This window comes from Pipistrellus kuhlii, unplaced genomic scaffold (assembly GCF_014108245.1).
Source record: "Pipistrellus kuhlii isolate mPipKuh1 unplaced genomic scaffold, mPipKuh1.p scaffold_m20_p_13, whole genome shotgun sequence".
NCBI classification, from domain to species: domain Eukaryota; kingdom Metazoa; phylum Chordata; class Mammalia; order Chiroptera; family Vespertilionidae; genus Pipistrellus; species Pipistrellus kuhlii.
The window spans coordinates 47,603,114-47,729,450 of record NW_023425438.1 but is presented as its reverse complement, the minus strand read 5'-3'; the positions used below and the strand labels follow the sequence as shown (position 1 = coordinate 47,729,450).

Sequence of the window (126,337 nt, the reverse complement as noted above, 5' to 3'; positions counted from 1 at the left end):
GATGCTTTCTGCCCCTCAACTTCAAGGGCAGGCTGCCTCCCAAGGCCTCGGGCCAGGGTCCCCTGGACCACACTGCTCCAGGGTTCACTGTTAAGGTGGGCTCCTTGCTCAGCGATGTCCGATGTGAACCATAAGGGACTAAGGCCCAGACAGGGCGACTGCCCTCCCCGAGGGCTCACACCCAGTCCACAGCGGAAGGAAGACGAGGCCTCCAGGGCCCTCGGCTCACTGCAGGCTCTGCTCTCTCACAGACTCCCCGCTGCTGTCTTTGGGATTGTGTTTAGTTCTTTGCAAGCTTGCGGAGAGGGGTGTCAAGGTTGTGGGGGCAAGGGTGGGGTGGGGTGGGGTGCTCCTTGATCTGCTTGCTGGGCCGCAGGCACCTGCCGCAGGCTCCGCTCGGCTTGGCCTGCCAGCAGCAGGGGCTGTGGTGAGGAGGTCTGCACCCAGCACCTGGCTTTTGTTTTGAGGAAGAAACTGAGCTGTTACTTCTTTCTGGAGAGCCATGATGGCAGAGTAGTTTTAAAATAATGTTCGTCAATCGAGCTTTTTTTTTTTTTTTTTTTTTTTTTTTTTTTTTTTTTTTTTACTATCAATTCCACTTGCAGGGGTTTATCTTTATAGCCTCGCCACGGAAGCCCTTCTTTCTTTCTCCTCTTTTCTCTTTCTCAGGCACCCAGGGACATCGTGTCCACGCAGGGGTTTATCTTTAAAGAACACACATCTCGAAGTTACATGCACAAATACACATCCAATTGTCTCCTGTGGTTGGCTTATTAGCCAACAATTAGAAAAAATTTAAATGTCCATCCGAAGGAGCCAGTAGGTTCATTGTGATCCAGACTTACTTATAAGGTAGTCCACAAAGCTGCTAAGGAACAAGCCAGATGCATTCATGCTGCATCAAATGCTGGCCACTATATCTGCATATATTCTAACTGCTTCAGTGTTGATTATTGTCTTTTAAATTCAATACATGCTTAAAATTTAAGCCCAGAGAAAAACAGGTAAAAAAAAAAAAAAATGTACATTCGAACTAGGCTGTGGCTGCCCTTGGTGCAGGGCGCACTTCCAGGGAGCACGGGTCTGGGCGTGGTTGAGTCCTGCTTCTCGGTCCAGGAGCTGGTCAGAGAGTGTGTTCGGTTTGGGAAGAGTCACTGAGCAGGACACTCAGGATATGTTGACTTTCAAATACAGATAGGAGTACAGATGTAGATTATGCTTTAATAAAGAGATATTTTAAAATTCAAGGACAGAATATTACAGAAATGTGTAAAATTGTATTTAAAAGCTTCTTGCTTTTCAAAATTATTTCTGCATGTACTTTTTAAAACAGAAAACTACAATCTTATACAACGCAATATATAATACATTCAATATAGAATGGGAAATTGAATCATAATGTTGTTCTGCAAAGTTAATTTTTTTCTCAGGACCTGTGGACATGTTTGTTTGCATATGTGTAGACGAAGGTCTAAAGAGATATATTCTTAGTTGTGAATGGCAGTTACTCTGGGGAATTTCCATTTCTGAGTTGTTCATTTCAGTGCTGTATTTTCTTTTTTTAATCCTCACCCGAGGATATTTTTTCAATTGATTTCCAGAGAGAGTGGAAGGGAGGGAGGAGGAGGAAAGAGAAGAGAAACATCGACAGGAGAGAGACGCATGGATCGGTTGCCTCCCACATGCGCCCCTCCCAGGGCTGGAGAACCTGCAACTCAGGCACATGCCCTTGACTGGGCACCAAACCCGAGACCCTTCGGTCCAAGGGCTGACACTAACCGCTGCTGCGAAGCCAGCCAGGGCAGTGTTGTGTGAATTGTGTGAATGTTTAATAACCATTATGTATTGCTTTTGCATTGGCGGGGGAAACAAAAGTTTGGGGGGGAGGGGGCAAGCAACAGCCTATTTTTATTTTATTTTATTATTTTATTTTATTTTATTTTATTTTATTTTATTTTATTTTATTTTATTTTAAAATATCGGGCGCTTCACGAATTTGCATGTCATCCTTGTGCAGGGACCAGGCTGATCTCTGTATGGTTCCAATTTTGGTATAGGTGCTGCTGAAGCGAGTACGAAACAGCCTCTTTTAAAAGAGGCTTTGGTCATTATAATCTTTAAAAAAAAATTGCAGTCAGCTTAAGTATCCATCAATGAGAGATTTATTCATAAATTGTGATTTTTTTTAAAAATCTGTACCATGGAAATCACTGTGGTGCATGCCGAGGTGGCCAGAGGCAGGGCCTAACTCAACCAGCTGCATGGCCTGGGCAAGCTCGTAACCCTGTGAGCCTCTGTCCTCTCCTCTGTATGGGATCCCCAGGAACATCTCCCTCTCTGGGATGACCACAGACAGGAAGGTCTGGCGCCCCCCCTCCCTTCCTCTAGCCGCAGGTGAAGAAATCGGGCAGCAGCCTGCAGCTGTGGCGCCTCGCAGGCCACGTTCAAAGGAGTCCGGGGGCTCCTCCACCACCCCCTTCCTTTCATCCTTGCTCTTCCCCACACCCACCCTCGGCTTGTCTCCTCGGTAGGAAGTGGGCAACTTGTTTTCAGAAAGTGATCCCCGGCCCCGTGTGGGCTGCAGAGCTGATCCGAACCTGCCACCCAGTCAAAGGGAAAGAGAGAAAGCGCCTGTTTCGGAGGCCTCTCCGGGTGGAGGGTGAGAGGGATCTCCTCCCTGCCTCTCGGGAAACCTCCTCAGATGCGTCATTTTCGGTGACCGTGACTCACTGCTTCCTAGAGTCCTCCTGCTGCACACCTCGGTGCGCGACTCAGATAGAAGGAGCCACATCAGTTGGGGATTCTCAGAAACATGCAGGGCAGTGAACGCAGGCGCGCCGAGAGGGACTTCTGTCCTCCTGCCCAGCGTCACAGGCTGCCCAGGCCTCAGCTTTTCCCATTAAATTACCGCCATTGTAGAGTTCAGCTTAGGCTTCTGATTTGAATGGACACGGTCTACATCTTTTTCATGTATTTTTATTTATTTGTTTGTTTAAAATGTTTTTATTGATTTTAGAGAGAGAGAGAGAGAGAGAGAGAGAGAGAGAGAGAGAGAGAGAGAAACATCAATGTGAGAGACAAATATCAGTTGGCTGCCTCCCACATACACCCTGACCAGGATCAAACCCACAACCTGGGCGTGTGCCCTGACCAGGAATCAAACCAATGACCTTTAGGAGCATGGGACGATGCTCTGAAAACTGGCTACACCGGACAGGGCTCTTTCATGTACTTCTCGTTGCTGACCATCTCCCATTCTGTCCCTCATTTATGAGCAAGAACTCTCCCTGCCCTCTTCTCCGCAGTTAGTGCTCCTGCTCCTTAGGTACATCTGGCTCGTTCCTCAGCAGATTCCTGGACTAGCCCTTCGGCTTCCTGCTGCCACTCAAACACAGTCATTGGAGGCACCTTCCGTGTGACCAACCTGTTCTGTGTGGAGACCAGAGGTGGCCAGCCCCCACGGCTCACGTGTTGCTCATCTCACGTAGCAAAGAGGCTTCCAGCTAGCCTTCTCCAGGGGGCACCACGGCCTGTGGGAGCCGTCTTCCCACCGTACAAATGGGCAGCACTCCCAGGCCTGAGCCTGGATCTCAGTGAATAAACGGAGGAAGCGGAAGGCTCCTCCTCCAACGCCCACGGCAGGTTCTGCTCCTGAGTCAGTGCGCTGGGACCACAGTCCTCCCTCGGTGCCCCTCTCTGCACCTCGCCAGCTGGCATCCCCACCCAGTCTTTCCGGGCTCCCCCAGGCTGAGAGGACTCAGGTTCCTCATACTTCTTAATGTTGAGTCTGCCACGTACTAGTACAGTCAGCGAACACCTGGGGGGGGGGAAAGCTCAACAAATTATATACTAAGTGAGCACCTCTCGAGTTCATGGGACGAACATGTGTGCGCGTGCAGACGCGGTCCTCAACCCCACGGGCTCACGTCATCTGTGGGGGGCACAGACACCAGCCCAGCCCTTTGGTCACCTTGGGAGTGCCCTCGGCACCTCACCTGCCTCACCCCAGTGCCAGTCATAGACACCGAGAAACAAGAAAATAGGCAAATACCCAGAGGATATTAGCACAGGCAGAAGGCATGAATTGCCTCCTCAGAAAAGTTGTGTTCTGCCGAAACCGGTTTGGCTCAGTGGATAGAGCGACAGCCTGCAGACTGAAAGGTCCCAGGTTCGATTTCTGTCAAGGGCATGTATGTTGGTTGCGGGCACATCCCCAGTAGGAGGTGTGCAGGAGGCAGCTGGTAGATGTTCCTCTCTCATCGATGTTTCTAGCTCTCTATCCCTCTCCCTTCCTCTCTGTAAAAAAATCAGTAAAATATATTGTAAAAAAAGAAAAGAAAAGTTGTGTTCTGCTGAGAGAAGAGTTTGCAGCCTCCCACAGGAGATTTGTGGAGGTATCTGTGGTTGGGTGGGGGCAAAGCTCAGAGGGGGGAGATGTGAAGTGTTGGCGGGAAGGCGGAGGAGGCCCACCTCCCCTACACCCCTCCCAGCACCCCTTCAGCATCCTGTGGGCCAAAAGTGGGCTGCTTGGCTACGCCTGCTAGCAGGGTAGGACCAGCCAAAAGGAAGGCTGGGACTTCTGTCTCTACCCCACCCGCTTCCCTGCCCTGCCTTTAGTGTCCAAACTAAATTGAGACTTTTGAGTGTGTTTGCATGTTTAAGAGAGGATTGAGCCTGAAACCTGGGCTCAACTGGGATTCAAACCGTGACCTCCTGGTTCATAGGTCAACACTCAACCACTGAACCACACCAGTCCGGCAAAATATGTCTTATTTTTGTAAAACAAGTAATCCCCTGCAGGAAGCTTATACCTGCCTGCCTGCAGCTGAGCACATATGATGGTGTGAGCAGGCAAACATCACTGTAGACACTCACCTGTCGGCCAACATTGGGCAGGAATGTTAAAAAGCAAAAGTTCCCCTGGAAAAGGAACTACCGTATTTTTCGGACCATAAGACGCTCTGGACCATAAGACGCACCAGTTTTTAGAGAAGGGAAATGAAGAAAAAAAGATTCTGAAACAAATAGTGTCCTAAAATATTTTATGTGCATTAAAACCCAACATCACAGTCATAAACACATGTAATCAACCCTGTAAAGTAAACAGCAGCATTTAGAACCATTTTAGAGCCGGGCAAGCACACAGAGACCACACAGAGCCGGGCAAGTAAAAAAACTTTTTTTTAAAGTATATGTGTATGCTATATTGGACCATAAGACGCAGGGACTTTTTCCCCCCACTTCTGGGGGGGGAAAAAGTGTGTCTTATGGTCCGAAAAATACAGTAGTTTCACTTAAGTCCTGAGAGATGAAAACAATCGTGCTCCTCCTTCTGATTAGATTAAGTGGACTGTTAAAATTCAGTTTCACAATACATAGGAAAGCACCTAGGAATCAACATAACCAGGGGATATAGGCAATAATATTGTAACAATGATGTATGGTGCCAGAGGGGTACCGGAAATATCGGGGTGAATGCTGTAAAGTATGCTGTACTGAAATTAATACAAATAATATTAAATATAGACTGTAATTAAAAATAAAATTTTAAATGAATTCGTTTATTTATTCTTGCGCTGCCTAATGCCTCATAGGATATGGGCCACTCACCAAGCTCCCACACAGAGGGAGCATGACATAAAGGCAAACTGATCGCTGCTTGGAGGGGGGGGAAGAAAAGCTGGTATAAATGGCACAGCACCTGCTTAGGTTCAGCAGTCCTGTCCCCCTCACGCCGGCCCATGGGGGACTACGTAAGAATTTGGGGTTGCAGTGCCCCACACCTGATTTCACACATCGCCTCTTACTCTCTATTTTTAGTTTTTGAACATGCAGGGATTTTATTTTCTCCTCTGCGTTTGCCTCCAATTTCAAGTCACCACCCAGACACGCCGGGCCGTGCCCACTGGGGGCTCGTGGTGTGAGCACCGGGTTGTTCAGAAGTTCGGTGAGACGAGAGAGCATGAGACAAGAGAGCAAGATTTCATTCATTTCTACTTCTGTTTCATAGAAGCATGGTTTGTTATCACAGTCATTAAGCACATCATTAGTTGTTCCATTTAAAATGTGGCGTTTCCAGCACAGATACGACAAAAGTTCCTGACTTACTGAGACTCAGCGGATCTTTTGGGTTTTGTGGATTTTTTCTTGTAAAAGTTTGAGAACAAGCCCTCCTTCACCTCCCCAAACTCCTAGGTTTCTACTTCTTGTCAGGGACAAAGAGCTTGGCTGGCTTCTCTTCGTCGCCGAAGCTCATGTTCAGTTTCACCGGGCCCCGGGGCCAGGGTCCCCTCGCGCTTCTCCACAGGCCTCGCCACTGCTCGGCCGCACTCTGCACCCGGACTCCTGCTTCCCCTCTGGATGTCCCGTCTTCCCACACGCAGTCCTAGCGGGGAGAGCCTCGCAGCGATGAGGGAAGGTGACAGTCCCACCCTTTTAGAATCAGAACGGTTTGCTTTCTCAGAGGCAAGGGCCTCCCTCCCCATGGCATTGTCAGCTCCCAGAGACACCCCCGTCACTGACTCCAGCGATTAAAACAAAGTGACACAGAATAGACCCCATGGCATATGTGGATCACACGATGAAAGTGGCATCCACATGCACGGTGAAAGAATGGGTCATATAAACAAAGGGTGCTGAGACAGTCAGTTAATTCTTTGGGGGGAAAAATAAGTTTTAGCTCTTTACATCTTACACCAAAAGAAAGACCAGGTGGTTTAAATAAATAAATGTTTGGATGTTGTTGTTGTTTTTTTTAATATTTTATTGATTTTTCACAGAGAGGAAGGGAGAGAGATAGAGAGCTAGAAACATCGATGAGAGAGAGTCATCCATCAGCTATCTCCTGCACACCCCCCACTAGGGATGTACCCGCAACCACAGTGCATGCCCTTGACCGGAATCGAACCTGGGACCCTTTAGTCCACAGGCTGATGCTCTATCCACTGAGCCAAACCAGTTTCGGCTAAATAAATAAATGTTTTTAAAAATATGCTGAAAGAAAGAAACCAGTAATTTAAAGAATAATAAACTCTAATAAAAATTAAATATGAAAATTATAATAACTATGCATGGTGCCAGGTGGGCAATGAAAATACCAAGGGAACAGTTTTTAAAGTATATGATTGCCTAACTGCTATGCTGTAAACCTGAAACTAATACAAAATAATACTGAATGTAAACTGTAATTGAAAAAAAAAAAAAACACTTTAAAAAATTTGAACACAAATTTGTGTCTAATATATACACACACTTTGAATAATTATAAAGGCAGTGTTTATTAAAATACATTTCACTTTTAAAATTGAGCCAGCAGCTGTTACAGTGTGTATACTTTTTAGGGGGGATTTGAATTGTTTAAACAAAAAACAAAAAACAACAACACATTTTAAAATACATTTTACCAGATTACACCAAAATATAGTCCTTCGGTAGATGAGAGTGCTTATAACTTAGCCCATTCGTGTGCCATTGCGGGGTGCAGACTGGTACTGCCATGGTAGGGGCCATTTGGTAATATGCATCAAGAATCTTAAGGTTGTGTATATTTTTTGCCCAACAATCCACTTCTAGAAACTGGCCATGGAAAGGTTATTACAGTTATGCACAAGGATTATTAATAGCAAAGACACAGGTCACATTATTGCGAGCGAACAGAGAACATGCTAAACGCCACCAGTGAAATCAACAATAATCCGCCATTCACAGTGAGGAGAACCATTAAAGTAATGCCACCAGCCGAAACCGGCTTGGGTCAGTGGATAGAGTGTCAGCCTGCAAACTGAAAGATCCCGGGTTCGATTCCGGTCAAGGGCATGTACCTTGGTTGTGGGCACATCTCCAGTGGCGGGTGTGCAAGAGGCAGCTGGTTGATGTTTCTCTCTCATCAACGTTTCTAGCTCTCTATCTCTCTCCCTTCCTCTCTGTAAAGAATCAATAAAATATATTAAAAATAAATAAATAAAAATAAAGTAATGCCACCAAGAATGTTTCATAACTGGAAAAATATTCACCGTGTGCTTTAAATGTAAAAATTATGTTGTAAAACATTAGATGTTACATGAACTAATCTTGGAGGAGAGGGAATTACCCGTGTATAAGGAACATGCATTAGAAAATATAGCCGGAAAGCACATATGCCAAAACATTAACTCTGAGTGTAAGGGGATTGGGGAAGTGGCAGGTCACAGGTAATTTTTACCTTCATATTTATGCATGTGCATTTTTTCTATCTGTGTGTTACATTTATAACCAGGCAAAGCAGTAAAGCAATTTCAATTTTGAAAAATATATACGGGGGGGGGGGGGGGCGGCTTATAGTTGTTCATATGGAAAAAGACATGCAGGTTATGATTATTACAAAAAAATAAATTGTGCTTTGTATACTTTTACCCACCCTGCATATGAGGAAAATGTAAAATGACAAGAAAAGTTTACTGTTTAAAAACATAAAATATTATTAGAGCTACTAGAATATGGCCCCATTATTAAGAGAGGGGATCTGGAAGGTAATGAAACAGAGGTTGCCAATTGTATCTTTTTATTTTTCAATTTTTTGTTAATCCTCACACAGGGATATTTTTTCCATTGATCTTCAGAGAGAGTGGAAGGAAGAAAGGAAGGAAGGGAGGGAGGGAGGGAAGGAGGATGGAAGAGAGAGAGAAAAAACATGTTTGTGAGAGAGACAGATGGACGTGAGAGAGACACATGGATGTGAGAGAGACACATCAAATTGGTTAACTCCCACACTAGCCCAACCAGGAGCCAGGATCAAGTTTGCTACCCAGGTACATGCCCTTGACTGGGAATCAAACCTGCCACCCTGTGGTGCTCCGGCCAATGCTGTAACCACTGAGCCAGGGCTCTGACCAGGGCTCCAGTTTATCTTTGGGGGTAGGACTATACAAATGTTCTCTTTTCCTCTTCTCTTTGTTTTGCTATGTAATAGATTTTCTCTAAAAATAAGCAAAATTTTTAAATTTTTGATTTTAAAAATAATGTTCTGATGGCTGTAGCTATTTAAAACATATTCACAGAACTTTACTCTTACACGTTGGCTCTAAATATCATGGGCTCACCACACCCTAAGGGTTTCCCTTCTCTACATCCAGGGTCATTCAAAAAGCACCTGACCTTCAGAAGTGATCTTAATTATGGCGTCTGCTGCAGCTGCAAGTCTCCTTAGAGAGGAAAAAAGTAACCATCAAGTAACAATAAAAGTTTAAATTTTTTTTAAATTTTAGCCGAAACTGATTTGGCTCAGTGGTAGAGCATCGGTCTGAGGACTGAAGGGTCCTAGGTTCGATTCCGGTCAAGAGCATATACATTGGTTGCTGGCACATCCCCGGTGGGGGGTGTGCAAGAGGCAGCTGGTCGATGTTTCTCTCTCATCGATGATTCTAGCTCTCTCTCTCCCTTCCTCTCTGTAAAAAAATCAATAAAATATATTTTTTTAAAAATTTTAATTTTAAATTCCTAAATATAAGTGAAACTATCTAATACATATATATATATATATATATATATATATATATATATATAATTAATTTTTTTTTTTTTTACAGAGAGAAAGGGAGAGGGAGAGAGAGTTAGAAAAGTCGATGAGAGAGAAACATTGATCAGCTACCTCCAGCTACCTCCAGCACACTCCCTGAAACCAAGGTACATGCCCTTGACAGAATTGAACCCTAGACTCTTCAGTCCACAGACCGACATTCTATCCACTGAGCCAAACTGGTCAGGGCAATACATCTATTTTAAAAGGTTGTCCTCAGTCTGACCACACACATGCACACAGAAATACGCATTTCTATTTGTTTTCAAAGAAGGGTTGACTTCATCCAAGTTTAAAGTGACCAGATGGCCCAATTCTCACACACTGTTTGCTGACATTTGCCCTAACGTTCCAGCCGCCATCCTTCTTTATGTAGCACTTGTGATGTGCGTGGTCTCGTACTGTCTTGCCTGCGTTCTCAGTTAACCCCTTCTGCACGTATGCAGTCTTGCCATTTTACACGCGGGATGCTAAACCTAAGCTCCATCAAGTCACCAGGCTAGAAAGTAAATGGGAAAAGTAGGACTTTACTCCAATACCAGCACCCAATGACACCCAGGGAGAGGTCCTGTTCCCTACTCAGAGCCATGGGTGCGAGAGCAGTTTAATCTTAGGATCAGCACAAGTTTACCTAATCTTGTCACTACATAACGTTCTAGAGTGCAAGATCCCTGCGCATAAGCCATCCCCGGGGGCTCTCTTCCTCCTCTAGTTGTGGCTAAAACAGAAGCAAACTGCAACTAAAATTCAAAAATCCCTGTGACTAGTAATCTCCGATCCTTTAGACTCTAACGTTTAGAATTATGGACCTCTATGTTGGGAAAGGAGCTTCCAAAATAATACTTGACAATAATCTGCCAAGTGCTCATCCACCTCCTGTGACGCGCAGCTCTCATCCTCTGGTCGGCCCCCTTCACACGGGACTAACTAGTTCCCCCAGAAAGTGTTTTTATCAAAGGAAGTCCCTGCACGCCTCCAAGAAACCCCAGAAGCAGGTCTGCTGCGTGGCTTGCCCTGGGCTTCAGCTTTGAGTCACTGATGCACCAGGATGACCTTTTCGACTCCACAAAGCTCACCTGTGTGGCCATTCCCGTGGCCAGTGTTCAACGTGCCGGCTGCCACTCCACCCTTCTGGCCTGCTCCAGGGAGCCAGCGACACTCTGCTCTTCAGGAACAATCTGGAACCTGCTCTCCCTTTTTCAAAGAAACGGGTGTTTCTAACTGCCCCTCTTCACACCCAGCAGGGGCACAGTGAGGGGCCCATTCAGGGAAGGTGAGCTGGGGTTCTTTCCAGTGCCAGGCTCGGACAGTGAGCCCCTTCCAGCCCCGTCGGCTCCCGGGCCCAGAACCACCCAGCTTTCAGGGGTATCGGTATGAATCGATCGGTGGTTCCTGTTTCCCCCTCACCTACAAGCCCATGTCACAGGTTCTCAGAATATTCCATTGTTTGTGAGAAAGTCACCCTTTAGAGCTGCTCTTTGTTTTACTTCGTGTATGGGGAGGAGCACACTGGCTTGGTAACTCCATCACCTCCCACATCGCCGGGGGAGGCAGGGGGTCTCTGGGGCTAACCGGGGCAGGTGTGACCGCCTCCTCAAGCCAGCGGCCCAGGTGGAACCCTCTGACGAGGAGGGCAGAGCTGAGAAGACAGCACAGGCCCTCGTGCTGCCGGCAGGCGCTTCCCCACAAGACCCACATTTCCTCCCGGGTTTTCAAGGGCACGTCTATTGATAAGAAGATAATGAGGCTTTTTAAAAACCGCCTACAAACACCAGTGCCTCAGCCTGCTTGTCTGTAGCTTTATCAAAGCCTGGGGGGTTGTCTTGGATTTTTCTCCTCGGAGCTCCCGCCGCCGACGTCCACGTGTTCAGGTACGCGCTCCGTGCATGACCCTGGGCCCGGGTCACCTCCCTGAGGACAGTCCATGGCTGCCGTCCCCCAGGCGTCTCTGGGGGTGGCTGAACATGCTGAGTCATGCAGCTCGGTACAGCCAGGTGCTGGCAATAAAAGGCAGGGTGGATGGATGCCAAAATCGGTTTGGCTCAGTGGTTAGAGCGTCGGTCTGCAGACTGAAAGGTTCCGGGTTTGATTCTGGTCAAGGGCATGTACATTGGTTGTGGGCACATCCCCAGTGGGGGTTGTGCAGGAGGCAGCTGGTCGGTGTTTCTCTCATCATCGATGTTTCTAGCTCTCTATCCCTCTCCCCTTCTCTCTGTAAAAAAATCAATAAAATAGACTTTTAACAAAGAAGGGTGGATGGGCAGGAGGTGAGCAGCGTGGGAAGGGGGTGGCCTCTCTGGGAATCTCCCGCGCCTCTGGTGAAGGTGACAGCTGTCAGGGCTCCTTCCTGCTCCCGTGTGGCTCTGCGCATGTCTTCCGTGGGCTTTCTCCCTGAGGGTCTGGCTCAGGGGCATCCATCAGCCAGCGGGAGGCTGAAGGGGCTGGCACCCAGGCTCCCAGGGCTGGGGTCTCTCCCCGAACCCCGGACATCCCCCGAGAGCAGGGCTTTTCCCACCTGGGTGCCGCCTGCCAAGGCAGCGCTCTCTGATTCCAGATCACAGCGACCAGCACCAGCCGCAGGACTCTGCCTGGGCGCGCTTGGGGTTTGCTGTGACGGTTACCGACTCGACCGACTCAGGGCTGCGCTTCAAACAGGGGCAGGTTAAAAGGCCCAGGAATCCCCGCGGCCCGGCCTCTCCCTCCGGGAAGAGTGTTTCCTTTAACTAAGGGGATGGCCCCAGGAGGGGCTGGGGGACCCTCGAGGCAGGTTACTGCCCCCCAGGGGCAGGGATGTCAGGCAGAGCTGCCACCACCGTGGGTCCCACCTGCACACCTGCCCCTTTCATGTGGGGATGTTATGTGGGGCAGCCCCTCCCCCTGCAGCAGCACCCCTCCCACACACCTGCTTGGACAGGAGGAACGAGTTCACTTTATTTTTTTCCCTTTTTTTTTTTTTTTTAAAGGTATTACATGTGCACATATCTTACCATTGCCCCCCACCCCACTCCCATACATGCCCTCACCCTCCAGTGTTTTGAGTCCACTGGTTATGTTTATATGCATGCATACAAGTCCTTCGGTTGATCTCTTATCTCCCCCACCTCTCCCTAACCTTCCCGCTGTAATTTGACAGTCTGTTTGATGCTTTACTGCCTCTGTATCTATCTTTTTGTTCAGCTTATAATGTTCTTTATTATCCACAAATGAGTGAGATTATATGGTATTTTCTTTCATTGACTGTTTTATTTCATTTAATATAATGTTCTCCAGTTCCATCCATGCTGTTGCAAATGGCAAGAATTCCTTCTTTCTTATGGCAGTGTAGTATTCCATTGTGTAGATGTACCATAGTTTTCTGATCCAGTCATCTGCTGACCGGCACCTAGGCTGTTTCCAAATCTTAGCTATTATAAATTGTGCTGCTATGAACATAGGGATGCATATATCCTTTCTGATCCGTGTTTCTAGTTTCTTAGGATATATTCCTAGGAGTGGGATTACTGGATCAAATGGGAGTTCCATTTTTAGTTTTTTGAGGAAACTCCACACTGTTCTCCACAGTGGTTGCACCAGTCTGCATTCCCACCAGCAGTGCACGAGGGTTCCTTTTTCTCCGAATCCTTGCCAACACTTGTTGTTTGTTGATTTGTTGATGTTGGCCATTCTGACAGGTGTGAGATGGTACTGCATTGTTGTTTTGATTTGCATCTCTCGGATAATTAGTGACTTTGAGCATGTTTTCATGTGTCTCTTGGCCTTCCTTCTTTCTTCTTTTGTAAAGATCCTATTTAGGTCCATTGCCCATTTTTTTTGTTGGATCATTTATCTTCCTTTTATTAAGTTGTATAAGCTGTCTGTAGATGTTGGAGATTAAAACTTTATCAGTGATAACATTTGCAAATATGTTCTCCCATACTTTCTTGTTGTTTGTTGATGGTTTCTTTTGCTGTAAAAAAAAAAAAAAAAAAAAAAAAAAAAAAAAAAAAAAAAAAAGCTTTTTATTTTGATGTAGTCCCATTTGTTTACTTTCTCTTTAGCTTCCATTGCTCTAGGGGCAGTATCAGTGAAGAAGTTCTTTCGGCATGTGTCTGAGATTTTGCTGCCTGTGGATTCCCCTAGCATTTTCATGGTTTCCCGGAGAGAGTTCACTTTATTATTTTTTTTTCCGCACGTAATAAAAAGACTTTATTAAGAAGGCTTTGGAGTCAAAAAATAAAACTCTTGATACAATTTTCTGAACCCTTAAGTCAGCTCAGCAAATATATAATCAGTAATTTAGCTGCGTAAGATTAAAGGTTCGTTACTTTAAAATAAAATATATTTTAGTTCTTAAAATTTATTCCATAAAGTACATACATATTTCCCTATAAATTTGCTACATATACACAAGAGGTAAAAAGTAAAAGTAAAAATAAAATAAAAACAATTAAAAAATTTAAAAAACGGACAACATAAACCACAGCAGAAAAGGATTAATAATTAAAAATAAAAAAGTTAGAAATTTCTGGTTGGGACACCCCTGTGCCCCTCCCCCTTCCTGGGGCTGACCTACAAAAGGGTGACCAGTTAGCCCCAAAAAGGGAGTGAAAAGGTAGTAAAAACATCACCGTCCTCCTGGTGGAACTTTCTGCAGAGGCTTTACCACCCATTGAAAACAACACTGTCACGTCAGAAATCCACTTCATAGAAAAGAAAGACAACTGATTGCTGTAAAAAAAAAATTGTTCTCTTTAAAAAGATCACCCTGGGGGGTGTAGGTGTGTGTGTGTGTGTCTCAAATAAAAAGTGCAACAGACCTTTTCTCTCTGGTTTATTTTAACCTGTCAACTCAATACTGTTATTTGTTAAGAACTGAGGTGCCACTGGGCTGCCCGGTCACTGTCTCCATGCCTGGGACCGGAGTTAAAGCTCATCTGTAAACACTGGCCACGCTCACCCCTGCCCTGGAGAGAGCTCACTTTAGAAAGGCAGCTTCAGCAGTGGAGGGTCAAAACCCACAGGGCCCAGCCCTGGCCTGGGGCCAAATTAGTTATGGGGTCTCAGGTTTGATTCCAGGTCAGGGCACCTACGGGAGGTTACTGATCCATGCGCCTCTCTCTTTCCCGCTCCCTTCCTCTGTCTCTAAAATCAACCAAAAAAAAATGAAATAAATTTAAATTAAAAACCCACAGGGCCCAAAGAAACTGCCCAGGCCTTTGAAACCCAGGCTCGAAAGCGAGCCTCAGGAAATATCACTTCCATTATTATTGGCATTATTTAATAACATGGTATTCTAGTACGTATGTTAGAAATATAAGAAGCAACCTCATTGATGGACAATAAGAGGGAATCATAATAAATGTGGTCCATTTACTTGGTAGACAGTTATTCAAAGTTCAACCATCGTGATCATAAAGAGTTTGTAAGAGACTCAGAAAATGTTCGTGCAAATAACTGAAAGAATAATAGTACGTGACGCAGCATTCACGGCACCCACGGTGCACACGGGGCTTTAGGAGAGAAGAACAAGAAGGAACGCTTGAGTGTGCTCAGAGAGACTAGATCTTTCTCCGTCTTCCATGGTGGGCCCTGCTCCCCCCACCCGCCCCTGCTCCTCCACCCACAGCCTCCCTCTCGCTCCTGTGGGCCCAGAACCCTGGGAGGCAATGGCCAGGGAGATGAAGTCAGACCTTTTCTTTCTTTCATTGGCTCCTTCATCCAATCACATATTCCCTTTACTCACTTGCTCCTCCACCTTGGGTGCTGGCTTCTCCTCCTAAGCCTCAGTGTCCATTCCTTCACATTGAAAATAGCCCTCCCCTCCCTGCTGACCACCAGCCACTGCACAGAGCTCCAGCCGTGCACAAACACACAGAACAGCGGGGTGATTCGGGCGTGGCCGTGTCCTTTGAGCCGGCTCTAAGCGTGGGAGACTGCCTCAGCCTCGGTGTCTGAGAAGCCAGGCTGTGGGTACCTGGCCCAGGAGCTCATGTGGGCCCACTGCCCAGCACAAGGTCCTGGCATTTGTTCCTCATCTTGGCTGCGTCCTCAGCCAAGCCCCGGCCTCCTTCCCCTCATCCCCGGCTTGCCGTCCCCCACGGGAGCCCTGCACGCAGACTCCCCCCCACACTCACAGGTGCAGGAACCGCATGTGGGCCCTCCCTCCAGGCTCTGGGCCCCGTTCCCTCGTCAATAAAAGGCAGGGTGGCTGGGCAGGAGCTGAGCAACGTGGGAAGGAGGTGGCCTCTCTGGGAAGCTCCCGCGCCTCTGGTGAAGGTGACAGCTGTCACAGCTCCTCTCTGCTCCCCTGATGCTCTGCGCACGTCTTCTGTTGGCTTCTTCCCGGAGGGTTCCTCCTCACCGTCCTCGGGGACCACTCCCCAATTCATCCCGTGAACTCTTAGCTTTCCTAGAAGGCCCCATCAGTGTGTCTGTCACCACTGGTCACATTCTGCCCTTCTTTCTCCTCTGAGTTTTTCCTTTAATCACTGTCCCAGCAACCGTCAGCCTTGGAAACCACATGTGCTTCCTGAGCCTTGCTTAGCCCTCTGCTCAGCACAAGAAATACCCCATAAATGAGCAAATAAACGGTACGTTTCAAATGAAAACACATCCTCAGAGAGCTTTAGATATGGTTGTGGGAAAAGGACAAAAGCATGATCCCACTTATGTGAGGCCGCCAGCATAGTCACACTCCTGGAGCAGAGAGCAGGTGGTGCCCAGGGCTGGGGCAGGGAAACGAGGGGGTGGGTGTTTAACGGAGACAGGGGACCGGTTTGGGAGGATGAAAAGGTCCTGGAGACGGATGGCGGGGATGGTTGCAGCAGCAACGGGAATGTGTTTAATGCCCCTGAACTGTGCACTTAAAAATGGTAAATGTTATATTAATGCATATTCTATCACAGCCCCTCTCGCCGAGGACGGGAAGGAGCTATTTCTAAGTCTCCATTTTCCAAAGTAACGCAAACTGTAGCAAACGGCACTGAGGGAATTCAGAAACCGGGGAAAAAGAGCAAGGGAAAGGGGCTGTGATGAGTTTTCTTCTGTTTTTCAAACATTTTTCACTTAGTTGTGATTATGCTGAGTAACTCATTACTTTTCAGTACTAAATAATGTTTCATTCGTTGGATATACCACAGTTTGTTTGTCAGTTCACCCACTGAAAGACAGCTTGTTTGCGTCCAATATGGCAATTATGAATAAAGCAGCTATAAACATCTGAATGGTCCTACGTTTTCAACTCCTTCAGCTAAATAACAAAGAGTGTGATTGCTGGGTTGTCTGATAAAAGTATGTTTAGTTTTATAAACACCCAGCATCCCCACTGGCAATGATTAAGCGTTCCTGCTGCTCCGCATCCTCACCAGCATCTGTATTGTCAGTGCTCTGGGTTTTGGCCACAGTCATAGGTGTGTAGTGGTGTCTTGTTTTAATTTTCAGTTCCCTGATGTCATATGAGTGAAACATCTTTTCTTATGCTTATTTGCCACCTGTATATCTCCTTTGGTGAGGTGTCCGTTTTTAAATCAAGTTGTTTGTTTTCTCCTTGCTGAGTTTTCAGAGTTCTCTGTGTGTTTTGGATAACAGCTCTTTATCAGGTGTGTCTTCTGTAAAAGCTTTCTCCCAGTCTGTGGCTTGTCTTATCACTCTCCTGACGTTGACTTAGCAGATCAGACATTCTTAGTTTTAATGAAGTCCTGCTTGTCAATTACTTATTCCCTGGATCGTTTCCTGGAAAAACACAGCATTGTACCACGCTCTGTTCCCCAAGGGGTACATCTTTCCTTACTGGGCACAGTCCCGCCTGCTGTGTTTACAGGGGAGAGCACACAGCTCACGCTACAAACATGCAGGAACTCAAACCCTACACAGGTGCCTGTTCCATCGGCACCACGTGCCTGGGGCTCACAGGGAAGGCCTGTTGGGAGCCTCCTCTGAGGTAGACTTGCTGGGAGTTGCTCAGGGAGGCAGCAGAGAGGCTGCACTGAGGCTGTGGGGCCTCACCCAGGCTTTGGGCGAGTGAGTGATCCAGTACCTAAAAGTGTGCCCAGCCCTGGCCGGGGTGGCTCAGTTGTTAGGACTGTTGTCTCAGACCTAAAGGTGGTGGGTTCAATTCCCAGTCAGGGCCCATACCCAGGTTTTGGGTTCAATTCCCAGTCAGGGCACATGCGGGAGGCACCCAAGTGATGTTTCTCCCTCACATCGAAGTTTCAATCTCTCTCTCTCTCTCTCTCTCTCTCTCTCTCTCTCTAGTCAATAAAACAATAAAATAATACATGTATATTAAAAAAAAAAAGTGCACCCACCCTCCCAAACAAGAGAGCAGGGGGTCGGAAAAGGCAGAGACAAAGGAGGCAGCTGGGCTGGCGGAGGGAGAAGCAGCGGGAGGGAAGATACGGGACATGGGAGGTGGGAGGCGGGAGGGGGCACAGCGGCCAGAGGATCCTCCCTGGGAGAGACTGCCTGCCCTGGGCTTTCCCTCACCGCAATGAGGGCTTGCTAAAAGCGAAACTCTGACTTTCCAAGGGTTCGGTGGGGTTTGCCCTGGGGGCCAAGATGTTCCACTTGGGGGTCCACACTGACTTCAGTGTAACAATCCCTACGTACTTTTAGGCCCTGCTGCCGTGGGCCCAACCTGCCCTGCATCGCAGCCTGGGCCAGGGAGTGAAGGAGCCCTGCCGTGCTGACAACGCCAACACATCTCCTCCTCACCACCTCACATGACCACCACACATGAACACCATGTATGACCCACCACGCATGACCACCTTGCATGACCACCACACGTGACCATAAAGCAAGCGCACAATACAGCTCCTATTTGCCCAGGGCTTCTCAGGCACCAGCACCATCCAGGGAGCTCTGCATTTCTTTTTCATATATATATATATATATATATATATATATATATATATATATATAATTGATTTTAGAGAAAGGAAGGGAGAAGTAGAGAAAGGTCAATGAGAGAAACATTGGTTGCCTTCTACATAGCCCCTACCTGGGATGGAGCCCACAGCCTGGGCGTGTGCACTGATTGGGAATTGAACAATGTGACCTCTTGGTACATGGGACAACACTCAACCCACTGAGCCACACCTTCCAGGGCTTTGTTTGTTTCTTCCCAGCCTGATAAGGCAGATATTAGTGACCCTTTAACAGGAGAGGAAAGAGCCTCAGAGTGGCTCTGTGGCATGATGGAAACACACAGCATTTAATAAAGTGGAGAGCTAGGGCTCAATCCCGGATGGCCCGACTCCAACACCTTACCCACTCCCCACCCAGGAGCCAGAAATAACCCAGCTGTTGCTCCATGACTCTGAGAGAAACAAGTCTATGAGTTTAGAGAAAACATCTGAGTTGTTGGATTATTTGAGGGGGAAAACACAAATAAGTAACGTTGGTTCTTTCAGGCCAAATGAACCCAACTACACAGGAGTAGAGATGAGGCTAGAGGGGTTTGGGGGACCAAGTGGACAGCCTCAGTAGTTAGGGCAAAGGCTGGCATCTGGCAGACCTGGGCAGCCTCTGAGGCCATGGCCAAGTGACCCTCACAATGTCTCCTTGTTTTGTTGAGATATAATTGACATCAGCATTGTATTAGTTTAAGATGCACAACATAGTAATTTGATGTATGTATGCATTGCAAAATGATTACTACAAGTCTGGTTAATATCCATCACCTCACATACCATATTTTTCTGTGTAGAAGACCTGTTTCTATGAGTTCAACTTTTTTCAGATTCCACAAGTAAGTGAGATCACACAGTATTTGTCTTTCTCTGTTTGACTTATTTCACTTAGCAAAATGCCCTCAAAGTTCATCTATGTTGTTGCAAATGGCAGGACTGCCTTATTGGTGTGGCTGAATAGTGTTCCATTGTACATATGTACCAATTCTTTACCCATTCATCCATCAATGAACACTTAGGTAAGTTTCCATACCTTTGCTAGTTTCAATAATGCTGCAATTAATATGGGGCTGCAGGTATCTCTTTGAGATAGTGATTTTGTTTCCTTTGAGTATACACGCAGAAGTGAAATTGATAAATCACATAATCATTCCAGTTTTAATTTGTTGAGGAACCATCATACTCTTTTGCACAGTAGTTGCACCAATTTACATTCTCACAACAAAGATTCCCTTCTCTCCACATCCTCCCAGCAAGAATCTTGTGGTTTTTTATGACAACTATTCTAACATTTCTGAGGTGCTATCCTGTTGTGGTTTTGATTTGCATTTCCCTGGAGATTAGTGATGTTGAGCACCTTTTCATGTTGGTTATTTGTATGTCTCCTTTTGGAAAATGTCTATTCAGTTCTTCTGCCCAGCTTATTATTAGAATTCTTTTGGTGGTTTATTTTGTTTGTTCATTTTTTTGCTATTGAGTTGTATGAGTTCTTTATAACTCTTGGATATTAACCTCTTATCAGATGTATGATTTGCCTGACTTTTGCATTAACAACCTAAATTTCACTTTCACTCAAGACCAGTCTAAGAATGTTTCATTAACCTGGGAAATTCTACTACTGTTGACCCTTGAGCAATGCAGGGAATATAGGGGCACCAATCCCACACAGAGTTGAAAATCTGAGTGCAGCTAGTACGTTCACAGTGCCTGGAATACAGTGGGTACTCATTACATGTAATTATTCTATGAACCTTCTAAAGAGAACAGAGTTTTAAATCTTTGCTTTAAATTATGAAATATGTCAAATATAAAGAAAGTACTGAAAGTTATATAATAGACTAGAGACCTGGTGCACAAAATTTGTGTGTGTGTGTGGGGGGGGGGGGGTGTCCCTCAGCCCAGCCTGCACCTTCTCCAATCTGAGACCCCTCTCACAATCCAGGACTGCTGGCTCCCAACTGCTTGCCTGCCTGCCTTCCTGATTGTCCCTAACTGCTTCTGCCTGCCAGCCTGATCACCCCCTAACCACTTCCCCTGCCAGCCTAATTATCCTTAACTGCCCTCCTCTGCAGGCCTGGTTACCCCTAATTGCCATCCCCTGCAAGCCTAGTCCCCTTCCAACTGCTCTCCCCTGCAGGCCTGGGTCTGCCCCTATAACTCTTCTCTGAATGCCTGGTTGCCCCCAACTTCCCTCCTCTGTTGGCCTGATCACCCCTAACTGCCCTCCCCTGCAGGCTTGATCACCCTCAACTGCCCTCCCTTACAGGACTGGCCCCTCCCCACCGCCCTCCCCTGCTGGCCATCTTCTGGTGGCCATCTTTGACCACATGGGGGCAGCCATCTTCTGTGTTGGAGTGATGGTCAATCTGCATATTATTCTTCTATTAGATAGACTAGAGACCTGGTGCACAGGTGGGGCCTGGCTGGTTTGTCACTAAGGGTGTCCCGAATCAGGGTGGGGGTGCCCTTGTGGTGTGGGGTGGCCTGGGTGAAGGGCCTATGGTGGTTTGCAGGCTGGCCACACCCCCTGGTGACCCAAGTGGAAGCCCTGGTATGTGGGATTTGTTTATCTTCTATAATTGAAACTTTGTAGCCTTGAGCAGAGGCCAGGGCCAGCCAGAGCAGGTGAGAAGCTTGGCTTCCTCCATTGCCAGGGAAACCCAAGCCTCCTGCTTGCTCCATGGTCACAACCATCTTGGTTGGGTTAATTTGCATACTTGCTCCTGATTGCCAGATGGGCTTGGCTGTGGGTGTAGCAGAGGTATGGTCAATTTGCACGTTTCTCTTTTATTAGTGTAGATAACCAGATAATCCTGTATGATTTACAAGTTTTAACATTTTGTCAAATTGTCTTCAGTTTTTTAACTTCATAGAAAATAAAACGCTAGTATTTACTTCACCTTCATTCCATCCTGCACTACCACTCACCACCAAGGAAATCTCTATCCTGAAGTTTGTATATTCTTCCTGTTCAGGTTTTTATGCTTTTATATCTGTAATACTTTTATAAAATAACCATGTACTTATAAATAATGATAGAGTAATAAATAATATATGGCATTATTTTGCATGTCATTTTACTTTTCTATAACTGACTATAGGCCCAATGCACCAAATTTGTGCACAGAGGGGCATGTCCCTCAGCCCAGCCTGCACCCTCTCCAATCTGGGACCCCTCGAGGGATGTCTGGCTGCCTGTTAGGCCTGATCCAGGTAGGATAGGGCCTAAACAGGCAGTCTGACATTCTTATCACAATCTAGGACTGCTGGCTCCTAACTGCTTGCCTGCCTTCCTGATTGCCAGCCTGATCACCCCCTAACCACTCCCATGCCAGCCTAATTGATGCCTAACTGCTCCCCTACCAGCCTGATTGCTCCTAACTACCCTCCTCTGTAGGCCTTGTCACCCCCAGCTGCCCTCTCCTGCAGGCCTGGTCCCTCCCAACTGCCCTCCCCTGCTGGCCATCTTGTGGCAGCCATCTTGTGTTCACATAAGGGCAGGATCTTTGACCACATGGGAGTAGTCATCTTGTATGTTGAAGTGATGATCAATCTGCATATTACTCTTATTAGATAGGGTAGAGGACTAGTGCATGGGTGGGGGCCGGCTGGTTTGCCCTGGATGGTGTCCCTGATCAGGATGGGGCTCTATAGCAGCAGCTGCCAACCTGTGGGTCGCCACCCACAGACTGAAAACCCCTAGCAGGGTCACCTAAGACCATTGGAAAATGCAGATATTTATATTATGATCCATAACAGTAGCAAAATTATAGTTATGAAATAGTAGCAAAAATAATTTTATGGTTGGGGGTCACCACAACATGAGGAACTGTATTAAAGGGTCATAGCATTAGGAAGGTTGAGAACCACTGCTCAACAAACAAGACTAGACCAGGAATGGGAAATGTCCCACCCACAGGCTATATAAGGTAAGAAATCGTGTGGTCTGGCCCTGCCAAGGCATTAGGGGTGAGTTAATTAAGTGTTTGACCAAATGCAGCAGGCTAATTTTTTAAGTTGATAATTCTTATGGCCTGAGAATGATGTTATAAATATCCAAATGGCCCTTGGCAGAAAAAAAGTTTCCCACCCCTGCTCTATATATATTGATTCTTCTCTAAGAAAATATATGTTAATAAACATATTCTAAGGGAATATATGTTGATAAAGAGTATATGCTATTCTTTAAAATATTTTTTATTGATTTCAGAGAGTCAGGGAAAGGGAGAAAGAGATAGAAACATCAGTGATGAGAGAGAATCATTGGTGGGCTGCCTCCTGCATGCCCCACACTGGGGAGTGAGCCTGCAACTTGGGTACGTGCCCTTGACCGGAATCAAACCCAGGATTCTTCAGTCTGCTGGCTGACACTCTAGCCACTGAACCAAACCAGCTAGGGCTATGCTAATTTTTTAAATATGTTTTTATTGATGTGAGAGAGAGAAAGGAAGAAAGAAGGAGAGAGAAACATCAGTGTGAGAGAAATATCAATCAGTTGCCTCCAGTACACACTCCAACCAGGAACCAAATCTACAGCCCAGTCATGTGTCCTGACCTGAAATCGAACCGTCAGCCTTTCAATGCACAGGATGACACTCAACCTACTGAGCCACACTGGCCAGGGCTGCGCTAATCTTTAATATAAGGCACATTTTTAAATGTAATAAGCCTATGCTTGTTATACCCAAAACACCAAGTTTGTGTTAGGCACATTTATGGGTAGTTTTTTTTTTGAGATTCATCCATTTATTACCCTTTTCCTAGCCCAACACATGCACAGAGGTGTTATTCTTCTTCACTTCATAAGATGGCTAAGTGGCCAAAACCGGTTTGGCTCAACGGATAGAGCGTTGGCTTTGGGACTGAAGGGACCCGGGTTCAATTCCGGTCAAGGGCATGTACCTTGGTTGCGGGCATATCCCCAGTAGGGGGTGTGCAAGAGGCAGCTGATCAATGACTCTCTCTCATTGATGTTTCTAACTCTCTGTCTCTCTCCCTTCCTCTCTGTAAAAATCAATAAAATATATTTAAAAAAAAAAAAAAAAAAAAAGATGGCTAAGTGGCAGGTCCAAGGTCACAGTGATGAAGTCCAGATTTTAACTCAATCTGTCTGACACCAAGCTCTATTCTAATTCTTCATGTTCCTGTTTACTCCTTTTTTTTTTTTTTTTTTTTTTTTTTTTTTTTTTTTTTTTTTTTTTTTTTAGATGTGGGGAATGAACAAAAAAAGTCACTGACTGGACTCTAGTGCCAGCTCTCTCATTAACTATGTCCCTCTTCCCCTCCTGGAACCTCAATTTCTCCGTCTGTAAAATGGGAAAATTCAACTGAATGTTCTCTGAATTTGCTCTGAGCCTTTGTTTATCAAAGAAGGATTCTTAACCAGTTATCTTAGACAAAAGCAGGCTTGTTCCAGCTGTGCACTCACACTCCCTCTTTAAAAACTTTCATGTAACTGGCTTTACATTTCAAATAACGCTAAAAGGCAGGCAATTACAAAAAGAGTCCCTGCCTCTGCACACTCTCTTCTACCCCTGAAAGAAAATCTGGTGACCAAAGCCAATGCTTTCCAACCATTAGTTTTGTTTCCTGAAATCCATCTGTTTTTCTATATCATTCACGTATGCTGCTATTTCTTGATTTATAAATATTAGACATTACTTATTGATTTTCTGTTATGATAAGTGAGGACTTTTTTGCACACTTATACAACCTTTTCCTCTTCTCGTTCTCTTAATATAATCATCTCCAATTTTTAGTTGTGTTTGTGCAATGTTTTTATTGTTATTGCTTTGTATTCAGTGTACTGTACTGTACATTTTTTTTTTAAACATCAACATTTTTCCTACCCTCTCTTGTGTTGGATACTCCTTATTTCTTTTTCTAATCTACTCTCTTGTTTGGTGAGGCAAATCTCCTAGTTGTTTTCTGACGTAAATTTTTCTGATACCTTGAACTTTTATTACTTTCACATGTGATTAATGTATTGATTAGGTATAGAATTTTAGACTGAAATTTTTCCTTTCACCTCACTTTCTCCTACGTTGCTACTGAGAAGTGTGATGGCATTCTGATTTCAAATGTTTGTATATGGCCTTCTTTTCATTCTCTGAAACTATCAGAAACTACTTTTCACCCTTGATGTTCTAAAATTTCTCAACAATGTGCCTTGGTATAGATCATTTTTCAATTGAGCTTTTCAATTGAAAGAAAGGTGTTATTTTTTGACATGTTTTCTTCTATTAGTTTTTTTTTTTATATTTTCCTCCCCACCATTTTATCTGTTCCATCCTCCTCTTATTGAAGTTTTGGATTTCATGGACTGAATCTCTAATTGTTGTTGTTGTTAACCCTCACTTGAAGATATTTGTTTCATTGATTTTTAGAGAGAGTGGAAGGGAGAGGGAGAGACACAGAGAGAGGAACAGCCATTGGTTGCCTCCTGCACGAGGCCCTGACCAGGGCCAGGGATGGAGCCTGCAGCCGAGGCCGTGCCCCGGCCCCGAATGGAACCTGGGACCCTTCAGTAGGTGGGCCGATGCTCTCTATCCACTAAGCTAAACCGACAAGGCATGAATCTCTAATTTTTTTTTAAATAAGTAACTTTTTTTCTAGTTCCTATTATTTTGTCTTTTTTCTTGTGTGTGTGTCTTTGTTGTTGTTGTTATTGTTGTTTTTTAGGTAATGTTCTACATTTCATTTTTAGGTTTTTACTTTTTTATTTTGATCCATCCATCTACTATTAACTACTAAAGATTTTTTCCAATTTTTGTTATTACAAATTTGCCGTTTCTGTTCTCTGCATCTCCGTGAACATTCCTATACTTCAAACTTCCTCTGAGGGACGAACCTACAAGTGAAAGCAGTGGGTTTGCAGAAATTGAGCATATTCATTTCTTTTCTTTATTTTTTTTTAGCATCTTCATTTTCACTAGATATTGCCAAACTGTCTCCAATATTCCCATCAACAGCACAGAAAACTTCTCTGACCATTTCCCCATTCTGCTTTATATTATTAGTCTTGTTCATTTTTGCTAATCTGGGTATGAAGTGATAGCTGTTGTTTTCATTTTCATTTTCTTTATTTAAATAACTTTTAGTGTCCTATTATATGGATATTGGCTTGTTCATGTACTTTGTTCATTTTTAATTGTTATTTGTTTTTATCTTATTAATTTGTAATAGTCTTATATATTATAGGTAATGATCTTTTGTTGTTTCTATGCATTGCAAATATCTTTTCCCAATTTGAGATTTGTTCTTTAATTTTGTACTTACTGGTTTTTGTCCCACTTTCTTTTTTTCTTATGTTTGCCCTGGCCGGTGTGGCTCAGTTGGTTGAGTGTCATCCCGTGCACTGAGGTCATTGGTTCGATTCCCGATCAGGGCACATACCCAAGTTGAAGGTTCAGTTCCCAGTTGGGGTTTGTGTGCTAGACAACCGATCAAAGTTTCTCTCTCACACTGATGTTTCTCTCTCTCCCTTTCTCTCTAAATCAATAAAAACATATCTAAAAATGTTAATATAGTAACATATTATCAGACTTTTATATTTTCTGTTTGATCAAGAAATTCTGCCCTTGTGTCATGAAAACATTTTTTTCACAAAGTTTTAAAACTTTGCTTTTCACATTCAGTCTCTATTCTCCCCGGAATACTCTCAGGAAAGGCTGAGATAGAGGTCTGTCTTACATTTTCCCCACGTGGAAAGCCAGGTTTACAGCCCCGAAGACTAAACCCTTCCCCCAGGGGTGGGGACAGCCACCGCCAACATTTCCATGTGAATCTTCTGAGCCCTCCCCTCTCTTCCACTGTTAATCGCTGTTTAAATTACTGCAATTTATAAACCATGGGATTTGCCTCCTTACCCTTCAGCAAAATTACCTTAGCTATTCTAGATCTTTTACTTTCGTATACATTTGATAGTCAGCTTGCCAAGAGTGCATGGCTGACATCTAGAGCGCGCTCAACCTGTGTGTGACCTGGGAAAACGGACAGCTTGCAGTTTGAGCCCCCTGTCAAGTTTCCATGGGAACAAACTCATGAGCATTTGGGACAGACGGGGCCTATCCTCCAACGGAGGTGACAATATCAGCCCTCCTCCCACCTCCACCGGGAGAAATTTTAAAAGCGTGAGGATGTATCCTGCAGCTACAGACCCTCACACCCTTGATTCCAAATGTCAGGAACCGAACTTGTAGGTATTCTTTTAAGTCAACCGAAATTCCGCTTGATTAACCACGGCAACAAAATCCAGAGTGATACCCAAGAGGGAGGGCTAGAACCCTCAGCCCACTTCTCCCCATGAGATGAACTTGCGTAATCTGGGGGCATAATTACAGGAAGTGATTCTGTGTGTGCAGTTTCCTCTGTCTGTAGATAATTCAAAAGAAACAAGAGTTTGCTGCCTGCACGGTCCCGAAGTAAATGAGCTGGATCTCATTGTCACCCTAAAACTATATTAGTTAATATAGTAACTATTGTATAACTAGTCCATGCTGTGATCCTGGCTCCTTCTACATGTAAATCAACGCAACGTCTGACTAGTCACCTGTATAACCGAGAAGATCATCTATCCTGTGACCCACGGACTCGGCGCAGGTACGGAAGCCTCTGGTCTTCGCAGGGCCTCAGGGGAGGCACTTCAGTAACGCCTGTCCTTGCCGCCTGCCTGGAAAGCACAGCCATGCTGAGCTCTCACCTCAGCTGCCTGGCCCCTGGTCCCCTGAGAATCAGGGCAAGAAGCACAGGCCCACATGGTGAGCTCCCTCACTCGGACCAGATCCCCTCCTCTCCCACGGGGGTCCTCCAGCCTTTCCTGCCCTCCCCCCACCCCCCCGAATCCTCGGAGGCTCTACAAACCACATCTGTTTGCAGACCAGAACTTTCTCTGTGCATTTACACACAGATATGCACTTAAGAGGAGTATAATGTCTGTATTACTCTGCACCTTGTTTTCCACTTAACAACACGTCTTAGAGTTTGTCTTATTCCAGGACATGTGAATGTATTGGCTTACTTTTCACTACTGCATAGTATTCCTTTAGGTCAATGAATTATAATTCAAATTCTCACTGCCCCATTGATGAGCACTGCATTTTCTTCCAAAATTCACTGATAGGCAGTGTTGCATGCACATTTGTGTACCTGCCCCATTGTGTTCAGATGCATATTTCAGAGCATAGAGCTACACATGATGTTGCTCAGGCAAGTACTGGAAAAACATTGATAAACAATTATATATATGGATAGAGTAGGAGGGAAAAAGAAACAAATAACCCATTACAAGTGCAACAAATAGAAAACAGATACAAACCCAATAGAAATTAATCCAACTACATCAATAATCACTTTTTTCTAGTATTCTATTATTTCTTTTTTTCCTTTTTTTTTTTTTTTGTTGTTGTTGTTGGTTGTTTGTTAATCCTCACCCAAGGATTTTTTTCCATTGATTTTTAAAATATTTATATTTTTAATGATTTCAGGGAAGAAGGGAGAGGGAGAAAGATAGAAACATCAATGATAAGAGAAAATCATTGATTGGCTACCTCCTGTATGCCCCACACTGAAGCAGCCTGCAATCCAGTCATGTGTCATGACCCAGAATCAAACGATGACCTTCTAGTTCATAGGTTAACACTCAACCACTGAGCCACACCGGCCAAGCCTGAACAATCCTTAACAGAGGACCTAATTGACATTTTAGAATATGCCATTCTACAAAAGCAATACACACATTCTCCCCAAGCTCACATGGAACATTTACCAAAACAGATTACATTCTGGGCCATAACACACATTTTTAACAACTTTAAAAGAATATAAATCACACAAAGTGTTCTTACACCAAGTGGAATTAAGCTAGAAATCAATAACAGAAAAATAGTGGGGAAAACACCATATTTGGAGATTAAACAGCATACTTCTAAATAACACATGGGTCAAAAAATACATCTCAACGAGAATTTTTAAATGTTTTGAACGAAATAAAAATGAACACACAACTTACCAACTTTTGTAAGATGCAACAAAAGCAGTGCTTAGAGGACAATTTACAATATTAAACGCATATGTTGAAAAGGAAGGATGATATAAAATCCATCATCTCAGCTTCCACCTTAGGAAACAAGAGAAAGAAGAGCAGCTTGAGCCCAAAGCAAGCAGGAAAAGAAAAAGAAATAAAAATTAGAACAGAAATCAATGAAATCGAAAACAGAGAAACAACAGAGGAAATCGATAAAACTAAAAGCTGGTTCTTAGAACATAGCAATACAATTGATACATTTCTAGCCAGAGTAACCAAGAAAGGAGAGACCGCACACAGTACTAATATCAGAAATGAAAGAAGGGCCATCTTCACTGAGCACATGAACACGGAAAAGATTAGGGCCACTCTTGTGTGAAAAGATGGGGCATTTCTCCTCTCTCTCAGCCCTGAAAATAGCAAAAAAAAGACTTCAGCATCCCACACCGCTTCCCCTCCTTCTTCCCACCACACTCTCTTTACCCAACAAAAAAATCATGTGATCTCCTTGGCCATCACTTTCCCCCATCTTTCACCCCAATCACCCTAAATTCTCCCCACTCTAAAAGCCCCCATTTTATAAGCTTCAGGCCCCACCAGCCCCTTCTTTCTTTGGGGTCACACCAAGAGGTCTGCTCAGGTCCAGGGGCAGCAGAGAGAAATGCAGTCAGGGTGTGTTTGAAGTGCCTAATTGGATAAGCTAATTTTTTTTCTTTTTTAATAATGTGTTTTATGGTAGAATAAACATAACTCCTAGATGTAAGAACTGGGGGAGATTAACCTCCTCACGTTAAAAGTTAGAAAACAGAAGCACAGAAGTACAAGGACAGACAATCCATACCTAAAAAAGAAAATTCAGCTGATTATCAGACCTCCGGAGTCGGGGAGAGGGGAGGAGAGTAAACTTCAATAAACATCAAAGAAAAATTTTTGAAGTATCCCCATTTCCTACAACTCAAACAACACTGTCTTGTTTCTGTTTTTTGTTTTATACTGCTGATGGCCAGGGTCCCATGAAGCAAGCAGTCTCAGGTGGCAACAAACAGTGGTCACTCTTAGGAGGCCAATTTGACTTTCAAAGCTATTTCCTTCTGAAAATCCAGTTCAAAATAATAATTCAACGTGCATAAAAAATATATATATATATTCCAATATGTTTATTTTTATCACCTTAATAGCCATGTGCTTTTTACACTTTACAATATCACTTTAAAATATGGAAATAAATGGTCAAAGAAACACACTTCCGTTATAAGATGTAAAGTCAGCATGAGCGACTATAGCCAGCAATACTGTATTGTATGTTTGAAAGTTGCTAAGAGAGATCTTAAATGTTCTCAACTCGCATACACACACAGAAATGTAACTATGTGAGGTGGTGAATACATTACCTATCCTTACTGCGGTAATCATTTTGCAATATATACGTATATTAAATAATCGAGTTGTATACTCCTTAAATTTATTCAACGTTATATGTCAATTACATCTCAATAAAGTTTAAACATTTTAATAAATAAATAATGCAAAATACAAACTTAAAAATATAACAATGAAATAATAAAGAAAATGATAAATCTACAAACATATTCTGAAAAATTACAATCCTTTCAGAAATTAACAGGTCAAGTAGATAAAAATAAAGAATATAGTAGGTTTGGATAATATATTTTACCAAGCTTAATCTAATATATAGAATTTTATACTCAATTATGCATTCAAAACTATGCTTAAAGTTATATACAAATTCAACATTATTCAAAAGCTCAACACATTACCAAAAAAAACCCCAAAACACATAAATACAGTCCATATTCTCAGGTCACAGGGCAATACAATTAAAAGCAAATGGGGAAAATCTATTCACCTGAAAAACTGAACACCTTTTAAGAACTCTTAGGGTAGAGCCTCTATAATAAAAGCCTAGTATGCAAATTGACCAATGGAACAACTGGTTTCTATGACACGCACTGACCACCAGAGGTCAGATGCTCAAGACAGGAGCTGCCCCCAGGCGTCTTCAAACTACGGCCCGGCCCGCGGGCCACATGCAGCCCGCAGAGGAGTCTGATCCGGCCCGCCAGGTTTTTTGGGCAGTGAGCACAGGGGAGGTGTTACAGTAGGAATTAGTAGTTCATATAGTCTGGCCCTCCAGCTCTCTGAGGGACCGTGATCTGGCCCCCACTTTAAAAAGTTTGAGGACGCCTGCGCCCAAGCCAACCCGTGGGGGGCCGGGGGGGCAGGGAGGGGCATGCCCCTGCCAGTAGCCCCACAGATCAGCCCTGATTGCAGGCCCTACCTGTGCACACATTTCTTGCACTGGACCTCTAGTAAGAAATAAAAAATTAAAATTACATTCTATTTAGAAATCACTGTGTCATAATGAAAAAATAAATGTGACCTAAATGTCTAACTAATTGGGAATTAAATGGGCAAAATATGAACAGAATGTTATGCAGATATCAGGTGAGACTCCTGAAGAACATGTTACATGTAAGAGAAATGTATATGATGTAAGGATTTTAAAAGGCAGGCTGCAAACATGAATAGGAAATATAACAATGATGGAAAATATGTAAGTTTAGGATTGAAACAAAAAATAATACAAAGTAAATGCACCCAGTGTTAATGAAGAGTGATTATGGCCCCGGCTGGGTGGCTCAGTTGGTGGGGGAGTCCTCTCCTCACCAAAAAGGCTGTAGGTCCCATTTCCGTCATGGTCAGCACACATTCCTAGGCTGTGGGTTCCATCCCAGTCCGCCCCTAACGGATGCATCGCATCGATGTTTGTTTCTCTAAGTAAACAATAAGCAAACAAACATATCCTCTGGTGAGATTTTTTTAAAGCAATTACAGTTCCATATTGCAATTATTTTTTTCTTTTCTGTTTTCTAATTTCCAAAATATTTTTAACCTAAAAAGAAGGCGAACGTTTTTAGATTAAATGCTGATATTGATTGTACACAACCTGAAGCAAAGCGGGATTGAGGGATTTGCTAAAATCACAAATTCGGTGCAGGTCCCAGGCTCACCTCCATCGCTGTGTCTAGGAGCTCAGGATTTGTATGAACCACCCACACCCATGCTTCCTGTCACCAGGAGGACAAGGCTGGGCTCCATGGCTGGCTAGTGGCTGACGGCAGGACACGTTTTGAACAAGGAGCTTTCATCCCAAGCACCATCAGGGTCCGCACAAGAGCGGGTGACAGCCGTGTGAGACCAAGGGGGCCTCAGAGGGGCCGGGCTCCTGTAGGCCCTGGCCCCTCAGCCAGGCCGGCAGGCCCCAAGCGGGCGAGGCTGGACCCGCCTGGGACCTTGCTCTTCGCAGGAGATCAATGCCGGACACTCCACCTGCCCCCAGGACACTCCACCTGCCCCCAGGACACCCCGGAGCACCCCCACCCCGTCCGCTTCCTGCCCGATGCTCCCCCTGCTCCCCAGCCCCCGGCCCAGGGTCCCCTCCCGGGGCTGCAGGTCCGAATGACGGAGCGGGAGGACCCAGCTCCGCAGACCGCGCCCGCGCCGGCCCGCGGGGGCTCCAGGCGCCGGGCACCCATCTGGAGTCCGGTAGCCCCGGACCATCGGTGGGTCCCCGAGGTTTTCCTGGGAAGAGAGCTGGGGCGTTGGGAGAACTCCCGGCCTGGCCAGGGGGAGGGTGCGAAGCCGGGGAGCCGTCCGCCAGGAGAGGCAGGCGGTCCTCCTGTTACGCTGCCCGGGCGCCTTAGGACGGATTGGTGGAGACGGAGGGAGTCTACCGAAATGCCCTCCGCCCTCTCCTGGGCCAGAAATCCCAGATGTTTTTTTTTTGTTGTTGTTGTTGTTTGTTTTGTTTTTGTTTTTTATTAAAGTCATTGGATCCCGAGAAAATGTAGTAAGCCCCGCTCTACCGCAGTCCCATCCACCAACAGTCAGCTCGGCGTCCAAAGCAAAGCAGGACTCCCCGGGGCGTAATGGGCCCGGAGCGGGAATCCTGAGGACTCAGGCCCGAGCCCCGCCGGGAGGAAAGAAGAGGAGGGTAAAGGACCTGCAGGCGCTCAGTGTGGCCCGGGTCCGCGCCCACTGCATCCCATTCCCCACCCCGGACCGGCGGCCCAAACTGGAGCAACAGCGCCACCTGCTGGGCCGGGCCGCGCCTTCCTTTCACTCCGCGGGCACGGGCTGTGGCGGGCACGGGGGGTGGTCAGCACCTCCTCGGGCCGCTAGTCCCACCGGTCAGGGCCTCCTGAGATACTTGCAAAATGCTCCTCCTGCCTGGGCCCCCGCTTTCCTTCCTCTGTACCATGAATGTGTCAGACTCAGCTTCTCTAAATTCACTTCCAAGTCCGGGTTCTAGACTCTAGATCCCTCCTTCCCCTCCCTCCCCTGCCAGGGGCCCTCAGGCGCTTCTTCCTCTTTCCCCGAACCTCATGGCCCTGCCCACCCCACGCTGGGACCCCAGGTTATGCTTCGGTGCTGCTCTGTGACCTGCGGGGGAGAGAGGAAACGCTCTGGCTGCCGCTGGCCGCTGGCCGCCGGTCGGGGGCTTGCCCTGCACAGAAAAACAACCTCCAGTGAGAGCGGGTGGGAGGGACGCAAGCCTTGGGTCCCCCAGGGGGGTCTGGGAGGCCTGTGCAAGGCTGGCCCGCAGGGGGTGCAGAAGGAGCGACTGAGCAGGGGAGGGAGGGTGTGCCCCTTAAGGGGACTGCCGGGAACGGCCCCCTCCGCCGCTCCTGCATCAACAGCCTCATCGGGGCTGTTCCCCCAAACACACTGCGTAGCTTCTGGCCCTGGCGCCTTTGCAACAAGGCCCGGCTGCAGCCTGGCTCCCCACCGCGCCTCCTCCAGGCCCACCCTGCCTCCTCCAGGCCCACCCTGCCTCCTCCAGGCCCACCCTGCCTCCTCCAGGCCTCCTGTAGGAGGAGTTCAGGCTCAGGAGCTCATCCTCACCAATCCCGCCCACCTCCACCCCCCTGAGGGTGTCAGCGGGGCTGGGCTCCGTTTGTGCCTGTCCTAGCTGCACCCACCACATCCTGGCACCCTGTGTGGGTGGTATCACATCTGCCCTTGTCTGCCCCTGCAGCCGGGCTGTCCTTCCGCACTGGCACCTGCAGAATGGAGTCGGCTGGCCGTGAAGTAGGACACCAACTGCAAACCCCACCGGGCCCCCAGCTCCGCGTGCTCCTCTCTGCCTCACATCCGCGGGGTGCGGGGTGGGGAATGCCGTCCGAGGAGGAAGCTGTGGGGATAGAGGAGGTCCTAGTCCGTGACTCTGCCTCTGGACACATGTAGGAACATTCCAGAAGGGCAGTGTACCTGGGTGTCTGGGGTATGGAGGAGGCAACTCAATCCTCTCCTTTGTTAACTGGAAAAAAAGTGGATATCATCCTGAGACATTCTCCAACCCCCTCATCCCACCCCGCCCAAAGAGGGGGGAGGGGCTGGAGGGCTGGCTGAGGGGGAGGGAGGGGCAAGGGATTGGCTTCTCCTCCACCTTCCCTTCTTTCCCTCCCAAGCTCCTCCTTTCCTGCCTTCTTTTCTCCAGAGCCACACCTCCCCTCCTCCTCCCCGAGTGGAACCCTCTAAGTGTAGGGGTGTTGAACTCAATCAGAGAAGGGGCCAAAATCTAAAATCCAGCCTAAATCGAGGGCCGAATGGTTTACTGAACAGTCATAAACTGTCATTGTGATGGAAACGTAGCAGAGTGCAGTGATGACAGCGCGGTGCGGGCCACATTGCAAGGCCTGGCGGGACGGATTTGGCCCGCGGGCCTTGTGTTTGACACATGTGATCTAAGTGGGTCACTGTGCAGGGAGAGTGGAGCCCTCCGCAGCCCTGGGCCTGGCGGTTGGCGGTGGAAACAATTGCTCTCCCCTCTTCAATGTTTCCACTGCTGCCTCCTCCAGCTTCTATGCCCACCCCACAGGCTCCAAAGAGAATTGCTCAGATCCCCTCAGAGAATTGCTCAGATCCCCTCAGAAAGTTGGGGGGTGGAGGGGAGGAGTGAGCGAGGTGGGAAGAAAGGGAGGGGAGAGAGGGTTTCTCACTTGCAAGGCCACCGTTTATAAAATGTGAGTGTAAAAACCTTAAAAGCTTTCTGCTTGACTTGAAATTACTTCAGCCAGCACCCACCACAGAATGAAATATTTTGTGGGGGGGAAATTTTCCACTGACTTTTCTATTTGGGGTAAACTGTTTAAAAACAAACTGAATCTCCCTCTCTCTCTCTCTCTCTCTCTCTCTCTCTCTCTCTCACACACACACACACACACACACACACACACACACACACACACACAAAGAAGATGAAAGAAACGAGCCTTTTGACCGATTTATTTTATTTTGTCTCCCGATAATTTTGCCAGAGCCTTAACTGTAAATATAACAGGACTCAGGATGGCTCATGCACAGAAAGTGCGAAGGCTCTTTGGTTGTTGAGATGAGTAGTGCACACCCAGGAGCACATGAAAGTGTGCGGACATGTTTTTAAAGGTTTCATAGTAAGTTAGCCTTCCCCCTCGGCTTTCTAGAAAACTGATAGAGCTGGTGGCTGGTGAGTACAGGCCAAACCCGGACTTCCCCTTGCGCAGGAGATGTGAGCAGGGAAAAGCATCGCTCAGCTAGCCCCGCTAGGGCAGGACCTTCCAATACCAGGGTGATTCTTTATAGAAATGTGAACACTGAATTTATATTTTTAATGATAAAAATTTTAATTAAAAAAACTTATATGTATATCAATCTTAAAGTGAGTGAAGTGGCCTCATATTTTTCTTCTTCTTTCGGTTTGGTTTTTCTTTTTTGTTGAAGAGATTTGAGATGGTACTCTATCCTAATCAAAAATAATCTTCTGGCCCTGGACGGTGTTTCTCAGTGGTTTGATCTTCATCCCTACCCGGCTGAAGGGTCTCCGGTTTGATTCTTGGGTTGCAGGCCTGATCCCCAGTCTCAGTCGGGGCACGTGCAGGAGACAGCCAACCTATGTGTCTCTCTCACATCAGTGTTTCTCTCTGTGTGTCTTTCTCCCTCCCTTCCACTCTCTCTCAAAAAAAAAAAAAAATCCATGGGAAATAATATTCTCAGGTGAGGATTAGCAACAACAAATTATAATCAGATCATCCCAACCCCTGCCCCCTCCCAACATGACTCTACTCTGTTGGAAGCTCCTGACCTGCTGTCAGGCTCTCTGCTTGTCAGACCACCTGGTGCCCTTCCTGCAGAATGCCTTCTGTGCAGCTGTGAGCTGAGGGGAGTCTGCACGTCCTGAGTGCAGGCCCCACCCCACGGATCTAGGCTAACAGCAAAGTTTTCATCTCAGCTGTGAAGGTAGGAGTAGGTAGTGGGACGGACTCTCACTTTCTATTAACCTGATCTGGGGTCTCTGGACCCCCATGGTCCCAGGTAAACGTGAATGGATATAGGTCCTCAGCCTTGATGCTCCCCAGCCCCCACCCCGCCCACCCCAGGTCAGAGCAAGCTGCCTAAGGCAGTCTCCCCCAGACCCCTCACTTCCCAGTCCCTGATCATCAAATTGGAGGAGGATCCCATGGAGCATGTCAATGTGAGATAAAATGTCTTGATTGTACCTGTTTAGGGTTTAACTTTGTATCTTTAAAAAACAAAATAAAGTTGAAGATTATTTGTCATCATAAAAATGAAACAAGAATTAAAACATTTCCTGCCAGGCAAGGGGAAAAAAAATTGGTCATGCAGTTGCTGGAAAGAAATCATGTTCTCTAAGCACCAATAAAATTTGTATTTTAAGTGATGTGCTATCTGGGACGCAGGGACGGTGCCTGGTGTGTGGAAGTTCCACTGCTGGTGCCCAACATGAAGCCGAGGGCAAAGAGGGCACATGGGCACTGTGCAGAGAGGCCAGCCGAATGGCCGACATGTGCCAAGATGCTCACGCTCAGCCTTAACTGAGGAGATGCAAGTGTCACAACAGTGAGATGCCACTAACGCCTGTCGGACTGGCAGAACTGAAAAGACTGACGAAACGAAGAGTGATACACCGTGTGGGTAAATAGTAATTCAGTAGCTACAGAAGGGGTTGGTTGGTGGTGGTTTCATCTCTTTGTTTTATTAATTAGGTATAGGCTACCTAGGTGAGAAAGTTAGTCTATTCCTGTAAGTTTAGTTTTAAAAAAGTATGATTATGATAACCTAGTCAAGTAGGTTATGTACGTACATGAACATATTTCTTCTTACAGACTTCTGTGTTTTAAAAATTACTGAAATATATTATACTATAACCAGAACCTGTGATTCCCATAGCAATTTCTAGATCAGAAAATGTATTCTCCTTCCAACATCATTATCAACACACAAATAGTAAAAGCAGGTTGTTTAGCAAAAAGTTTCCCTGTAAAATCCAAACCGCTATACCAAGGTCCACCTCTGGTTTGGTTCTGCTCGTGTAAACTGTTACCCTGTCGGGAAGCTGGGCAAAAGCTACAAAGGATGTCCGGTATTATTTCCCCAGTTTACTCTGAGGCTATAATTGTTTCAAAATAATCTACACTAATAAGAGAGAACATGCTAATTGACCGTACCTTCGCTATGCCCACAGCCAATCAGAGTGAATATGCAAATTAACCCAACAAGATGGAGGTTAATTTGCATATGCAGGCCGGAAGAAGCCTGCTATGTGGGGAAGGTGGGCAGCGGAGGGAGCTACTGGAGGGGAGCTCCAGACAGAAGCGAGGACAAGGACCTGCCCGTTCCCCGACAGCTGGTGTGGGGAGCGGGGACTTAATGGCTTGCAGTGGCTGGGAGTGAAGCCAGGGGCCTATTCTTGCAGGAATATCATGCAACAGGCCTCTAGTTTAAAATAAAAACAAAAAAAGATGTTACTCACGAAAATGAGAGTATAAATTGCAGCTCAAATTTTAAAAAGAAAACCTGACTGGCTGTAGGAGAGCTTGGGAATCACCTCACAGGGTGCCTCGGTGAGGGGACTGTGAGTCCCAGGGAAAGGTTTCTTTATGGATAGCGCTCACACCACCTCTGGCAGGGACACCCTTATGTGGTCCTGGGCTTTTGCTCTCCTCACTCCCAGACCAAGAAGGCTCTGGATTCGCTCCAGCTACCAAGGAGCAATGTGAGAGAGAGAACGGCCCCCAAATTTTATGGAAACCCAGCGAGAACACTCTGCATATGATTTATTTCCATCACTCTGCACGTGAGGCTCACTCACACCAATTGCACACTCAGGGGAAAAACCTGCCAGGCGCCTGCCAGGGCTGGGGGCTGGGTCTGACCTAGGCCTCACTGGGTTTCATCTGGGGCCCTGCCCACTGACTACCCAGCCAGTCGGCCTGGCTCAGGGCCAGCTTGCCCTTCTCCTTCTGCTCCGTCCATGGCACCTGATCGTCGGTGAGCACCACGGGCTGATCCTTCTCCTGCAGGAGCGCTCACAGGCCTCTGCGCAGCTGCCGAGGGGGCCGACGTGCCAATGTGTGGGCGATGGAGGAACTCACCCACCAGCGGCCCATGGAGCCCACGTCCGGGATCCGGTCCGGGATCTCGGCTGCAGGTCCCTGCCTCTCCGCAGCTTCGCTACCAAAGAATCTCAATAGCTACAGGTTTGAAGAAAACCATATGGATCCGTTATGCATCATTCTTTTTTCTCCTTAAACTTATGAGTTCTATCCCATTTTCTCCATAGAATTTTATTCTAACGTATTACGTTCCTTTTTTAATGTTTTTATGTATTTTAGAGAGATGGGAAGGGAGGGAGATAGAGACAGAAACATCAGTGAGAGAGAGAAATCTATTGGCTGCCCCCTGCACACCCCCTACTGGGGATCGAGCCCCATGAAACCCAGGCATGTGCCCTGACAGGGAATTGAACTGTGACCTCTTGGTTCAAAGTTCGATGCTCATCCACTGAACCACCCCAGCTGGACTGTAATAAGTCCTTATGCTTGAAGGTCCCTGCCAAAAATGTATATAAGTTAAAATGTTAGTTTTCTGTAACCATAAATTTCTAAGTTTTAAGGAGTTATTTAGATTACACCATCATTGTCACTATTAGTAATGCACAATTGCTTAAAAATAGAATAAGTTAAGAATCTCAAAATGTAATTATTAAACATAAAAAGTAACCTTTGGTGATATTTGTACTGTGACAAGATGTTACCATTGGGGGAAACTTCAGGATCTCTCTGTACAATGCTTAGTTAGCTATGTCAACCTACAATTACCTTAAACTAAGGGATTTCAGTTAAAAAGTAACGGGAGAAGTTCAGCTCTTACAGAGTTGGGCAGGTCTGGGTCCGGATGAGCGGTGGAGGACGGAGACCACTGTGGGCAGTGGATGCCACAGGCACGGGGACAAGAAGAGGGACTCGCTGGGGACCATTCTCAAGGATCCTGGAGACATTCATTCAAGGCTGTTAGATCACAGATAAGCTATTCAAGGTGTAATCCATTATTTTGTGAAAGAAGTTAAAGAAAAAACATGGTCTTCTCGAAATGTGAGTCATTGAAAATGTGAAGAATATAATCCATGAAACGAACATACTCTTCCCTAATGTAGAGAAACAATGCAAGACAACTTAAACCTTGCTCTGGCTGGTTTGGCTCAGTGCATAGGGAGTCAGCCTGCAGACTGAAGGGTCACGGGTTCAGTTCTGGTCAAGAGCACATACCCGGCTTGCCGACTCGATCCCCTGTAGGGGGTGTGCAGGAGACAGCCGATCAATATTTCTTTCTCATCATTGATGTTTCTAACTCTCTCCCCCTCTCCCTTCCTCTCTGAAATCAATTTTAAAAAATTTAATCTATCAATACATTCAACAGTCTAATAATTGAGGAACTAAGGTGGCTTTTTATTTGCCATAAACAAAACAAAATTAAATGCAATAATTTCAAGAGATTTATGGCAAATGGATTTGAGGTACGGATAAGCCTTTCAAATATTTTTCATTGCTCCTCCGTAAAGAAAGGCGCGAGAAGGAAAACACCCAACTCTCTTGTGTTTGTCGGTGTTGCTAGTGCAGAAAAGGGACACGCTTGCTCCAGTAAGTTCATGGCTTCCTGTCAAAGCTGCATCCTTGGTGGCAGGTTGAAAGCCTGATTAAAGTTAACAGAGCAGATTTAAAAGGGAGTTGAGTGGATCCAATTAATTAATGAACCCATAGCATAATATTACCCCACCTTTCTCTGACATCCTAGGATGGGTTCTTCTCTTTGCTTTTGTTGTCTTGTGGTTCTTCACTTTGGAATGTTCCTGAAAAAGATATATTTTCTCTTATGCTAATTGGCACTCTGAGACCACTTATGTCTTTAATTGTGGAGAATCTTCACCCATGATCTCTCCCAATATTCCTTCTCTACATGCCCTTTACTCTCCCTTTCCTGAAACCCTGCCAAACCTTTCACAGTGCTGAGCCACATTTCAACAGCTTCTCAAGCTGCTTCTGTCTTCACTGCTTCTGCAGCTGCCTCGCTGCTTCACATTCTCTGGGACTTCCTCAATGCTAGCTTCCATTTTACTAATTATCCCTTTAGCTACGTCCAATGTGGAGCGTATGTTTATAGCTAAAGTTTTCATTTCCAGTATGCTCGGTATTTATCATCATTCAATTGTTCCTGTTTAATTTCTACAAGCTACTCTCTTTATTTTAAACTTTGTTCAGACTGTTACATAATTTGCATCTCTTCTGGAGTGAATTCACATCTGAATTTGAGTTACATATCCTTTTATTAATGCATCTACCTTCTCCTCTTCCTCCTTCTTTTTCTTTCAACCATGCCGTGATTATGTATTAAAGCATAGTACCGGCACCATCTTTACCAAGTCATTCTAACCAACCTCTCTCCTAATTCTAACCTTATCTCCAAATCAGACACTTTGTAAAGCCTTTTATGACCCCACTTACCTGAAATCAACTATCTCTACCTCCTCTGGCTTGCTGCGCCTGCTTTTGCTTTCATTTAGCATTTACCAAACAAGCGTTTCTCCAAGACCAAGAGGGTGCCATGCCCTCTGTTGGGCACCACTGAATAGATATGAGGAAGGCAAGGTCTCTTCCTCAAGGAACCAAGGGTCTGGTCATCAAGATGGGTGAACAAACAAGCCGTTGCCATGCAGAGTAAGTGCAGTTCAGGGATGCCAAGGTCCAGGCAGGCCTATACGGCGCAGGACGGGGAGGGGCCCCATAGCGAGCAGAGGCTTGAGCTGGGTCTTACTGAGCAGATTTTGATGGCGTTCCTGGCTTAGAGAATAGCATGCTCAATGGCACTGAAATGGAAAGGAAAAAGGACCCTTTCAAAAACATCAAGACTACATGTGAAGAAGGCAAGCAGGAAAGGGTGGCCTTAGGGTTGGAGGGCTGAGCATGCAGGGCCTCTGGCAACTTTGGGGACTACCCAGTGTTCTCCTCGGGGCCCTGTGAAGCCCTTGCAGATTGAAGCAGGGGTTTGGCGGGACAAGGTTTTCACTGGAAAGGACCAGAAGCAATGGAAGAGACCAGAGTAAAAGTGGGGTGGCCAGTTAGGAAACCATTGCAGGAGTCCAGGCAAGAGATGGCAGCAACCTACATGAGCTTGGAGGTTCCCAGGGTGGAGGGAAGTTGGAGTGGCAAAAGTGAGAGAGAGTTGTCAGGTACATATTTATGGCCCAGATAAAGCAAGGCCTTTTAAAGCCTTTTAGGCCCAAACAAGCAACTCCATAGGCAAGGGGAGACAGCAGGCAATTCAGCCGTCAGCACCTTAGGAACTGTGACACTGAGCCCTGACTAATTTCCTACCACTGCGCCACCCAGTTATGCATTCTAAACATTACTTTAAGTTGTGTAAATTAAAGTTATTTTATTTCCATGTTTTATGAACAAATACCTTGAGAGGGGAAAAAAAAAAAAGGCTTATTTCAATTCAGCATAAAAACTGATTTCCCTCTCTCTCTCTCTCTCTCTCTCTCTCTCTCTCTCTCTCTCTCGATGCTTTTAAAAAATAAGGGGCTTGCTTGGTGAATGCAGCTGTTCTCATGCTTTCACCCGCCATCCCGGGTGAGCCCTGCAGTGAGGGGGGTGGGGAGCTCACCTGGAGGGGAGAGGCAGGCCAATCCAGCCCTCTGCACACCTGGCCCCAGAGCAAGCGAGCATCCCCAAAACTTTTGCAATTGCATCTGCTCTTCTGCCTGATACACAGCGGATGTTGTTGTGGTTACAATGAAAATCCACCACGTTCTGTGAAAAATACTTTGGGGTCACACAGCCTCCTTGGTGGGTCTGATGTGATGCCTTGGCATCCCCCACCCTTCGCCGTGCTCTGTGCAAAGGGGGCTGCCTCTCCCAGGGCTCAGACTGCTCTTAGCCGCAGGCTGGAAGGCCTCCAAGTCTCATTTCCTGGAGACTGGGGGGGGGGGGGGTCTACTCTATTTCCATGCATTGCACCCCAAAATCTGACCTTCATCGTACTCAGGGACATAGTTTCCAAGATCCAAATACCCGCAGGTTGACCCTGGCTCCCCTCCATGCTTCCTCCTCGGGGTGAGGAATACTTTCTAGCTTTCCCCCTCTTCAGTGCCCCCTGATCGCATCCTTCGGCCAGCAGGGCCCTCTGACACCCTGGCAGTGGGAACAGAGAAGAGGCAAAATGACAAGCTGTGCCCTACCCGGTTACTCAGTGGTTAGATCATCAGCCCTGGGTTAGTGGCTTTGGTTCCAGTCAAGGGCACCTACCTCGGTTGTAGGCTTAACCCCTGGCCCGGCATGGTTGTGTATGGGAGGTAACCAATCGATGTGTCTCTCTCACATCAATGTTTCTCTGTGCCTCTCCCCCTCTTTTCCACACTCTCTAGAAGTCAATGGAAAAAAGATATCCTCTGCCGAGGATTAACAAAAAACTAGACAAACCAATAAAAATGGCAAGCTGCTATCTAAAACGAGGATCGGAGGGTCACTGGCATGTCTGGACTTGGCTGCTACTTTCACTCATGTGAGGGAAGGCCCAGCCCTGTGTCTACACACCCAGAGACACACACACACACACACACACACACACACACACGCACACACATACACGCACACATCCGTATGCCAGGGGATCCTATTCATAACCATAATCACAAAGGGTTTCCTTTCTAAGCCTCTCTCATCTTTAATGTGGAAATGGTACATGTACCGTGCAAGTCCTCAAGGATTCAGATACATTATATCTACTACAGCCTTGCTAGTCATTACAAAAATGGAGAAACTGCTTAAGTGAAAACGCACCCATTCAGAAGAATGGGGTAACTCTACATAAGCTTACATGAAAACCTTCCCTTCTACTGTTCGATAAAAAAGGCAAGTTGCAAACATACATATACTCATTTACTTATACTTGTATTTATAGTACAGCTGCATGTAACTAAAACATCTTCTCATGAACAGATGATATCTGAGGGACACACTCAGAGGTGACTGGTTTTCTCTGGAGAGCGGATGGCGATGGGAGAAGCTGAGGCAGAGCACTTTCCCTCTATTTCTTTCTGTATTGGCTGAAGTTTTTCAAGAATATGTCATTCTTACAAGTTAAAAGACACTTTAAAAACAGTTTCAAATAGCCGAAACTGGTTTTGCTCAGTGGATAGAGCGTCGGCCTTCGGACTGAAGGGTCCCAGGTTCGATTCCGGTCAAGGGCATGGACCTTGATTGCGGGCACATCCCCAGTGCGGGGCGTGCAGGGGGCAGCTGATGGATGTTTCTCTCATTGATATTTCTAACTCTCTATCTCTCTCCCTTCCTCTCTGTAAAAAAATCAATAAAATATATATATATATTTAAAAAAAAAAAACAGTGTCAAATAGAAAATGTCAAATGCTCCATGTTTTAGTAAGCATCTTGATGCTTTGAGAAGGGGAAGGAGAACATGGAAATCAATGTCATTTTTTTTAAAAAGCCCATTGGACACTCGTTAGGACTCCACAAAGGGAGTACAGTTGGTAAATACAGCTGAGCCCAAGCTGAGATGTGACATCCAGGGGTGCCTGGGACAGGGTCCCCACCAGGTGGGCGAACAATAGGGCAGATAATGCCCGGTGGCGTGGCTCCAGGATTAAACAGTCTGAAGGGCCCCGATACAGGACTCAAAGAGGGCAGGTCTGGAAGCCCCGAAGAACGGGGAGGGCACCCCGGGGTCTAGAAGGTTTCAGGGCAGCAATAGGCAACGGGGAAGGGGCCCCTTGTGCCAGGCAGAGAGGGAAAACTGCCTGCATTCACCCAGGCATTCACCCGGCTGCCCCGTCTCCCTCCCAGCATCCAGAACCACGATACAGAGAAATGAGGTCCAAGCCTCACAGCTGGGGAGCTGGCCCCAGAAAGTCTCCCAAGCAAAGCCAAGAGGAGTTCAGAGGATCCCAAGGCCTGGGAGAGAGAATGCTTGGGGGGGAAAGGGGGGTAGGGAGCTGGGCAGAGCCTGGGGGAAGCCAGCACTCAAAGCCTCTGGGCCCAGCCAGAGTTTAGCTCTCATCCAGTCCTGCAGGTCCTGGGAGGTGGCAGGAGTGACACTCTCAGACCCTGCTATCAGAGCCAAAAGACCAATGTGCACAACTGGAGGACTGGCCAGGAGAGAGTCAGCATGTTGTCTCCCCCAGGATCCGCCTGCCTCACGGTCCCTCCTGGGTGAACACCAGACTCCGCTGACCCAGTGCCCGAGAAGTGGGCAAGCCGTGAACCCCGCTTCCTGCCCAGCCCTCGGTGCCCTTTTCGCAGACACAGCCCCCAGATAACGGGCTACAAACACTGAGTGAGGGCAAGCCGTGTGGACTCTCTCTCTGGTTGCTGTTCGCTCCCCCGCCCTGTTTTTGAAGCCTCTGACCTCGCACCATTCTCCCACCCCCACAAGAGTGCCCTTTCCGAGGGCCGTTTCCAAGCTCTTTCCTTCAGCCTCGGCCGCAGGTCTCAGCTGCCCCCAGCACCCCACCCCAGGCTGCCCCGCGGCTCCTGCTCCAGGCCCCAGCCCCCTCGCTGGCTGGAAGGTAACAACCGCAGAAAGCGGGGCGACGGGTGACATCACATCCTCCGAGGGGGCCGTCGGGCTGGGGGGCCGTCCGAAGGCAGCAGCGTCTCCCCGCGGCGTCCCACCGCGTGGTCTCCAGCGCCTCTCCTCGCACCGGGGCCAGCGGAGCCCATCGAAGCCACCAGAGCCCGGAGCCCGGAGCGGAGCCGCGGGAGCGCCATGGCCTCGCCAATGGCCGGGCTGCTCCTGCCCCTGGGCCTGATGCTCCGTGAGTTCGAGACCCTCGAGGATGGCCGGGGGGGAGGGGGGGGGGAAGGGAAGGGTACAGGGGGGCAGGGAGACGAGGGGCGCCGGGCTCGGGCTCAGCCTCTCCGCCTGCACCCGCAGACGCCGCCCCGGCCCTCGGGTCCAGCGCGTTCCGGATGGCGCCGCGGCAGGTGGTGGGCGCCCCGGGCCAGCGGGTGGAGCTGAGCTGCGAGGTGCTGCTGCCCACGCTGAACGCGGGCTGCTCCTGGCTGGTGCAGAAGGCCGGCCCCGCCGGCAGCCCCGCCAGCAGCCCCGCCTTCCTCCTGTTCATCTCCAACATCAACCGCGTCAAGCTCTCCCCGGACCTGGACGCCGGCCGGTTCTCCGGCAAGAAGTTGGGGAGCGACCGCTACGTCCTCACCCTGAACAGCTTCCGCGAGCAGGACGAGGGCTACTACTTCTGCTCCTGCATGAGCAACTCCGTGCTGTACTTCAGCCCCTTCGTGCCCGTCTTCCTGCCAGGTCCGCGCCGGGCACTGCCCGCGGGGGGCAGCCCTGTCTGGGAGGGGGGGCAGCCCTGGCTGGGGGGGGGCAGTCCTGATTGGGGGGGGCCGGTCCTGGCTGGGGGGGGCAGTCCTGATTGGGGGGGCAGCCCTGGCTGGGGGGGGGCAGTCCTGATTGGGGGGGGGGCCGGTCCTGGCTGGGGGGGCAGCCCTGGCTGGGGTGGAGGTTTCTGGGACTCTGAGCAGTCCCGCAGGGCCAGCCACAGCCCGTTTCTCCCTGGAGAGAGGACGCGGGAAAGAGCCTCCCTCCGGCTTCTCATCTCCCAGAAAGGTTTTAACGGAGGACAGGTCCCTGCCATTCCCTCCGCGCAGGCGTGGGGTGGGCACTGCCCTCTGAACCCGTTTTTCACACAAACGCCCCGCTTCCGAGCCTCCTGGCGCCCCTGGGGGCTCCTTAGATCCCGTTCCCATGTCACAGACGGGGAAACTGAGGCCGGCGTGCGGCCGAGTAGGGACTGAAGATAGCTTTCTCGGTCCAGCCGATCAGGGCTCGGGTCCCGGTGCTCGGGTGGCCCTGGGCGCGGTGCTTAAACCCCCCGCGCCTCCGTTTACCCGTCCGAGGAGCGTGGGGATCCCCGAGCCCACGGCAGCGGCCCGGCGCTGAGCCCGGAGAGGCGGCTGCAGGGAGGGGGCTGCTGTCCCAGCCGGAGCGCCGGGCGCCTTCCGGGGCCGGGAACCGCGCGGCGGCAGCCGGTCCTTCTGGGGGCCCCGGGAGGAAGCGAACCCGGGGCAGGGGCGCGGGGGAAGGGGTCCCGTCCAGGCCCCGGCCCGGCCCCCAACCGCGCGCTGTGCCCGCAGCCAAGCCCACCACCGCGCCGCCGCCGCCGCCGCCCCCGCCCGCCACCAACGCATCGCGGCCCGGCTCCCCGCGCCCCGAGACCTGCCGGCCGGCGGCCCGCCCCGCAGGTGAGGCTGCGGGACCCGGGGGGGGAGGGGGGGGGGCGGGTACGGACCGCGGAGAGCCCTCCGGGGCCGCCCCGCTCCGGGACGGGGGGAGAGGAGACCACCCAGGGCGGCGGGGAGGTAAGGGGGGCCCGGGCCGCTGCTGAGCGTCCGCGTCTCCGTGCGGCAGAGGAGCCCGAGGACCTGACCTTCGCCTGCGTCATCTACATCTGGGCGCCCCTGGCCGGGGCCTGCGCGGCCCTGCTCCTGGCCCTGATCGCCACCGCCGTCTGCAGCCACCGTGAGTGCGGGCCGCGGGGGCCGACCGCTGCCGCCGCTCCAGGCCGCCCGGGGGTGGAGGGGGGGGGGGCGGTCCTGGCTGGAGGGTGGGCAGCCCTGAGTGGGGGGTAACCCTGGCTGGGGGGTAACCTGGTTGGGAGGGGGGCAGCCCTGGCTGAGGGGTAACCTGGTTGGGGGGTAACCTGGTTGGGGGGCAGCCCTGGCTGGGGGGTAACCTGGCTGGGAGGGGGGCAGCCCTGGCTGAGGGGTAACCTGGTTGGGGGGTAACCTGGTTGGGGGGCAGCCCTGGCTGGGGGGTAACCCTGGCTGGGAGGGGGGCAGCCCTGGCTGGGGGTGGGGGGAGACTCCTGGAACTCTGAGCTGCCCCGCAGGGCCAGGCACAGACCGTTTCTCCCTGGAGACAAGACGCGGGGAAGCGCTTCCCTCCCGCCTCCCATCGCCCAGGGAGGTTTCAATGGAGGACAGGTCCCTGCCAGTCCCTCCGCGCAGCCACAGCTGGTAGTGAGTGCGGGGCTGGGGTTATCTGAGGCCCCCAGGGAGGTGGCCTCTGGGCCCTGGGACCCGTGCCCTTGAAGCCGGGACCCACCACGGGTTGAGGTTCATCCTTGACCCTCTCCCCATGGGCCCCCTACCCGGCTTTGGTTCCATCGCAGGCAACCACGTCTGTGTTTGCGATGTTGTTGTTTTTGCGGGGAGGGGTGGAGGGGAGTTGTTTTTTTGTTTGTTTGTTTGTTTAATTGATGCGAAGAAGGATGGAAAAGAGGCCCTCCCCTGGGCTCCCCGGAGTTAGGAACCTGAAGGAACAGGAAGGGGAAGAAGAAGCCATCCGTGGGGCTGGGGGCCACAGTCACTCCATCTCTCTTTCCTTCCCAGGGAACCGGAGGCGCGTTTGCAAATGTCCCAGGTGAGTCCCAGAGCTGCTGGGCCCGCTGAGCGCTGGGCAGCCCGGCTCAGGTCCTGGCTCCGGGCAGCCGATGGTGGGGAGCCCTCTGAGAGGGCTGAGCGGCGGAGTCCTGGGGACAGGGGCCGGGCCGGGTGCCTGAGCGGCGAGGCCACAGGCTGGCAAATGGAGGAGACGGAGGCCCAGGGGGCTGACAGGGAGCGCTGTGACTTCAGAAATCTGCATCTTACTTAGGCCTAGAGCCAAAAATTAACAATCGGAAGGGTCTCCCAATTTTCTCCAGCTCCTCAAAAAACCTGAGATCTTTTTTATCTGGATGATTACAGCTGCGGTTTGGTATTTTCATAAGAAAGGATTTTTTTTTTCCCCTACTTGCTCTAGCTAGTTTCTTGAGAGTCCATCTTTTTTTTACTTTTTTTTTTTTAATTGAGTTTTTACAGAGAGGAAGAGAGAAGGATAGAGGGTTAGAAACACCAATGAGAGAGAAACATCGATCAGCTGCCCACTGGGTATGTGCCCGAAACCAAGGCACATGCCCCTGACCTGAATCGAACCCAGGACCCTTGAGTCCGATGCTCTATCCACTGAGCCAAACTGGTTTCGGTGAAAGTTCACCTTTTAGCATCCGAACCAAGTAAATGATAGCTTTAGTTCCTAATTTCCCTGTGCCCATGCAGGGCCTGGACTGGCTGCCGAGAAGGGGAGTGACAGAAAGGGGCGTCAGAGGCAGCTCAAGTGGTTCAGCCAGGTTCAGCCCTGGTCATTCTGAACCGATCAGGAAGAGAACAAGGCCTCTGTCTCCTCTCTCCTTCCCGCTGAGGCCGAGGCAGCCCCGAGCTAACATCTCACGAGCATCTACGCCGGCCCGCACTGCGATGCGGGTTACACTCGGGATCTCTCCGGTCCTCACGGCACCCCCGGTGCTAGGCGGACACCGGGGTCCCATCTCACAGATCGCTGCTCCGAGGCCAGGAGACCTACCCCGGGCGCAGAGACATCCACACTCAGATTGTCAGTAACAACAGCCACCATTTGGTGAAAGCCTCCCGTGTCCCCAGGACGCGCCATGGAAGTACATTGGGTGTCCTCTCAGAAATGTGCACGCACTTCGAATAATTATCAATCCCATGTTTCCCCTCAGATTTAACCCGTGGGAATTAGTCATTATTCGGAGTGTGTATGCATTTTGGGGGACACCCTGTACTTAAATTTCATAACAACTTGTAAAGCAGTCCCCGTGGCCACTGTTTTACGGGTGTGGAAGCTGGGGCTTAGCACACGCGGTGACTTGTTCAAGGCCATGGAGCCAGCAAGTAGCAGAGCCTCGCTCCTGTCCAAAGCTCGGCTCCTTCCTGTGCCTGGGGCCAGGAGAGCAGGGGCTGAGGAAACCAGCCACATTCACGTTCCTTTCAGTAGATGGAAGCATTCCAGACTTTATACCCGGGGAGGGCGTGCATATTGATATTTCCCTGAAGGGATGCAAGTTCAAGATCTTACAGGTCCTTGTTTTTAACAACGGAAATGTAGTGAATGCTCAACGCACGTATTGTAGGTGACAGACCAAGAGGATAAAGGCTGTAAAAACAGAAGGAACTTTAGCAAGTTCAATGCTTGGGGTTCCGTTGGGAGCTTTTGGAGGAGAAGCCTCTCTTTCTCTTTCTGAAAATGCCCATGCGGAAATGAGCAGCTGAGAGGAAAGCTCGGCCCTGACACAAAGCGAAGCAGGTGGCACGCCGCTGGGGCCACACACCTGAGCGACCCCAGGCGGCGAGACCGCGGGCCGCTCGGCCTCGGCAGAGGTTTTGGAGCTTGGCGTGTGCACACGGGACACTCATGGCAAATCAGCCCACTGGGGGGGCGCTGGCCCAGCACTGAATCCGCACACATTCCTAGTGTGGTTATCAAGGGAACTTTTTTTTTTTAATGCATTTGAAAACTTTATTGGGATTGCCAGCGCTGAAGGTTAGAGACACAGCCCAGGAGACAGCATGTTAGAGGGACTGAGTTGAGGCAAACACGTCCGCTGTGCAATGGCTGGGACAGCGGCGGGTGACACGGGGAGGTCTGCACGTGATGGTGCAGGGAGGGACCAGAGAGGGGGTCCCTCTGAAGGCTGTTGGGGGTCAGGAGGACTTGTAAATAAAGTAGCTCTACTCGGTGGATGGTGGTGGTCTGCTCACGTCCTCCCCTGCGACCCTCCTGGGGACTGAGGATTTGGTTATCAGCTTCCTTTCCTTCTCTCACTTCCAACGGGGACCTTGACAGAGGTCCTGTGCCCAGATCCTGCCTCCACCACCGGCACGCTCTCTAGCCCTCATTACCGTGTCTGCCCCTCAGTTTGCTGAGGGTTAAACAAATAAGGTGGCACATGTCAGGCACTTGGCAGGGTGCTGGGGTCACTCCGCCGAGCCTGGGACCGGTCCTCAAAACCCTCACAAGCCTGGGAGGCGGGGACGGGGGTGGACATGGGTGCTGCTGCACTGCACTAGCTGCAGTGATGGTCGTCTCTCTTCCAGGCCCGTGGTCAGGCCCGGAGGCAAGCCCAGCCCTTCCGAGAGATACGTCTGAGATGGCGAGGGGCCTGTCCAACAGCCACTATAGACTTCAGACTGAGAACTCTCCTTTCCGGGGAGCAACGGCCCTTCCCTTCGGGTTTTCACCTTCTTTGTGTATTCATTCTTGTTCTTACTACTTTCGTTGGGTGGAGGGGTGGAGGGTTACTTTGTCTTTAATTGACACCAAACAATACCTACGGTAGAGTTGCAATGCCACCGCGCTCACGTATTGGGGGAAAGGGCCGGCGGTTAGAGCTGTGAGGGCCTCCCCATCACTGGGTCCAGACCTCCTCCTTGGTCATTCTGCAGAGGAGGCTGAAGTCCAGGGCGGGAAGGGGGCAGGGGGAACAGAGGCTTGATCAAAGTCACGGCTGGGCTGGGCCCCTCCTCCACACCCTTCATCCTTCTGGAGGCCTCAGGCTCAGCGTGCAGTTCTGTGCCTCAAACCGCACTGGAGCAAGTCATTTCTTGAGAGACCCACCACTGCACGCAGGACCCTGAGAAGATCATGAAATAAGAGAACGTCTGCCTTTCACCAAGTTCTGTAATGTGGCTGGAAAGTATGCAGGCTTTTACAGTCCAAGCCAGTGGGGATTCTTCCAATGAACCGGGAGAGGGGAACCGAGTCTTGGAAAATGAATTCACTCAATCTCTAAATAAAATCTCTGTGAAAGATTAAAATAGAAAAAAAAAATCTCTGTGAAATCCCTAAGGGGAGGGAAAATGGTTCTCCCGGCTCTTCATGGCAGAGGGAGAGGCCACCCCTTTACCCTACGGTTTGAGCGTCAGGAAGGTCGGGTGGAGATCCCCTGGATCTCTGAACTGCAGATGCCGTATCTGAACACGCGCTGGAGTCCCTGCTGACTTCTCGGTCTGTAAAGGCAGAATCGCTAGAGAGCTGGTCTGGTGAGGATGTGGCAGAGCAGACTCTGCCCTGGTGAGGAGTGAGGAAGCTAATTGCCTAAACTGTTGCCTACTCACCCATTTCCTCTCACACGGTGTTGCACAGAAATGTGTGCTCGCTGGAAGAAAAAACTTAGACAAGGAAATAAGAATCATCCATAATTCTGTGCCCCCGGTATAATCCATTGTTAATATTAGGGTATACTTCTGACTATTTTCTATGCATATGTGTAAAATATATTTTGCTTTTTATTAAAAAATGGGATTGCACCATGCTTTAATAATAAAAAAAAAATTCATGGCATACTCTTTAGTGGCAAAATAATAATCCTTTTTTGGTTGTGCCATCATTTATTTAACTACTGCTCACCATTTAATTGCTTCCAATTTTTCACTACTATGACACTGCTAAAACTTTGTACACATCTTTGTTTCTTTAAGATAAATGCCAAAAGTAAAATTATTGAGTCAGTCCACACTTTTACCTTGGACACCCCACTTTCACATCAATTTAGACAAATTAGGCTTGGCCGGTGGCTCAGTTGGTTGGAGCATCTGAGCTAAGATTGTGGGTTCACCCCTGGGTGGGGTGCATACAGGAGGCAACAGATGTCTCTCTCTCTCTTTCTCTCTCTCTTCCTCTTTCTCTAAAATCAATAAAAGCATATACTGGGGTGAGGATTTTAAAAAAATTAACTTCTTCCATCGCCTTCTTTTCTTTTATTCTTTCTCCGTAACAGATGAGCTGCTACACCTCTCATAATAATCATAAGACACTCATTGTTGTCGTTGGGGTAAAATACATACTCAGAAAAATGTGCCAAACCTCAGTGCACAGCCTGAGACACCATTAATGAACACGCCCAGCCAGTACCAGGTCAAAGACAGAGCCTTCCTGCTCCCCAGAACTGCCTCCCCCAACCTTAGTTTGTAAACCCAAAAACGTTCACAGAACAGAAAGCAAGGAGAAAACGTTCCCCCAGTGTCCGAAAGCAGAAGCGAAAGCTGTTAAGAAAAACATCTACGATGTTCTAAATTAAGTTACAGCGGGCCAGAGACGGAGAGAAAGGCGAGAGCAATTCCCCGGCTGATGGCTGCGGGCCAGCGAAGCCCCGGGGCCGAGCGGCTGTGGGAGCTCTGCCTCAGGACCGTGTATCCACCCGAGCCCACGAGGCAGCACCCATGGGAGCAGACCGCCGGAGGCAGTGCCCACAGCCCACAGTAAATTCTCTTCCTTAGGGACGGGGCACCATCCTAGAACTTCCCCCACTTCGCCTTTTCCCTCATCCATAGCCAGTGTCATGCCTTTCAAAACGACTTCCATATGTCTACCCCAAAACATAATATCTAAAAACCCCTCCGCCCTAGGACAGCGGCGTGTCTTCTCCATCCGGGCCTGCGGCTGGCCGTTCCGACTGCGTGTCCCGCCGCCTGGTCCTTTGTCTGGCTAGTGTGTGGCTCAAAACGCCCTTCCTTCCAGAAAAGCTTTCGGCTGTGCAAGGTGAGCATTTCCTGTGAGACAAAGTCTTGGTCTTACCCCCTCCTCCCAGACAACCCAGCAGGCCAGAACCAGGCACTGCGGCTCAGCTCGGAGCAGGCTCTGAGGCCTCGAGTGGAAGCAAAGTCTGGGCTCGGGGCAGCTCTCCGGGTCCCTGGACCAGGTGAGGAGAACATCCTGCAGCAGGCACTCCCCTCCTCGCGGGGGAAACGGACGAGGAGGGCTGTGGACGCGAACCTGGGCCAGGCGAAGACAGGAAAGGGCACTTCCATTTGATGCAGCATTTTTGTCCTCCACCTGCAGCTCAGGCGTGAGCAGCGGGGCACTGCGGAGGCTACAGAGAGAGTTGAGTACTTACCGATTTTTTCACCCCCTAAAAAAGGGTTTCGCTTACCACAAATAAAATTGTAAACAATAATTTGGAGATTTAAAACATCAACAAAGTAAAAAGTATCCGTTAGATTGGCCTTGAGGACCAGGGAGAACCTAGAAAAGGGACCTGCAGGCCCTGAGGCTGACGCATGCTCACGGTGGGCTGTGAGCTTCGGCGTGGGGGCTTGCTGGTGGCGTGCAGAAGGAGCACCCTACAGGGCAGAGCCAGAAGCCTCGGACCCAACAGTGACCTTCCACTTGCCAGTCTCTAGCCCCAGCATCGTTTCTACAAATGCTTCTACGTGGGAGATGCCCACAACATTCGTTTTGGACCCTGAAAAACAGGAAGTGGAGAGGTGACTTCTCTATGATGCCGTCAGCTTGGTATCGGTTAGCTGAAATCCAGCCTCCACGTAGTAGGTTCATTTAACAGACATTCATTCACTCAGCAAAAACATGTTCTATTGATGGGAAGGAATAAAACAGGTAAATGTGTCATTTCTTTCTGTGGCTGTTAAACTGTGCTTCAGAGAGCCCACCCTGTACATGGGAATTCCCGGCAACTCTTCAACCACAGGGTCAGAAGTGGGCCTCCCCTTTCTACCAGCAGGAAGCTGCCCCTTCCCTCCTGCCCCACCCATGTGCTGATCCTTCCCTGCGGAGGCGTTTAGATGCCACTAACCCCACCAAAGGGAACCAAAGGAGGCCCTGATTGCCTTAGATTAGGTTTCAATGAAACCAGCTTTCAGACTCTGTATTAACTGTGTCTTCTGGCCAGTGACCTAATGTTAGTCTTGATACCTCAGTGCAAAAAGGGGGTAATAATAGTCCCTACCTCTAAGGGTTGGTGTAAAGAATAGATAAGCCTTACATGTATGTTCCTAAGTGCTTAGAACAGCTCCTGGAACATGGTAACACATGATACTGGACACATGAACTTGTACTGAATTTTTCACCACCAGTGTTGTACCATGTACACTAAATGCAGCCACATGGGCCTGATTCTTTCCATTTTTATTCTCAAAAAGAGATACATGGTAACCACTCGAGAGTCAGCAGAATTAGGAACATAAGTAAAGGTGTAGGCAGCGCCTGGGAAGGCACATGGGCATTCTTTAATTATTGTCAACTGAACCCAAGGCGACAGGCAAAGCCACATCTTGGTTACAGATCTCACCAAAAAGGCAGATGTGTGCTCAGCACTGACTCTTATCTTTGCCCAGGTGTCGGGTAGTGTGCTTTGATATGTAAATCCAGTCAAGCACCCGGAATGCTCAGTCCTACTCAAGAATGCAAATAAATTCCTTTGTCTTGACCTTCTGATGAAACTTCCTGCTATTTGGGGGTATAAAATAAACATGCTGCATGGTCTCTGGGTCATTGTCTCTCCAGCAGAAGAGGGCAGTGGTCCCACCTGGTTCTCAGCCTTTTCCTTCCATTTTGTGTCTTGTCTCTCTTTCTTTCTTTCTTTCATTTCTCAATCCCCAGCCACCTCTATTTGAAAAACCGATTCATCTCCCTCTCCATGCTGGATGCAGAAAAGAGAGAAAAGGAGTTAATCAGTAGCCCATCTATTTGTTTGCACAGCAGGGCTATAGCAGAGATGGTCCTTATGCTACTGAGTCTAATTGCTGATTATAACATCCTATAGGTCTACGATGATCTCGATGTTTCTGAGTTAGAACTCCTAAAACATTTCCTTTATTTTCATGTATAAACAAAAAGGAAGTTTATAATTAGAGTGTCCCAAAGTGGCAGCCTTCAATAATTCTTTCTTTAGAGTTTTCACAATTTGTTTCCCTCCAGGGTTTCCATTGAATTGGATCAGGCTGATCTGATTTTAATAAGACATATAGAGGTTGAGTTGTTAATAAAAAGCTTGGAACCCCATGGTGACAGTATCCAGTCAGACCCAGGAATCCTCCAAGCTCTTTTGTTTTGGAAGAAGGAAAGAATAGAATCCTTCTGGCTCTTTCAGATTTAATCAATAGCCCATCTTTTGATATGAGATGGCCAAGGTATCTTACTTGAGACAAACACAATTGAAGCCTGCCTTTGAGGCCTGATGTTCTTTTATAGCTAGCTGTTGTGTCCTTTCAGGAGTCTGGTAATGTCCTAGAGCCCACCAGTGAACCATTCACGTACTGGATTGCAGTGGAATCTCAGGGAAACTAACAGCATTAAGTCAGCTTTTAGTATCTGAGAGAAACAGTTGGGACTCTGTATCTCTGAGGCACTACAGTCCAAGTAAATTAGCCATCTGCCCAGGTAAAGGCAATGTTAACTGTCTTTTTCTAAAGGAATACTGAAAAGCCATGTCATAAATTTATTACTGAAAAATGTTGGCAGTCCACAGGAATGGCTCATAATAAGATATGTGGATTTGGAAGCAAGGGATGTCTGGAAATAACTATTTTATATGTAGCTATGAGATCCTGTATAAACTGCCATCCACTTCCATTGGGTTTCTTTACTGGAAGGAGAATTACAGGGGCTCGTACATGGAATTACAAGACAGCTTTAAAGTAATCTTGTGTAATGGGCTTAATTCCAGCTAGTGCATCAGATGTTAAAGGATATCAGCGAATATTAGGTGGAGGCAAAGTCTCATCCAGTTATTTTAATAGAGTGGCTGGCTTAGTCTTGTCAATATCTGTACTGGAAGAGGCCCAAAGTTGGTTTAGTATCTCATTCATTTAGTTCTCTAAATATATTTTAGCATCTGGGAAAAGGATATCTCGAAATCATGGGTTTCAAGAAAATCTCTCCTAAAGACAAATATCACATGATCTCACTTATTTGTAGAATCTAATGAATAAAATGAATTGATCAACAAAATAAAACTCAAAGCATGGAGGCATGGAACAGACTGACATACCTTGATGTGGGGTTGGGGTGACAAGAAGAGATAAACCAAAGTACTTACATAACCTTACTAGAGGCCCGGTGCACAATATTCATGTACTAGTTGGGGGGGGAGGGGAGGAGGGTTTCAGCCCAACTCACTCCCCCTCACAGTCTGGGACCCCTCCTCTGTGGGCAGCAGGCCTAAGGCGGCAGTCAGACATCCCCAGAAGAGTCCTTACTGTCTCAGGGCAGGAGAAGCTGCTAAGCAAGGGGCAGCTCCTGCATTGAGTGTCTGCCTCCTGGTGGTCAGTGCCTGTCATAATGACCTGTAGTTCCGCTGTTTGGTCGATTTGCATATTAGCCTTTTATTATATAGGATATGCATAGTCCATGGAACCCGGCAATAAGGTAGTGAAGAGCTGGGGGGTGGAAGTAGGGAGTGGAAGGAGAGGGGCGCAGGGGGCAAAATGGGAGACATCTGTAATACTATCAACAATAACAACTATGTTTTAAAAAATATCTCCCTATCAGGTGATTGGGGCAGATTTGAATAGTAAAAATATGTTGCCCAGGAGAAGGAAACAGGTTCTGACTTTAAAAGACATTGGTTGACTAGATATCCCTACCATTTGTACAGAGTTTTGCTCTGAGGGAGAGGGAGCTGAACTGGGGAAGGTTAAGAAAAGATCAAGTAGCCTCAGTAACTTCCCCTTCTAGGATAATTTCAATTTCTCCTAAAGTATCAGTAAGGAGACAGGGAAATGCCCCATCCCAGTCCTCAGAGCAGTCTCATGCTTGCTTCTGTTTTTTCCTAAATCCCATGTCGGTTTTCTACAGTCCTTAGGGTGATCTGGTTTTCTACAGTAAAAACGCACTCCTCTTTCCCTCGTCTACATGGTCTTTGGGAAGGTCTGGCCTGCTCCTTAATTGGTAGAGTGTGTGTCAAACTCTCCACCCCAGGCTTGGTTAGGAGCTGCTAGCTTACAATCATGATAAGCCTCCCATTCGTTCAGTTTAATTTTAGAACAGTCAGTTTCCAATGGAGCATACAGAAAAATCAGTCTGGAGGTGTCAAAACTTCCCTACTTTAGCCTTCTCAAGCTGATAGCATTTTTAGTTAAAATTTCCCATCTCTGTAGATACTTGCAGATTAAGGTCCCATAGGAATTATAATGTATAGCCTGTGCATGTATTGGGTCGGCAAGTAAGTAATTGCGGATTTTTAAAAGAAAATCAAAGACAATTTTTTCATGGAACTAAATAACTTTATTCTGTAATGTATTGCCCATTTTGATCAATGACCTTTTGCCATCTTTCAGGCAGCATCATAATCCCACGTTCAAAAAACTTCTGGTTTTTATTAGCAAAAAACTGAATCAGGTACGATTTGACATCATCATCATTATTGAAATTTTTACCATTCAAGGAGTTTTGTAAAGATCGAAACAAAAAGTAATCAGATGGTGCAAGGTCAGGACTATATGGTGGATGTGGCAAAACATCCCAACCAAGCTCCATTAATTTTTGCCGAGTGACCAAAGATGTGTGTGGCCTTGCATTGTCATGATGGAATACAACACCTTTTCGATTTGTTAATTCGGGCCACTTTTCTTCAACTGCATTGTTTAATTTCGTTAGTTGTTCAATGTAGACATCAGAATTGATCGTTCGGTTGGGTGGTAAGAGTTCAAAGTAGACAATTCCTTTGTAATCCCACCAAACTGATAACAAAACCTTCTTTTGATGAATATCAGCTTTTGATGTTGTTTGAGTTGGTTCACCTGGCCTGCTCCACAATCTTTTCCGCTTGATATTGTTGTAAACAACCCATTTTTCATCGCCAGTTATGTCGTTTTAAAAATGGATCATTTTCATTACGTTTCTTTAGCAAATCGCAGCTGCTAATGCGTTGCGTTAACTGTGATTCTTTCAGTTCGTGAGGAACCCATGTATCGAGTTTTTGAACATAGCCAAGTTGTTTTAAGTGATTTTCAATGCATGTATGTGATACATGAAGCTTCTCTGCAATCTCACGTGTTGTACTGTGACAGTCCGAATTGATTATTGCTTTGATTAGGGCGTCATCAACTTCAACTGGACGACCAGAGCGTTTTTCATCTTTGAGTGAAAAATCACCAGAACGAAATTTGGCAAACCAATTTTGACACTGCCGTTCTTTTAAGGCTTCGTCACCATAAACAGCACATAACTTTTTATGAGCTTGCGATGCATTTTTCCCTTTGCGGAAATAAAAAAGCAAAATATGACGAAAATGTTCCTTTTGATTTTCCATTTTTCAACGAACGCCAAACGAAAACTACAAAACAGATCAAAAAACTTTTTTTACTGATTAACAGCTGAATAGCCAACTATCAAATAACAAAATGTGTTTTACATTTGTACTACGTCTGCAAACCTAAAAATTCAACTGAAGCATATGTGCGAAACCCGCAATTACTTACTTGCCGACCCAATAGTAACAAGGTACTGGGGATCTTGACGTTTATTGACTTTACAGGCACTATTTCCTAAGTTAATTTGTTTTCTTTGGAGATCTGGGGAGTCTGAACAAATTTCTAGAGAAATTGGGGGGTGGGTTAAAGTGTGCTACTTACAGGCTGAGCTCCAGAGGCTGTCATCTCCCAAATCACTTCCAATTATCTTAAGTGTCTCAGTTCCTCTCCCAGCTGCCTAATACAACTGTGAGGACTCTGAGTGCCAGGTAGCCAGCCTGTATATATCCCTGGACAAGCCCATCTTTTCCTTATAGTTGTGTTGGAATTGCCTACAGGTGCCCTTTCTTGCAGGATAGCCTTACATTTTTAATCACCGAAGAAAACCCAAAATTCAAGCTGGAGGGAGTAAATGCCCCTTATCTTCAGAGTTTTACACGTTTGGACTCTTATTTTATCCAGCAAAAGGATTTATTCAAGACTCCCGGTAAGCAGTTAGAATTAAAAAGCAGAAATTAAAAGCAGCTGCCTATTTCAACTCCTAAGCTTTAGTGCCACCTGGAGGGTTTTCTAAGAACAGCTCAAATGAAGTCAGACTACCACAAGCAGAGTAAATCCTGAAGCCAGAGCTGGGCCCTGGCTGGTTACCCAGCATGGGGTCTGGGTCCTCAGGGTGATCCTGGGTGAGCTTCGCTGGAATCCTGCTGACTATGCAAGTAAAGGTCGATTTTAAAAAATTCAGCTCAAGAAGTCCTTGAAGAGTTAATTTGAGCCAAACTGAAGACAATTGCTGGGAAGCAAAATCTCAATGGATTGAGAAAATGCTCCCCAAAAATGGCAGTTGTACAGCTAATTTTATACATTAGAATCAAAGGAGGAGATGTACAGAGAACTACAATACATGAAAGTCACTGATGGTAGATTAAGGAGGTGGAAGAAAGCAAAGTGGGGAAATCTCTGAGACTGGACAAAGAGTAAAACGGAGAGAAACACTTCTTTTACACTAAGGACAGTTAGCATTTGCAGCACAGAGAGATGGCATGTGGGCAGCAAGATAGCAATGTGGTTGGGTGCTCTGGTGCTGGTGGTTGTGCCTGAGAGGTCTGGGAAAGATTACTTGAACCTTTCAAAGTTATGCCATCTTAGATGCACAAAGACAATAGACAACTTCAAAGGTAAAGACTGACTTTTGTCAAGAAAACTACAGGCCCAGGGTGTGACTTCCCCTCATGATCTGCTTTTAGTCAGGAATTTCGTGTTCAGACCACCCCTGAGGTTACTTTCAGTCTCTGGATTTATAAGGCTTACCATGCAGGCCTGTCCTGAGCTTGTCAGGTTTAGTATGTGGTCCCTTTTTCATCCTCAGTCCCATAGACCAAATTCTATACTATTTTCATTGTAGCTCTGCTATATTGAGCATTTTATAGTCTGTTTTTAATTTTTAAAATTAGGCAAAATGTTTTAAAATTCTCTAAAAATCTATAGGCACCTCAAAAACAAAGATACTTTTAACCTATGCAATCCAGAAAGAGAACCAAGGTCAGTACCAGAAGTGAAATCAAATAAAAAGAAGTACCGTATTTTTCGGACCATAAGACGCACTTTTTTCCCCCCAGAAGTGGGGGGAAATAGTCCCTGAGTCTTATGGTCCAAATATAGCCTACACATATACTTAAAAAAAAAGTTTTTTTACTTGCCTGGCTCTGTGTGGTCTCTGTGTGCTTGCCCGGCTCTAGAATGGTTCTAAATGTTGCTGTTTACTTTACAGGGTTGATTACATGTGTTTATGACTGTGATGTTGGGTTTTAATGCACATAAAATATTTTAGGACACTATTTGTTTCAGAATCTTTTTTTCTTCATTTCCCTTCTCTAAAAACTGGTGCGTCTTATGGTCCGGAAAATACGGTATATTCTGGAGCAAGAGTAGAGTAGGGGTCCTGTCAGAAGTTAGCCCAAGGCACTTCCTTCTAACACGAATACCACTTGGGTCTAAGAAATGCAGCTGGAGACATGTCAGCGAGGTAACATCATTTGTTTATCTGAGGGCAGGTGGAAAGCTGCATGGACTTATATGAATGAAATGTCATGTTTCATGGCTGAGATGCATATTTAAATGTGGCAAAGACTGAAAGTCGCTTTGCTAAGAATCATTCTTCCCTTCTTCCTTACTAACAGAACATTCATTTTATTACAGGTGACAATGTGCCCAAAGACTACATTTCCCAGACTTCTTTGCAGCCAAGTGTGGCAATTAAATCCCTGGGTGGAGCCTCCAGGAAAGACTCTTCAAAGGGGCTAACTCTATTGGAAGCTTATTCTATTTCCACTCCCTTCTTCCTGCCTGGAAGTTATGATCAGAAGGCCCTTAAAAAACAATCCGGTCACATCACTGAAGGTGCCATATGTTCTGCACTCAACATACACACATTCAAGTTATTTAACTAACGGATTCTATTGCCTAACCCCATGGTCGGCAAACTGTGGCTCACGAGTCACACGTGGCTCTTTGGCCTCTTGAGTGTGTCTCTTCCACAAAATAGGAAGTCTATTTTGAAGAAATTTAAAAACTTTGGCTCTCAAAAGAAATTTCCATCGTTGTACTGTTGATATTTGGCTGCTGACTAATGAGTTTGCCGTCCACTGGTCCTAAGCCAGTATTTAGCATGAAGCACTTCACACTTTTCTAAGCTAGGAGGAAGCATTAGAATTCTTGACATAAAGGAGCTCTTGCATAGACAATACTCCTGATGTTTGGATATATTATATTTACTAGCATAATAGACTCACAGGAGCCTAAAAACAAAATACTTTCACACATATGTTGACAGAGATTCAAAGTATTGTAGCTTTGTGAATGGATCATTTCATCATTGTCCCCTAATGCAAGGTTTTTAAAACTGTGGATCTTGACCCATTAGTGAGTCATGAAAATCAATTCAGTCTTGATGTGCTCATCAAGTAGGAGAGTTGGAAAATATCAGAGTGCACCACAGATTTATCTTAGGTGCATTTTCAGTCTTTATTTTGCCATTACAAAATTCTATTACTTTACACCTCTGGTGCTCATCCTCCATTTTAGAGGTGGGGGGAATACATTGTGTCATGCTGCAAATATAACACTTCAATTACCTAGATGCTCAAAGAAATACACCGATTTTAAAAATAACTGTGCACTGAAACTTTTCTCAAAGTACACTAAATTTAACTTTTCTTGATGACCCAGGACTTGGTCATCTAGAAAAGGGGAAACATGTACCCCTCGTGGGCAGTACGTGTGATCCTTACTTCCACATTTAAGAGGGAGGATACTTCATAAAACAGAAACCACCAGGAGGCTCCTTGAGGGCAAACCAGTTCCTCACAAACATGGAGTCTGATTCAGCATCTGCAAATGGGCTGAGCTCCCAGGTGATCCCCCTGCTGTTAGGAGGAGCCTGGAGCCCCAGGGAGCCCACATGCTGCAGGGACAGGCGGTGGGACCGTTGGTCCATCCTGCCAGGCCTTGTCTAGACTACTTGAGCCACTGTCTCCAAATACCAAAGCACCACAAGTATTCCGTTTCTTACCCTTAGCTTGTCACTGAGTAGGAGGGACAACTCAGCCTCTGTCCCTCGCTGGCCACGCCGAGGGTTAGCCCCCCTCCTCCACAGCCTGGACAGAGAGTTAGGCCTTATCACTCTGGTCAGAGGGCGGGTGGGGCCCTGACCCTCCACAGTGTGCGTGTTTGTGGAATCACTAAGGCAACCACATACTTAGAAATCCTCTCCTCACACGGCTAGTGGTAAAAAACAGGATGAGATAGTGACAAGATATTTTAAATTCTTTATATGCAGCCCCTCAGCAAAGGCATTCAGCAATGCTCTCTTCTCACCATGGCATCTGCACACTCCCCTCCCTCATACCTCTGTCATATGTATACAAACTGGTTCCATAAGATTTTTTAAATGTCTATTTCTTTAATTTTAAAAAATACACACAGAAGTCATGTGATTGATATAAAAATACACACATTAACAACGTATTTCTTATAGTTCTCAAAACTCTGTTTGAAACTTATAAACAAATTAGAACTTTTTAAGTTAAAATGAAATCCCTGAAACTACTGGATATGCTAATGGATGGCTTTTTCCAAAATCAAATGAATCGAGAATATGAATATGGTTTGTGTTAAATAAGGTTTATTATTAGCTTTATTGCCTATTGTCTATAATATGCAACTTTATTGTGCCTTTGCAAACAGGATACATTGCTTAAAAAACTGATCAAAATTTTCCATACATATAGCTCTATATAATAGATTACAGTGCAACACTATTCTTGTTACATAATTATAGAAATACTATAGAACCCAAGAGCACAGGGTAAGCAAAAGAAATACAATCCTGAGCCATCTGGACAAGATGATTTGATGAATCCTTTTAGTGTAAGTTAGAGAACACGGAGGGTGGAGGGGGAAAACATGCACACTGCAGTCGTGAGCAAAATGCATTAAATACCTGTTCCTCGCTCAACACGGGCGGGGCCGTGGTGAAGTTCAGAGACACGCACACTCACTCACACGCCCGTTTGTTTCTCCTGCTTCCCTCCCATCCCCACACATTCACGCCCACCCCTCCCCAAAGGAAAAGATCAGGCACTAAGTCCTAGCGAACCCCACGTCTGCCTCGTTGGAGAATGTTCCGTGGCTGCTGAAGTAGAGTAGGTCCTCACCCATAACGTGAAACAAAGCATGTGCTATTAAGACGGTTCCAGCTGCTTTTGCCTCTTTGGAAGTAAGTGAAGCTATTCACTACGGTGGGAACTGCAGAGGGAAATGTCCTGAAAACAAAATGTTGTTTTCTCTCCCTATTGTGTAGAAGTAAAATCCACAGTGGAAAATTCGCCCTACAACTAGTTGCCTCATCTGCTATTAAAATACATTTGTCATTCTATTTTTGGTATCTACTCAATTATAGTTCAATGCACAGTCCATGAAGTTTGTACCTGCTTATGGCAAACACTATTGTACCACATAAAATCCCCACAGCTGGCCAGGCTCATGAAGTACCGAGGTGAGTGTCCTTGCTAACTTACACTCCCTCACGGCCGGCCATAGCATTCTAGTGTTACCAATGTAGTTAAGTAATGAGAGATATTTGGTTTGTGTCTTTACCTTACACATCCTACTGATGAATTTAACCAAATCATGCCTTCACGTCTTCCCTGAAAATAACCTGAGTCTTCTGACTAAGAACAGTGACCAGCTTGGCTGGCCGTCCACTCAGTCAGAGGTTGAGTTGGAAAGCCAGAGGGCTAATGCCTACCAGCAGCTTGCCTTGTTCAGGTGACCAAGAGTTCTTGGTTTCCGGAGTCTCTACCATCCCAAAGCTGCAATCACTGAGGCGGAAATGACTCACAGCACAAAGAATCTGAACGTCAGCGGCATGACCTGTGGGACTCCCGGACACAAAAAAAGGATCCTCGTTGCCCACAAACCTGGTGTGGGGGCCTAGTGTCTCTGTATACACAGCTGCCTCAGAAAAATCAAAACAAAAGACTGGCTTCATAATTTTCAATTAAATGTTCATACACTCATAAAATACTCACACATCCTATGAATGTGAGGTGGCTCTTCAAAATTTTAAAATCAAGAGGCACCAATACCCGTTCATTTATGTATTAGAAGTCTCACATTATCACCATTAAAACAACAGAAATGGCATCTGTGGTGATCACACCACTGAGAAAGGAGATTGAAAGACAACTTCAGCCACTGCACTTCAGGGAAGCACAGATGCTCTGGCTAAAGCAGACTCTAAGGACCTAGTAAGGTTTTACTGATTAAGCACAGTCCATGACTGATGAATGGAAATGGCTCCTACAGGAGTTTAAGTCACCACTCTGAAATGGTTCACAATGTACATTATTTTAAAGAGTCTGATGTAAGAAACCTTGGTGCTATCATGACCTTTTGCAAGTGGAAGGCAGAGCGTGGCGAGGGGCATCCTCCAGCCCCGCTGGCCTCCGCAGCCCCGATGACATGGTGCTGCCAGCTCTGGTGAAGGTGTTCCTGGTGTAGGAAGGACAGCATACTGTGTTTCAGTATCTTTGGTTAAGATCTGGCCTCTTCAAGGCCACCTCTCCTTCACATTTAGTCACCAGTAAATGTTAAGTCCATGCATTTAGTTAAGGATCACAACATAATTTTCACGTTAAATAATCAGGTCAAGAGTTTCACATTTTTGGCCCTAACCCTTACAAGGACCTTGCACAGAAACTGTCAACAGGATTCCCAACACTGGGCGAGGGACAAAGCAGAGCTCTGGCTTTTGTCCCTGAAAGTGGCCTGAGACAACTGAGTCTCTGGCTGCCAAAAATATTCACCACCAGCCTCCGGAGCAATGTGTCTGTACTGTTCAAACCTCGCGTGAAGCCTAAATGCCGCGTAGGTGTCTTGAGATGGTAGGTGAGAATAAAGCTAAGTCTGGCCTAGAAAAGCTAAACAAACAAAAAAAGACACCCTGGGTTTTAAGTCAAAAGAAAAAATAAACCAGTTTTACATCCTCAATCAGAGGATTGCCTTGAATTTTCTACCTTCTTTTGGAGTCCAAGGAGCTTCTCCCTGCTCTCCTCCTTCACTGCGTTAGCGGAGAGAAGGGGACGCTAGAGAGGCTGTAACAGGAAAGCAGAAACACGGCGCAAGTTGCTGTGGGGCTAAGATTCGGGTTGGACAAAGCAAGAACTCTGAGCAGGCTAAGCGCGATTCCTGGCTCCCCTACACAGCACACAGGAGCCCTCCGCCCGTCTGGCCACACGTCAGTCAGGCAAGGGCTTTCTGTGGTACCCCGACTTTATAAACAAAACCCACTCTCCAAGGTACGCACTGCAAGACAAACCAGCCAGGCTGGTGTGTTACTGCAAGTGCTGCTGCCCTCCAGTCAACGTAGCACCAAATCCGCCCCCCCTCCCCCCCAATCCAAGTCAATCTGTAGTTTAAAAAGTGACGTGTCGTCGTTCTCTTTGCTTGTTTTCTTCTTTTTTCGTTTTCTCATGAAAGTTTTCCTATACTGATGTTCAGTTCCATGTCAGATGAAATAAAGTTGCAAAATATTTGGTGATATCCATAAAACATTCTTCTTATAATGAAGTAACATAACAGGTTTGTCAGAATTATGTCCTCAGAAGTCTTTTCCAGGTAGTTCACCATACCGAGACTCTTACACATGGCTATTTCTGGGTAGTGCATTAAATGAAGATACTTCACAAGAGAAAAGGTCATTGTGTATCCATCAGAATAATATACAGGTTCACAGTCAATGAGATGATACACATCGCAGGAGAGGCCTTGAACAGTATGCTATTCAAATACAAAAACAGCAATGAGCATATTCTGCACTACAGAAAATTCACTAGATTCTAACTCTAAGGATTTAAAGTAATGACTCTGGTGGCTGCATTTGAGGACTGGAACATGCTTCTCCCCTTCCAGATGCACAATGTTCGATGCTGGTGCACATCTGCACACACATACACAATACTGTGTCTGCATGGTATACAAATGCAACGGACGGCCAAGTCCTGAAGGCAAATCTCAGAGCACAGGGCTACTAAGACCAAGAGAGCAAATATCAACTTAACACTTCTAACTTCAGAATTTCATTTTATTGAACACACTTTTAAAACAAGCACCTCTTGGCAATAAAAGCATAGAAACAATAGTGCTCCTTCCACATCCTAGCGGAAGACTTCTCACACCAATCTGTTAAATTCATGTTGGGATTTTAAAAACAGGCAGCCAGGCTACCAGCAGAACTCAAATGCAGGTCTGCTGACTTTTCAGTGAGAACAGGAGCAGAAAAAAAGATCAAAAAGCAAACTTGAAATCTATCACAGCTTTCTTCCTTAAGCAAAAAAAAAAAAAAAAAAAAACACGAATTAGTTTCATAGCCACAATTCAGTTTTTCAAACTTTTTCTGAAGCATTGTCATTTAATTATGTACATATTAACAGGAAATAAAACTTCTTCACAAACATTCCCAAAGCTTACAATTATCAAGAAAATGACAAAAGTAAAAGCAGGAAAAATACTAATCACATGGCGGGGAGGTCAATTTCTGGTTCTGCTCTTAAAAAGTAAAAAAATCACCATATAATTAAGTACAAAAACCTGCATTGAATGACAACTGCTGGTGTAGTCACTTGATCAGAAATAAAGACCAAGAATATAATAAAGCCCTATGATAATATCCGTCTGGAGCACTCCCTCAGTGTGTGCACTAAAACGTTGGCAAAGTTTTTGGAGCAATAGCTTATATAAACACGGGAGTCCTTGGTTAGCTGCATTAAATGGAACATTTTCTTCTGAAATGCACCCACAATTCAGTTTCACTTACAAACTGCAAATTAAAATTATTTCTTCAGAAAAATATCTGTTTGGCATCTCCTGGGCTTTGTTCCATTGGACAATACGGACACTTTAATCTAAAGAGACAAGGGGAAGAAAAAAAAAAAAAAACACTGAATGAGGGAACAGGATCAGCACTGAGCATTCACTTTCACATATTATACAGTCTTTCTAACAATTACATACACACAGACTGACACACAAACCCACAAACGTGTCTGTATTTTGAGGGTGCTTTCCCTTAATATAACAGCCAATCTGTGGAAGGTCACAAATCAATTCCACCTAAGCCACACCCTTAACTGAAAGGCTCTTCTTCAGTGGAAACCAGTAAAAACTGTTTTGTAAACAAAGAAAAGACAACTGTTCTGGGAATTTTCAGAAGTAAATCCATTTTTTCTTCTCTAAGTTTTAGGCTGCACCTGTCTCCAAATGAGTTTCAAATGTATTGGCCATACAGCCCACTCAAGTGCAGCAAACCTAATGCCAGCTGCTGAGCCTACAGAGCAGCTGACACGCCCTGCAGTGGGTACACAGCCAGCATGGCTGCATGGTCTGGGAAGGGCACAAGTGCCTGTTTTGCATGCCAGGGCCTCCTCTTAAAGAAAGACTTTACCACAATGGGTCTGAAATAAACTCCAGTGAACAATTTTCCAGCTGCTCAGGCTAGAAATAAGCTTTTGAAATGTTTTTAATAAAAAGTTGAGCTCCTAATCTATACAAAGTATAATCATATACCCTTTGAATCAGCAATTTCAATTCTATGAATTTATATGCAGAACATAGAGAAGGTAATTCACTTTACTATAACAAAAGTTAAAACCCATTGATAAGGAATTGGTTTCACGATCATTATTTCCAGAGGATAGATTAATCTGCAGTTTAAAAGAGAGAATGAGGACTCTTTCTGAAGCATCTGTAAGATCTCCAGGACCCAGCACTGACAGAACAGTACAAACTATGCTCCATGCTGCCATCTGCGTAAAAGGGGGAAGAGGAGCTGACATTGTATCGCCTACCCAAAAGGCCTTCAAGACCATGCTTATAAATCTGGTCACCAAACTCATCAACAAATCAAAAAGACTGACAAAAAAAAAAACCAAATAGATGCTACCCACTGTGCCAAATTAGTACTTACAAAATTTATTTACTTTAAATTCTAGCAACACTTACTCATCCTCATCACTTTGCTTCCCACTAAGGTACAAAAGAAATATTTTCATAGCGTTTAAAAAGTCAGACACTTACTTGCTACCATTAAACATTTTATTCAGGGCATCTCTTGATATGATATGACCGCAGACCAATTTCATGGGTGGGTTGCTATCTGTTGTTTGCTGACGAAGAATGGGACAGGCGAATATGGAGTGATACCAGCACTTCTTACCGAGGTCCACTTCAATCTGTTCAGGAAAAGTGAAAGGCTCGTCACGGCTCAGAACATCTTCACATGAGTGTGCACTGTGCAGCCAGGGGCACCGAGAACACCTACTCCTCTGATCGCGCCTTTCACAACACTCCTCAACTTGAGGGACACTCTTAGGGATTCCAGCAGTATTCATGATTCTACAGTAACCTTCAAAATTACCTTTTTCATGGAACTTTTATGAGTTTATTTGAGCCAAAATGATGACAATGGTAGGGAAGCAAAATCTCAATGGACTGAGAAAATGCTTCCCTTTTACTACTAAATTATATATAGCACTACTTTTTAAAAAATATCTAAGTGATTTTTTTTATAGAGAGTAAGAGAGGGATAGAGAGAAACATTGATGACAGAGAAACATCGATCAGCTGCCTCCTATACACCTCCTACTGGGGCCAAGGTATATGCCCTTGATTGGAATCGAAACTGGGACCTTTCAGTCCACAGGCTGATGCTCCACCCATTGAGCCAAACCGGTTAGGGCTAACACTACTTTTAAAATAATCTGATGTCTGAGAGTTAAGAGTTAAAGGCAAATCAATGTTCTAGAAGTTAAACTCTCTTGAAAATTCATTAGGTACGCCTAACAGTAAAACCCATCAGAAAGCCTGTTTTGCAGCACACTTAGCTAGGTGATAAAATTCAGTGTATTCGTTCTTTAAAAGCAAGCTAAACATGGTTTGCTTCCGTGTGAGCTTCAGATCCAAGTTTCCCGTGTTTTGTGTAGAACAGCCCAGAGAAACCACCTGCAACTAAGGCTTGAAGCTAAAGGTCAGCAGGACTTTTCACAATCACAGCCCAATTGTGGCTCTTTGCAGTGAACAAAGCAAACAAAAGCTATGAAATTACCTAGCAGTGGCTGGTACATGGCAGGGGCTCTACAAACGGTAATCCTGTTTTCTTTCCTTCTAAATCAACAATGGCTATCAATCTAGAAGTCTATTACCCAGACTCTTTCAAGAAAGTTGGCAAAGTGTAGCAGAAGAATCCGGAGGAAAAATGGCCAGATCATCACTTCCAAGCGCGGCATTACCCTGCTGCCCAGGCGTTAGGGAACTCGGACCTCGGCAGGCTCTTCCCTAGCGCACGAGCACCAGAGGTGCGTACAGGTGCCCGGGAAATTGCCCGAGTCCTGAGGCACTTGCCTCAGCACAGCAAGCAAAAGCGCAGTTCTCTTCTCTTGCTCTACGTGCAGCAGTCAAACAGGGGCAGCGCTGCTGGTGCCCTGGCCACATGCAGGGCTGGGGATGCACCTGTGCTTCAAGTCAAACCAGACCTTCGAGGAGAAGCTGGGCAACCAACCGTTACCAGCTGCAAGAACAGGGCAACTGCAGATAAACCTGCGCACAGGTGTGGCAGAAAACAGACCAAAGCCAAAGCACGTTGGCCCTTCAGGGTCTGTGACAGAACCATGCAGGGGCAATCCCCAAGTTGTAGTGTCTGTCAGAGGCCTGATGGAAATACCACCTCAGTGACCTTTGTCACCCCCTGTAGGCAAAATCTGAGTACCTACTATGTGTACCATGTTATTCTAAGTATATCTAAGTTGGCTCTAGCCTTTAATAGTCCCAAGAGAGAAGGACAGTCCCCATTGTAGAGATGGAGAAACTACTTAGGGAAGGTGGAAAGCTGGTGAGGGACTAAAACGGAGGCTTAAAACCACGGCCTGCTCCAGGCAGCAGGCCACACGGCACTGGAGGGCCACTGAGGACTGCTGCTGTCACAGGCCGACCGTTAATTTAATAGCTATGTGCGTACTTCAAATGGTATTAGAAAAATATAACCACTAAACCCAATCAAAAGGACTCACTGTTCTTAGATTTTAAAAAAAACTGTGGCACCAGTGGTTTGCCATGTGCAGACCACACGGCATGCACGGTATATCCCACCCTCCCGGCTTCTGAAATCTCCTTCGTTAGCTTTCTTTTTTAAAGAATCGTTTACTAATTTTTAGAGAGGGGAAGGGAGAAGAGAGAAAACACTGAAATGAGAGCATAACATCAATCCACTGCCTCCTGCACGACCCCCCACCAGAGATCGAGCTCAAAACCCGGGTATGTACCCTGACCAGGAACTGAAGTAGCGACCTTTAGGTGCCTGGGACAATGCCCAACCACCCAGCCACACCAGCCAGGCCTTCATTAGCTTTCACTGCCAAAGTAACATTTTAAGAAAACACCTCCAGTGCCTCCAAAACATACGTGCTCCCATGTCTATTGTTTAATCATGTCACCATATGCATAAAAGCATCCCTGTCAAATGGCTACAATAATGTTCCCCAGTTAAAAGGCAAGACTGGCATTCTAAACCCTTAACATTCACATTCTTCTAATGGCAGGAAAGGTTAATAATCAAGAGAAAATGGAACTCACCGGCAGTTCATCTTTCTGGTTCCAAACTCCAGTGCACTGCCTCTGCTCAATCACAGCTTTAATGTTAATTAAAGCTGGCAGCGCCACGCAACCTGCTGAGAAACTGGGAGATAGAAGAGGAAATGTCAATGCCAGGCCAGTGCCAGACAGCTTGGTCCCAGAAATGTCAATTCCTCCAGACTCTGTGTGCAGAGGGCCTGGCGTTGGGCAGGGCACAGAGCCCTCTGCTCTGCTAAATTGGTGTGTGTGCGCACATACACATATAAATAGGTTTTAAATTTTACAGAACCACCCGATTTAATGGGCCCTACCTATCAGTCATTAATGACACTCCTAACATTAATGACATTTTAGGACATTTCCTTTCATTGTTTCTTCGAGACCCAGGCCACCCCTGTTTAGGGCACAAGTGTTGGCAGTCAGTTCTCATCTGTCCCTCTTCAGGACTGTCCTGAGCTGAAGAAAGCCACCAGACTAGGGTCATATCTGATGAATGCTCTGCATGGATACAAACGCCCAGCCCTGCTGTCCCAATTTGGGCCAACCCCACAGGCCACCCGAGCTCCGAGATCCTCAAGGAAGGGCTGAGGCCTTTGGTCAGCCTGCATCACATACGTCTCAACTTTTCCTCTTCCTAGTCTTTCCTAATGTGCTGCTTTCATCCCCCTGCAGGGCCAATGCCAATAACCTTCTTCATGTCAATCTCCACCCACTGCAGTCTGTTCCCCAGACAACCTGGCCTGCAGCACAGCCTGCATTAGAGTTAACTGCATGAGTGTCTCCTACACTCAGATGGTACACCCTATGGAGCGCAGATCGTACCTTATTTATTTTTGTGTCCCACACATTGCCTGCCATATAACGGGATTAAAAACACCTGAGGAGCCTGGCCAGTATGTCTCATTGGTTGAGGGCCAACTAATGAACCAGGAGGTCATGGGTTCAATTCCAAGTCAGGGCACATGCCCAGGTTTAGGGCTCAATCCCCAGTATGGGTCATGTAGGAGACAGCTGATCAATGATTCTCTCTCATCACTGATGTTCCTATTTCTTTCTCCCTCTCTCTTCATATCTGAAATCAGTAAAATATTTTTTTAATCATTTGAGGAATTAAATGAAAAGAAGAGCTAAAAATTTTATTTTTAAAAAACAGGCTCTTAAACTTTTTGGTTTCAGGTCCCCTATATGCTTAAATATAAAAGATATGAAAGAACATTTGTTTTTGTGGATTATATCTATCATCATTTAGAATATCAGAAATTAAAACAAAAAATTTAAATATTAATTTAAAAATAATAAATTTATTCTGCTAAAAATAACGTCCTTACCCCAAACCCATATTTCCAATCTAAAAGTTAATCTGTGAGAAGTGTGGCATTGCTCTACACTTTTATAAATCTCTATTGACCAGTTTAATAGAAAGCAACTGAATTCTTAAATCTTCCTCTGCACTTACTCTGTAGCAAAGAGTTCTTCTGGTTAAAGTAAATAATCCAGCCTCAATAGACAAGTAGTAATCTAATTGGCTTTTCAGATAATTGTGGATATTCTTCTTTAATGCCACACCAAAACTCAACAAGCAGTAGTTTTTTAAAGGTCAACTGTACTGTGGAATCTGAATCCTTATCACTGAATTTTTATAATGAGCTACATTCAAATCCAATGGTATGTCTGGTACTTAGAATGAATTTTTACTCAATGAATGGCTTTGTAAGATCATACTGAATTAAGATCTTCAAAGTATTAACTCATCTAATTATCTAATATAAAAAAATCAAAATCATTAATATCACCACCAATCTCATCAGAAACAACCTTAAGTACCAGAAAGCTGTCATGCTCAGTATAATAAAAATTTTCAAAAATGGGTATTTTAGCTAAAAATCTTGAATTTTATCATTATGGTAAAAGATACTGTCAGTTGTTCTCTTTGATGTTTCAGGCTCCCTTTGTACATTTTGTAGTTTGTCTTTCAAATAAAAACTGTGTTCCATGTAAAACTCAAACCACATACAGGTGCTTTTTCTGGGGATAGTCATCACATTTGGCATGAAGCTGAAGTGTTTTATATGAACGTCTTATTCTGTCACCTAGAACATTAAAAAGATGTGTACTCAAAGTCAAAATTTAATAAAACTAATAATTTTTAATGTTTTATCGAGAACATTCTTATATAAAACTAGCATGTCTCAACTGCAAGTGTGTGGAGTGAGGAATACGTGGGTTTTGAGGCCACTGCTCTGACCTGGGCTAAGGCTCCAGCAGTTTAACTCACCACGTTCCTGCACCATTAGTAAAACTGTCAACCCAGAGACCACTGCTGCCCTAAAACTGCACTCTTTTTCAGAAAGACAGACAATCTCAGCTTTCAACATCAAAACCAGGCGACTGATTAAGAACCACCAGCCAACGTGATCCCATTTCAGTCACAGGCCCATTCCATACCTGACACTGAGCGGGGACTCCACGGAGAGCCCCAGGAGGGCACAGGCATCCCGAGTGAAGATGTCACAGATGTCCGCCCACTGGTTCGCGTCAAGCAGGTGAACATACGGCGAGTTCTCAATCCCTTGTCGCAGGTACACGAGGCTTCCCATCAGAACCTGGATGTCTAAACAAGCAGCAGCTATTTAGAGGTGAATGATTATATCTGAAATGGAGCTGGCTTGCAGGTAACAGGCTGAGAAAGGCAAGAACCACCCCCTCCCCACCCCCCGCCCCAACTGACAGCCTAAAATACTTCATGCATGATGCCTTCTAAAATCCTTGTCTTTAAGCTGGGTTTCTCCCTTCACCTTAAAGAAACAACATAGAGAAAAGCGGGGGGGGGGGGGGGGGGGCGGGGGGAGCACTAAATGTTGAACTTGCAGTTCTTTTACTACTATAATTAGCACAGTATAATCACCATTATCTTGAGGATGATTATCTATCGGGTCTAGTAATAATTAATGTCGTTTTTAAACATTCGTTTAAAATCTTGCTTGGCGTTGACTTGTATTGACATAACCTTCAAACACGTGGTATCTACAGAACGTGTGAAGTGCAATTTACAAGTTTTGCTTGAAAAAGTTTGTGTTTGGTTTGGTTTTTGTTGCAAAACTAGGGCTAAGAAGATGGCGGATGAAGAGCATATTCGGCACTGCCTGCTTTACGAGTTCCAATTAGGAAGAAAAGCAAGTGAGGCTGCAAAAAACATCTGTAGTGCTCTTGGTCAAGATGCAGTTAGCGCCAGAAAATGCCAGGGTTGGTTTGAGAAATTTCGCGAGGGAAATTTTTCGTTAGATGACAAGAGTGGTCGAGGCCGTGTGTCCAATTTTGATCAAGCAGCTCTTCAAGCTCTTTTGGTGCAAAATCCTCAAATTACCCAACAAGAGCTTGCGACAACTTTAAATTGTTCACAAAAAACAATTTCCAATCAATTGCGTGCACTTGGCAAAGTCCAAAAGTTTGGAAAATGGGTTCCTCATGAGTTGACCGACAACAACCGTAATCAAAGAGTCACAATTTGCAGTTCGCTCCTCTCTCGTCAAAACCGTTTGCCGTTTTTAGAGCAAATTGTTACCGGAGATGAACAATGGGTGCTGTATGTTAATCTGAAAAGGCGGCCTCAATGGTTGGACAAAAATGAGGCTCCGCAGCCCACGCCAAAACCTGACTTGCATGCGAAAAAAGTGATGTTGTGTGTTTGGTGGAATTTTAAAGGAATTCTTCATTATGAACTTTTACCATCTAACCAAACCATTACAAGTGCAGTGTATAGTGCCCAATTGGAAAGGTTAGCCCAAGCTTTAAGAGAAAAAGAACCTGCGCTGATTAATCGGAAGGGCGTAATTCTTCACCACGATAACGCACGACCGCATACTGCAAGAATCACTGCTGAAAAACTGCGCCAGTTGGAATGGGAAGTTCTCCCTCAACCTGCTTATTCTCCTGATATTGCCCCTTCCGATTACCATTTGTTTCGTTCTTTGCAAAACTTTCTTCTTGGAAAAAAATTTAATAATGAAGAATGCCTCAAAAATGCATTGACCGAATTTTTTGCATCAAAATCACAAGAATTTTACAACAGAGGGATTAAAATGCTTCCTGAGCGTTGGGCACAAGTAGTAGAAAACAACGGCAACTATATTGTTGATTAAATTTTGTTGTATTGTTTAAATAAATTTGATTTAAAAAAGTATTAGAAAACGACATTAATTATTACAAGACCTAATATACTAAGGAGAGCCATGTGGTCGTCATGCCCTCACGCTGTAACAATCCATCAGCAGGAGGCTGCGACGCAGCAGATGCGCGTGGGTGGGCAGGGAGCTCGAGGCACAGAGGCAGGACCCCCAGCTCCAGCCTGCCTCTTTGGGATAATCCATCGAGGAGCCCCGATGGGTAGGTGGGGCCTACCTCTTTGGGGAGATGGATCACAGGGCTTGGGCACTGCGAGAGGGCACAGGTCGGGCTGGGGAACCCCACCCCATGCATGAATTTTGTGCACCAGGCCTCTGCTTATGCTATAAAAGGAGCCATATTTGACTACCCAGAACTACCCCGTTCTCCAACACTGACACTTGGGGTTAACTGCTGCCACCTGGTGCACCCCGAACACTTTGTTGTGGCACTAACAGTAGCATGGGGGCCGGGGAAGCAAGTGCATACTTCAACTCCTTCTCATGTCTCCTTTTGGTTTAATATGAAATCACCAAAATTGCAAGGTCTCTGACTTTTCATTTATGAGTCTTCAATATCTTATTTTTGTTCTAAATACCGTTACAGCTTTTTCTGTGATTATCACCTATAATTGTTTTCATTTATTAGCAAGTTTGTATTGATCTAGTTAAGGTAAGCTTCAATTCCAGTGGCGACTTTAGGCCTATTGCAAACATTAATAACACGTAACTCCACACTCACCTTTTTGATGATTTAGGGCAAATGGCTGAAAATTTTTAGCATACTGCAATGCCTCTCGCTGATTTGTAGTTCCACCCATTAACAAGCTAATAAAATACAGTCTATGTAGCTTAAATTCCAAGGAGCTGTTTTGGGCTATAAGCATTTCTCGATTTGATACCGCCCACCTAAAGAAAAAAGCAAAAAAAGATTTTAAGAATAATTAAAAGCCTAGGAAAAAGTGTGTTAAAAATTGTTTGAAACCTAATAACATGAGGGGAAAGTGTTTGATCTGCCATCTTGTGGAAGCTGCTGGTAACATCAATCCCTAGGCCCAGAGACTTGTTAAAAAAAAAAAAAAAAAGTAAAATATAACAATTACAACAAAGAGGCTTTTCAACTACTGAAAAAAAGAAAAAAATGTTAGGTAACAATTACATACTTAGTATAGTTTTACACCAAGGCAAGATCAACTCTGATAAGTGACATAACAGATTTGTAATCGCGCAAGGTCATACTGTGAGCAGGTGTCAGCCATGAGACTCACCATCCCATTGCCTAGATCCACTACTCTTTTCCTGTTAAATTGACATGTTTATAAATGAATCACAAGATTCGGAAAGAGAACCATCTATCTTTAAACTTTTGTTAGGAGCAGGATTTTGTGCTACTCTCAAGGTGCTTTCAGTCTAATCAGGCAGATAGAGCCACAGAAACATCACATAGTATATTACACTGTGCCAAACAATTTGTACAAACATAGCACTAACGAGAAAATTTTTTTCGAACGATTCAAGCTACAGTGACTCGGGCCTATATATTATATATAGTACAAACAATTGGTATAACCAATCTTGAGCTGGAACTACCAGCTCTGTGGAGGAGTGTCCTCTGGCTCTTTGTGTTCCAAATCTTTGACTTGATTCTTATGATCTTCCATTCTGTTTTTAGGACTCTGTATAATATTTTTTTATTTCAGACAATGTATTCTTTATTTCTAATTGATCCCTTTTCATATTCTCATAGGTCTCATTTATTTTATCGGCCTTTTCTAGGAAATTCTTGAAAAACCTTATAACCGTGCTGAGTTGGTAGGGTGGCTTTGTGTGCTAAGGTGTCCTATATGGTTCAGTGGGCCAGCCTCCCAGTTACCTGAGGTGGACAGTCTTGATGTAGCCCTTTGTGGGCTGTGTGTGCAATCTTGTTGTTAAGCCTTGCTTGTTATTGGTATCATTGGGAAGTGTTGATCTCCAAGCCAATTGGCTATGAGGATCAGAAATGTCTCAGCTAGGAAGGTTTCTGTATTCCACTTGGATGGGGCGGAGTCTCAGGGTGGCACAGACAAGCCTTAGTGAATCCCGCAAGATTGGTTGCAGGTGCAAGCACCTCTTTGGTATAGGCGCAGACAAGTCTGTCTCTCCCAAGGAAAGTCCTATTGGCGGGGAACGAGAAAGCTAGCCACTGAAAGGGCTTCTGTGCTCTGCTTGGATGGGGCGAAGTCTCGGGGTGGTGCAGACAAGCTTTGGTCAGCCCCTCCCTACAAGGGTCTGGTTTGAGTCCTGCAGTAATGGCCGCTGGCTTCACATACCTCCGAGATCTCTGCCCACTGCCTGACAGACTGGCCTCTCCCTGTCTGGGGCTGTCTGTCAGAGAAATAGGGTCATTCTGTTTTCTTCCCGAACAAGAAAGCCAGCCGTGCATTAGCTGTCCGCCCTCTCCACGCGCAGGGAGTAAGGCGGTAGCAAACTCGGCCCGCCCTCTCCGCGCTCCGCAAGCAAGCCGGCAGCGAGGTCTGGCGGCTGCCTTTTCGCGCACAGTTCTCTGCACCTTCACAGTTCCTGAGGTTCAGCGCGCCTTCTTTCTCCTTCTCAGATGGTAGAGCCTCCTTTCAGCCAGCCGTCCGGCGCTTCAGAGCGACGTTTCCCCTGTTTTCCAGTTCTAAATTCAAATTTGTTGCGGTAGGCTGCATTCAGGTATCTACCCTATGCCGCCATCTTGGTTTCTCTCCGTGCAATTTAAATTACAAGATGTTGAAGCAACTTTACCTTGATTTTTATGTTCATGGAACTTTTTCAAGTATTTTGTATCATAATTTTATGTAAGGCCTAGGTCTTGGCATAGCTGTTCTCATTTTCAAATCTTTCTAATCATATTCAATTTCACTTCTAGCAATTCCCAGTCAGGGCACATGCCTGGCTTGGGGACTCATTGCCCAGTGGGAGATGTGCAGGAAGCAGCCAATCGATTCTGTCTCATCTTTCATGTTTCTATCTCTCTCTTCCTCTCCCTTCTGTGAAATAAAAAAAAAATTTAAAAAAGGAAGGAAAATAGGCCCACTAAGAATAGAATTAAAATAGAGAGGTGCCAAGAAAAACATGCAAACATATTCAGATAATCTGATTTAGCAATTCACATTACCACCAATAGTGATGTGTCCAGGTGAATTAAAGCTAATTCAGATAGAAGACTTGTTTCCTCTAACTGGAAGCCTTTCTCCCAACTTAAGTGCTAGTTAATTTTTATACAAATATAAACACAAATTGAAGAGTTGAGAATAGAGATGAAAAATTCAAGGTTCAGGCTCAATTACCATATTGTCTACAATTTTCCTAATACAGTAAAACCCCAATATAATACACTAATTCTGGTGAGGGGGGTGTCTGTCAAAGCTCAAAGTCTGTTATACAATAAAGTAGGTTTTCTGAATGCATATGTTAAAAATTGACAAATTAGTGAGGTTGCCTATTTTTACTTAATACATAGACTTGAGTAATTAAAATTAAGTATGTATGAAAGGTTTAATTTCACAGAAAAATATCTATATGTATTACTGTAATTTTAAACTTCTACTGAATAGGTCTAGTAAATACGTGCATTCACCAGCACCTTGAAGAAACAAACGGGTGTGGCTTGGTGCACGTGGGAACATTGGCTAGCCATTAAAACTGCTTCGGTCACACCAGAATTCAACAGAACCAATTAGCAAGCGAGATGCGTGTGACCAAGTGCTAATCATTCACCAAACATTGTTTACGAATGGTGACTTGGATTTAAATATGTACACTATAATTATAGATATGCAATATTTATTTATGTCAGTAAAATTACTACAATGTTTTTTCCAACATGTGGCCTATTCGCTAAAATTTCTTAAAAACAGTTAACTAATAATAAAAAAACCTGTTAATTTAATTATAAGCGAATCTTAGTTAAAAGCATTTTAGAATTAACAGTGTGTTAATTTTTGCATATGGCATAATTCTGTCCATTAAATCTGAAGCTTGTTAAATCGAAGTCCGAAAAATTGAGGATTTACTGTAATCTCTCCACTCTGACTTAGATGTTCTTTATCTGAACCTCTCACATGGCTCATTCCACAATCTATTTGGTAGAATAGCTTCTGATCTCTTAAGCTGGGGCTGTGTCTTGCTCATTTTGGTATTCAGACAAGGAGCACAGGTTGGTAGAGTCAACTATGTGTGGACTTAAATCTGCCTCTGCCGTGTGAATTTAGGCAATGTGTTACTTAATTCTCTAAAAAGCTGTTTCCTTATTATAAAATGGGGCATTTCAAAGGGTTGTGGGCATTAAGGAAGGGACTAAAGTACTGTGCACAGATACTGACACAAATAGGCATTCAATAAAAAAACTACTTAGTATGTGTTTACTGAATGAATGAAATGTTACCGTTCTTCAAAGTAAGAAAATTGTATTTAAAATTATATTCAAAAGTTACTTTGGCATTGCCATGTAACACCTAGTGCCACTTTGATTTTTATAGAAGTAACTGGGTAGAATTTTATGACAATATCATGAACCCATTAATCTCCTTCAAAAATGTTGTGCGTTTTCTTAGCTAGCAATTCACACTGAATACTTAGGCATTTGATTCCAGGAGCAGGAATAGGGGTAGAGGACAGTTGTGGTCTTAATTAACTTGATAGCAACCAACTCTAAAACCGACAAAGCACATGAAACTACAAAAGCGCAAGACTATAGTCAGCACTAAAAACTTAGCCCAGGGTCTACAAAGCACTAGAAGACATAAGACCAGAAAGAAAAAGCCTCTTTAGAGGCATTGGACTATGGGATGCTGTATTCTGGATAATGTCATTTCTACAATAGTAGAAACTTTTGATTTTTAACTTTTAAAAATCATCCGCCACTATACCACAACCAGCAAGCTAATAAACATTCGGTTAAATTACAACTTTCCTGTGATTTTAAAAAAGATGTTCTACTTTCAGATCTCCAATGTAGGAAGGGGAGCGCTGTCAGCTTTGGAACCTGATTGTTTCAAGAAATACTGTAGACAAAAGAGGACATCTAGTCACATCGCAAGGTCACATCATCTCTGTTCATTGCCCTGCATCCTGCGGACCTTGTGGGCCTCGTCCACAAAAAGACCCCAAACCAGTACCACTCACTTATCAGCCCACATCTACACAATTACCCCACAGAAACACTGAGCACTCATTATCCTACTCATCAGGCATCTGAAAAGACTTGGCACATTGTTAACTCCATTTTTAGAATTTCCATGTTATTCCAAAAATAATTAAAACAAGATTCTACCTTCATAGTTAACGTTCTCCCCCAGGAAACGAACCAATAGAATTAGTCTGTTTATCTCACTTCTCTCACAATTTTGCCAATCTGCACTGCTATCTATTTCTGGTGATATTAAAATAAAAATGCCTCTTGCCAATTCCCACAGCACACTCCACTACAACCATCATAGCATTTTTCAAGGCCTATGAATATCTTCTTTTTCTAGTCTCCTTTAGAGCTATATGCTTGTGGGTAAAAGCTGAAGTTCAGGGAAATGGCTGACATTTATTTACTCCATAGGTGTGGACTTAGCTGAACAATACTGGTGACTGAATCAAGTGCTTAAAAATTCAGAGTGGCAAAAATGACAAAAATCAAAGTTCAGCCAAAAGTTAAGAACCATATAAACTTTGCAGTAGAGACTGAAATGAACAGCTAACATGTTATTTCTGAGACATTTTCAAATGATAATTTCTCAGGTATGGTTGAGTTCATTGTTGAACTCAACCATACTAACGCTTTACTCGTCTCAGAACTGGCATGAATCTTTGTCCTTCTTAACATGGTATCTAAGAAACCATACAGCTTATAGAATTACGCCTCAGAATCAACTTAAAAACACAATACACACACTTCCAACTTTACATAAGTTTCTCAGAACTGCAGTTTAGTATGTGTGCCCGGTAGTGAAATGTGGCAGGGGCCACCATGTTGAACAGCACAGTTCTATACAGACTGGTGGTTTTTAATGAAATACATAATACAACACTGCCTTATTATTGCTAGTGTCCTGCCACAAAACCAAGAGATTTTATAAACCTAAGTTAACAATAGATCTGTATTTTACAAGCACAAACTCCAGAATCTTTCCTGTTAGTTTTCCCCTCCTCGCCTAGTTGAACTCCTCTTTTAAAAAATATGTTTTGCTGAAACCGGTTTGGCTCAGTGGTAGAGCGTCGGCCTGCAGACTGAAGGGTCCCGGGTTTGATTCCGATCAAGGACATGTACCTTGGTTGCGGGCACATCCCCAGTAGGGGGCGTGCAAGAGGCAGCCAATGGATGATTCTCTCTAATCGATGTTTCTATCTAACTCTCTATCCCTCTCTCTTCATCTCTATAAAAAATCAATAAAATATATATTTTTTTAAATATGTTTTTAGTGATTGGGGCGGGGGGAGAGAACAGCAGAGGAAGAGACAGAAGCACTGATGAGAGAGAAACATCGACTGATGGGCTGCCTCCTGCGTGCCCCCTACTGGGGATCAGGTCTGCAATCTGGGTATGTGCCCTGACAGGGAATCGAATAGCAGCCTTTCAGGGCACAGCAACCTTTCGGTGCATGGGAGGACGCTCAACAAACCAAGCCACACTTATGAAGACTCTCAATTTCTCTACAGTTGTGGCTTGCCCACTCAGTTCCTTGGTGAGAATGTATTCAGATAAGAGATGACCATGTCTATTCTTCCTCCTGAGGACTACCTACTATCTTGGGACTTCATGTAAACCTTGCCAGCAACAAACATAAAACAGGCAATAGGAAATGGTATTATCATCCCAAATATTTTCCCCTCTTGGCTTTGTATTCCATTGTGTTCTCTTCTGGTCCTTTCCTTTGGGCATCTCTTTCCATTTCAACCAGCTTCTCTTACAGAGCGGCTCTTTCTCCACTAGACTTAGTGTATGGGCACAGTGAGTTAAACACATATCCCTCTGCTCAATTCTTCTGCCTTTTCAGAATTAAGAACCCCACCAAAACAACAAAAACAAAAATTCAAATTCGGGGGCAGAGGGGGATGAGGAACCCCACTTATTCAAATCTTCATTCCTTTTCTCCAGTGGTGTATCTATGCAGAGTCTTCTGCGGTTCTCCTGTGTGACTATTTAAAAAGCCCGAGTCAGCAAGACTGCCCACGTAGAGGAAACAAAACGAAAACAGAAAACAGGACACCAGAAACTGCTTCATCATTGTTACTCTCGTTCCCAAGGATAGTCCAGGCTCTGTGACCAGGCACTCTGGCTCACTTCTTCGTCTTCATTTTCTAAAACCTTTCTCTGCTTATAAACTATATCTTAGTAACAGCAGTTCAAGACACTAAAGAGAAGCACTTATCTGTCCTTAGAACTACTGTTCACACACAACACCAAGAAACTCCAATGGCAAGCTCACTGCACATCCTTTTGCATTTTTTATGTCTGGCCCCACCTAATCCTTAGGTTTGGAGAGGGAGTCATCTCCTATTTCAACAGCCTTCCTCATATGGTTCATGGCCTAATATAAAACCTTTCTGTGGTGTAACTAATAAAATACTTTTCCTCCCTTCTTCTGTGAAAATCCTGGAACTCCTCACCATTCCTCCTCCTCCTCTCCTTCCCCTTCCTCTTTCATAACCATTCAGTTATTTTCTGTTCCCTCGTGTCATTCTACGAAGACATTGCAAAAAGAACTGCAAATTCTAAAGGAATAGGAGGCCCCTGGGCATGCTATGGATATTGGAAAAAAGTTTTCCAAATCTGCAAGGCTGAAAGTCAGATCCTAGACTGTGGCAAGTCCATCTATGTAATATTACTCTGAAACCTTTAGGAAGACAGCCAACTGGCTTCCCCTAAAGATAAGCACTTTCTCTCAAAATGCTGACACAAGCTACAAGGACAGTTTCTGTTCTTCTATCATTTCTCCGTCTCATTGTATTAAATTACTGTTATCTTCTTATTGACACCACAGATGGTCTCTGACTTATAATGGACTAACTACTGATTTTCTTTAACATGACGATGGTACAAAAGCAATATGCACTCAGTAGAAACTGTACTTAGATTTTTGAATTTTGATTTTTTCCAGATTAATAACATGTGATACTCTCTCGTGATGCTGGGCAGTGGCAACAAGATGATTTCACCCAACTGTAGGCTACTATACTATAAGTGTTCTGAGCACATTGAAGGTACGTTAGGCTAAGCAATGATATTTGTTAGATTAGGTATATTTAATGCATTCTCAACTTACAATCTTTTCAACTTATGATGGGTTTACTGGGATGTAACCCCAGTGAAAGTCGACGAGCACGTGTAGTTATTTTTGGCTTTGCTTTTCTCTACCATATGAAGGAGGAGGTCCTGTTTGTTCCAAGTTCTCTTTCAAACTATTCCATCACTTATTTGAATGCCTTCTGTGAAAATAAGTACTATGCTAGGTGCCAAGAGAACTTTAAAAAAAAGATACAGTAATCTGTACCAACTCAGAAATAGGACAAGAACAAAAAGTAGGCAGGGTCCTGAATAGATCTGTAAGTGCAATAAGCTGTTCTTCTGCCACTTCTCTCCCCCATATCACATTCTTTTCTGCCTCGTATTATTTGCAATTACTAGCTAACACTCTCCAGAGTTCCTTCTCATCTAGTCCTTCCATGGCCTCTATCCATATTAAATTTTTTTAGGGGGGAGAGGGGTAAAGGGTTGCCCGGAGGTGAACTGTAGCCTCTCACCTTCCTCGTACCCCTAGGGGTGGCTCCACATGCTTCCTCCCAGAATGTACAAACAGAAGATGCCACACAACCGAGAGGTGTTTCCCCTTGTATCTGAACCAGAGATCCCAACACTGGTGTCCTACATTTTTCAGCTTTTGCTATAAGCAGAATGAACTTTATCTTGCCCATAAATGATACTTGCCCATAAATGTATCTGCTTACTTACATTCACCAGTAATAGGTAAGACTTGGAGAAGTTTGAGTTGTTTTAATAGATTTCTATTAACTACCATTTTCCAAACTTATGTCCCACAGAACTCCAATTTTGTGGGTTTATTAGGTGTTAAGGAGGGGGGTTGGGTGAGCAAGGATTCTTTGGTCAAACATGCATGGGAAACATTGTGCTTTACAAATGTTTCTTTAGGATTGCTGACGGAGCCTCTAATATGCTAAAGTAAATCTCTTACAGGAGAGTATTAAGGAAATATCATGAGAAGCATTTATTATATAACAACCTTTAACTCCATATCTTTTTTTTTTTTTTCAGACTATGTTCTAGGCCTCAACTCCTCCTCTGTAAAATGAATACTTACTTCATAGGATTATTATGAGGATTATAAGTTAATACATGTAAACTGTATGTCAAAAATATTCATGTTAAAATAAAGTATGTTAAAATACATATTGATGCATGTAAAATGCTTAGAACAATACTAGGCACATAATAAGTACTCAATACTATAATTATTAGTACATTCCCTTATGCTGATATGTAACATGCCAACATTCCCAGAAAAGTGAATGAGAAAACCTTTACTGTGTAGTAATTTCCACTGTTCCTAACAATTGGATAGAACACATCGTCCCTTTGCCTGAAAGGCACTGCTTGAGGCAACAACAACAGAAAACAGTTACAGAAATAATTGACATGAATCATGTTGTTATCAGTAAGAAACTTAAGAGATTACAGAAAAAGAAGAAAGTCAAAAGGGTCTTAAAAATATTCTTAGTTCCGAAAGGAAAAAGCCTTGAGTGCTCTGAGCGCTGAGGAAGTCCAAATAATCAGCAGTCCCTGATTGCTGTTACTATGTTACATAGTGAGCACTCAATAAAAATTTGATGAAAAACCTAAGAAATTAATGGATGTATGAATACTACTTGAATAACTCAAATATTATTTCCAAATCACTATAAAACAACTGGGAAATCCATTTTATTTTATTAGGTTTCCTCCCTCTCCTTCACAGATGTTTAATCTATATGGAATATGAAAATAGAAGAGTGGCTGTTATACTTTGTTTAAGAGGTATTAGAGGGCCTGGCCAGTGTGTCCCAGTGGTTGAGCATCAATCCAGGAACCAGGAGGTCACTGACTGGTTCAGTTCCTGATCAGGGCACATGCCAGCATTTCGGGCTCAATCCCCAGTAGGGGCATGCAGAGGTAGCTATGGATGAGGTCCTCTCTCATTGATGTTTCTATCTCTCTCCCTTCTCCTCTCTCTAAAACTAAAAAAAGAACGTTTTTTCTTTAAAAAAAAAAAAAAAAAATGTGTTAGAGGTATTTCATGGAATTTAATCTTCCAGGTGTATCACAATCTAAAATCTGCTTTAAAAAAATAAAATAAAATTATAAAGGTACTATAACCATCATTCACAATGGTACCATCTAGGTTAGGGGTGTCGAACTCAATCAGAGAAGGGGCCAAAATCTAAAATCCAGCCTAAATCGCGGGCCGAATGGTTTACTGAACAGTCATAAACTGTCATTGTGATGGAAACGCAGCGGAGTGCAGTGATGACAGCGCGGTGCGGGCCACATTGCAAGGCCTGGCGGGACGGATTTGGCCCGAGGGCCTTGTGTTTGACACATGTGATCTAGGTGATATGTATCTTGTAAAATATAGTGCATACCTACCTCATATTTCTAATTTATAGAGGAATTTAGAATTTATAAATTTATACAGAAACCTATCTATTTCTTCCCATCCATCTGGGCTGGTTTTAGAGCTCTACAAAAAAATTCAGAGAACTGACAAATGATCAGAAATAGAAAATTATGGTATAAGAATTAAGTAGGTCAGAAGAAGGAAAAAAATGTGCATTTTATGAAATCAATAAGGATCTTCCAATTATTTTTCTGATAACAGTGATCTCAAATACTGCCAACTTTAAAATACCAGGATCCTATGGCTATGATCTCACAATAATATCACTGTTTCTATCATCCAGTCTCTTCCTTTAATGAGTTTTTCTCTCTCCTCCTTCTCTCTCTCCTATCTGCATCTCTTCTCCCTCCCTGTGCTTGCTTGCTTGCTTCCTCCCTCCCTCCTTCCTTCCTAATAAATAACCCAATAATCCTCACATTTAAAAAATTCTAGAACCGGGGTCCACAAACTAGGGGCAAGGGACAAATCTGGCTTGCTGCTCGTTTTGTATGGCAGATGACCAAGACAGCTTTTTACATTTCTAAAAGGTTATAAAATAAAACCAAAAAGAATATGTGCAATAGAGCCTTATGTGGCTTGCAAAGTCTAAAATATTAACTATCTGGACTTTTACTAAAATATTTGCTGGCTCTGCTCTAGGATGATATTTATCACAGCTTACTCAGTAATTCAGATAATTCATAGCAATGACAAGTGCACAGTAAATAATTAAATTTTACAGTGGTAATTAGAACTCCATCATATTATACATACCACATAGTTCCAATTACATTGTTTTTCAGAATACTAGCACAGAACTTAGCACATTAAAGAAGTTCAAATACCAAGCTCTGCCTGCCTGAACAATAGTACCTCAGTTATGAAGCCAGTCTAAAGTGGTGGCATAGCCTGGATACAAGAAACCCTTCTCTCATGGTAGTTCAGATCAACTGATAAGTGAAGTGAGCTCTAACTGTTTCTCGTATTACACATCCTCCAATTCACTTAGGTAAAAGAAATAAAATAATTCTCCTTGATTTCTCTGAAGTCTATCCCAGGTGAGATATATATCTCAAAATCTTTAATGTTTTTCAATTACATTTTCTTACAGAGTTCTCTCCAAGTATTCAAAATAAAGTCAGTTACTTACTCTAGAGCAGGTCTCAGAACTCTGACTTTTAATGCTTCTAATATTCTATTTAACTCCACAAATGGTTCTTTCTGACTGGGGTCTACAGAAAGACCAGATTCCTGTGGGAACAAAAAAAGAACTGTTATTAGCACTAATCAGGATAAAGAGATATATAGTAAAAGCATATTCTAAATTTAAAATGGGACAAACCTTAAGATATTTCTTTTTAACACGTATTTCTATGGCAGAGACTGATGGTTGAGCCCTAGTATCATTCTTTCTCCTTTTCCAAAGTAGTAAGTTTAAGCTGGGCATATAACCATATGGAATAAAGCTGGTTTTGACTACAAGATGTAAGTGCTGGCCAATGAAACATAAGCATGAATTCTTTGCCCCTTCCTGGAATCCAAAAGGCATTATAGAGTTTTCACTGTTGTCCTGGACCATGAGGACAGGGGGCGCTCTAGAAATAGGGGAGCTACAAAGAGCCTAGGTTCCTAAGAGTCTTATGGGCACAGGTATACTGTGCATGGCTTACTACCTCCTTCTGTGAAAGAAGAAAGAGAAACTTCATTTTTATTTAAACCATTAGTATTTTGGGTCTTTGTTATTTATAAATGAACTTAATACTAAAAAAACACAATTTAGAAACTTTATATGGACACATACACAATTCGCGTAAGATACAGAGAAAGACCCAAGTTATGGTTTATCTGTTAAAACAGAAAAGGCTTACTGACCAACCTAATGTTACAACTACTTAGAGGTTGCCAAATGTAAACTAAAAGCTTTAATTAAAGTGGTGCAATTTTGTATAACTTAGCATCAGTAGTTCAATAAATTTGGATTGCCATGCAAAAAAAAAAAAAAAAGCTTCATGGTTTTGTTTACAGACTAGCTTTAAATTATTTAATTCTTATAGTCCTTAAGCAAAAAATAACATAAGGCAGCCAAGGGTAGAATTTAAATACACATAAATCTGGTCCTCAATCCTTCCCAGTTCCTTTAACTAAGAACCCGTACGGCCTTGGGAAATTTACTGTTCAAGACCTCAGATTCCGGGAGAAATAATTTCCATCTCCCAGGATTGCTGGGAGAATTAAAGGCAGGGCTTGATTTGTGGTCAAGACTCATACGTAGCAGTTGCTACCATTATGATTAGGTGGTATTTGGTAAACTGTTCTGAAATCCTTACACTTATGTCTAATAGAAAGAACAAACAAATACTCATCTGAAATAAATTTGTTTGGAATTCATTTGATAAGCAAAATTCTACCAGTTGGGCCAGAAGAGAAGAGCAACCATAAATCTCTGCCCTTTTCCATACTCACCATCCCTATCAAAAGAGGAAACGAAGAAAGTAGTATCACTTCGACCCCTTCACTGAGGACCTGGACCAGCGTTTGGGGGCAGGAATAAGGAAATAATTAAGAAGTTCTAGGGTTATCATTTTCACCAATTAAAAAAAGATTTCCTAGTAAAATGAGGTCAGCCCTGATAATTAAAATATTAAAAATCTAAGTATAGTTAGAAGACTCTGAAGCTCGAAGGCGGTTCCGTTCCATCTTCTCGCAGTTGGCACACTGTTACCTGGCAGAGCTCCTCGGCCACATCCAGCATTCCTTGTCGAAAGAAGTGCTCCACCATCACCTCATTGAGAAGCCGCTGGCTGTCTGCCTGCCAGCAGCCATCGATTCCCACGCTGCTAATGTCAGAGTCAAAATTCTGGGGGGAAAGATAAATAAACAAATTATTCATTAATTAATTAGGATGCATTACTGTGTATGATTTTCAACCCATCTAAAAGAATGGCCTTCATTTCACTCTGAGATACCCCTAATAAGTACCCAATTCAAATTCATCTGCAGCCTATGACAGGAAGTTTTTCCATTGCTTCTTTTAAAACTTCTCACTCTCACTGATTATTGCTGGAAGAGTAAACAGGTGAGATTTTAGAGAGCATCCTGCAAAAATATATAAATTTAATGATCTATGTGAATAAATTGATTTTTTTACATTATACAACAGCAATTATTTTCAGAGCTGTGCCTGTAAAAGCATTTTCAACACAACATTGTCTAATAGGAAAAAAAAGCAAAAATCCATATGCTCAACATAGAATCAGTTAAATAATTCATGACACATCCCAACAACTGTAGTGCCAAGATGGGGGATGGAGCTGGGAGCATGGCCAGGTGGTTAAGAGAGTAGGCCCTGGGGCCAGTCTTCTTGGGTTTGAATCCTGGTTCAATCTCCTACTAGCTGTGTGATCGTGACCAAATTTAAGGTCTTTGAGCCTCAGCTTCCTTACCTAAAGTAGAAAAAATTAACACTACCTCTCCATTTGGGCTGAACTGCATCCTCTCAAAATTCCTATGTTAATGAAACCCTAAATTCCAGTAGAGATCATAAGTTAAAATGAGGTTTTAGGGTTGGTCCTAATCCATTAAGATTGGTATCCTAATAAAGAGAGGAAATTAGGACACAGGCAGGTATAGAGGGAAGACCATGTGCAATGGACTGAATGTCTGTGCCCCTGCCCCCCAAATTCCCGCACTAAAGGCCTAACTGCATGACTATTTGTCTGTGAGGAGGTGATAAAGATTAAATGAAGTCATAAGGGTAGGGACCTAGTCTTAGAAGATAAGGAAGAGCCAAAACTGGTTTGGCTCAGTGGATAGAGCGTCAGAAAGGTCTGCGGACTGAAAGGTCCCGGGTTCGATTCCGGTCAAGGGCATGTACCTTGGTTGCTGGCACATCCCCAGTGTGGGGTGTGCAAGAGGCAGCTGATCGATGATTCTCTCTCATCTCATCGATGTTTCTAACTCTCTATCCCTCTCTCTCTTCCTCTCTGTAAAAAATCAATAAAATATATTTTTAAAAAAAAGAAGGAAGAAACACCAGAGAACAGTGTTTATGTTCTCTCTTCTCCCTCTCTCTCCCCCTTCCTCTTTCCCTCCCTGCCTCCTCCTCCCCACCCCTCCCCATCATGTGACACAGGGAGAAGGCAGTCATCAGCATGTCAGAAAGGAGTTGTCCATCCTCAATAGGACATGAATTAGCTAGGACCTTGATCTTGGACTTTCCAGTCTCCAGATTGTGAAGAGATAAATTTCTGTTGTTTAAACCTCCCAGTCTGTGGTACTGTGTAATGGGAACAACAAGCTGACTAAGAACCATGTGAGGATGCAGCAAGAAGATGGCTATCTATAAGCCAAGGAGAGAGGCCTCAGAAAAGCAACCCTGCTAAACATGTTTATGCCACCTAGTCTGTATGGCAGCCCTAGCAAGTTAAAACACTCCCTTACTGGTTAAATAAAATGGTAGTTGCTACTATTCTAGTTTTACCATTCACAATTAAAAAAGGTGAGGCTCATTACTATGTATCTACTAACATGAAAAAATGTCCCTAATACCTTAGGAAAAAAAATTAAAAACTTATACAAAATTATGACCCCATTTAAAAAAAAATTTTTTTTTTTAATTTATTTCAGAGGAAGGGAAAGGGAGAGACAGAAACAACAACGAGAGAATCGCTGCCTCCTGCACACCCCCTACTAAGGACTGAGCACACTACCCGGGCATGTGCTCTGACCAGGAATTAAACCGTGTTTTTTTGGTTCATAGGTTAATGCTCAGCCACTGAACCACACTAGCTGGGCGACCCCATTGTTTAAAAAAAAAAAAAAAAAAAGAGCACCTGCCCTGGCCAGTGTGCCTAGTGGTTAGTGCATTGGCCCATGAACTGAAGGGCTGCAGGTCAATCTCAGGTTGCAGGTTTGATCTCCAGCCTTGGTTGGTGCATGCGCTGGAGGCAAATGATGGGTGTGTCTCTCACCTCTCTCTTTTTCCCCCTCCTCCCTCCTTTCCACTCTCTCAAAAAATCAATGGTAAAAATAACTTCAGGTGAGAATTAACAAAAATAAAATAAAGAATACTGTACCTTCAAATATTTAAGAGGGGAAAAAAATCTAAAAACATGCGCACAAAAGTATTAGTAGATTGCCAATGAAAACTACCATGCTCCACACAAAGAACAAAATTCTTTTCATAATAAACAAATTAACCCAGTTCTGAGTAAGATCAAGTAAACTCCACCTTGTCTCTACCACTGAATGCAGTTATAAAATCAGGACATAATAAATGGAGCAGTTATTTGGGGACACTAAAGAGTGAGGAGGAGTAAGCAGACTGAGGAAGAAGGTCACAGTGGTGATGAGTTTACTACTTTTCTCTCCCTAGTATCTCTCAGCCTGGATGCAATGCAGCCAAAACCCAGAAATGGGCACCTGGAATGAGAAGCCCTTAGTTCTGCCACCAGGAACAGGAATGGGCATCCCTACCATTCAGAGAATAGGGGGAATCACATGCTTTTCCCCCTCCCTCCATTTTCTTTCACCTCTAGCTCAAGGCAGTCTGCAGGTATATTAGTTTTCTATTGCAACTTAAAACCACACTTTATTTTTTTAAATTAATTTGTAGATAGAGAGGAAGGGAGAGGGAGAGAGAGATAGATACATCAATGAGACACATCGATCAGCTGCCTCTTGCACACTCCCTCCTGAGGACTGAGCCCACAACCTGGGCATGTGCCCTGACCAGGAATAATGGTGCTCAATCCACTGAGCCACACCAGCCAGGTGTGGCTGGAAAACACAATTTTATTACCTCACAGCTCACTAGGTCAGAAGTCCTTTATTCAAGTGACTAAAGGAATGGGGATCTGAAGATGACAGAATGTATTATGAACTCAGGAATCTCCCAATAACTCCCTAAAGGTCTAAGTGCACCCTATGAGCAAGAATCATTGAGACTAATTACAAGAGTCCTCACAGATCTATCCTGTTTCCCCAAAATAAGACAGTGTCTTTTATTAATTTTTGCTCCCAAAGATACGCTAGATCTTATTTTCAGGGGATGTCTTATTTTTCCATGCACTAGGTCTTATTTTCAGGGAAACATGGTAGCAACCTCATTCAATACAAATACAACGTTGAGATTTATACTTATTCAATTAATGATTATTCTCCAATCCCATGAATTCCCAACCAATTTATCATGCTTTTCATGTACCTTTATTTCCAATGGCAACTTTATGTACCATTGTCACTACTATACAGGTTAGAAAAATCATACAGGATATCCCTACTATATTAAAATAATATAACTCACCTCCTAGTCTTGGGAAATACAACTAAAATGTATATAAGCAATGCAGTTATGAAAATTACTGAACTTCCTTCTATCATTCTGATATTCTAGTTAAAACCACTGTAGATAAGTAAAAAAAAAAATTTATAGATTATTTTTTGTTCACCTGTAGTAAAATTTAAAGTTAAAATTAAAAAAGGTTGAAAAAATGCAATACAGTGTCAAATTCCTTTTGTTATAACTGCACGTTCTTACTACTGCATCAGAGCTAGGATCAGTTCCATGTTCTGTTGCTAGGCAACCAAACTGGCTTGCAAGGCTGCCCAGAAACTAAGCAGCACTGCAAACCAGCTAAGAAGTGGCTAATGAAGAGAAATATCGATTATTAGCACCTCCGTTTCACTATAGTTTTTCCTTTCAAAAAGAAAATTTGAAAAGATGTTCTTAAATCTGAAGTCAAGATTCAAAGAAGAATCAAAAGCAAAACACACATTCAAGGGTGTGTCTGCCTGGAGATGTTATGGCTTGGAAAGAGAAATCCAAGACACACTAGTTCCTAATTCATCCCATGTACTTCGAGCATCATTCACTTCTTTTTTAATCCTCACCAAGAATGTATTTTTATTGATTTTTTTTAGAGAGGAATGAAGGAAGGGGTGAGAAGGAGAGAGGGAGGGGGGGTGGGCAGAGAGAGAGAGAAAAAGAGAGAGAGAGAGAGAGAGAGAGAGAGAGAGAGAGAGAGAGAGATCCATAGGAGAGTAATACCCATCAGTTGCCTCCTGCACACATCCCGACCTGCAACCTAGGTATGTATCCCAACCAGGAATTGAACCCGCAACCTTTTGGTGCACAAGACAATGCTCCACCCAACTAGCCATCCAGCAAGGGCAAGTCATTCACATTGAATTAAAAGTTTTAAAATCTGGAAGCTGAAGCAGAGGAGGGGTAAATTTATGAGACTGTCTAAACAGACCATCCTATTGCTTTAGCTATAACATAAGCATGTTTACAAACTGGTTAGACTTTAATGACTGGCTTTTTTGTTCACAATCCCAAACTAATCCATTTCTGAAATACACTGTATGAAATTATAATCATTGATCACAATGATAACAATACATGACAAAATCCAGTACTTTGGGGGGTTTTATTTGTTTTTTAAAAAACATATCTTTTTATTAATTTCAGAGAGAAAGGGAAAGAGATAGAAACATCAATGATGAGAGAGAATCATTGATCGGCCTCCTGCACACCCTACACACTGGGGATCGAACCTGCAACCCGGGCATGTGTCCTGACCAGGAATTGAACCTCGATCTCCTGGGTTCATAGATCAACCGGCCAGGCCAGTAGTTGCTTTAATCATAAGTGCCAATTCTTTAATACTGTAATTTTTTAAACTGCCCCATCTACTTTTGAAGAAAACTTGTTGGGCTACTGTTGCATCTACCAGGAATCAATTTCCCTTCTAGGCATCCAGTTATTCTGGTTTAGGAGAGAGAGGTAATATCGCACAGAATAATTAACAAAATGAAAAGATCTGTATTCTAGTTCCACTCAGTTTGACTTCACATATAACCCACAAAAGATGTCTCCAAAAGTTGTTTTTTTTATTATAAATTCCTACCAATAAAAAATAAAGACCAACAACCTAATATGAAAAAAATGGGAAGAAAATAAGCAAGAAACTCACCAAAGGAGTAAATCCTAACTATCAAATATAGAAAAAGATGCTCAACTCAAAGATGATGGAGTTCAGCAGCTTGATTCATTGGTTGAGTATCGACCCATGAACCAAGAGGTTACCAGTTCAATTCCCGATCAGGGCACACAACTGGGTTATGGGCTTGATCCCCAGTATGGGGCATGCAGGAGGCACGATTGATGTGTTTCTCTTTCATCAATGTTTCTATCTCTTTAACCCTCACCCTTCTTCTCTCTCTCAAATCAATAAAAGTATATCTTTTTGAAAAAGAAAAAAAAAAAGGTGAAGGAAACACAAATACAACTAGATACCATTTAATATCCATGTGATTAATTTAAAATTTTTTAAAAGCTGACAAAGTGTATATGAGAAACAGGAACATAAGGGAGAAATTGCAAATTGATTCAATCCTTTAGGGGAAAAGTTAGCAAGCCCAGTAAAGCTGATGATGAGGCACATGCCTTATGATAAAATAATCCATATTTACTAACAGGCATAGACCAAACATCAGTGCTTTGCAAACTATGGACTAAAAAATATACTTAGTAGTATATCATAATCAGCATTTATAGATACATTTTAGATGTACAATAGATGCTACCTTTTCAAACATTCCATTCTCTCCACTGTATTATATTTATAGCTCTACTTCGGTTTTCACAGTTAAAAGCAGGTTTTTCCAGATCAAGAAAAGGGGGTGGGGAGGAGAGAGAAAGCCAAATTGTTAAGCTTTTACTCCGTACACAAAGAGGAGTAATAGGGCATGGTCAGATATAACAAACTACTCTGCTGGCTTTAAGATCTTTAAAACCCTCCATAATATAACCATATGTCACACTTGCACCCTGTCTCCTCACAATTATTTTGCATATTATTTTACACTAGGGGCCTGGTGCACGAAATCCATGCACTTGGGGGTGGGAGGTCCTTTAGCCCAGCCTGCGTCCTCTCGGAATCCAGGAGCTCTAGGGGGATGGATGTCTGACTAGCAACAGCTGAATATCCTTAGCGTGGCTGCAGAGGCTGGAAGGCTCCAGTCACTGCCACTGCACCGCCAGCCGTGAGCCTGGCTTCTGGCTGAGCTGCGCTCCCCTGTGGGAGCACACTGACCACCGGGGAGCAGCTTCTGTGTTGAGTGTCTACCCCCTGGTGGTCAGTGCATGTGACCAGTAGTTATACTGTTCAGTTGATTTGCATATTGTGTTTTTATTATATAAGACTAGAGGCCTGGTACATGAAATTCATGCATGGGGGTGGGGAGGTCTCTCAGCCTAACATGCACCCTCTCCAATCTGTGAGCCCTCTGGGAATGTCCTACTGATGGCTTAGGCCTGCTCCCCACGGTTCTCTGCTCTCTGGATCTGCCTGCTCAATGCCACCGCAGGCCCTAGTGTCTGCTCTCTGCAGGGGCCTGCTTGCCCCTCGCCACAGAGAGGGCTAAAAGGACTGGGGGACTCCAGTGGGGCTGAAGGGACTGGGCGCTGCCATCTTTGTGATGGAGTGACTGTCAGTTTGAATATTCCTTCTTTATTAGATAGGATACCTTTCCGTTCTGGTGAACTGCTTCTATCTGAGCAAACTACAGAAATCTGCATGACTATCTTACTAATTCTCCCAAATATGGCACATACCTCTTACCATTTAGATGCGTATGAGAGAAATTCAGCTCACCTGGAATTAATTTCCTCAAGGAATTCAAATTGAGAAAAACTCACAGTCTTAAAATCTGGGTTTTCATCCCAGTTCTTCCATTTGCTTTTTAGTTCTGTGATCTCAGGCAGGCTACTGAATCAGTCTTAGTTTTCACATATATATCTGCAGACCATAATCTCTACCTTACAAAGCCTTGGTAAAGACTAAATTAAATAAGAAACATGAAACTCTACCAGGACCTATGCCACTGTAAGCCTCCAATATACAGTAGCTGAATCTGAGAGGCAGGTCTTGTCACCAAATCTTCTAATCTACATTTAAAAGAATCTTCATTTTAAAAAGTATAATTAAAAACAAAAATACAAAAGCATATTAACAAAGGAATAACAAATTCATTAATTTATTAAAATCACTTGAATACAATTACAGACTGGATTAGTTGACACAGCTTAGGGGAAGGTCCTTTCCCCTTCTCAACCCAACCTGACTTGGATGCTAAACCACACCAGCCATTTCATTTTATAGCCTCAGGCAAAAATGGGTCTGTACCGCCTCCAGGTCTAGCAGGATTCTGGGATCCTCCATCCTAACATAAGAACTGATTGCAAAGGTCCAAGCTTTCTTCTGAGGACTGAACTATATAATTCAACAAAAAATTACCATTATCAACTAAATAATATCGTTTTATTCTGCTCAGAGCAGTAGTAATAAGAACAATACAGGTCCATAGCTTAGAGCTAATGATGTAATGTGAAAGACAGCAGAGAAAGCAAAACTCATCTTCTCTTCTGAGAATGCTCTTCAGACTGAAAGAAGCAAGACCAATATTGTTTCTCAGACACTGAAGCCCAAGAGGGGAGGCCCAGAGAGCACCAGGCGGCTTGTAGGAGTCAGGACTCTTGGTTGCTACAAAAGGAAATCTCTTTTGCCCAAACAAGCCGGGTTTAAAGAAAGTAACTGGGGTCTCTCAGGTTCTCGAAAGGCTACTGATCACTCCTAGGCTCACACATCCCAGACCTTCTTTCCCTAAGAGCTCTAAGAAAGACACCAGGGAAAGACCTTGAGACGCCCATTCTACAACAATAAACGTGGTCAAGCAACAAGTGTGGCCTTGCAAAAATGTAGACACATTGTCTACTACATCTTCTTGGATTACTAGCTCCTAATTCTGAGGGGAGCGGATTTAGTTTGATGTTTTATTTTTAGGAAACATGTTAAGTTCTTGGCTTTTTTATCACTGTTGTCTATAACTTTGTTAATTATACCTTTTCAATAATTCTAAAAATTCCACCCAAAATATGTATCAAAGTGTCTGTCTAGATTTCAGAAATCAGCAGAGTGAATTTTCTATTATTTTTATTTCCTTTTTCCCTTCATTAATAGTAACATCTCTCTACTACATAAGGATTTATCCATTACATTAACAACAGAACTTTAGAGTTAGTACACATCTGACCCCACCCACATAGTCTACCTCAACTACTATCTAAGGCTAAACTCAAGACAGTATCTCCCACTGGTATCTTTTTTTCTCCTCCCAAACATACCTACATAAAAGGCTATATATAAACTGCTTACAAGAACTACCTTAAAATATTCTATATTTCACTTTTTATAGCATTACTCCTTTTGTTTTTTAAAAGTCAGCATTTGGCCCTAGTCAGTTTGGCTCAGGGGACAGAACGTCTGCTTGCGGTTGGAAGGGTCCCAGGTTCGATTCTGGCCAGGGATACATGCCTGGGTTGCAGACTCGATCCCCAGTGGCGAGGAGGGGTGTGCAGGAAGCAGCCAATCAATGATTCTCTCTCATCATTGATGTTTCTATCCCTCTCCCTTCCTCTCTAAAAAAAAAAAAAAAAAAAAAAAAGTCAGCATTTGCCTTACCAATGTAGATGCTCCATCTAGTGGCAGAAGATCAGTTAGGGCAATGTGGTTTTAAGAACATTTTTAACCATTATTTTCCCCCTTAAAACATTACCAACCCTGAAATTCCTAATTTCCTAACCTTGATTGCAGGTTCAATCCCTGACCTGGGTCAGGGCACATACCAAAGGCAAGAGGTGCAGGAAACAAGCAACTGATGTCTCTCTCTCACATCAATGTTTCTCTCTTCCCCCTTCTCTCCCTCTCTTGCTTCTACTCTCTAAAAAAATATCAATATCTTCAGTTGACACCGAAACTGATTTGGCTCAATGGCTAGAGCATTGGCCTGGGAATTGAAAGGTCCCAGGTTCGATTCCGGTCAAGGGCATGTACCTTGGTTGTGGGTACATCCCCAGTAGGGGGTGTGCAGGAGGCAGCTGATCGATGTTTCTCTCTCATCGATGTTTCTAACACTCTATCCCTCTCCCATTCCTCTCTGTAAAACTCAATAAAATATATATTTTTTTAAATCCTCAATTGAGAATTAAAACAATAAAAATCAAATGCCCTAAACAGGAGAGAGTTCTACATTTTCTTAAAATGGGGGAGAAATTTAAAACAGACTAAAAGATTATTTGTTTTTACCAAAAAAAAACTGCCAGGGTCCCTGGCCAATATGCTCTGTGGTTAGAGAATCAGCCCATAAGCCAAAGGGTCATGGGTTCGATTCCTGATCAAGGTCATGTACCTGGGTTGCAGGCTTGATTCCCTGGCCTGGGTTGGGCACATGCTGGAATAACCAATTGATGTGTCTGTCTGTCTCTCTCTCTCTCTCTCTCCTCCCTTCCCATGCACTCTCCTCTCCACTCCCTCTAAAAATCAATGGAAAACTATCCTCGGGTGAGGATTAAAAACAAATTTGCCACAGAACCCAATAACTGATATTATGTGTTTTAAACAGTGATTGTAATATTGTGCACATCTGAAAATAGTCAACACATTAAAGCAGAAATCTTCAACGTTTTGTTTATAATAAAAATCCATGAAACACTTTGGTTAATACCACAAACTTCTTTTCTGCTTACATTTTCAGAGAAGTGATAACTAGAGAATTTTAAAACACAAGAAACATTAAACAATAAGGGAAAGAACATCATTTAGCAAATGTACTGAAGTTCCTCACTCAGAACCAGCCAGCTCACAAAGGAGTCATAGTTTCTTTGCTTGTCCTCCTCTTGGGAGGGGGGGAACAAGTGTCCATGGTGCTCGCAGGCTGCTGAGCAGCATTCCAGCTTATTGCTCAGTCTGTTTGCTGTGGTTTGTAAAGGCTGTGTCACAACGGCTTCAGCTCCATCCTGTTTTCACCACCGTCCACATAATCTACCATGCCTTTACAACAGGGGGCCCTGAACGCTTGTACAAACTGACTAGGTCAAAACTAAAGAAGGAAAAAAGACTTTACAAGTCAATGGTGTTTTAGATGACAACAGCCTACACAGAATTCCTCGTCTATGTGAGAAGCTCGTGCACAATGTCTAGGCTGTTCTGGGGGGTAACAGCTTCCTCCACAGCTGAGGCCAACTAGATGCCAAAAAAAAAAAAAAAAATTTTTTTTTTTTTTTGAGAAAGAATGCACTAAAAGCTGTTAGAGATCTGGGCTAAGAGACCCAGGGTTTTGTGTGTGTGTGTGTGTGTGTGTGTGTGTGTGTGTGTCCATGCATGCTCTAAGACTATAATTCACTAAATACTGATCAGTACCAACTTAGTAATATAATTTCATATACTAATGGATCAGAAGAATCTAGGTCACCTAGAAATTAAACTACTTTCATAAGAACATAAAACTACCAAAATGAAAAATTACTTGAAAAGGTCCTTGCAACTTCCAAGTACACTGGGGGGGGGGGGGGGGGGGGGGGGCGGGAATGTCCTCAAAAGAGAAATGAGTATATTAAAAGTAGATATTTAGGAACCTTCACCTCAAATCCATCTCCACACAAAAAGCTAGAATTTAGATTATGCATTATGTGTTCCATTAGTACCCAATCTCAAAGGGTACTGCCATTTCTAGCACCAAATACATTTAAATGTTTTGTCTCAATGATTAGCCAAAATATCTGACCACCCTTATGAATATGTGCTAAATATTTGCTAGATCAGGTGGCAGGCATGCTCAGCAAATTGCCAGTAGGAAGGACAAGAGTAAAAGAGGATCCAGATGGCAATTATGACCAGACACACACTAGGAAATGGAGAAACCAGTGACAGAATGGTGACTAGGCTGGTGACTCTGCCCAAATGCTCCCAATCCTGGGAGACAGCAGTCCACACACTGGAGGTGGTAGCTGAGGCTGTCCTGCCTATTCCCACAATCTGTGATGTCTTCCCAGATGCTTTTTCTGGCTGCTTTGGGAGCTTCAGCTCTTATCACTCTCATGGCATCTTCTGGTCCTTCTGTCCCACTCTCCATCATAACTGCAGGCAACATGTGGTCAAGTAAATCTGGACCACCTCCCGGGGGTTGAACCATCAAAGTCATTAGAATGCCTTGGCCAATGGCAGCCACTGAAATCCAAGGCTTCCCAATTACCACCAGCAGGTTACTTCACACTGAGGGTTTTCTCTAGGATGCCTCACCACCATTAGTCCTGGGGCTAATACACAGCAATAATCACTTCAGGTAACAACTGAAGACTTCCAACGCCATCGCCCCAGAAGGTCTGGTACCAAAGCCTGCTCCCAAGCTGTGTCCACTCCCTCGGAGTTACCAAACAGGCATTACAGCCTCAAAGCTGTGTCAGAGAACAGGCAACACCATCACTGATCCAGAGATGGGGCTGCTGCCACCAACACCACTTCTCTGACTTCTTTTGCTGAGTTAAAGCCCTTGGCACTATGAAATGTCACTAACACTTCTGTAAGTCACAGCTACCGAGTTCCCAGAGCCCTGCTGCTCCTGGTCCTGGCATACTGCACCTCCCAGTCAGTGATGTCTCCTTAGAAGCATACTGTTCTGGCTTAGGCTGCTTCAAGTTTAGCCTTCAATACCACTGTCCCACAGGAACATTTCTAACAGGTTCATCCCACGAGTTAGAGCCATTCTCTGGGTTCCATGAGTTTCGATCTACATTGCAGACATTGCTCTGCGTACAGACTAAGTAACTCACAGGACTGGTTACAAAATGACTTTGCTACAAAGAGTTCTCCCCAAAAGTTCTTCCTACCGTCCCAGAATTTTGCAATGTGTGAACAGAAATGTCCATAACCAATCACAAACTTCCCAGTGGCTCAAGTGGTCAGAAGGTCACTTCTCTTAGTCCCTATGAACATCAGCACTGGCCCGGAGCTAGAAATGATAATTGCTTAGAAATAAGCCACTAAGTCAAAGATTCAAGAGATTCTGTAAGAAAAATCACCCAATCCAAGTGATGGGCCTTGCTGGCTAGAAAACAACTCATTCACACATAAAAGCAACCTGAAGGAAAGCAATTAGCATATATACAGAAAGACAACAAGAGTTAGGATGGTACAGAGGAGATGAATACAAGGGTTGTTTTCTCTTTTTAAAAATGTTTTTTTAATTTTATTTTATTGAGATTGGAAGGGATAGAGGGTTAGAAACATCAGTGAGAGAGAAACATCAACTGGCTGCCTCCTGCACATCCCCCCCTAATATGGAGCCCGCAACCTGGGCACGTGCCCCAACTTGGAACCAAACCAATGACCTCTTGGTTCATGGGTTGGCGATCAACCACTGAGCCAGGCCACTGGGTGTTTTCTTAATCATCCCATAACACAGATGGAGTCATAGCCAGGAAATCACTGCGGAAGTAGGAAAAGTTACTTCTGTAAACAAACTCCTCCATAGGAGGTTAAACATTTCCTAAAACTTATTTGCTGTATTCATATAAGCAAATGGATAAATAATAAGGCTGTAAATAGAAGTGTTTTTTGGTTTGTTTTTATTTTTAAATAATAGCAACAGGGAATTAAGAATAACATAGTATAAAAAAAAAACGATCTGCAAAGTTATTAAAAGTAGGAATGAAAGGAACACCAAAGAATAATTTGAGAAAGTTAATGTTATCAAAGCAGTGACAGGAGATGAAGGATGATGCTTAACAATACCAACACTCCCTTCAACACCATACCTTATCAATGGCTTTTCCAACCCGAGATACACTGCTGTGGATGTCTTTGTGGTCTGAGGCCAATTTCTGAACAGTATCCTTTATCCTTTTACAGCACTGTGTCAATACAAGTGAAAGTGTCCCTGACAACTCAGCATCTTGGCCTATAAAAAAAAAGAAAAAGAGGGGGAAAGTTGGTTATGAGAACAAACCCCAAAATGGCACGTTTCAAACAGGCCCTTTGGACTGAAAATGGAAGTGAAGAAAACCCAATATCTGCTTTGAAGCAGAAGGCCACATCCGTGATAATATTTTTCAAGTGAAAACTAAGAGCGTTATCTTAATATTTTCTATTTTATAGAATACATTTAAAAAAAATTTGCCATGAAATAAACCACTTTTGTAGTTACTAAAATCAGCATAAACTGGGAATAATAATTCCAAAGCATTTTTCAGAAAATGTCTCAATAAATAAGCTCATTTATTCAATCTGCTTAAACTGTTGGACTCATTCTCAAAACATTTTGATTATTAAATTTCCTAAAGAGAGATTATTTAGTCTAAATGTTTTATACTCTATATAAAGAAAAAGTAAACTCCTTTGAGTATCATGATGTGCACAAATAAGTGAACGTGACGGGGCTGAGTCTGCTCTCCTTAGAAAGGCATGCTTGCAAGGTAGACCCTCGGCTGACATCTGGGAACTTGAGCTTCAGGAAGGTTCCACCACTCTAACGGAAAAGAATGGTTCACTGTGCCTAAACTGATGGTATAATGTGATTTACTCTAAACTACTTTCCTCCAGAGTTCGGAATTTTGGCATATGGTAGGCAGAGGAAGCCCAGATGACCAGTTCCCAACAAAACACCCTTACTCAGTACGTGCCTCTAATGAGCTTCCCTAGTAGGAAACACTTCACACTTACAATGTGATGCTGGAGAATTAAATGTGTCCTGTGTGATCCCACTGGAAAAGGACTCTTAGAAGATAGCTCCTGGGACTGTGCCCCATGCATCCTTCCCTGAGCAGATTCTGCTTTATACCTTCTGCTGGAATAAATCGTGGCCATGAGTGTAACTACCTGTTGAGTCCTGTTTGTCCTCCTAGTGGTCAATGAACACTACAGATGCCATCAAGGGGACGTCAGACTCACGATAAGTGAACTGAAATTTACTGTGGTTTCTATCCTCTTTGCCTGTGCTACCTCCTCAGGAAAAGGGAAGAAGAAAGGAGCCTTAACGGAGGGAAGACAAACCAAACTAGGTTTTTTTTGTCAATTACCTCAATTATCTACATACCACCACCTGCATGCAAAGGCCTGGCTTCTAAAATCCTACTCAATATTACAAAGCAGTGGTTCTTAAACTTTAATTTCTTTGCATCAGAATCACCTGGAGACCTAGTTAAAACAAAGTAGTTGGACCTCATTTCTAAAGTTTCTAATTCAAGAAGTCTGGGAGGATGGGGCCCAAAAATTTGAACAAGAACAAGCTCAAAAGTACAGTAGCCCTAGTATGTGCATTCATTCAATTATTTTTGTTGAACACTCATTATGTGATATGGCAGTAAAACAAAACCACCAAAAATTCCCACCCTAAACTTACCTCCTGGTGAACAAAATAAACAATACACAAAATAAGTCAATTATATAGTATGACAAAAGATTATGGGGATTTAGGAGTACAAATTGGTAGTTACAAAATAGTCATGGAGATGTAAAATATAGCACAGGGAATATAGTTAGTAATCCTAGGTAATAAAGAGGTAATATGCAAATTGACCGTCAAGCCCTCACACAAGATGGCCACCCCATGTGGTCACAAGATGGCTGCCACAAGATGGCCAAAAGGGAAGTGCAGTTGTGGGCAACCAGGCCTGCAGGGGAGAGCAGCTGGGGGCGACCAGCCCAGCAGGGAAGGCCAGATGGGGGCGACCGGGCCTGCAGGGGAAGGGAGGCAGTTGGGGGGAGGGACCAGGCCTGCAGGGGAGGCAGGGAAGTTGGGGGAGGGGAACCAGGCCTGCAGGGGAAGGAGGGAAGTTGGGGGGGGTGGGGGGGGAGCGGAGATAGGCCTGCATGGGAGGGCAGTTAGGGGCGACTAGGCCAGCAGGAAAAGGCAGTTAGGGCCCCAGGCCGGCAAGGGAGGGCAGTTGTGGGCAACCAGGTCTGCAGGAAAGGACCATTGGAGGGGACCAGGCCTGCAGGGGAGGACAGTTAGGGGCAACCAGGCCAGCAGGAGAAGGTAGTTGGGGTGGGACAAGGCATGCAGGGGAGGGCAGTTAGGGGCGAGCAGGCCAGCAGGGGAGGGCATTGGGGGCAATCAGGCCGGCAAGGGAGGGCAGTTGGGGGCAACTAGGCTGACAGGGGAGCAGTTGGGAGCCAGCAGTCCCAAACTGTGAGAGGGATGTCTGACTTGGATCGAGCCTAAATGGGCAGTCTGACATCCCTTAAGGGGTCCCAGACTGAAGAGGGTGCAGGCTGGGCTGAGGGTCACACCCCCCCACCCACCCACCCAGAGCATGAATTTCATGCACCAGGCCTCTAGTCTTGTAATAACTATGTATGGTGTCAGATGGGTACTAGATTTATCTGGGTGATCACTTTGTAAGTTATATTAATGTCTAATCACTATGTTGTACTCCTGAAAATAACATAACATTGCATGTCAACTGTAATTGGAAAAAAATTACTTAAACTTTTATAGCACTCGCAGGTGTGGCTCAGTTTGCTGGGCATCATCTGGTGCACTAAAAAGCTGCCAGTTCAATTCTTGGTCAGGGCACATGCCCAGGTTGTGGGCTTTATCCCTGGTAGGGGGCTGGATATTCAAATTTGTGAATCGCTGGCATGTGACTAAATGAAATTACCTAGAGAGTTAGTACAGAAAGAAGTAGTAAAAGGAGCAAGTCCAAGGAACTAACTCCAAGTTTATGAGAGGAGGATGAAATGGAATTGAGAAAGAGCAAGCCCGGCCGGTGCGGCTCAGTGGGTGAGCGTCAACCCATGAACCAGGACGTCATGGTCTGATTCCTGTTCAGGGCACATGCCCAGGTTGCAGGCTCCATCCCCAGTGGGGGACATGCAGAAAGCAGATTATCAATGATTCTCTCCTATTATTGATGTTTCTCTCTCTCCCTCTCCCTCTCTCTCTGAAATCAATAAAAATATATTTTTTAAAAAAATTATGAGAAAGCCCTGGCCGGGGTCCCAGGTTCGATTCCAGTCAAGGGCACATGACTGGATTGTGGGCTCAATCCCCAGTTGGGGGTGTGCAGGAGGCAGTCAATCAGTGATTCTCATCATTGATGTTTCTATCTCTCTCCCTCTCTGAAATCAATAAAAATGTATTTTTTTTAAATGAGCTCCTTAAAATATAAAAATAAAAAAAAACTATGAGAAACTACGTCAGACCCACTGGGATAGTTACACTGAAAAAGATGGATGGCAACAAGAAGCACTGGCAAGGAAGTAGAGATTGCCAGATTATAAAATGATGCAGCTGCTACAGAAACACTTTCACAGTTCCTCAGAAAGTTAAACATAGTTACCATACAACCAAGGAATTCCACCCCTACGTATAATACCCAAGATAACTGAACACATATGTCTACACACGAAGTTGTACATGAAGCATTATTCCAAACAGCCAAAAGTGGAAACCATCCAAATGATTAATGAGTAAACAAAATGTGGCCTATCCATACAACTGAGTATTATTCAACTGTAAAAGAAACAAAGTACTGATACATGCTACAATATGGATAAACCCTGAAAACATGATATTAAGTGAAGTAAGCCATATACAAAAGTCCACATATTATGTGATTCTATATATGACTTGTCCAGAATAGGCAAATCTACAGACAGAAGTGGATTTGTGGTTACCAAGGGGCTAAGAGGGGGAATGGAGAGTGGCTATTAATGAAAATGTTCTGGTTATGGCTGTGCAACTCTGAATATATTAAAAGCTAGTTAACTGTATACTTTAAAAGGGTGAAGTTTATATGTGAACTATAGCTCAATTAAAAAAAAAAACAGAAAAAACAACTTTAAAAAGCAAGCCATAACTCCTTATCCATCCAGACATGTTTGTTTCTACAGTTAATAGACAACAAAGTAAACAACAGATTAAAGAACATAAAAGCAGAGACCAAACTACAAGAGAGGGGTTATTTGGAATTTACTAACTCTAATTCCATAACCCAACCTTGACATCCATCGATATTTTCAAATCTTAACAACTTACGTATCTGGGTTTTGATGTCACTATTATCTCTTCTTCCTTTACCATCTACAAGTTCCTATAGTTTTTGTCCCTATAATTTTATAAATGATACTAATAATATAATTAATTAACACTGAGAGTTCTTGATATGCCCGCCAAGAAAAAATAATTTCTACAAAGTACCTGGAAGCACAAGAAAAGTATAATAATCTGACAGAGAACCCTGGAAAGCCTTGTTCAGAGAGAAAGAGTCCACTAATGCGTTTTCAGTGGGAAAGCAGCCAAAGGTAAAAACTGGTTTGAAAATCACTGTAGTAACCAAACTGAGTGAAACCAAACTTCAGTCCTAAAAAGAGCATTCTAATGGTCTGCTGACTTCTCTGCCTGAAAACAAAACCTGCTTCTAGGAGAGCCTTTCTGTGAAATCTAAGTGGATTCAGTTCCTAGAAGTAAAGCTGGGGGGGGGGGGGGGGGGGTTTACTGTGACAGCGTCTTTACAGTAACTGAACTAGATCTGAAGGGAAACACTAGAATCCAGGTTGGCTGCTGTGGTGGTCACTTTTTACCCAGGATCAAGTCCTGTTTTTTCCAATGTAATAAACCTCCCTGGACTCTGGCCCCTACACAATAATGAAAGAAATAGTTCTGAGACAGTGCTCATCACTTCCAGTCAGCACAATATTTCATATACAGCAGTTTTAGGTTTACAACCAAATTGAGAGGGAGGTAGAGATTTCCCATTCACTCTGCCCCCACACATGCACAGCCTCCCTCCCCAATTATCAACACTTTGTTATTTTTTGCAAAGGACAACTCACACTGACACATCGTGCTCACCCAACATCTACAGTTTACCAACACTTTTGGTGTTGCACATTCTATGGGTTTTGACAAATGTGCAGACATTGGTATACCCTTCATTATAATATCATACAGAGCATTTTCACAGCCCGAAAAATCCTGTGCCCTGCCTATTTCTCTCTCCCGCCCACCCTATTCCTGGCAGCTGCTTATCTTTTTTGGCTTCCATAGTTCAGCCTTTCTTAGAATGTCAAGTAGTGGTATCACAAGTAGATAGCCTTTTCAGGTTAGGTTCTTTCACTCGGTAATATGCATTTTCAATATACACCAATTTTCAAATAAAACACATTCACAAAACAGCCATCGCAGTTATACTAAGGTAAGTTTCTTCTCTCTTCCAAATAATGATCTCCACAAAAGAAAAAAACAGCTTTAAACTTGGAATGAGAATTTACAGGCTTGTGTTTTGAGCCATTTCCTTGATTATAAGATAAAATTATCCTAAGGTTTAAAGAAATGAAATTCACCTCAACCTTAATACATAATGTATACCTATAAAAGGGTATTCCAAGCCATAATGTAGGAAGGCAGAGCATAAGGGGTGTGTGGGTCTCACAAAGTGAAAAATCCTAAAATTCCTAGTTATACAGTAGTTTTGTAAATAATATTCAATACAGTTTAGCATTTTTTATGTGTGTGTATATAGACATGCACACACATACATACACACACAGACATATATGTATATATATCTGAGAGTTCAATTATTTTCCTACATTACTGATCACATAGTTTAAGATAATCATATGTCCAACCATGTAACAAGATTTACTCGTCATTTTAGGCCATCTAATACAACCAGGAAAAATATATCATTACAACTGAAAACTATGTTTCTCATGCTTACTATGTGCATTTTCAATTTTGTTTGATACTTGTTTTTATTATATGGGTGGGGGACCTCAAATAATTGTACACACACTGTTAAAGACAGTGTTGCTAAAACGGAACAGCTGGTTGATAGGCAGCACTACAATGCTGTAGCTTGATATGTCTGCGCAGTGGCAGATAATCATACATTTTAATTTGGTCTATAAAAGGCAATTTATGAGTTCAATTACACCAAGAAGTACATGCTACCTAAAAGTCAAACAAATGAGATGAGACCAACTATAACTGAGAACCCTCTATAAAAAATGGGAGGCACGGCACAGAAAGGTATTGCTATAAGGATAATTATTCAGGTCTCCAAAGTGAACCCTCCTACCTAGGACTAGAATATTTTGGTATAAATAGATAGCAAGGATACCCCAGAAATCACTAATACCTGATTTATCATTGGTAAGAATATCCTGGAAGCAGGAAACAATTTTAATATACAAGTTTATAAATATTACATATATTACATTTCAGCTTTTTTGAGTTATTAAGTTAAACCCCCTTTAAAAAAAAGTTAATTCCACTTTCATAAATTGGATCAGAGAGCTTACATCTAGCATTAAATGAAAAGCAAAATGGTATACACTCTTGATGTAGATAAATACAAAGAATCTCATTTAGTAAACATAATCCTAACTGTACCTAAAAGAAAACTTAGATCTTACAGAGGAAAAAATACACTCGAGACCATTCTACGTTAGTTCCTTTAAAAAAATAAAATAAAATAGAAAAAGACAAAGGATTAGGCATCACTAAAAAGGCAACAAGGGAAAAATTTTTCTACCTTACCACATTCTTATAAAAAAAATTTATGCCTTAAAACAAACAAAATGAAACCAAAGTCAACACAGTAAGAAAAGAAAAAAAACTCACTAAAGTCAAAATGGAGAGCCATGACATTTAGATGGAATGAACATTCACTGAGCACTGAATGCATGTGTCAACAGTGTTCAGGGTACAGACTGAGTTCTAGACAGATTAAGAAATTTAGGATGGAAGTATAAGGAGACCAAGATAAGAGTCTAAGAGTCTAAAAAAACTGTTGATAAGGTGAGCATGGATATACTTGCAAAGTAATAAAATACAAAAACAAGACCATTTCATACTGTGAGTAGCAAACTAAACTGTGGCCTATTAAAGTTTTATGCTTCTCATGAGCTATCTCAGCACCTAGGACACAGTAGCTGCTCAAAAGAGACTTAGAGGGGGAAGGAAAAGGCATAAATAGAACATGCTCCTTGTTCTTCTACAGGCAGTACACACTGAAAACAAAACAAACTTTTCTCAGTATATTAATAGCTAGGGAATCTGTCAGTCAACTCCTGACAGAACAGAAAGTAGATTTTAATAGGTTTTGTGATCCACTGCACCAAATCACAGACTAGTGTGGTGCAAAACCAAGCATGGAGGCGGGGTGGGGAGGGAGTTTATATTTAAGAGCTAAATTACATGGTACAGACTAATAGTGCTCCTGAAGCAGAGAGCTAGACCAGATTGACTGGAATAAGAAGGAAAAGGTACCGAACAACATAAAGTGATGAACAAAAACAGATCCAGAGACAGAGAAGCATCAATCAGTCTGTCAAACCTGAGAAAGAAGGCAGGGGAGGGTGGGGGGGAAGGAGGAAAGGTCAACCAAAGGACTTGTATGCATGCATATAAGCCTAACCGATGGACACAGACATCAGGGGGTGAGTGGGAAAGGGGGGGCAATGGGGGAATAAGGGCACATATGTAATACCTTAATCAATAAAGAAATTTTTAAAACAATAAAGATGAGAGTACTATAAAAAAGAAAAGAAAGAAAATGAGGCTTCAAAAAGGAGACTAGGCCCTGGCTGGTAAAGGTCCCAGGTTCAATTCGTCAAGGAGCCATGCCTGGGTTACAGGCTCAATCTCTCTCTCCCTTTCCCTTCCTTCTGAAATCAATAATATACAATATATATATATATATATATATATATATATATATATATATATATATATATATATATATGGGAGGGGAGGGGGGAAGACTAGGAGACAAGAACTGGAAAAAGATGAAAAAGAGGATGTACGTGCAAATTTTTAAATGCTAGATAGTCCGACTTTAAAGCACATACTCACTCCCTTCAATTTCAAAATGTAGAGAATTATTTCTAGGCATCTCTTTTTATCTTTGAAATAAATGGCTGAACCCCATAAGGATTACTTTAGCATTTAAATGGGGCTTTCATATTTAAAAACCAAACTCAACTTTCTACCTTCCCCTCTCCTAAAATTCCTTTTTTCTTCCTGGTTTCACCTGCCACTCAGGCTCAAAACCATAGATTAGCCTAGCCAGTGTTGCTTAGTGGTTGAGCTTCAACCCATGAATCAGGAGGTCACAGTTGATTCCAAGGCAGGACACATGCACAGATTTCGACTCAATTCCCAGTATGGGGCCTGCAGGAGGTAGCAGATCAATGATTCTCTCTATCACTGATGTTTCTACCACTCTCTCTCTTTCTCTCTAAAAATGAATAAAAAATCATATTAAAAAAAAACATACCTCAGACCAACCTTTGATTTTTCCAGCCCCTCTATCACACTCTGCCAGACTCCCTCCATTCCATGTACCAAGTACTGGAAATTTCTTTCTTCAAGAATTCTATGCATGAGTTCCCTTCATATCTTTACCACTCATAGACAGGTCCCTATTTTATCAGATCTTTAATCTTAACTAGTCTTGCCAAACCTCACTCCCCACTGCAACCAACTTCAATGCTGCTGACAATTGCTCTCTGATAATGCCTTTCCCTGTTCAAAAAGCCCCTCCCAACCCAAGTCATTCAATTCTTTCCCCTAGTCTACTACTCCCCCTGGTATCCATGACTATATAAAACCTATTCCAACCTAATCGTCATGCTTTTACCTCATTTCTCCTCAGCCTGGTCCTCCACTGTTTCCAGAATGCCTCTTGTCCTCCCACTCCTCTGCACCTTTGTAAGGACTACTTTTCCTGGCACCCCCTCTTATCTTCCTGCTACCCACATTCAGTCCCTGACTGAAACATCCCACACATTAGAAGAGTCTTGGTTCAAATCTTACCCCCACTTGTCTATACCACTCAATCAGAACCTAGCCTATATACAGAAGCTCCTTGATTTACATTGGGGTTATTAAGTTGAAAATATTGTAAGTTGAAAATTCATTTAATACATCTACCCTACTAAGCATCATAGCTTTAGCCTAGTCTACCTTAAAACATGCTCCGAAGACTCACATCAGTGTTTACCCTAGTGCTGGCCTGGCTGAGGGAAGTTGGGGCTTGCTGCCGTTGTCCAGTATCATGTATCATACCATGTATCACCAGCCCAGAGAAGATCAAAATTTAAAACTTAAAGTATGGTTTCTATTGAATGCATATCATCTTACACCATCGTAAAGTCAGAAAATCGTAAGTCAAACCACTATAAGTTGGGAACTGTCTGTATATGGTCCTGCATATTTGTGTTTGTTAAAACCATGCCAGTCTCATCACTAACTAGAGCTTGAGAATGACTGCTTGTCCTCTGTAACTCTCAAAAGACAGCTTAGTTCCAAATATAATTGGTGATTAACTACTATTTGACCAGATGCTCTCAAGTTCTCTTAAATACCCCTCCTCCCCAAGCAGTTCTTTCCAAAGGTTTCTTCTCTTCCCATTTCTCTGAACTGCTAATATTTGTACCAACCAGAAGCACTGCTATATATTGAGCCATGGTCTTGGTTTCTGACCCGCTCAAATGTAAAAGTCTGATCTCGTTATGCCACTAAAGTTTCTTGAAGATTCTGTTTCTTACACGCTTTGAGTATCCTTATAAGCAGACAGATCCCTGGTCACAGAATGGTATTTAATATACACCAGTAATAAATACATTTAAAGAGTCAAAGCATCTCAAAACAGTGCTTAACACTGATTAAAGGCACAGATCTTCAAAATAACAAATATACTTTGCCTTACAGATTTCAAAGCCAGTTCACAACTATTATCTATTTTATTCCCACAACTCTGTGATATAAATTATTAGTTTACTGAAAAGGAAACAGGCTAGTCAAAATTGTACAATCAGCCTTGGCCAGTGTTGCTCAATGGTTAGAGTGCCCGCCACCACGCCCCCGCCCACCCCCCAAAAAAAATCACCAAAAGGTCTCTGGTTTGATTCCCAGTCAAGGGCATGTACCTGGGTTGTGGGTTCATTCTCCGCCCCATTGGGGTATGTTCAGAAGGCAACCAGTCCATGTGTCTCTTTCATATCAACGTTTTTCTCTCTCCCTCCCTCCCTTCCACTTTCTCTGAAAAGCAATAGACAAACTATCCTCTAGTGAGGATTAACAATAACAAAAAGATTACAGAACCAGTAAATGGCAGAGCAAGGATTCAAACTCATATCTGCTGAGCTCAAGGGCAAAAATGTGTTTTACTCCACCAAGTGCAGGCTCATCTATCTCCATAATTGGCCTCCTGGAGGACTAGGCCTTTTTTTTTTCTTAAAAATAAGTATCTCCCACATAGAAAAAAAATAATAATAAGTCTCTCCTTATCTCCACCCAAATGTCTTTAAATATCAGTAAGACAGTAAATCTATATGAGTTCGACAAATATTGCAAACTTACCAAATACACAGTGCTCCGGTATAAAAAGAAATTACTATTCCGGCCTTAATTTTAAGTGAAGAAAGGCTCCAAACAATGTTCCCAAAGAATCATTGCGAGTTCAGCTAAGCAATCACCAAGCCCAAATAAGGTGAAAGCATATTTCTAAAAGCTTCAAGTCCTGCGGGAGGCTCTAGTCCCTATTCTTGAGGCATCAAGCTAGCACCTAATCTAAGGGAAGGCCAGAGTTTCCACCACTCTCCAAAATTATTGGAGCTTTCTAAGAAATGCCCAGTTAGAGATCATCTCCTGGTATCTACCAACTTCTGGGAGTTAAAGGAGTACAAATACACACCTCACAGCCAGGGCCCTCCACAACTCTCCCCTAAACTGCCTTTTTGGGGTGATTTTCAAATATTTTAAAGATGAATAGGCAGGACACCAAATAAAAACAAGTCAGCTTTAATGCCCAAGTGAATAGTTTGCTATAACACCATTTTCACCACCTTAATAACAGAATAAAACATGACAACAATGGAAATTTGTCTATTAGCTGTAGTGTGATACTATCACAGCAGTGCTGGCAAGTTTTTCCCTGTTATCATCTGAAATTATAAACTACTTAAAAGATAAGATAACCTTAGGAAAATAATTTTATCATGTCAAATATTGCAGTGATGGCAAATAAGTTCCCAAAGGTAATATGAATCAATTGTTTTCTCTAGTCTACAAATTGCCATACTAACAACCCAGTATTTGAATTATACACACATTATCGTGAGGAAGCAAGGCAAAAACTGAGAAATAAAGGTTGGGCTACTCAAGATTAGATCTCAAAGATGTTTGATGTAACTGCCATTGATGTAACTCACATGTGTCAAACACAAGGCCCGCGGGCCAAATCCGTCCCGTCAGGCCTTGCAATGTGGCCCGCACCGCGCTGTCATCACTGCACTCCGCTGCGTTTCCATCACAATGACAGTTTATGACTGTTCAGTAAACCATTCGGCCCGCGATTTAGGCTGGATTTTAGATTTTGGCCCCTTCTCCGATTGAGTTCGACACCCCTAATGTAACTTATATGATGTAACAACGATAACAGAAGAATGGGCAAAAGTAGGTTTACAGGTGTGAGTACTTGCAAGTTTATTGTTATTATTTTCCATACAAGTAACTATGAACCTACTTTTGCCCATCCCTGTATATATCTATAATAGACACCTATCCCTTTTATCCCTTTTGTCTTGGGTGCAAGTTGTTCTTTCTAGAACTCTGTCCTCTAGTTGATCCACAATGGACCACATGCTCATACATCTACTGACACACATGGTAAGCAAGCACAGACCAAGAAGGCCAGCGGACTCCGTGCCCTGCCCCCAGTTGCTGATTCAGGGAGAGGCTTATATGACCCAAACAAGACCAGAAGGATATTTCCTGGTGATTTTGTTGGAAATGCAGACAAAAGACACATTCCTGTCTTTGGGGACCCCAGCAGTAAGGGCGACATGAGCTATACTGCACATCTTAACCTCCACATGGAGAAAGCTCCTTTGAGAAAAAAACCACCACAGACAGCACAGCTGAGAGGCAGAGAACAGAAGTCCTGTCTTTACGACATCCTTTGTGCCCCTGAAGCCAGCCTGGCTTAACTTCTGCCTAGTTATGAGTCAACAAATTACATTTTAATTTAAACGATTCTGCCCTCTGCAACCAAATGAATCATGGGTAACATACTAGTGTGAATGAGTAAGGTGCCTAATAACAAAGAATTACCTCCTAAATGAACCTGGAAAAGAATGGCTGACAAAGTTAAATCTGCTTCTAAACCCACTAGAAGCACCAACAATGACCTATTCTGACCATCTAAAATAGCTCAAGTAGTTTGGTTACTAGTCTATTCTCCTCTTAAGAGTATTTGAACAATGGCTACTGTTATCCACCCAAACTCTGCTGGCCTACTTTTTTGCTACTTTCCAGATTAGATGTTAAACTAGATATCAAAGTTTATTTACTCAATTTAAAACTTGGCCATTATTCTTAACAGTATCTTTTATACCAATCACAGAAATAAAATGTGACCACCATAACTTGTTTTTTCTTTCGTGCTTAATTGCCTACTTGCCTACTCATTTGCCGCCCTCAAATTACTTGAAACAAAGAAAAAGAAAAAAGAAACAGTACTTCTGCAAATAGTAACTAAATTCTCTTTGATTCATCAAAAAAATAAATAAAGATCGAAGATCGTGGTTTAAGAGTTTTACTACCAGGAGTCAGATCACACATCACACAAAAAGAAATTTTAGAAAGTTCCCACAAATAAAACTGTCTCTACCAACGTGCAAATTGAGATAATACTAAGCCTAAATCACAGTAAGTAGGATTACATGTCCAGTGCCTCAAAGTAAAAATAATGACAAATTATTATTTACCTGAACTCTCCTAAATTTTTTTCTGGAAATAAGCATCTTTGTGAGATAGCCAATGAAGTGGTCAATGAATAAGAAGCGGAGAGGTTTTACTTGGTATCCTTTTTTGTCATCTGAGATCATATCATTTGAATGTACTATTTACTCCAAATAGATAAAATAGAAAATCCTTGAGAATCACTTTCAGAAACCACGTTAGAACTTCTTTTAATAACAGCCTAAAACTAATAATATAAAATACTGTAGAGCCCAGCAGGCACAGCTCAGTGGTTGAGCCTCAACCTATGAACCAGAAGGTCTCGGTTCAATTCCCAATCAGGGCACATACCAAGGTTGTGGGCTCGATCCCAGTGTGGGGTGTGCAGAAGGCAGCCAATTGATGATTCTCTCTCATCACTGATATTTCTCTCTTCTGCTTCCTCTCTGAAATCAATAAAAATATTTTTTAAATACTGTACAGACTTTACTCTTACAAAGGTTGTATTTTCCCAAATACACTTTAAACATGTCATAAAACTGCTTGTCTATTCTTCTTTAACCAAAAGTGAATTTAGAATATTGGCGATACAGGCTATATAATTCTTTTCTGTTGTCCCTTACACAACAAATGAAAATATATATTTGCCAATAGAAAAAAAAGTGCTAAAAAGCATTCAGAAATCAAATCACCAAAATTTACCCATACTATTTATCTGTCAATCAATGGTTGTCCAAAGTGTGGTTCCCATTCCATTAATGTGAATGGTGCTTTTACCTGAATATAAGATATTTTAATAATTATTAATTTATTTTTAATATGTAGTTTATTATACCAAACACACCAAACCTATGACTTCACTGCCTAGAATGAGGACAAATCTACTTAAGTTAAATCATGAATCCATCTGAAAAATAAGAGTGCATATGTGCTGATCGATGACTCTCTCTCATCGATGTTTCTACCTCCCTTCCTCTCTGTATAAAATCAATAAAATATATTTAAAAACAAAACAAAACAAAAAAGCCGGGACCGGTTTGGCTCAATGGATAGAGCGTCGGCTTGGGGACTGAAGAGTCCCGGGTTCGATTCCGGTCAAGGGCATGTACCTTGGTTGCGGGCACATCCCCAGTGGGGGGTGTGCAAGAGGCAGCTGATTGATGACTCTCTCTCATCGATGTTTCTAACTCTCTATCTCTCTCCCTTCCTCTCTGTATAAAATCAATAAAATATATTTAAAAACAAAGAGTGCATATGTGTAAGTGAAGTTTGAAAAGCATCAGTGCATTATCCAAATTAGATCAAAAGCACAGTAAGAAAGATCAAACAGCACCTACGGAATCTTAAATTAGACCAAACTTTACTTACAGGAGAACTCGCATTAAAAGGCTGGTACAACTAAAGGGCAAGAGTGCTCTCCTCTTCTCTCAGAGCTGGGGAAGTTAAGATAACCTAAAGTTTAATAAAATGATTAAAGAATTAGGGCTCAGTACAATCCTTGAACTTGTGGCAAATAAGCTAAAAAAATGATAGTTCTTTTCCAGACCAACACCATCTATATACATCCTCAGCCACCAGTAAACATTAAGCCCTGGACCCGATCTTTTTGAGCCCTTCTTTGCTTTTGCTTTATTTCTCATGACCAAAACCGAACTCTGCAGACCCTCCCAGGATTCCCAGCCTAATCCACCTCCATCCCTTTCACAGGCAGTCATCTAGGTCTGCTCCTTGTTCCATAGGAACATTTCAACTCCTACCCCATATGGTGGCAGGTTGCTTCTTCCCAGGGGCTGAAAAGTGATGCGGAGTCCAGAATGAGATGTTGCTAAGACTCCCTACCCAGGGACTAGCACTTACTCTCATCTGAAAGCCACCCGGGAAAGGAAGGTGTATTATAATGAAGGAGAGAAGGAAGAGAAGAGGAGAGAGCACCACTGCCCTCATCTCAGCGGCCACAAGTACCTGCACTTCGCACCATACCTTCCTTTACATAAACTTCTGTCCGGCCTACTATTTATCCCAGCATCCTGAATAAGCCTATTAAATAAGGTCCGAGACATCTTGATTAGAAGGAATCATCACTTTGACTATTCTAGTGGAAGCATAAACAGATCTTTAATATTATTTAAAAAAAGAAAAAGAAAAGAAAGAAAGGAAGAAAGAAAAGAAAAAAAACCTTCTCAACCAGCTACAAGTTAACTTTGACAAAGTGTCCGCCCTCCAGGGCCTAGGACAATACTGAAATAACCCAGATAAAACACCTTCTATAGAAAATGAGTTTGCTAAAAAAAGAAAAGTAAAAAACTCGATTAAGGCAAATAACGAAACACTTCTCCCACAATTTGCTTCAGGGAGAACTATCTGCCTGCTCTTCCCCGATCTCAGCCCTGGCCACCCTAGGAGGGCCGCCCGGTGTAATGCAGCTCATTCTATCGGATCCTGTCAGCGCGAGGAGCTGCTTCCCCATCAGTCCAGTCGTGAAGTTTGCAGGAGCCACTGTGTAACCCACTCGACTTTCTCATTTAAAAAAGAAAGAAAGAAGAAGAAGAAAGTGAGTCCCCAGCCAAGGATGTGGAGCAGGGGAAGAAAAAGTGACCAACACCCGTGGGTCCCCGCGGGGCGGGGAGGCAGCAGTTTGCAGGTGCGGCGGCCCACCCCACGCGCGGCTGACATGGCTGAGGCACGAGGCTCCGGGACAGGCTTCCTTCTGCACGGGTTCGCGCTCGCTCTCAATTAACAACGAGGTCGGGCGGGTTGGAGGAAAAGTCACAGGGGGGCTGAGGGCCTCACACCTCGGGGAGGCGGGGAACGAACTCCGGGGGCGCCCCTTCCGACCCGCCCGGGCCTGGGGAGGGAGGGAGAGGGGGACGGGGGCGCGGGCGGTGGGCCGGGCCCCGCGCGCCCAGCCGGGCCGCCCTACCGTGGCTCTGCAGGATCTCGTGCTTGAGGCCGCCCGTGTAGTCGATGAGCTCCTCCAGGCCGCGCTCGCACAGCTGCCCGTAGCCCGAGAACTTGTGCAGCACCTTCTCCAGCTCGCGCTCCACCGTCACGCACTGATCCATCTCCGCGGCGGCGGCGGCGGCGGCGCTCGGCTCCCCGGCGCCCGGGCGTCCGCAGCCGTTCGGCCCGGGCCCGGCCGAGGCCGCGTCCTCCTCCTGGTCCCCCAGGCGGGCGGGCGGGCGGGCGGCGCGGGAGGCTGAGGCGACGGGCGCGCTACGGCTAGCCCCGGCGCCGGGGGAGCCCCGCGGAGCCCGTGCCCGGCTGCCCCATGGCGCGCGGCCTCTGGCGCGTCGCAATCGCGCCGGCTGGCGGCCCCACCCGGCCCCGCGCCTCTAGTCCTTCCCCGCGCGCCGCGTTCGGCTACCCGCCGATTGTTTTTGTTTTCACGGGAACCGGCCGATGACCTGGTTCTCCAGGGCGGCACCAAGAGCCGCCGCCGACCCGAGAAGGGGGGGGGGTGGAGGGAAGAAGCCACCCCGGCGAGGGAAGGAGGCGGCGCGGGCCGTACCAAGAGCTCCCGCGAGGGGGAGCCGCCCGGCGAGCGAGGGCGGAGGGAGGCGGCGGGCGTGCGCTCGCGCCGCTCCACAGGTGAGGGCCGTACCACGCGGGAAGTGTGTGCGGGAGACGGCGAGGGCGGAGCCAGGACCCAATTGGTCGGAGGAGCTACATTAGGGAACTTTGGGGACAGCCCCGGCGCGCTGACAGCGCCACAACGGAGCGCTTCGTAAACAAGAGGGTGGAAACCGTTCCCAGCCACCCCGCCCAGAAACCGGGCGAACGAGCCTATGGGAAGCGAGGACTACGGAAGGAACCAACATCCTCCAATCGCGAGCTAAGGCGTAAACCCCCAGCCAATCCGGGCTCAGAGGCCAAACCAAGAGTCTTGCTGTTGGAGGGGGGTGACTTGGGAGAGCAAACCGGAAAGCGAGGGGTTTCTGCAAAGCCGTGAGATAAAACAAGACAGAAAGGAAACGGCCCGTTTACCATGGGCGCTCTTCCTAGCCATCCATCAGTCCATCTCCGTGTCACTCTTAGGGGGGGGGAGGGGGGGACTGTCATTTCCGAAGCTTTGGAAGACGAACTCGCCGCCGCGGTCGGAAAAACCAAGCCAGGCCGGGCAGGGGGCGCCTGCTAGAATTAAAGGCGGGGTGATGGGGGCGCCGTGGCAAGAGCTACGTACGGGACCCCTGCCAGGAACGACTAGGCGCGAGGGCGGTGCTGCCTTTACGCCTGCGACACCATGAGGTCCCATTCTGCACCCCCAACCCCCCACGGGCCTCTGCCCTTTGGCCCAGGATCTGGAACCTTTCCTGATGGGTTGCTTCACCCCCCTTGTCATGTATCCGCAGCTTCGCGGAATGGAAACTCGTGGAAAAGCCGGACAGCCTGGCCTCTGCCGCTTAGGTGCCTTAGTCCATTGAATCGGATCGACTTCTCCCCGTTGTGTAACTCCTTCCCCTGATTTGGTGTCCTCTCCAACCTCCCCTTGCTCACTAAGCTTCATGCAGTTGCACCAACCTTAACGTGGATTCAGTATCCCAACTAGTACTGCCCCCGGCCTCTGCGCTCTTATCCTTTTCCTTGGCCTGGAAAACTTCCACCTTTCCCCTCCTAAAGTTCTCAGTTCACTTGTCCTGCCTCAGAGGGTCCTCCCCTGAGAACACTAATATAGCTTCTACACTCTCACTCACCTTCCTCCATTGCTGTATCCTATTTATTATAATACTCGTGGCCCAATGCATGAAATTCGCCCAAGAGTAGACTTTTGCAGCCCCAACAGCTGCCTCCATCCCTCAGCTGCATCCGGTCTAATTAGCATATTACGCTTTTATTATTTTACGTAAATTATATCACTAATTTTCTCACCACTTTATTAAATCCAAAATTATCTGATTCATTTATTCACTTGCTTTATTTTTTCTGTCTGCGCCTCATCCATAAAAGCTCCATGAAAGCAGGCACCTAACTGTTACTATTCTGTGCCCAGAACAGAGTTTGGCAGCATAATAGGCAATCTTTTTTATTTAATTACAACAAAACCTTTTTGAGCTACAATTTCCATTTTTATAATGGAATTAATAATACTTCATTAGATTCTTAAGAAAATTAAGTGAAATAATATATATAAACTGAGGCTGGATGCAGAAATTCATGTACCATTGGGGTCCCTTGCCTGGCCTGCAGGATCAAGTCAAAACAGGTTCTCCAAAATCCCTCGAGGGGTCCTGGATTGCAAGAGGGTGCAGGCCAGGCTGAGGGACCCCAGAAGTGCATGATGGAACTGAGGAGGGATGTGAGAGGTTGGCCAGCCCAGGGAGGGACTGTGGGAGGGCTCCAGGGCATGTCCGGCCATCTCACTCAAACCCAATGGCGGAAGCTAAGCTACCAGTCAGACCATCTGCCCGCTGGTGGTCAATTCACATCATAGCGAGCAGTTGAGCGGCCTCAGCATATCATTAGCATTTACGCTTTGATTGGTTGAAAGGCCAACTGGTCAACCAGACATTTTCTCTATCAGATTGCTCAACTCCACTAAACTATTTCCATTGTCAACCATCTACAATACATTCTTTTTAAAATCTCTTTGCTAACTCAGTTGCTTTCATTCACTCCAGAATCATTGGTGTTCCCCAGCATTCTGTCCTCATGAGTATCCCTAGAGATAAAGATTGTCTCACTCCCTTTTTCATTCAACCTTCCTCTGAGGTCAATCATCAAGTTCTGTTGAGTGTAACTTCCTAATGTCTTAAGTGGGGCTCTTTAATTTCTACCTCCTCACCTTTATTAGTACCTTTGACATGTCTCCATGATTATAATTGCTTCACTTATCTGCCTTTGATCTCTTACACTTACAGAGCCACCAAATGCATCTTCAGTTCCCTGAAAAGGTTGTTATAATAATTAGAGTCCTGGCCAGTGTGTTTCAGTTTGTTGCAGTCTTGTCCCACCACTGGAAGGTCATGTGTTTGATTTAAAGTGAGAGCACATACCTAGGTTGAAAGTGGTTGGGGCATGTACAGGAGGCAACTGAGTGATGCTTCTCACCTCTCTCTTCTGTCTCTCTTTCTTGCCTCCCCCCCCTTCCTTTTCTTTCTCTGCCATCTTCCCTCTCTAAAATCAATTAAAAATAATAATTATATGAAATAATAAATGTAATCCACTCAATAATGCCTGGCACATGGTGAGAACTATTATCCACTGAACAGAAATAATTATGAAGCCCTGGCCAGTTTGGCTCAGTGGATAGAGCATCAGCCTGCGGACTGAAGGGTCCAGGTTTGATTCTGGCTAAGGACACATGCCTGGGTTGTGGGCTCCATCCCCAATCAGGGGCCTGCAGGAAGCAGCCGATCAATGAGTCTCTCTCATCATTGATGTTTCTCTCTCTCTCTCTCCCTCTTCCTTCCTCTCTGAAATCAATAAAATATATTTTTTCTAAATAAATAAATAAATATTTAAATACCATTGTTATGTTGTATAATACATATGAAACGAATGTTATATGTCAATTATACCTGGGTTTTTTTGTTTTTTTTTTAAGAAAAAGAAATAACCGATGACTTTCATCCTAGCTCTCAGATGTATGATCTGTACAAGTGTAACAACCCATCACAATTCTTCATCCAAACACGGTGCACTTTCACACACCCATGTCCAAACACTTTCATACTTTCAGTGTGAATTGAGCATAACTCACTTATGCTTTTTCTTCTCCTGGGATGCTTTTCTTTATTAGCTATTCAAATCCTCCTCTTTCTTTTTTCTTTCTTTTTTTTTTTTTAATTTTTAAATACATTTTATTGATTTTACACAGAGAGGAGTTGAGAGGGACAGAGAGTTAGAAATGTCGATGAGAGAGAAACATCGACCAGCTGCCTCTTGCACACCCCCCACCGGAGATGTGCCCGCAACCAAGGCACATGCCCTTGCCCAGAATCGAACCCGGGACCTTTCAGTCCGCAGGCCGACGCTCTATCCACTGAGCCAAACTGGTCCCGGCCAAATCCTCCTCTTTCTTAAAGTAACAGGAAAAGTCCTACCTTAACTTTTATACCTCCCCTTGAGCTTAGCCTGCACTCTTCAGTATGGTAATTACTCATTATATACAGCTATTTAAATTAAATCAAAAGTTCAATACCTCAATCATACTAACCATATTTCAAGTACTCAGGAACCATAGGTGGCTAGTGGCTACTGTGCCAGTCAGCACAGAAGGAACATTTCTCTATTACACGGTGTGGACCTAAGCCATGACCACACAGTAAAGTTAGCAGCCACTCCTTGAACTGCTTCTAGGACTTCTCTATGTTAAGTAATTTAATGCCTAGGTCAGTGGTTGGCAAACTCAGTCAATAGAGCCAAATATCAACAGTACAATGATTGAAATTTCTTTTGAGAACCAAATGTTTTAAACTTAAACTTCTTCTAATGCCACTTCTTCAAAATAGACTCGCCCAGGCCATAGTATTTTGTGGAAGAGCCACACTCAAGGGGCCAAAGAGCCGCATGTGGCTCGAAAGCCGAGGTTTGCCAATCACTGGCCCAGATGAACACTGCCCCTCTATTTTTGTTAACCTTTTAAATATTTGCCTTAGCTCAATTTGATTGTTAGCTCCTAGGTCAAGGCTGACTTTTCTTTTTTACCCCCATGATTTAATTAGCATAGAAAAAGTGTTAAAGGGAAGAGTATAGACAAGTAAGAGGGGGCCTCAATTATAACTGAGGGGAGAAAAAATAGTGCCTATGTGGGCAGAGATCTTTGTGTTCCTTCCTTCATTTCTACTGGCCTTTTTTACATAATTGCTTCAAGCCAAACCTTTATTTTTCAGAGAATGTCTCTTGAAATAAGAGGGGAAAAATTTAGTTTTCAGAACAACTTTACATTATATTGTTATGATCATCTTTCAGTACACAACGAAAAAGAATTTGCACACACAACACAGACAAACACCACTCCAGTATCAAATAGACTCCTGCCCACATTCTGTTCAATCTGGAGAACCGTTCATTTGCAATCATTCTGGACCTTGCTCTGGTCTTCCCTCCACTTCAGATTCAGTCCTCTGTAACATTTAAGTAAACATTTTAAAAAGGGAGACCAAAATACATATTCACTGTAGAAAAACTTAGAAAATGAAAAGTATTTTTTTAAAAAAACAAATCATAATCTCATGAAATCCCAAAACCCAGAAAGAAACTCAGTTTTAACATTTAGGGTGAATTTCCAGAGTTTTTCCTGTATATACACATATATGCATTTTTATTAAAGATAGTTCTCATTATATATAACTATTTTATAAACTGTTTTTGATGTCCAAACAAAATTAACAACAAAAAATTCATAGAACTGCTTTTGACATCTTTTTGAAATGTTTAATAGCCACTACACATAACTATATCTTAGCACACCTTTATTCAATATATCTTATGTATTCTTATCTGTTTATTTGTTTACTGAAGGTCCGGGGCACCAATTCATGCAACGGGGGCCCCTCGGCCTGGCCTCCGTGGATCAGGCTGAAACCGGCTCTCTAACATCCCCTAAGGGGTCCCAGATTGCTAGAGGGCACAGGCCAGGCTGAGGGACACCACTGGTGCATGATTGGGGCTGGGGAGAAGCCACAGGAGGGCTCCAGGGCATGTCGGCCCATCTTGCCCAGTCCCAATCATCCAGACCCCAGCAGCAAGCTAACCTACTAGTTGGAGTGTCTGCCCCCTACTGGTCAGTATGTGTCATAGTGACTGGTTGAATGGTTGAACAAATGGTCAGACACTTAGCACATTAGGCTTTTATTATATAGGATTACTTAGTTACTTATCTTTTCATTCTTACCCAAGGAGTGAGTTTTTTCTGTTGATTTTTAGAGAGAGTGGAAGGGAGGAGGAGGGTGAAAAGAGAGACTGAGAAAGAAACATAGATGTGAGAGAGACACATCAATTGGTTGTCTCCCGCACGCACCCCAACTAGAGCCAGGGATCAGGCCTGCAACCAAGTATACACCCTTGACCGGAAATCAAACCTAAGAACCTCCTGTGGGCAGCCTGGTGTTCTAACCACTTAGCACACCAATCAGGGCTCATTTTGACTTATTTTTGAACCCTGAAACTAAACAGAGGCAAGATAGAAAATGTCAAAATTTCATCTTTTTAGATTTGAGAATTTATAAAATATTGCTTTAGGAAAGTACTTTTATGCTAAATACCCTTTCAGATAAAGGGAAGAAAGACTATATTTTAATTATAATTATTAAAAAAAAAAAAAAAAAGACCATGGGGAGCCCTAGCTGGTTTGGCTCAGTAGAAGGGTCCCAGGTTTGATTCTGGTGAAGGGCATGAATCTAAGTTGCAGCCTCCTCCCCAACCTGAGGCCTGGCCAGGGCGTGTGCAGGAGGCAACCTATCAACGTGTTTCTCTCACATCGATGTTTCTGTCTTTCCCTCTCTCTTCAACTCTCTTTAAAATCAATGGGAAAATATCCTTGGGTAAGAATTAAAAAAAAAAAAGGGGGGGGGGGAGACCATGTGGCAAAGACCTTCTAATTTACTAACTATTCTAGCTGACAGCCAATATAAAAGCAAGGATCAATTGAAAAAAAATGTGTTATTATGAAATATTGAATCATAAAAAATATCATTCCTTCTTATTTCTTAAACTTTCTTTATTTTCAAGCCAATAAAATAAAATCTCCACATGAGACGTTTCTCGAAATTGCTAAGATCAGTTTAAGAAATGGGTGAAAACACAGCTACTACCAAAAAATATTAAAGTGAATGTTTTCTACTTCTTTTATAGCTCCTGTGTGGTTTGGGGCAAATGGCCACTTACATGACTGTTTGATGACCAGCTGAATGACACTTGCCCCCAGTAAGACCTACTAATAGGATAGGCAGTGTTGACAGTAAAACATATTGCCACACAACCTACGGCTCCCTTCCTACAGCATCACTGGCGTCTGTAGAAGACAGCTTCTCTCACCAGCACAGCCTCACCACACCCGAAGGCCAGGCGCTTCCAATTGGCTGCCTACAGTAAACCATTGCCCTCAGCGATGGTGTCCAGCCTGCAGGGGGTATTTATACCTTTGGACCTGCTCCTCCGGTTTTATTGGCCTGAATCTATTTCTTTCTGCAGTCTGGATGTCTCTGTATACTTTATTTTCTGCTTAATCCTTGGTGAGCTTTACTAGGTATAGCAGGAAGGGCACTAGCACTGTAACCCTGAAGTAATTTGTTCAGCCTCGCCCAGCCTCAGCCTCAGTTTCCTTATCTATAAAATGAGAGGCTTGAGTCCCTTCCAGTTAAAATTACAGAGATGCCAGTGTTTATTAAGTAACATGTGAGGTGCTGCCCGACCAAACAGGAATGGACAGATGCACACCCCCTGCTTCTGAAAGCTTTGAGTCTGAATCATTACTTCCTCATGATGGAAATGCAGTGAGGATTTTTTTTTTTTACTTTGTTTATATTTAATAATAATTATAAAAGCTACCATTTATTAAGCCAGGCACTTTGCTTTAAATTTGTGATTTTCTGAAAGAATCTTTTTTTTAATTTTTTTATTGATTAAGGTATTACATATGTGTTCTTATTCCCCCTCATGCCCTCACCCCCCTGTTGTCTGTGTCCATTGATTAGGCTTATATGCATGCATACAAGTCCTTTGGTTGATCTCTCCCCCTTACCCCCACCCTCCCCTTCCTTCACTTTGAGGTTTGATGGTCTGATCAATGTTTCTTTGTCTCTGAATCTATTTTTGTTCATCAGTTTATAATGTCCATTATGAAAGAATCTTTTAAAGTAAATATTGTTATCCTTATTTTACAGATGAGGAAATTGAGGCACAGAAGGGTTAAGTAATTTTCCCAAGGTTACACAACTTAGACATGGTGGAATTGGAACTTGAATTTGAATCTATCTGATGTCACAACCCATAAGATGCTGTACCTCAAAAAGACAAAATCATGCTCCATGATTATTTGTCAAGCATGGGATTGCTAATAGAACAAATGATCATTTACCCTAGGCAGTGTGGTTTGGTAATAGGAGCCCAGGGCTAAAATTCACAAAATCATAACACTTCTACTTACCAGCTTTTTAACCTTAGGCAAGAACCTTAACCAAACAGCTCCCTTAAAACAAACAAACAAACAACAACAAAAACAATATCTACTCCACCTACCTTGCAACATTGTTGAGAGAAATATATATAATAGTAAGTGCATACATTTAGTTAGTAAATGTATAGAGAAAATGTATGTAGAAAGTGCTCTGGCCCTGATAGGTTTGGCTCAGTGTATAGAGCATTGGCCTGAGGACTGAAGGGTCCCAGGTTCGATTCTAGTTAAGGGCATGTACCTTGACTGCGGGCACATTCCCAGTGCGGGGTGTGCAAGAGGCAGCTGATCGATGCTCTCTCATCCTCATCGATGTTTCTAACTCACTATCCCTCTCCCTTCCTCTCTGTAAAAGAAAAATCAATGAAATATATATATTAAAAAAAAAGAAAGTGCTCTGTAAATCATGAGTCCCTATATAAATTTAGCATGTTATTTCTTCTTATTAGGTATGCATTTGATTTGTCTATTTACATAATTTACTATGCATCTGTTCAGGGCAGAGTCTAGGTTGTAAATTGCTAAAATACAAAATTCATGACTTTTGACAACCTGGGGGAGACTCTGGGTAGTAAATTAAGCAAGTGTTTAAAAAATGGCTTTCTGAGGAGACTTCCAGTTCCACTGACATGAAGTAATCCCATTTCTCCAGCTCATTCCTAAAAACCCTGGACATAGCATGGGAATGTTTTTTACCTGCTAAATATAACCTCTGAGTCATTTGTGGGTCTGCTTCTATTGTTTGTCTTTCTTTCAACTTCCCAGTAATAGTCACTTGTCTCATCATGTGTCTCATTAAGCATGGCACTATTTTCAAAGCTAGAAAGAGGATGGGCGACATAGGGATCTTGGCACTTGAAAAATGACAGTGTTAAGTTCCTGGGTTTCTTTATTTTCTGTCATATCTCAAAATGGAAAAGCCTCAAACCCAAGAAAATAAAAGCCCCAAGAAAAGCCTGTTTTCCCTGGCTAACCCATGGGGAAAAGGCTGACCTTATATTAGAAAAACTTATTAGCAATATGTCTTTCTCCAGCCAAACACAAAAAGAAAAAACCTACACCCTCTCCCTAGCATGACTTTAGCAAAACTGCACAGGGAGTGATTTTTCCACTCAATCCGTCTAATCCACGATGGGAGAGGCAGCATTCCAGTTCTTCTGCAGAGTGGTCTGGGAAGAGCTGGAGGAATGGGGAACTGGCCTTCCATCTTCTGCCTGGCAAAAGCAGGTGGTGCTCCCATTCCCCCAGCAGGTGGGATCCGCAGACTGAGCATGGAGCTGAGTTCACACTCCCACTCAGGCAACCAGACAATGGGAGCTGATGCTGCTGCACTTTCCCGGGGCGGGTGTCAGTGGAACAAGGGGAGAGCTGAACACCCCCCTGGCCCGTTTGCAACAGGGCAGTGAGAAGCCATGCTCCACTTTTGCCAAAGTGGTTTTGGAATGGACCAGAGAAAATCTAAAATACACACCTAATAGCCCATGTGTTAAATCCCAACAGGGTACTGTCTGCTACAAGAAAATAAAGATTAAATAGTATCCAGAGCCTTATAATATACTATCCAAAATGTCCAGGATATAATAATAAAAAAAATCATTCATTCAAGAACCAGGAAAATCACAGCATGAATGAGGAAAGACACTCGATGGCTGCCAACAATGAGATGAAGCAAATGTTGGAATTATCTGATAATTATGTTAAAGCAATTACCA

At 44.3% G+C, this 126,337-nt stretch overlaps 2 protein-coding genes, 1 long non-coding RNA gene and 1 other non-coding gene across 9 annotated transcripts; 1 reads left to right on the top strand and 3 right to left on the bottom strand.

The window, feature by feature from the left end:
* Positions 1-1,972: 1,972 nt before the first annotated feature.
* On the bottom strand, positions 1,973-2,076 carry LOC118717903. The gene has a single exon (XR_004987651.1). It is a non-coding gene; the product is annotated as a U6 spliceosomal RNA (small nuclear RNA).
* A 42,498-nt stretch (positions 2,077-44,574) lies between these two features.
* CD8A (CD8a molecule) lies at positions 44,575-51,087 on the top strand. Its single transcript, XM_036436155.2, has 6 exons — positions 44,575-44,660; positions 44,780-45,160; positions 46,000-46,107; positions 46,274-46,384; positions 47,257-47,287; positions 49,801-51,087. Exons 1-6 carry the CDS (start codon positions 44,612-44,614, stop codon positions 49,850-49,852), a joined length of 732 nt encoding a protein of 243 aa, XP_036292048.1. The 5' UTR covers positions 44,575-44,611; the 3' UTR covers positions 49,853-51,087.
* A 10,983-nt stretch (positions 51,088-62,070) lies between these two features.
* On the bottom strand, positions 62,071-116,900 carry RMND5A (required for meiotic nuclear division 5 homolog A). 6 transcript variants are annotated; one of them, XM_036435955.2, is made up of 10 exons: positions 116,433-116,898; positions 100,572-100,714; positions 87,639-87,773; positions 86,067-86,167; positions 74,998-75,164; positions 72,541-72,706; positions 70,096-70,198; positions 67,546-67,700; positions 66,287-66,374; positions 62,071-65,794 (listed from the first exon to the last, which is right to left on the bottom strand). In XM_036435955.2, exons 1-9 carry the CDS (start codon positions 116,572-116,574, stop codon positions 66,311-66,313), a joined length of 1,176 nt encoding a protein of 391 aa, XP_036291848.1. In that variant the 5' UTR covers positions 116,575-116,898; the 3' UTR covers positions 62,071-65,794; positions 66,287-66,310. The 6 variants fall into 6 exon arrangements, with proteins under 6 accessions (XP_036291848.1, XP_036291849.1, XP_036291851.1 ...); XM_036435956.2 differs by having other exon boundaries at positions 62,071-65,790; XM_036435958.2 differs by having other exon boundaries at positions 62,071-65,126.
* Positions 111,007-113,878, bottom strand: LOC123652238. The gene is made up of 2 exons (XR_006741468.1): positions 112,187-113,878; positions 111,007-111,976 (listed from the first exon to the last, which is right to left on the bottom strand). It is a non-coding gene; the product is annotated as an uncharacterized LOC123652238 (long non-coding RNA).
* Positions 116,901-126,337: the final 9,437 nt, after the last annotated feature.

What these genes read in the sequence shown, in the direction of transcription:
- CD8A (XM_036436155.2), top strand. Translation starts at nt 44,612, where the DNA reads ATGGCCTCGCCAATGGCCGGGCTGCTCCTGCCCCTGGGCCTGATGCTC. An exon ending in CGTGCCCGTCTTCCTGCCAG is followed by an intron (nt 45,161 to 45,999) that starts GTCCGCGCCGGG and finishes CTGTGCCCGCAG; the next exon opens with CCAAGCCCACCACCGCGCCG. An exon ending in CGCGTTTGCAAATGTCCCAG is followed by an intron (nt 47,288 to 49,800) that starts GTGAGTCCCAGA and finishes TCTCTCTTCCAG; the next exon opens with GCCCGTGGTCAGGCCCGGAG.
- RMND5A (XM_036435955.2), bottom strand. Translation starts at nt 116,574, where the DNA reads ATGGATCAGTGCGTGACGGTGGAGCGCGAGCTGGAGAAGGTGCTGCAC. An exon ending in GTTCTGAGACCTGCTCTAGA is followed by an intron (nt 75,165 to 86,066) that starts GTAAGTAACTGA and finishes TTTTTTCTTTAG; the next exon opens with GTGGGCGGTATCAAATCGAG. An exon ending in GAGTCCCCGCTCAGTGTCAG is followed by an intron (nt 70,199 to 72,540) that starts GTATGGAATGGG and finishes TCTATCTCCCAG; the next exon opens with TTTCTCAGCAGGTTGCGTGG.